Source organism: Nyctereutes procyonoides, unplaced genomic scaffold (assembly GCF_905146905.1).
Source record: "Nyctereutes procyonoides isolate TBG_1078 unplaced genomic scaffold, NYPRO_anot_genome, whole genome shotgun sequence".
Lineage (NCBI taxonomy): Eukaryota > Metazoa > Chordata > Mammalia > Carnivora > Canidae > Nyctereutes > Nyctereutes procyonoides.
This window is the reverse complement of record NW_026575140.1, coordinates 36,198,849-36,343,027: the sequence shown is the minus strand read 5'-3', so window position 1 is coordinate 36,343,027 and position 144,179 is coordinate 36,198,849. Positions and strand designations below refer to the sequence as shown.

The 144,179-nt window shown below is 39.6% G+C and overlaps 2 long non-coding RNA genes across 2 annotated transcripts; one reads left to right on the top strand and one right to left on the bottom strand.

The window, feature by feature from the left end:
* Positions 1–38,682: 38,682 nt before the first annotated feature.
* LOC129497542 (uncharacterized) lies at positions 38,683–102,954 on the top strand. Its single transcript, XR_008661958.1, has 3 exons — positions 38,683–38,731; positions 48,464–48,551; positions 102,882–102,954. It is a non-coding gene; the product is annotated as an uncharacterized LOC129497542 (long non-coding RNA).
* LOC129497541 (uncharacterized) lies at positions 57,719–80,655 on the bottom strand. The gene is made up of 3 exons (XR_008661957.1): positions 80,516–80,655; positions 65,636–65,771; positions 57,719–59,220 (listed from the first exon to the last, which is right to left on the bottom strand). It is a non-coding gene; the product is annotated as an uncharacterized LOC129497541 (long non-coding RNA).
* Positions 102,955–144,179: the final 41,225 nt, after the last annotated feature.

The following is a 144,179-nucleotide window of genomic DNA, read 5'->3' as shown; positions in this document are numbered from 1 at the left end:
GGAGCCTATACTTTGGAAAAATTGACACAGCAAATTAGTGTGGCTGGTGCTTAGGGAGAAAGGGCATGGGATGGGGATGAAACACTGGGGAAAGGCCAGACTTTGCCTTGTGGTTTGGGTTACATTAAAGATTTTGGTCTTTAATTCAAGAGTAATAGGAAGAATTTGAAGGGGTTTGAGTAAAAAAGTAGCAGTGTCATGTTTGTGCTTTTGTAAGAGGTCACTGCCAATGTATGAAAAACAAATTGGAAGAGAACGGAGTGAACACAGGGAAATTATTTGTAGCGATAGTAGTGATCCAGGTTCATGGCAGGCTCAGGCTCATGGCAACTCTTCAAGCTTTAATTTCCTCATCTCAAAAATGGAAATAATGTGTATGAAAGTGCTATGCAAAGTCCTAGTTTTCTTACTTGTGACATAAAGTGTTTTACTTATTATTTGTGTGATTTTTTTATTATAGATGGGGTGAACTATGTAGTAATAAGTTAATCACCAAACAGCCTATTTTCCCAGAGTACATGGTAAAATCCTGAGGCAGAGACTGAATGTATATGATTGAGTGTCTCTGGTTCGTGTAATAGTGCAGCCATTGCATGCAAATTAGTTTCAGTTTTGCCTTCTCTGTTGGTCCTTGACCTTCTCGGCCTCAGATTCATTCTCATCCTTTCCTGTTTGTCTTTATGTTGTAGGAGGGCTGGCATCTAAAGCCTGTTTCCTAGGCTTCTATACCAAGCAGCTGGCTTCTGGCTGGGTTTCCCCAGTGCAATGTACTAATGAGAGACTGGAGAGGGGGAAGAAGGGAAAAGCCTGGGTATTTCTTCTCCCTGTGTGTCTTGTATCTCAGGCTGAGGCTTTGTTTCTTCCATAGCCTCTGACTTATGATTCCCACTTCTGCCAGGTGATCTTGGCTCTTGGGCACCTTGCTTTGTCCTTTTAGTCCAAGGACCAACTTCCTGCCACTGTTAACCTTTGGAGCACCTTAGGTGTCACAAGTCGCTTCTCTTTCACCACCTCTGCAACCAGTTTCTTCTACCAGATTCCTTCTGTTTTATTTATTTATTTGTTTACTTATTTATTTAAGATTTTATTTATTTATTCATGAGAAGACACAGAAAGAGAGAAGCAGAGACACAGGCAGAGGGAGAAGCAGGCTCCATGTAGGGAGCCCGATGTGGGACTCGATCCTGGGTCTCCAGGATCACACCCTGGGCTGAAAGCGGCGCTAAACCACTGAGCCACCCGGGCTGCCCGATTCCTTCTGTTTTAGACTCAGTTTTTGTTTAACTGGTTAGATCCTGAGTGATATATACTAGCATATAGGCTGAATTTTGTTAGTAATCAGCACTCTTTTCAAAAATGTAATCTTTTTATGTAAATAAACTTTGAAATCTTAAAACACATAATACAAAAGAAAATATCCTGTCAATAGAAACACATTTCAAAACCATAAACAAACTTAGAATAGTCTGCATTTTAATAGCAACAAAATTAATCATAAGTTTTTCAACTTTATTTTTTCAGCTGACTGAGCCTCAGAGCTGAGACAAATGTTGTCACTTAGTGTTCTTTAAATAGTTTTTAGCTAGTTTTAATTTGAAGAAAGAACATTCTTCAGTAGAGACAGGGATAGGGATTACCAAAAAATAAAATAAACAAATAACATACTTTGGAAAAACTCACCATTATGTCATAGTATTACATGCTATCTTGGCAAATTTATGGATAGTTTTAATTTTTTTTCAGTTTCACTTGGTAATGGTTTGACACAAAACAGTGATATCATTGGCAATGATTCTTTTATGTTGCTTGAAAGTTTATTTGGAATCTTCTCTGTGCTCCTTCCAATAATCTGTTTTTCTAAGATAATGTTGTTAATTGATTTATTGATGCATTTACTAGTTTATTAAAAAATTTATGGGATGACTACTATATTTTCTTAAAAAGCCAACATATCTTGATACATAGCCATTCTTTAACAGACCATCTTTTCACATTATTGAAGTTGTCAACCTATTTAAAAATAATTTATTCAGGTGAAATTCACACAAAAAAGGAACCATATCATTTTATTATTTATTTATATTTAGAGAGAGAGAGAGTGTGTGTGAGAGTGAACACTGAGACATGAGACAGAGGGAGAGAGAGAATCTCAAGCAGGCTCCCCACTCAGCATGGAGCCTGACAAAAGGCTAGAGCTCTCGCAACCCTGAGATCATGACCTGAGCCGAAATCAAGAGTCAGACACTTAACTGACTGAACCATCCAGGTGCCCCCCAAAAAGGAACAATTCTAAAATGGACAGTTCAGTGGCATTCAGTTGAGCAACGTTGAGCAACCACCACCTCTATCTACTTCCCAAACATTTCTATCACTCTAGAGGACACTAGCAACCACCACAATTCATTCTCTACCCATGGATTTATTTATTCTGGATATTTTACATGAATAGAATCATATAATGTGTGACCTTTTGTGTCTGGCTCTTTCTTTCTTACAGAGCATATGTTTTCAAGGTTTGTTCATGTTGCAGCATGTATTAGGACTTCCTTTTGATAGCTGAGTAATATTCCACTTACATATATATGCCACTATTTGTTTATCCTTTCACCCTTTGGTGAACATTTGAGCTGTTTGCACCTTGTGGTTATGGTCAGTAATGCTGCCATGAACATCTACACATCTTTACTTACTTATGTACCTTTCCTAGTTCTTTTGGGTATAGACCTATGAATGGAATTGTGGACCTATTTTCAATTCTTTTTGGTCTAGAGCATAAGAGGGGTCATTTGGTAATTTTATGTTTAACTTTTTGAGCAGATGGTAAACTTGTTCACAGCAGTGGAACCATTTAATATTTCCAACAGGAATGTACAAGGGGTCCAGTTTCTCCACATCCTGCCAACACTTGTTACTTTCTATTTTTTAAAATTGCTATTCTAGCCGCTATGAAGTGATACCTCTTTGTGGTATTTTGTTTTTGTTTATTTCTGTTTTTGTTTTAAAATATGCTCCATGCCCAACGTGGCACTTGAATTCATGACCCTGAGGTCAACATTTGCACACTTCACCAACCAAATGAGGCAGCCAGGCACCACCACCCCCCCCGCCTTATTGTGATTTTAATTTGCATTTCCCTATTGACTCATGATGTTGACCATCGTCTCACATGCTTATTGGCTAATGTATATTTGTATATTTTCTCTGGTGAAGTGTCTATTCAAATCTTTTGCCCCTTTTAAGTTGTGTGTGTGTGTGTCTTTTTGTTAAGTTACGGAAGTTCTTTAAATATTCTGGATACTAGGCTTTTATTAGATATACGATTTGCACATATTTTCTGCCCTGTAGATAGTTTATCTACTTTCTTGATAAAGAACGCCCTTGTGTACACAAATGCTTTTCATTTTGAAAGGCCCAATTTATTGTTTCTTTGGTTGCTCACACTTTTTGTGTCAGATCTGACAATCCATTGCCAAATTCAATGTCATGAAGATTATTATTATTTTTAAATATTTTATTTATTAATTCATGAGATACACAGAGGTGGGGGGGCAGAGACACAGGCAGAGAAGCAGGCTTCATGCAGGGAGCCCGACGTGGGATTCGATCCTGGGTCTCCAGGATCATGCTCTGGGCTGAAGGCAGCGCCAAACCGCTGAGCCACCCAGGCTGCCCTAATGTCATGAAGATTATTTTTAATGTTTGTGAATATTTTAGTCTATCTTTTATATCATGTACAATTTAATATATCTAAAACCATATACATATATGCGCACACACATATACCCATATATGGATGTAACACATATTCATTTTCAGAGCATTTTAAAATTCATTGATTCATTTTATTCTTTTTAACAATGTTGTGAAGTACACAGGGCAATTGTAATTATGCTAGTTTTAAAGATAAGAAACCCCCATGAACTTGAAAACTGTCAGAGTCTCATGGATAGTAGACAGCGAATGTAAAATACAAATTCCAGCTGCCTGACCCCATTCATTTGTCCATTCTACTCTCTTGCTCCATAGGGTGTCCTATGTTTGCTGGAAACAATGTTGAGACAGGGGAGAGAAGGAATGAAAACTAATACTTGTTTTGTTCCTACTATGCACAAGGCTTATTTAAGCCTTCTGCCCATCTCATCATACAATTCTCACACCATCTTAGAGGTCCATGTTGAATTTCTGATTTTTTTTAAAGATTTTATTTATTTATTTATGACAGACACAGAGAGAGGCAGAGACATAGGCAGAGGGAGAAGCAGGCTCCATGCAGGAAGCCCGATGTGGGACTCGACCCTGAGCCAAAGGCAACTGCTCAACCACTTAGCCACCCAGGGGTCCCATGAATTTCTGATTTTAAGGTAAGGAAAGAGTGGCTGAGAGAATTTGTAATGTACTATGTAGTACACTGATAACCCGTGGCAGAGCCTTTGTTCAATACTGAGGTGGTTTGACCCCTTAATATCATCTAGCATTTAGAGGAAAGCCCCACAGAAGAGGATTGTTTCAGACATATGACAGGAGAAGAAAACCAAAAGTAGGAAGTAATATTAGTATTTTTCTTCTGTGTTCTCAATTGCCTATATTTAATGAAAATGACCCTCTGCTTCTCACCCTTATTGGTTATCTGCTTAAATGCTAATCCCTGAATCCACCCCCTACAATCCTCCCCACACACTTTTTTTAAAATTTTTATTTATTTATGATAGTCACACAGAGAGAGAGAGAGGCAGAGACACAGGCAGAGGGAGAAGCAGGCTCCATGCACCGGGAGCCTGACGTGGGATTCGATCCCGGGTCTCCAGGATCGCGCCCTGTACCAAAGGCAGGCGCTAAACTGCTGCGCCACCCAGGGATTTCCTCCCCACACACTTTTAATCACTCTTGTAATCACTGTCCTTAACAATATTAAACATTCTATCATAGGGATACAGAACTATTTCTCCACATCTAAAGCCTCCAGGCCCACCTGGCCAGGTCCTATGGTGCAGCTCTCCCAGCGACCATGGATCCTCATCTGGTGTTTAACAAGTCATGCCCCCCACCCATCCCCCATCTACTTTTTTTGCACACAGACAGGAAATTAGGGACTAAGGGAAATTCACCTCTGACCCTTAATTCACTTTTTAATAAAAGCATTTACAGTCATTTGCTTGCTTCATGCCAGACGCAAGAGAGAGCTGACTTCATGGCTCTTTGAAGGAAGACTCATCCATCCCTCCTGCACTGGCATTTTTTTCAGTGTGTCAGCTCTCAGAGGCAGCTGCTAGCTCAGACCATGTCCATGTTATGACCTTGCCCAGTGCCTAACACATAGTAGAGTGTTGTAAGTATTGACTGTGTTCAATGAGTGTCAGTTATTGAAAAGTGAATGATGGTGCTTTTGCCTTACACAGTGAATTTAATTAATGGATAGAATTTTCCCAATTTTATACTTTCCTCCTATCAATTTTTCTTAAACTGCTGAAGACTTTGAGGTGATAATCTGTATTAGACATGAGTCTTTTGGTTGTTTGAGAAAGAAACTCATTGAAGCAGACTTAAGAAACAAAGGAAATTTATTGTCTCACCCATCATGGTAGGACCCAGATTATCTTTAATAGTCTTCCTCACTCCTTGCCTTGCCCTGCTTTCCTTTGACCAGCTTCATTCTCAAGCAAATTCTTGTAGCAGTAGGATGGCCACTGACATCTTCAAATCTTCAGGAATAGACTTTACTATTTTGGCAATCGAAGCTGGGAGACAGAATTGCTGTTCCAATAGTTTAACTAAAATCTTGGGACTGCCTGTCATGTGCACCTCTCTGGTCCAATCATGGTGGTTTTTTTGAACTCTCATTGGTCAGTGGGTCATATGCCCACCACTGGAGCAGGGAGTGGGATCAGCCTTCCCTGAACGGCATGGACCAACTGGCGTGAGGGGGTCCTCAAAAGAAAATTGGGCTGACACATACAGATGATGAGGGAAAAGAGAATGAATAGGCAAAACAATAAATGCCCACTGCTTATCTGACATTTAGTACATGACAACTTAGGAATCTTAAACTCATTACACAAAACTGTAAGTTTGATTTCTTGGTGTCTGGCAAAGACAACATCATTTTAAAGTTTTCTGCATTTGGAGCAGAAGATGAATTTCAAATCAGAATACACCTTTAAAGAGCTTCTTTTGAAGCCTCCTATATATATGTATGAGGAAAAAATTTCAGTTGCCTATACTGGTATTTTTGCTCAGGCCCATGCATTGTTTATTCAGCCTTCTCTGTTACTCGAGGACTGTTGACCAAGTAGCAGACATTGTATCTTACACTGAGACTAGAGTGTTAAATAAGGAAAACATGCCGGTCCTCCTGGAGATTATGGCCTGGGGGAGCTTATAATCAGATTCTAATTAACTCATAATGTATGACTTGCCAGAGCTATTGAACTCATGCAGTGGAATCAGGACATTTAAAAAAAAAAAGGAGTATGTAAGGGCAACCATGTTATACAAGAAGCAGGTTAACTAAATAAGTTGAGTGATAATTTCTTGCTTAAATCTGTGTAAGACACTTTGTGCTGTTGAACACCTTCATTCTTAAAAATTATCTGTAGTTTCCCTTTGTAGATGAAGTGAGGGGAAGGAGAAGTTAGGTGCTCACCCAAGTCTGAGTTTTCTAGGACACTATGCCTGTATTGGCAATCATAAAAGATCTATGATTTCTTTTATGTCATGGGTGTTATTTACACCCAGAAATACATACACATATACAGAACTTCTGGGAAAGCTGTGATGACCAAATCATGAGTCCTATGCCCTTAACAGATGCTCTATCCTTTCTTGGGGCTCCCTATCCTTGTTTCTTCACTCCTAGGGCATTGTAAATATAGCAAAAGGAAGTCTGTGTGTGTGTGTGTGTGTGTGTGTATGCATGTGATAGTAGGAGGCTGGTTGAAGGCTGCAGGCCTCAGAGCCTTTGAGCAAGTGATAGGTAAAGGCTTTGTGGCCTACAAGGAAAGTCCATGGGAAGAGGAAGCAGTGAGGCCCAGTGGAAAAAGCACTGGAAAGAAGTCCTATGACTTGGCTTTGAATCCTGGCCCCACCACTTAGAAGTCAAAGCTACTTAACATCAAAGATTGTATTTCCATTACTGGCAGTGAAAATATACTTCATACTTCATATCTCCCAGGTGTTTTGTGAGAATCAAGTGCAATAATACCTATGAAAATTGCTGTGGGCAGTGCAAAGCTGTAATTTGTAAAGCTTTATTTTGTATATCATTACTCTCTTCTGATCTGCCCCTGCTTGCTCTCTCCCATGTACAAACCTCATGATTTCCAGTATTCTGAAGGTGGCATAGTGCATACATAGTACAAACAAGTATTTTTTCCCTTCATTTTCCATTCCTTAATTCTTACCCATCAGTTGTTTTCTCCAGGATCTCCCACATTCTAGGTACTATAGTAGCTAGAGATAAGAGAAAAAGCATGAGTTGAGGAAAAGAATAAGTTTGGACTCAGGGCATAAATCCTGACTTCTCCTTCTCTGGTTGTATAGTTTTGAGATAGTCAACTAACTTCTCTAAGCATTCAGTTTTTTCAACTGTAAAACAGAAGTAATTTCCATGATTTATAGGAACTTTACTGAGTGCTAAAGGGAACACGTGGCTCAGTAAATCAGCCATCATTTTCTTTAAGACATTTCCCCTCCTACCTAGGAGCTCCTGGTCTAAAAGTGTAGATAAGACATTTTTCAAGATTATTCTAAATCAGAAAAGAGAGCATGTGGCTTGGGGGGGGGGGGGCGGATGGTGGATGGCCAGTCTCTGAGTGGTTGAGCTGTTTGGTTGTTGAGTAAGGTATGACTTTACCCAAGGAACCCAGCTGGTACTTGGTAAAATCTAGTCTTGAATCCAAACTTCCTAGGAAATTTTCAAAAAGGTAGACCTCTTTAGGTTTACTAAGGTATTATTTGGACCTTGATTTTTAAGAGCATTTCCTGAAGTTAGTGGTTTGTTAAGACAAAAGATGAGCCGAGAGGTCCCATGCCACTTCAAGGAATACATGTGTAGTACCAGCAGGAATGAAAAATGTGGCTTATCTTTTCCTGAAAGAAAAATAGTTAAGTGTATTACAGGGAATAGGATAGCTCAGAGGAGAGTTTGACACCAAGAGCTTGTTTGATTTCACAACAAATGGTTAGCATCATAAAATTACTCATTTATTGGCTTATTTGGGGCTTTTTAATGGCCTTGTCCTGGTTTGTGGGATGCAACACTTAAGCCCATCAGTGTGATATTGTGTGTTGCTTCTCCATTATACAATGATCCCACTACAGTGAGGCTCTCTTGACCTTTTTTCCTTTTTCCGTCTGTGCCATCTATCAAATACCCGAAGCATGTTTAAATTTGCCTGTGCTTGGCCTTTGTTGTTCTTGATGACGTCGTTGTGAGATCACCTGAGTGTCATCACGAAGCAGCTGAAATGGGGTTTTCAGTGCCCCTCTGTAGTAGACTGAACATTGACCCTCAAATATATCAGATCTTAATCTCTAGAACCTGTGAGTGTGATCTTATTTGGAAAAGGGCTGTTACAAATGTGATTAAGTTAAGAATGTACAGATGGGAAAGGATGTTCCAGTTTATCTGGATGAACCCTAAATACAATCACAGATGTCCTTATAAGAAAGGACAGAGGTAGATTTCACACAGAGCAAGAGGGGAAGGCAACATGACCACAGAGACTGGAAACAGATTGGAGCGATGTAGTCATAAGCCAAGAATGCCAGCAGCCACCAGATTTCAAAGTCTGGTCTCCAGAGCAGAGAGAATAAATTTTTGTTGTTTCAAACCACCAAGTTTGTGATAATTTATTATGGCAGCCATTGGAAATTAATATACCCTCCATCTCCTTTCCCTGGCAATCTACCATTTTGAATATTATGATGTACACTTAAATTTCATTTTAAATAAATGATCTTATAAAAATAGCCCATCCACATTCCAGGAAGTCATGAGAAATAACAGGTTATAGTAGGTCGTAACTGGAAGGGTCCTCAGAGGCCACCCAGACTTCGTACCATAAAGATGAGAAGGCCGGGATGCAGAGAGAGTGCATACTTGCCCAAGGTCACTCAGTAAGTGAGTGGTATAGGCAGGACCTAACCCAATAGCCAAGCTTTGTCACCACAGACAAAGGGACATAACTATGAGGGTATTTGACCTGGCAAGTAGAGAGGAAAGAACCTGCTAAAGCTTACTTAAAGAATGTGACTTTTATCTTTTTTTTAATGAGTTGTGGATTGGCCCTTTCACTCTAGGTAACTAAATGCAAGAAACATTTTGGGGAAAGACAATAGCCTTTTCTGCAAGAAACAGATACAGTTGAATATGTCTGACTTGGGAAGATATCCATGACATAAGGATGCAGGTAGGTGTGTGGCCTTTAGAATCAGGCCTTTAGGACCTGACCAGAATTTTGTCTCTGCTACTCACCGGCTCTGTGAATCAGGGTCAGTTACTCTCTGGGAGCCTCAGTGTCTTCGTCTGAGAGCCAGAGGTACTAATAGTGCTTGTCTGAAACTGTGGTGAGGCCTACATGAGATACTGTGTATAAAAATGCCTCACCCTCTGTCTGCCAATTAATTGAGGGTTAGGGTTAGCTCCATAAATGTTAGTGTCTGGTATTATGTTATCAAATAGAAGTGAAGTTGTAGCAGAGTATATAGAATTTTATCTTCTTCAAATTTCTTTGGATATTTTACAAGGACCCTGGGATTTCTTTAGTAATCAGTAATAACAGTAAAGACGAAAAACAGGTCTGACTCACAGGGAGCAGAGCCTTTCATGAGGCACTGGGGTCTCAGTGTGGCAGGGCTGAGACTGTTATCAGAGTCCCAGAGCTGACAGGAATCCTCAGACCTCGCTGCTGGGAAATGCACAGCTATAAATGTGCATTGACATAAACATGAATACATAAACAGGATCAAAGACTGCCCGATCCCTGGGGAGTGAGGTGAGTGCACTCCTGTGACCAAAGCTCTAGGTTACACAAGGGCCCCATGCTGCGTGGCCGGCTCAGAGATGGTCCTCTGCACACCTGGTCTCCAGGCCCCGCCCAGCCCTTCTAAGCTGTGTGACTTGGGCAGGTCACCTGTCAGGCCTGTTTCCTTATCCATCCAACACATAGGCTTCTTATGAGGCTCAAATGAGGTAAAGTACATAAAAGCACTTAGTAAACAGGAAGCCAGTCCAAAGGGGATACTATTATGTACCCTATCAGTTTTCAAGCTCAACAGGGCGTATGTTTGTAACACGTTTCAATTTTGTTCATTCTGTTTGGATGTTCACTATTGTCATTTCTGCTCTCATTCATTCTATATTGTTTGTTAGCATTTTAGGTGGCCTCATTGATCCTTGTGTGGCTTTTCTCTATCTATCAGGATAATTTTTTAAAAACATACCTTCTGGGGATCCCTGGGTGGTTCAACTGGTTTAGCGCCTGCCTCTGGCCCAGGGCGCGATCCTGGAGTCCCGGGATTGAGTCCCGCGTCGGGCTCCCAGCACGGAGCCTGCTTCTCCCTCCTCCTGTGTCTCTGCCTCTCTCTCTCTCTATGTCTATCATGAATAAATAAATCTTAAAAAAAAATAAAACATACATTCTGCCATGATAGTCTATCAGTGCATTGATATATAGTTCCTCTTCTCCTAGTACATGCGATGGTTGGGCATCCAACAAAAGGAAAGCATCTGTCAAGGTACAGAGCCATCTGTTTTAACTAAACAGTCCTCAAGAGAGCTGTGAACTTGGTTTTCCCGGCCCTGTATTTGGGATGCTGGTCCTCTGGCCCCTAGAAGGGAGCTTTGAGTGACTCACCCTACTGGAAACAAACCCCCTCCCCTTGCCTCTGGTCTTATATTCCTGGTTCCTAGCCTCAGTTTAGACCTGCCAATAAGTAGCTTACACCAGACTATCAGCTGCTGAACTTTTGGACATGTTTTTATACTTGTTCTCTGGCTACCTCTGGTCAGTCATCTTTTTTTTTTTTTAAGATTTTTTTAAAAAATTTATTCATGAAAGACACACAGAGAAAGAGGCAGAGACACAGGCAGAGAGAGAAGCAGGCTTCACGCAGGGAGCCTGATGTGGGACTCGATCCCAGGACTCCAGGACCATGCCCTGGGCTGAAGAAAGGCACTAAACCGCTGAGCACCCAGGGATCCCCTGGTCAGTCTTCTTCTGATTGTTGGGTTGATGCTCTTTGGCCCTGTCTAGACTTCTGCATGAGACAGAATGGTTTGCTCTCTCATACTATACTTGTGTTGAGTGCCTAAAAGATACTCAGAATTATGCTAGCCGAATATAGCCTTTGCTTCTTGGAACTTACAGCTTAGCAAAGAAAGTAACAATTGAAAGTTTATTGTAATTGTGGTATTACAAAACAGGAAGAACAAGACGCTTTGGGCACATACGTAACAGTGGAACCCCTAACTGACATAAGGGTGTCAGAGAAGGCCACCTTGAGAAAGTCCCTTGAATGGAAATTTAAGATGAATTGGAGTCAAAGACCAGTTGGGATCAGCATGTGGGAAGACAGAGTCTAGCAAAGTCTAAAAGGGACATTGTTTCTTCCAGGCACCTAGGGCAGGGAGTCTAGGTCATCACCCATAATGTCTGTTGGTACCAAGGTGCAGGTAGAAATCCAGGCTGGCTGGAGCTCAAACAGTCATATGGTTCTATCTCTGCCATTGTGGGCTGTAGGATATTTGGCATGTTGCCAACCCTATCTGACCTCTAGTTGCCACATCTGGGAAACACAAATGATAACCCTTCAAGGTCATTGTGAATGACTGATAAAATAATGAACATGAAAGTACTTTGGAAATCATGTGAGGAAGGAAGGGAGGAAGTTGGTCATAGGGCATCTGACCCAGCACTGAGATGGAACAAGGAATAGAAAATGCTGACCCTACCAGGACCTAATTCTTTCAAGTCTTACACTGTTTCAGAACTTTAGGAGTTCCATATATATATGGATATGGATATATATGTTCTGTATATGTTACTGAAAGGGGTAAGAGCAGGGTTTTTTTTTTTTTAAATATTATATGCATGGCTAAGTTGTCCCAAAAGGTTACAGCCCTCTCCCTACATGGTATCACTAGAATTCCAGGTACCTGGCTTAATGTAACATAGTACCTCCACAACCTCTGGGGCTGGGATAACTATATCCTACCCAGTAGTGTATGATAACAACATGGGTAGATTGTTAGTTCTGCCCCTTTGCCAGCAAAAACCCACAACTTTCCAACTTTCTCTTAACCTAATGGCCAATACTCTGGCAGAGAATAGCTGGCTTGGTCTCTACATAAACTTTTTTGCATTTTTGAAGAGCAAAACCATGTTTATTGATTCCAATCTGGAGCCAGGAGCTTCAGGCATCACATGGAATCTGGAATTACTTGGGAGATGCCCAGAACTAGCACCACAACATCAGGCATTTTTGTAGCATGATGAAATGACAAAAACATCCATGGTCCCTGATCCCTGGAGGCCCACCTGTTACTTTTTTGGATCAATTATGAATGGAACATAGTAAGACTGATACTCATGGTGCCTTTGGCTGGCTAATCATTGATCATCCCAGCTTGAGGTACAATTGTTCTGCTAATTGTCAGTGAGTAAAACTGAGTGGGAGGTCCAGAAGTTGGCTGGATCCTTGGCAGTTGAGAATGGCAGGATGACTCCTCCCCCTGCAATTTGATTGTGTAACAGCTGCGGGTGTTTAAGTATACTGTAAGGGTTAAACACATCCTGCATGTAATGTACAAGCATCGTGCCTAATAGAGGGTAATATTCTGCATTTACATTACCTATTAGTTACTTGTTAATAATGACTATCACCAATGGGCATAAGAAATAGGGTCTAAATTCACCAAAGAACAAAAGTTTTTAGAAAAACAGCACATCCCTTTTCTTTATTTCCCATGGTGCTTCCTCATAATGTCCTTGGACTAAGCACCAGGGGTGCCTTCCTCAGTGGAGGGAAACAGGCCATCCTTGGAATCTGAAGTGACAAATGTCTAAATGCCTAGCTTATGGTGTGTGTTTTATAGGGGGTGTGGTGCGTGGGGGTGTGTGTGTATGGCATGTACGTGTGGTATGATGTATGCAAGTGTTGTGTCTTGTGTTGTCTGCTGTGTGTGTGTGTGGTGTAGTGTGCTTTGTTTGTGTACTGTGCCCGTGTGTGTACTAAGCATTTGAAATGGGAATTTTCAGATGACCATCTCTATAGGCCATTCTGGCTGAGAATTCTATGTTCACATGGTACTACTGCTACAAAAATTCAGAGAAGAGAGTGAGTGACAAGGGGAAGGTGAATCTATGGTCCTCCAAATGGTTGAGGACCAATTCTTTTGTAGTGTCTGCTATATGACATCGTTTAACCTCGACAACTAGCCTGTGAGACACAGTGGGAGCACAGGCTAGGCAGTAAGATAGTTGTCTAAGGTCATATAACCAATAAGTAATAGGGCCCTGATAGGTATTAAACTGGTGATACAGTAAGTAATAGACATTGACCTGGTGATACGAAGTCAACCAAAGTGAGGGAGCACAGAGCTCAGGGAACAGTGCAGTCAGAGCTTCAAGGGCTGTCACCAGAGGATGTAGAGAAAAGATGACAGTGAGAATTCATAGGTTAGCGTTAGACTCTGGAGATCCCAGCCCGTGTCTCAAGGGAATAACATTCTTCAAAGGGCTCTTATTTTGGCCTTCTGGGAAGAATAGGGGGGAAACATAGGGAAATCAGCTCCCAGAAACAAATCATTCCAAATACTCTGTATTCAAGAGCAGTGGGTTGGACCAAGCCAAGAGGATTTCTGATTAAATTCCCTGGGGTGTCGCTTTCCAAGGACAAGTTTTGGATGCTATATCGGACAAGAGTTTGGACTTTTTTTTTTTTTTTTAATTGTTGCGCCCGGACCTTGATTGCTATCTGCAAGGGAAACAGACAGTGGAAACTATTTCATCCGGACTGATGGGAAAAACACATTTTCACTGTGCCCTGAATAGCAGTGCTTGGTGTTTGAAGTCATTATCGTAAATAATGGGTAAGCTGGAGGGAGGAAAAGACACTACAAGTGACTTTAAAGAGAGAGGGAGGGAAAGAGGAGAGAGAGATAATCATGACTGGGTGTTGACTGTTGGTGAGAAATTTCCACTGAACATTAAGCACTTCCTGAAGCTTTCTTCCCAAGACTGGCCTGGGGTGGGGGGAAAGGGAATATGTGCGAGGAGACATGGGCTGGAAAGCATGTTCAGGGCTTGCCAGGACTGGCTGGTATACTGAACACCTCATCAGTTCCTTTATTTGTCTACTCTTCATTCACTCATTCATTTAGTCATTGCTGCATTCGTTATATAGTCTCTCAACACTAACTGTTGGGCTATGAGCTTCGTGCCAAGATGGTGAAGATGAATAAGGAAGACAAAGCTTACAATCTAGTGCGGAAGCATAAAGAGAGATAATTACAGCCTGTGTGATAATGTTAGAAGGAAGGTACCAAGAAATTGCAGGAGGATGTTGAGAACAGAATCTCTTTCACTTTGTTGTACTTGCTTTGTGCTAAGAATCTAGAACAGTCAGAATGTACTCCTTCCACTCTCCAGACCTCACAGGCTAATGCAAGAATACCTATCCTAGGAGGGAAGTGAATCAACAATCTGAAGTCCACAGAAGATAATGTCTTAACTAATAGCAGCCTTAGTGAGTGAGAGATTCAAGAAGATAGATCTAGATTCCGTTTAGCTCAAAATATTCTAGCCCTCCAGGTTCACCAAGTTTAACAAAAAGCTGAGAGACTTAGAGTGGCTGAACCTGCTGTCTCTTGAACTAATGTTTCTCAATCCACTGTGTTCATGGCATGGCTCTTTATTGACATAGAGAACATTGGATGGGGAACAGTTGTGGGAGAAGAATGTTAAGTTTTATTTTGGACATAATTAGTTTGAGATGCCTGTAAGACCTCTAAGTGAAGATATTAAGGAGGAAGTTGTATATATGAGAAGAAATCAGAAGAAAATATAGTCTCGGGGTGTACTTTGGGAGTTGTTATCCTGGAGGAGATCATTAAAACCAAGGACTTTGATGAAATCATCTCAGCAGTGTTCATATATGTAGTCAGTGAGTTTTGTAGGGAACTCCTCAGGACTCAAGGAGAATGGAATCCTAAGAACTCTGGTTGAGATGGACTTAAGAAACCCTGCAGTTCATTTTATGCAATTACAAGCATTCATGTCAAGAGGAGCCATGTAGTGATGAGCTCAACCTCTGCTCAATGAAACAGTCTACCCCATAGCATCTCAATGAGCACTAATCATAGGAGGTCTTATAACCCTTGCTGGACCAAATGGTTGAGTGAAAAGAGAAAGATTTCTGGTTTCACACTGCCCTATACATAAGGCCTGGATTTGCCGTTTAAACCATACTATCTTCCCATCCTTATTGCTGTCTTTTATCTCACAGACCAGCCCAGAAGACCTTGTTCAGTATAGAGCCATCCAAAAATCAGGCCAGGTTTAGTAATCTCGTGATTTTACCAACTAAAGAACACGGCTAATCTAGAATTATTTGATTTTCCTGCACACAAACTTCTGGTGACCACATTTTCTTCTTCTTCTTTTTTATTTTTTTGATCATTACAAAACATATTTTAGGTTTACTTCATCATACTGTCCAATTTTGTGTGAGTTCTTTGTGACGACTACTGGGCTTTTCCATATTAAAGAACCATTGCTAGTTTTTTGTATGGATTTGAGTTGTCACTCAGTTGAAACCCTCATTTCCCAGGAGAGCAGGCCCAGACCCCAGACATTAGGAACAGCTCGGAGTACATGGAGTGTTTGCAACAGAGCTGGGACTGCCATTTCATGCCTTCTGTCCCTTCTTTAGTGTGCTTTGTGCATCTGCTGGCCAAACCCATTCCCCAGTTTCTAAGGATAGAAGCTGGGGAGATATGTGAATTGGAACTTTTTGCAAGTCAATCTGGTATTACAACACCACCCTCTGATGAGTTAAGTGCAAATGAATCAGAACCAGATGGGCAAATTTTCCTGAAAACGTGTTTAAAAAGTGGAGAAGGAGAGAAGTTTTTGGCAAAACTCTCAAAGATGTTTAGCTACATCAGATGCACATAGCACTTTGCCTTGCTTTTGGCTACTCCCATCATTACAACCTGGAGAAAATGACCCGCTGGAGCTCCAGGGGGAAGCAGGGCAGTAATGGGGTAGGGACTGTACTTGCAGTCCTGTCACTGGCGTGCCTCTCTTCAGCCCTCTTTTTCTCCGAGGTCATTCTTGGCAGGCAAATGAAGTTTGGATGAATAAAGCAATCATAAGGAATCAATTCTGGAGAAAAATCTAGGCTTAGACTTTTAACATGCATTTCTCTTGGACTCTTATGAACTTCACATTTTCAGATTCAACTAAAACCTCTTGAATACTTATTAAGGATATGTTTTTGTGCTAGACACTGGAATGGTTCTTTTCTCATGTTGTCAATCCAGCCGAGTTGTAAGGTGACAGAGTCATGAACAGTTGAGAGAGCTCAGGATGAGAAACATGACTTGTTTAAGGTAACACAGCGAGGCGGCAAGTGCTATCCAACCGAGTGGCCACTAGCCACAAATGCCATTTACATGAAAATCAGTAAATTCTGAATAAAATTTAAAAGTGAGTTGTTCAGTTTCTCTAGCCATATTTCCAGTGCTTTATTGCCACATGTGTCTAGTGACTACCATATTGGATAGCACAGCCACAGAACATTTCCGTCATTCTAGAAATTACTGTCTTACAGCTATAGAGCCTGGGCTTCAACTCATATCTTTGTGGCAAAGTTCTGGGCTCCTTCCTTATGCCAATCTGAGTTGTCTCACATAATGGAAACTTCTAAAATGGAAGATAATTTCTCTTAAGCATAACTAGAAACTTTCTCCTCCACACCCCGGATAGAGTATACACGGAGATGCTGGCTGATTCTTTATTAAGCCTGCTCTGTCCTGTATGTGGGCACTGTGAAGCAGCAACGGACCAGGGGTCAGAAGGGAAAGGAGGATAGTGTGAGTTGGGTGTACTTGGCCCCCACTGGGCTTACCTACAGCACAGGGCACTAGCAGAGTGTGTGCCCAGGGAGTGCTAACAGCAAAACTAGGAAGGGGTGCAGAGGAAGTCTGCATGTGGAAAGACAGTGCCAATTTGGTCAGAGAAATTGGGGGCTGAATCCACAGTCATGTGGGCTTGGCTAAGTTGTTAAGAGGAAATAGTGCCATCTTCCTTATAGGCCTGTGAGGATTTAAATGTGTGGGTAGCTGTGAGACACTATCTGATGCCTAGTGGGTATTTTCACGAAACCATTTGCCTTTGGCTAATCATGCCCTACTCTTTGTTCTTCTCCTCCCATCCCTTTCCGGGTGGGAGTATCACCAGTTTCCATAGTATTCAAAAGACAGCACTCTTTGATGTCAACATTTTCCCCCATTTTCAAAACTAGTTATCAGGAAAATTCCTAATATTATTTTTTACAATGATGTGAATTACAGCAACCTTCCAGAGCAGTGTCTTTCTTCTTCTCCTCCTCCTTCTTCTTCTTCTCCTCCATCTCCTTCACCTTCTTCTCCTTCTTTTATTTTTGTTTTTTTTTTCCATTATCTAATCTTATAAAAGCAAGCATCTCTGTTTTAATACTCATATTAGGATAGGTTTGAGGTTGAGTAATCAAAGAATGATATCAGATTTACTTAAGTGTAATCAGTGAACTTTCATCCTGGAACATTTTCCTCTGCTATTATTTGTTGATACATCATTATCACATTTCATCCTACGAAGCATTTGTAGCAGCTTACTCAATATGACTATTTTAAAATAGTAAAGTAGAAATTAAAAATATTTAATATCTCAGGGTGCCTGGGTGGCTCAGCTGGTTGGGCGTCTAACTGTTGGTTTCGGCTTAGGTCATGATCTCAGGGTTGTGAGGTCAAGCTCTGCGTTGGGCTCTGTGCTCAGCGAGGAGTCTGGTGGAGATTCTCTCTTCTTCTCTCTCTCCCTCTCTTTCTGCCCCTGCTCCCTCTGCTTGAGTTCTCTCTCAAATAAATCTTAAAAAAAATTAATATCTCAAAACTGGTTAAATTTAAGTTAGAATAGAAGGTTAAGATATCAGGGAACTGTTCAGCCTAGAAATGCAGATCATAATGGGAGATACTACACTGAAGTGATGACCTTATATGATTCACATAATTAACTAGTAGTAATTAGTCAGTAATATAATGTTTAGCCCTTATATTTAACGATCACTTTATGGAATGATCCACATTACCTTCCACATGATAGAAGTTTCATGAATATTTCTTCAATGATGTGAGGAAGATGCAAGTTCAAGAGGTGACATCATTTGTGAAGGTCATGCCTACTAAATGGCAGAGCCAGGATTCAGACCCTAGGTCTCCTGTCTCCTATTCATTGCACTCTAGAATGATGCCCGCTCACATTTGCTCAACACTATAAGTATAAAAGGCTCTTTTATTTTTGAAATGCTTCTGTTAACCTCCCAAGGATCTTGGGTGGTAGTGTTATTACCCCATATTACAGGTGAGCAATGATGCACCCATGACCTAACTTACAAGGAATACAATTAGTATTTGCATTTGGGCCATTTCACTTCTGGTCCAGTATATTTTCTGCATCTTTTTCTTTTAGGCTGTTCCCAGGGGAGCACAAGCAGGAATAAAAACAAATATAACATTTCCAAATTGGGGCATTATGCATTTGTGGGTGACCTGGGAGGCAACATTTCTCATGACAGAAGAGGAAACCTTAAGGGGAGTCCCCCTTGGTTGGCAACTCTTGCAGACCCTTGGAACAAATGATATCAGTGTTTATTAAAGAGCATTTAGTTGCAAACGTCCATAGAGGGTGATTCTGGGCAGAGCCTGTAGAAAGGATTCAGGAAATGCTCATGGCCACATCACCAGGGCTGCTCAGTGACTCCATCCATGCATTTCTTCCCGGTTGGTCACCTCCTTCCTCAGAGATATAGTCAGGAAGGGGTGACATGTCCTGCATGTGTTGTGTGAGTGTCTCTGTGTGCACCAGGGTGATTTTCCCTGTTGGGTTGTGTGTTTTATGACTTTCACAGATGGTAGACTTCCTGCTGTGAGAAGGGTGGGGGCCGGGGCTGTGTTTTAGGAGAGGAGGAGAAAGAGGGGAGGCTGAGGGGATCCAGGAAACAGACTTGTGTAGATTTAACGGGTCTCATTTTATAGCCATTAGCCCTGTTTTCATGGGGTGGCAATGAAGAGCCTCACCAAGGTAAACTGTTTTTCACTATTATGGGGCCAGGGGATGAAAGTTTCATTGTCAGTCCTCTTGGAGCTCTTGTGGCTGCTCCAGATATTGATCTCTTTTTGCCTCAGGGACTCTGAATTTCAGTGGAACCACCCAAACATTGACTGGATAATGATCACATGTGTTCATAAACAGATTCAGTTTACAGAGCATCGGTTCATGTTATCCCATCCGGTATTTGATCTTCACAATAATCCCGTAAACACCCAGTGCAGATAGTTAGCCCCATTTTCTTAAGGAGAGAACTGAGGCAGGGAGAAGTGAAGTGACCTGCTGAGTCAGCAGGCCCAGAAAGGAAGAGAAGGGCACCAATATGTGTGATGATTATCAGCGCCATGCACCCCCTGTGCCAAAAGAGGACCACTGAATCTCAGAAAGGGGTCATAATTGCCCTAAAGTTACTCAGTTTGGTCTCTGCCAACAACTGGTGTGTCAGAATTAGAAACTGAGCCTGCCTGTCTCTAAAACCAGTGCTCATTTTTGCTACACCACCAGCTTTCTGTGAATCCTAGCCAGAGGGCAAGTTTTAAAGGAAAAAAGACCTTGGCACTGATTACCCCAAACCACTGACAAACCAAACATTATGCAAATCAGGACCCACCATGTGAATAATAGTTCACATGTGTGAGGCACTTTCAAAAGCACTTTGCGTCGGTTCTTCTTTAACTCTCACAGCAAACTTGTGAGCGAGACGATTTTATTATTCCCATCTTACAAATGGGGAAGTTGAGGCTTGGAGACATAACTTATATAAGGTGCTAAAGCTAGTGGGTAGCAGAGCTGGAATTCTAACATAGATCTGACTTGAAAAGCTCGTTTTCCTTTTTAGTCCGCATTACCCACAGGCTGATTCCTATTTCAGTTTGGGTCATTTCTGTAGCCAAACTAAACCTGGCCCACTCCATCCTCATTGCCTACAACACGAAGTTCAAGTAGCTCAGCCTGAAATTCAAGATCCTCAGGTTTTTCCCATGCATCTCCATCTGCCTCTCAACACACCCCATGACCCAGTCATGTTCCAGTGCGTGTGTTTATCCCCATACCTTTCGCTCTCCAGACCTTCAGTATGTCCAGAGCAGCATTTTCTTCTTCCCTCTCCTTTGAGAATGCTGTTCTCTTTCAAGGATCACCTCCGATGCCATCAAATCCAAATACCCTTCCATGGCCTTCCAATCGAGTCTCATGGGCCCCCACAGTGCTCTTGCCTTCCCCAAATCATAGTACTTATAGCCTTCCTCACTCTCAGATTCCACTTTGAGTGCCCAGTGGGGTCTGGTTCATTGCTTCATCTTCAGCACCGACCACAGAAAGCGATGTATGCCAGACCCAGTAGACAAGGAATGAGTATTTTCCTTAGATATGCAAAAATCAGCTCACACATCATAATGCATAGGTAGCTTCTCATTGGTGCATAGAACAATGCAGGGCTTTGGAACCAGTTCCATCTGGATCCAAATCCTCATTTGTTTCTTTCTCAACGGTAACCTTGGGCATTACTTATTTAGGCCTCCTAACCCTGAGTTCTGTTAAAATGATGATGCCATTCAGGATGGTGCAAGGCATGCACAGAGAGCTGACTAAATGTTGGTTGTTAGGCAGAGTTATTATTATTCCAATAGTTTATTATGTCTCTCAGCGATGTCATTAGATTCTCTTTGGATGTAGGTACGCGGTTTTGTTGCTTTAGAGTTGAGCTCCTCACCTTGACCAACACTTGGCTTTTCCCACGTTTGTATGTTTTGCCGTTACTGGCACTATTTTTTTAGAGTTGTAGCTTTGTGAGCCATGGCTTAAGGTGTTCCTGTACTTTAAGAGGCAGCATTTTGGGTAGAGAATGTGAGACAGAAGGGTGGAAGGGAGGAAGGGAATGGGGTGGAATTGATTCCTTAGGAGAGCCACTCAACCTGAGACTTCTTTTCCACATCAGCTAATTAAGTATTTGGAGTAAAATCCCTTGCCTTAGAGTTTAAATGCACTACATGTGTAAAAACCTTTTACTTTCACATTTCAGATACCAAATGCTCTTAAAAGTAGAGATGAGATGTTTGCTACTGCATATACCCCTGCCTTCCTTCTAAAACACACACACCCCAACACACAGAGGAAATCCAGTTTTACTGTTTGAACTTGTTTTCTCTAACCAAGTGATTGTTTGCAAATGTTTTCTGATTGTAAAGGCAATGAGGCCACCTCTTCTGGAGGAGATTGAGTTCTTTCTTTCTGAAAGATGCTGTTTACTGAAATCAACTCCACCTCCTTCTTTGTTTGGCTTTTCCTTTGTAAGCAATAAAAGCCAACTGACGGAGCCTGCCAGCTTGCACAGTCCAAGCTTGTTCAGCCCAATATGGCATCTTTGTTTCCCTGCTGTTTTTTCTTTTCCTAACCTAAGATACAGGCTCCATCATGAGCCCCAAAGTCCTTTGCAGGAGCCATGGCTGGGTCATGGGGTGACCAGGAATCCACCATGCACCAGGCATTGTGGGGAAAAGGGGGGACAGGTGACCTTGATGCTGAGTCCAGAATCATGGAGAGGCAGGGCAAAGCAGGGCAGGGTAGGGAGGAGCCTCAGAGACCTTTTAGTCTGATGTCCCCCAAGTGTTATCAGGCAGCACTTGTCCCATGAGTGGTTCCCATGAAAAAAGGCCTGATGTGGATGAAATTGAAAAAAATAAAATGGGTACCATAGCTGTGACTGTGGACTCACAATGTAGCTGAGCATATGAAAGATTCTGAGACTTCCAGTTCAAAAAAAAATTGTGTTTCATTCTATGTCATTCTGTTTCCCAAGCTTATAAGACCAGGTGACAAGTGTGCGTATGTTTATTCATTTATTCACGTATGTGTAGGTAACACTAATTAACAACAGAATTGGATTTGCACCGAGGTATTTTGACCTCAGAGTCCCACTCTCCTTCTGTTTCTTTAGTTGTACCCACAGTGAAGTCAGCCATTCAAAATGGAGGCTATTGGCTGTATCTGGTTTACTGACATGGTTGGTTTGGCCTTTGTGGTATTGTCCTTAGAGAATTTTATATTTTTAAGTTATTTTCCAACACTTAGAAGTTGCAAGTTTTCTTATAAAAAGCCACGATTATTGTTTTTCTTGAAAAATTGTAAGATCTGGCAGCGTCAGGCCACAGTGCATCATGGTGGTACCAGGAGTGCAACTGTTCCCTTGGTCAGGGTATGGATCTTGGTTTTCCACATTCTTACCCAGATTGACTTCACTCTGGTGCTATTGGCACAGTCTCCTTTGGCATTTGAGCTTGCAATGTCTGGTTCAGAGCAAGCTCTAGTGAGGCTACAACTTTGCTCTTCATACTTGTCTGCTTTTCACTTCCAAGAGTTGATTGATATCTTTGATTAGACCATCTTGTGACAGGTGAAGCCTTAGGGCACCTGGCTTAGGTGAACCAGTGCCTATTGACAACAAAAAAGACAACATTTAGTGAGTGTTTATTTTGTGTCCACCCCTGTTTTTTGCCTTTTAGCAATAGTTCCCTTCCTTAAGCTTCACAGCCATCATATACAGTGGGAATTATTGTGCCACTCACTGTTGAGAAGAGGAAATTGGAGCACAGAATGATTAGTATAACTTTCCCCCAAAGTTACACTAATACAGTTAGTATATAGTTAAGTAGGAGTTTTGGAGGGAGTTTGAATACAGAGAACATGTTCTTAACTACTATAGTACATTTCTACTTTTTAATTTTTTTAAAGTTTGTTTATTTAATAATCTCTACACCCAATGTGGCACTCAAACTCACAGCTCCAGATTCAGAGTCACATGCTCTTCCAACTAAGCCAGCCAGGTGCCCCATAACTACTATAGTACATTTCTTAAAACATATAAATGACAGAATAATTTAGGTCTTTAAAACTTTTTATTTTGAGCTCAGATTTATAGAGAAGTTGAAAGAAGAATATGAAGAATCCCCCCATATATCCCTCACCCTGCTCTTGTGAACATGAACATCTTCAATGTAGTTATCAAGTACAGTAAATTAATCTTACTAACTATAGACCTCTTTCTAATTTGACCAGTTTTAATGTGAATGTTCTTCTCAGTTTGTTCCAAGATCCTTATCCACAATCTAACATTGCATCTCACTGTTGTTTCTCCTTTGTCCCTTCTAGTCTGTAACAGGCCTGTGGTCTCTCCTCAGCCTCATGACCCTGACACATTTGAGGAATATTGGTTAGCTGTTTTGTTGAATATCCCTCAATTTGGGTAGGTCTGTTGTTTTCTCTTGATTGGAATGAGAGATCCATTATTTTGGCAAGAATACCAGGAAAATGATGTTGTCCTTCTCAGTGTTTCATATCAAGGAGTTTATGATGTCAATTGTCATATTGCTGGCAATACAGCTCATCACTGAGTTAAGTTAGTGTCTGCTGAATTTCTGTACTATAAAGTTTCTGTATTTTCCTTTGTAGTCAGTCAAGTTGTTTGGGGAAGACAATTTGAAATTATGAAAACCTTGTTTCTCCTCAAACTTTTGTCTATTAGTTTTAGCATCTTTCAGGTAATCTTATTTACCACAATTTGCTTCATTTGCTTTTAGTAAAAGACTTACAAAATAAAGAATTATTATAAGAATCAAGATTTTAATGAAAGTGTTCAAAAGCTACTTCTTTACTTAATCATTGCCTTTTGATTTCATAATGGAGTCGATATCACAACTTCACATCAGTGAATTTTGTGATTTTGAGGAAGCATGAACAATTCAGAATCTGTTTCCTTATCGTTAATAGGGACCACAAGTGCAATTTCAAATTGTTGCTGCACAGAAAAGAAGTCATTAAGAGTAGATGCTCCAGTCAGGCTGCCTAGACTGGGAGCCTAAAGCTCTTCCTCACGAACTGTGTGACTTTTGGTAGATTGTGTTACCTTGCTATATACTTCAGTTCCTCAGAGAGCCAATATGAGGAGTAAATACGCAACAGATGGCAAATGCTTACTTAGCAGAGTGCTTGACACATAGTAAGTAATCAATATTTATTTGTTGACTCCAAACTTCATATATTCAACCACCAACCTTAGAAATACTACTAGTTGGGATCCCTGGGTGGCGCAGTGGTTTGGCGCCTGCCTTTGGCCCAGGGCGCGATCCTGGAGACCTGGGATCGAATCCCACGTCGGGCTTCCGGTGCATGGAGCCTGCTTCTCCCTCTGCCTGTGTCTCTGCCTCTCTCTCTCTCTGTGACTATCATAACTAAATAAAAAAATTAAAAAAAAATTAAGAAATACTACTAATTAAGAATTGTGCAGGGTTTGAGATTTTACTCTAACATGAAGCTAATGCAGGTTACCCTGCCACAGTTCTGTGGATGCTTACAGAAGTCACAAGACCACTGGATCAGAGACAACAGAGTTTATTACTCACAATACAGCAAGCCTGAGCTTCTTATTCTCATTGGCTCCCCTGACTTCCAAACTCTATGGGGCAATGTGGCAGGACCCAGGTAGATGCTTCACAGCTGGGGAATCTTGAACTTAGGAAACCTCTATCTTTTCTGTTGGACTGCAAACAGACCCGCTTTCTGTTCTCAATGGAGACTCTGTTTGTTTTCTACAGTAGTTTACTATTTAACTATCCTTGATACATTAGTGTAGAACAAAATATTCAGTGTCTCTCCTCAGAAGATGTGCAGAAATGACTTGCCTCCAAACAAAACTGGATAATACTTGACGTTTCCCTTGGAAAAGAGCAAAGTGACCCACAGAGATTTTTTGCCAGGGTCCAGAAATTGATGGAAATTAGTCTACTTAGTTAATTCAATAACTACCCTGGTTTCTTAAGACTCTGTATTTCTTTCTCTACTGTATTTCAGTTTCCGTAGAACTTTACAGTATATAAATCCTGCATCCCTGCTTTTAACCCCCTTTTGAGTAGGCATCATGAGATTTCATCCACTGATACTGATCTGATTCTTAATTGTGTCTCAGAGCAAGCAGCTCCTGAATCAGCATTCTTTTTTGTCTATATGGAGAAAAGTATCGTCTCTGTATATTTGGGATGGAGTGTGGTGATGCACTTTCTTTAGTAAGGGTGAAAGGGTGCTTGTGGAAGTGTAATATAACTTCGACTGTCCCCCTGGCTCCCTCTTTGTCCTTTTTCCATTTTTTTTTTATGGTGGAAGCTTTTAAAATGTCACATCTGTTTCTAATCATTTCCTTTAGTCTTTCACTATATGATCAACTCAGCAACCTGACTTGTAAAGGGATCCAGATTATTTTGTAAGACAACCAACATATGTTAAAGAAAATTGTCCATTTAATGTCCCAATTGCAAAACAAACAAACACACAAGAAAACTTTTCTTCACTATTTACACTCAAGAAAGAGAATGAACTGCCCTTTTATGTACAAAGGATTTACTGCCCAGTTTTATCACAGAGTGTTTATAGCAATTATGTTATGCTTTTTAAAAAGAAAATATTTTTTAAATGATGAAAGATTTCATGCATAGAAAAATCATGCATTGAAGACACCTATAATCTATGTCAAAGATGAAACAGATATTAACATTTTGCCATATATGTTTCAGCCCTCTCTAAAAAAAAAAAAAAAAAGGAAGATGGGAAAGAAACAATAATCAAACCTCTCTCCCTTCCGTCTTTCAAAAGTGTGACTTCTACTTTGTGTGTTTTTATTTTTATGTATTTTTATTGAACTATAATTGACATCCCATATTATATTAGTTTCATAGCAATTTGACATTTGTACACATTGGGAACTGATCACCACACTAAGTCCAGTTACCATCTGTCACCAACAAAGTTGATACAGTATTACTGACTGCATTCCCCATACTGTACATAAGATCCCCCATGGCTTATTTATTTTATAACTGCAGGATTGTACCTCTTAATTTTCTTCACTTATTTTGCCCTCCTCTAGACCCCTCCCTTCTGGCAACCACCACTATCTTCTCTGGATTTATGAGTTTTGGTATGGTTTTGTTTGTTTGTTTGTTTAGAGTCCACTTAAACATGAAATCATGCTGTGTTTGTCTTTATCTGTCTGACTTATTTCACTTAGCATTATGCCCTCAGGTCCATTCATGCTGTTGCAAATAGTGAGATTTCATTCTTTTTTATGGTTAAGTAGTATTCTGTTGTGTGTATATATATCACATTTTTTTGCCTTAGAGAGGGAGTGGAGAGGGACCCAGGGAGAGAGAGAGAGAGAGAATCTTAAGCAGGCTCCATGCTTAGCATGGAGCCCAAAGTAGGGCTCGATCTCACAAACCCTAAGATTATGAACTGAGCCGAAACCGAGAGTTGGATGCTTAACTTACTGAGCACTTAGGTGGCTCAGTAAGTTAAGCATCCATCTTATTTATCCATTCATCTATCAAAGTTATGTAGGTTGTTTTCATACCTTGGCTATTTTAGATAATAGTGTAATGAACATAGGGATGCATATTAGCATATTATCTCTTTGAATTATTGTTTTTATTTTCTTGGATAGATACCCAGTAGTAAAATTGCTATGTTATATAATAGTTCTATTTTTAATTTTGTTTGTTATGTTTTTCTAAGAAGTTGTCCAATCTATTTAAGTTTTAAAATTTCTCAACCTAGATTATTGACAGTCTTCTGTTATGATTTACAGAATTTCTACCTATAGACACTTAAAATTTTTTTTTAAAAAAGATTTTTATTTATCCATGAGAGACACAGAGAGAGACGCAAAGACACAGGCAGAGGGAGAAGCAGGCTCCATGCAGGAAGCCCCAATGTGGGACTTGATCCCGAGTCTCTAGGATCATGTCCTGGGCTGAAGGCGGTGCTAAACTCCTGAGCCACCCGGGCTGCCCGCTATAGACACTTTTATTCCTAATATTGCTTATTTATGTCTTTACTTTCTCTTTTAAAATAAAGCTTGCTAGAAGTTTGTTTATTTTGTAAGCCCTTTAAAAAAGAAGCTTTGGTTGTGTTTTTAAAATACCTTTCATATTGGATATAAAGTTACATTATGGTCTCATGATTTAAAGCGTATATAAATAATAAATTCTTGGCAAATAGTTAATCTTTCAATAGACTAAAGATTTGTTCAATGAATTTTAAGGGCTACCTACTTCTGATATGTTTTTATTCACAACATTTCTGATACCACATACGTGAGATTCTTTTTTTCTCATACCAGCCAATTCTCTAACTCTTTGGATTCCAACTGGATATCCTACAATTCAGTTCAGTTCTGGCACTAACTATCCAGAGTTAGCATCAGAATTCATAGAATTAGAGGCCTAGTTTTACAAGACTGCCCTCAGTCTTGTATAATTTGTATCATTTCATATACCAATTATAAGTATTGGGTCCCCAGGTAACTCATACTTCTCTCAGAGTTGGCTGCAAAGTTGGAAGGGTTCTCATAAACCCCTGTTTCTCAGGCTTGAGAATTTGCTAGAATGATGCACAGAACTCAGGCAGGTACTTTATTAATATTGCTGATTTTCATGAAGGACATGACTCAGGGACAACCAAACAGAAGAGATGCATAGAGAGTAAGGTATTGGGGCAAGGGAGTATGGAGACTCTTTGCTTTCTCTAGGTATGCCACTCTTCCAGCACTTTGGTCTGTTCACTGACCCAGCTTCCAAATCTCTGCATTTAGGAATTTTTATGGAAATTTTGTTACATAGGTATGATTGATCAAGTCATTGGCCTGTTGTGACTGATTCAACCCTCTTTAGCCCCTCTTCCCTCTCTGGAGTTTAGGTGGGAACTAAACTCTTGATTCCCTCTTCCCCAAGAGCTCTCCATCTCTATAAATGGCATTGCCATTTGCTCCATTGCCCAGGCAAACATATTAGAAGTCATCTATAATTCTCCTCCTTGACTTTCTTTCACACCAAATCATCAATAAATCTTGCTAGGTTCTATCTACAAAATATATTCTGAATGTGACCACTTCTCACTACTCCATTACTACCACTCCCAAACTGCCATCATCTCTCCCCTGAACTATCATCAAAAACATCTCTTAATTGGTCTTCATGATTCCATACTTGCCACCTGGAAGTCTATTCTCAGTAGACAAGCAGAGAGATTCTTTTAAAAGGGGAGTCTGATGAGTAGTGATTCCCTGATTAGACCCCTCCAGTGCCTTCCCTAAATGTGTAAAAGAAACTCAAAATCCTTTTCATGTTCTATGAGGCCCATCTCAGTTTTTCCCTTGGCCCCTTCTCTGCTTTTCCATTCTCTCACTCTGCCTTTTGATCACTCCATTCCAGCCACAGGCATCTACTTGTTGTTTCTTTTATATACCAAAGGTGTTCCCTTGTGGACTTGGCACTTAGGGCTCTCTCTTTTTTTTTTTTTTGGAATGATGACTCCCCCTATACCTAATCCTACTCCTTGAGTTTATTCAGATCTTTTCCAAGTGTTATCTAATCAAGAGGTCTTGTTCCTACCAGGGGCATCCTGCCCTTATTATGCATTACCATGACATAATTTTCTTCATAGAGTTTATCTGACATTAGGCTAATTATTTGTTTGTTTATTTTTTCTATCATGGGAATGTAAATGCCTAAGAGTAGGTCTTTGTCTGTTTTGTTGATGTGGCATTTGCATGCTCCATAATTTCCCGGTTCAATCACTATGTTCCTTTCCTAGGTAAGAATTTCATCTTTTCTCTGCCTCTCAAGCCTCCAACGTACCTCTCCCCTCTATCCCTACTGTTTTCTTCATGACCTTGCTTCCAGTTTCATTGAGAAAGTAGAATTTGTACATACTCTCACCATGACATCTACCAACCAACATACTCTGCCTTTCTTCCTTTAAATAGATGAACATTCACAATTTTATCAAAGACCAGACCTTCTCCTTGTACACTGGATTCCATCTTCTTTTACCTACTCAGTGATTTGCTTCTAGTAATTGCATTGTTTCCTGAATCTTCAATATATTTTTCCTTTCTCTCTACTGGACCTTTCCCAACAGGGTATAAACACAGTGTAAGATGTTTCATCTTTAAAAATAATACTCCCTTTACCTCACATCCCCCTTCCAGCTACCTCCTCATTTCTCTGATCCCTAAATAGCAAAACTATATACTTGCTCCTAACTTTTTCTTTTTTTGGAAAAGCAACTTGAAGATGAAACCAAGATATTCAGTTTTACTTTATCTGGGGTAAAGTCAGGAAATTGCATTATATGTTTTTAAGACTCCCCTGGTGAGTGTGTTCAGGATTGAGAACTATTAATATAAGTTTTTGTTAGGAACTCTTACTAACTGAAGATAACTGTAAATGAAAATGAAATTGTCCAGTTTTACTGGAAGTCAGTAGAACAAAGCATTTTACTTAATAAGATGTATTTAATTTAACAGGAACATGGTCATGATGGAAAAACTGGTATATCCTTCTGTTATTTCCCTGTTTGTTTGACTGTCATGGAAATCTGGGATGAATAACAGGAAGTCTCAACATCAACACTGACTCTATAGGCTAATGCTTGCATATACCAGCCTTATTGATGGGAACCCAGCAGCTTATGAGGTGGGAAGAAGAGGTGGAATGGGTGTGGGAAATTATGATTTTTCTACTCACTAATATCATTTTCCAGACATAAATAAAGTCCACACATATTCTTGTAAAATTTTTATAATATTTAACATCTTGCCTTTCATGTGGTAGTAGTTCAACGTGCATGTATTAAGTAAAATAAGAAGCTGATCGTGTCCACAGGCATCTCCATGCTTGCAATTCCAGAAGCTCTCAGGAAGTTCATTATGTGTAGCCAAAGATGGCTAAAAAGCAGGATAAATCTTACTCTTTAGTTCCTTAGTATGATTATTCATCCATTCAGTCAGTCAAAAAATAGTTATTGGTGACTTTCACACACTGGGCATTGAACTTGTTGTTCTGGATGCAAATCTGGTGTCCATCTATAAAGATTTTAATCTGGAATAACTGTAATCCAGGCAAATAATTTGACCCCACTGGTCTCTGGCCCCAGGGTTTTGTGAAGGTCATGTCTCTGGTCTGTGTCTCAGTATGAGAAAAGAGTGATCGCTAAGAGGATTAAATGAGGGATCGGAAGAAAATACTGCTTACAAACTATGAAGGATAACATAAGACTTACTCAGCACTGTAATGGTTTACATCCTACACTTTTAAAAGTAAATGAGTGTACAAAATAGTGATTCAACACTTCCATACAACACTTGGTGCTCATCACAAGTGCCTTATATCATACACCTGAAACTAATACCATCCTGTATGTTAACTGTAATTTAAATAAAAACTTTAAACAAAAGTAAATGGTAAAGATGATATTGAATTGTTTTTCTGTCAAATGGGGTTTGAAAACTGCTAGTTGGAACTCTTTCCCTGTTAGACTGTGTCAGAGGTATCTTTTCAAGTTTGCTTTGATTGAAAATGATTGTTAAGAATGAAAGATCTACTGCCTACTTCAGCCATCAAGTTCAAGGGCCATTATATGGTGCAGATCCAGTCAGTCATGCTGGGCCACCAGTGCTGCTGGGGTATGTTATCTGTGGGGCTCTGAAAACTTCAGGTACTCCATGGATGCAAAAGGTCCCCAAACAAAATAAATTGACAATCAAACATTGCTTTTTAAAAAATTTTTTTTAAAAATATTTTATTTATGAGAGAGACATAGGCAGAGGGAGAAGCAGGCTCCATGCAGGAAGCCTGATGTGGGACTCAATCCTGGGACCCCAAGATCATCCCTGAGCCAAAGGCAGATAGATGCTCAACTGCTGAGCCACTGAGGCATCCCAAACATTGCTTTTCATTACCAGATTTCTTTTGGTCAGGCCTATCCTCTGGTGTCTAGCTTGCAGCAGCAAGCCTCTTCATGAAATTCCTGCAGAAAATCAGAAATATTATAAACTGTTAACCACCATCAAGGACCATGCTTTTTACAAACACTGTCATGTTGCCTTTAGAGAAACTGGTAATTTTGGAAATTAAGAGGGTCTTCAAGATCACCTGAGACTATGACTTCTAAAGGTTAGTCCTCAGCTCAGGCTTGGTTTATATTGGTCTCATCAGCTGAATTTATTCAAAGGATTGCTTTTCATTGTATTCTTTCATGAAATGACAGATTGGTAGTGATAATAGTACGGTAGTTTTCACACATGTACACACACACATATAGTCTCTGAAATTGTACATTAATTTGAGAACCAGTTTTATAGATGAGGAAAATGAGATGTAATATGATTGCCCTAAAATGATAGTCCAATTTCTTAAAGAACAAGAATAAACCTCTACTGACTAATAGTTTAGTGCTGGGAAAGGAAACAATTACATATAATGAGAAAAGCAATTTTCACACGTTAGAGAATTCTCACTACCAGAGATAGTTCATTAACGCAGAGCCAGTATGCCTTGTTATTGCCTTATAGTTTGGCTGAAGGAAAGTCTCTATCATCAATCCTCATGCATTTTTCAGTCCTTTACCGTTTCCTCTTTGTAAGCCAATAGTTAGGAAGGAATTTCTAGCAGATTAGGAAGGCAGTTATAGAAAAGGTTGGTACTTGCCATGTGTTAGGACTTAGTTTTTATTCTGTCTTCGTTATTGGTGATGACTTAATGTCTTGAATCAATCTCATTGCTTATAAAGCCCTTCTCTACCTCCGAAGCTTCATACAAGGACAAAAAGAGAATCTACAGATGAAAATGCTTTGTAAGTTACAAATTACAGACAGAAAAAGTTATTATGATGGCAAAAACTGTAAGTTGCTACCTTTCATCTGATAGTAGGCCTAGTGCTTGCTTCAGCAGCACATATACTAAAATTGATAGTAGGCCTAGCCCTTAAAGGTGGTAGAGAAGAGAGCTTCTCAAGTTGTGTGTAGATATATGTTTGCAGGAGAAACAAGGGGCAGTACATGCATCAACCTCAGAGCAGTATCTCTACAAATTTTGTACCCTACACACATTGCTTGCTTCACACTAGCTCCAGCTCTGAGTGTTGGGGTGTTGGATGAGGTGGCTCTCTTCTGCTAAGGGCATGTCCCAGAAAGTGACTTAGCTTACTGCTGTCAGCTGCCGGTTTTTTTTTTTAATTTCTCCAAATTTTTATTTAAATTCCAGTTAGTTAATATATATTCCAGTTAGTTAACAGTTAGTATTTTAGTTTCAGGTGTAGAATTTGGTGATTCATGACTTATATATAAAACCCAGTGCTCATTACAAGTGCTCACCTTAATACCCATCACACATTTAGATCCATCTCCCTGCTCACCTCCCTTCTGCCAACTCTCCATTTGTTCTCCATAGTTATGAGTCTGTTTCTTGGTTTGCCTTTCTTTTTTCCCTCCACCATGTTCATTTGCTTTGTTTCTTAAATTCCACATATGATGAAATCATATGGTATTTATCTTTCTCTGACTGATATTTTGCTTAGTGTAATACTCTCTAGCTACATCCACATTGTTACAAATGGCAAAAATTCATTCTTTTTTATGGCTGCGTAATATTCCATTATGCACACACAGAAACACACACACACGCACATCTTTATCCATTCATCTGTCAATGGATATTTGGGTTCTTTCCATAATTTGGCTATTGTTGATAATGCTCCTATAAACATTGTGGTGCATGTATCCCTTCTAATCAATATTTTTGTATCAGGATAAAAAGCTTCTGCACAGTAAAGAATCAACAAAACTAAAAGGCAACCTGTGGAATGGGAGAAGATATTTACAACTGACATATCTGATAAAGGGTTAGTATCCAAAATATATAAAGAACTTATAAAACTTAACAGTCAAAAAAAATCCAGCTTAAAAATGGACAGAAGACATAAATAGATGTTTAGACATGAATAGAAGAAGACATACAGATGGCCAACAGACACATGAAAAGATGCTCAACATCACGCATCATCAGGGAAATACAAATCAAAACTACAATGAGAAATCACCTTTCACCAGTCAGAATGGCTAAAATTAACAACACGGGAAACAACAGGTGGGGATGCAGAGAGAGGGGGAACCCTCTTACACTGTTGGTGGGAGCTGCCAACATTTCTAGCAGATGAGGGAATGCATGCTTTACTCCTGGAAGGGGAATCTGGGCAGCACAGCGGCCGCTAAACCACTATGGAAGAGTTTTGGCAGTCTCTTATAAAGTTAAAATACACCTACCCTGCGACCCTGTAAGTCTATTCTTAGGCATATTTCTAAGAGAAATGAAAGCAAATGTCCACAAAAATGCTTGCACAAGAATATTTATAGCAGCTTCAAACTGGAAACAACCCTTTTGTCTAGTAACAGGTAAATGGAGAAGCAAATGCTACTCAGCAATGAACAAATTTCATGGATAAGTTTCTTAAACAGTATGGTAAGCCAAAAAAGGTGGATAAAACATAGTACATTCATGTAATTTAATTGATATGAGGTTTTATAAGAGGCAAAACCCAATTTATTATAGAATACAAATTTTAGAAGGACTCTCTTTGACATAGGAGATTGCCTGGTAATGCAATGGAAATATTCTGTATTTTGATAGAAATGTAAGTTTTACAGGGGGCACACATTTGTCAAAACTTGTTACATTATACAACTAGTATTGTAATTTTACTAAATATTTATATCTAATATAATCTTAAAAAAATCCCTCACTGATTTTTGTCTAATGGGGAAAAGGCAAATTTTTGAGGCTTAGGATCTTGTCAAGCAGTTACTATTTGTATGAAAAGGATTTTAAAGCATTTCTCACACTTATTAGAGCATAGGCAACACAAGGCTATTGGCTTCAAATAAAAATAAATATTGACTACAGAGAGGATAGGCCATCAGAGAATAGAAAGAGATGATTTTGCAGGACCAGAGAAATGTATGACACTTAAACTTCTAAGGTGTAATTAATATAGATTTGGTTCTTGGACTTTGGGCAAATATAGATGACTGTGGAAATTAGAGGTCTGTTTAAATAGTAATAAAAGCCTTGATACCAAAAGTGACACCTTTATGTGATAAAGTGTCATTGAACTTGGACTGTGCATATAAATGAATTCACAACAGGCTGGACAGTAGCCTCAGGCTCTCAGTTGTGTTTTAAACGAATCCAGTTATTGCTATTATTTGGTACATCATATATCATTGTTCTTAAATTAACCACCCTGAAGACATTATATCATCTATTCAATAGCATAGTTTGGTCACTCTCAAAGGATCCACTCTAAGAAGTAATCCCAGGAATGTCACTGATAAATAAGCCCGTATCTGATGATTCTGATACAAATAGAGGACAGAATCTCATAAACAGCTTCTCTTACATAATGTCACTTAACAAGTCTTATTTCTGCCTGGATTTATTGATTGGTATTGTCTTGTATTTTAAAGAATTTTAATTGTAAAGTGTAAACCAACCAAAGTGAGACTATATATAAAATTTCTAAAATCTCATCAAGTTCTCATGTCATCAATTGCTCTGGTTTATTTTCTGCTCTTAGTGCATCTGAGAGCTTGTCTCAACATAACCATGAGTATTTCTAAGGCTAAATTGGGTTAGGAGGTTGGGGAGGGACAGGGTAATGATTTGTCTGAAAGCTTTAGGCAAAAATGTGCCCTAACACTAATAACCGTCAGAGTTCTGATTGGTCAGTGGCCAGCTTCTTTTGAAAAGTCATCCCTTCATAATTTTTTTCTTGCTAATTATGTCAGAAAGGTTGATTTTCTTTCCATCCATTAATTCAGTCAAACTTTTATGTTTAAAACACTTATGGAGCACCCAATATGGGCCACACATCAGCAATTGGTGCTAGTAGGATATAAAGAAAAATAAGGCATCATTGACTGAATTCAAGGTGCTTACATTCTATTAAGGGAGATAAATCTGAACACAAGGAAATTAACACAATGTTAATTTATTTAAAGATATTCCTGTTAAGATTACTTTGAAAAATGGTGTTGGAACAGAAAGCACAGAAAGTAGATTTTGGTGTGCTTTGGGAAATGGCCTGATGTAAAGCTTTATACCTACATGATTCACTCTTTCATTTAAATCCCCAGTTAATTAGTAGCATGAGTTATTTATGATGTAGCATTTTACCGCTCCTCCTTTACCCATAATCTTTTCTTGCAGCTCTTCTAAGTATTTCTGAAAAATAGAAAACACACTCAAATCAGAGAGTTTTACTCCTATGGTTAATTAACTGGAAACATTATTTTCTTCATGTTTGGCTCATTAACTTGGCACAGTTTTCTTTCTGCATGTCATGAAATCTGAGAATTAGCTGTAGCTCTCCATCTGAGTTATGGATACTGACATTGAGGGCCGTCTGACATTGAGGGCCGTCTTGCTATCAGTGGTCATATGCTACAGTTAACTTTCTTGACACTGGGTCCCATTGTTCCTGGTACTCTGTCTTTTGTCTCTAAGGAATCCAGTTGCTTTATCAGTAGCTGCTGGTCTGCTTTTCAGTGCTTGGCCAAGCCTGTATGACTTATTCTGAAAGTCTCAGACTGCATACTGTGAGGCTTTCTCTTACTTAACTGGAGGGAAAGTTTATTTCTTTAAGCTCTCAGTTTTCATTGTTCTTTCTTTCTCTTGGATGTCTCCCAGTTTATGCCTTTACTTCTGGGCACAAGGTTATTGCTAGCCTCCGATGGAGGCATTTTTCACTCCAGTCTGCAGATTTATTGTCTCCTCAATTATATTCATAGTACATTTGATAAAAATAATAATTGCAATTAATCAGGCTCAGGCTATGTGCCAGAAATTCACTAGTTGTTTTGTATACAATATATGTAGCCCTACCAATAATCCTGCAAAGTAGGCATGTTATTATCCTGGTCTAACAGTAAGGAATAAGATTCAGGTTGAGTGATTTGTCACACAATGAAAAAATAGAGAACCAAGATTGAAACCAAGACCTCTTGACTCCAAGTATTAGACTTTTCCTAGTGTACAATTTTGCTTTCTCTTGAGGCACATTGCCAGGAATTTCTTAGATATTTAATAACTCTGTTAAATTAATGCATAAACGAATGTGTGGAATCTCCTATATACCTTTTGCTATACTGAAATGCTAAAAATATCTATTGGTAATTGATTATAGACTCATTCACTGGCTATAAGCAACTAGAAAAATTGAATAATATACGTTATATCTCTTTTAAAAGACATTGCAGAGTATGGAGTCATGCTTCATGAGAGAAGGTAAACAAATGAAGTGAGTCTCATAATCAGCTTCTAGCCTTGAGGCATTCTCTGGAATGTGGGACAGGGAGTGGGGACCCAAGTAAAGCTTTTTAGTTTCCCTGAGTTGAGGAAATAAATGTTTGAGGAGGCCTATGTCACTTGAATTGCAGGGCAGAGTACCACAGAAGAGGGAGGTAAGCCCATAAGGAGATCCAGAAATATGCATAGGGGTCCCTTGAGTCAGGTGGGACTCTCTGAAGTCAAGCATACAACAAATATCCAGCAAAAACTATCTGCGAAGAGGTATAAGCCAAACAATTCCTAAAGCCCACAAAGGACTTGGAGTTCTGAATAGCCAGAGTATAGAGACCTTGTTGGACATCCAGGACATCCTGTCCCATGAAGGCTCATGGGACAGTAGCAGAGCAAGGGAACAAGCAGAGCAAGTCTTACTCTAGATTTACCCTAATAAAGTGTAAATACAAGCTTTGAGAGCATGAAGGTGATTCACAAACAAATTAAGTGCCCAACAAAATAAAACTTTCAGACTCTTTAAAAAAAGACAGTAAAATCCAGATCTTCAAAAATGTAAAACTTACAATGCCCAGCATTCAATAAAAATTTACTATACAGGCAAAGAAACAAAAATGTTACCCATAACTGGAAGAAAAGTCAATCAGTAGAAATAGGTCCAGAAGTCACAAGGGATGATAGAATTAACAGACTAGGATTCCTGAACTGCTGTTATAAATGTTTGTAAGGATTTAAAGAATACTAGAAACATAGGAGTCAAGAGGTGAAAAATAAAAAGAGAAGCAAATGGAAACTATAGAGGTGAAATTTTCAGTAAATGAAATGAAATCTCACTGGATGAGCTTAATGACAAAAAAAAAAAAAAAGACTAGCAAGCTTGAAACTATCTGAGTGAGAGCACATAGAGGAAAAAAGTATAAAACAACAACAACAACAACAACAACAAAATCAACCCACTGAAAACCTTAATCATCTACAGAAATATTCATGCAAATAGAAAAGACAGGGTGATAGGTGATGGTAAAAAAAAATCACATAAAGAAATAATTGTCAAAATATTTCCAAGAATCTCAACAGGATAAACACACAAAAAACTAAAAACCAACCAGACACATCATAGTCAAATTGCTGAAAACCAGCAATAAGGAGAAAATTGTAAAAGCAGCCAGAGAAAAAGACACATCAAATATAAAGGAGAAAAATATTGGAATGACTACTGAATTCTCATCAGAAACATACAAGACAGAAGAGCATGGAACAACATCTTTAATGTGCTGAAAGAGATTGTCAAACTAAATGTCTATGTCCAGAAAAAATATCCCCTTGTAAATGGAAGGCAATGAGACTCCCAGTTTCAGATCTGACATGTAAAGACCTTGGAAATTGTTACTCCCGTTTCACAGGAAGAAAAAAGCCAAACCAAGTGAAAATCAGCAACTCTTCTAAGATTTATGAGAGAGCTGGGGTCCCTGAAAATTGGAGGGACAGGTGAATACAAGGAATCACAGCTTCCTGGGAGAAAGCCCAGGAGCAGAAGCCTGCTGCTGGAGTCTGTACCACACACCACCATATCAGCTTGGCTACTGGGTAATAACAGAGAGTTACAGCTGAAAGAATTGCAAGCCTCAGGTCCTATTTAATAAGGAGTCTCTAAGGAAATCCAAAAACAACAGGGGAGACAAAAACAAAGGCATCAGAGGGAAATTTATCCTCTGACATCTACAGCTACAACAAATAGTAAACACAGCTTAACTCCTAGCCAGATGTACACTGAACCTCACACTAATGGCCTATTTACTTCATTTCTCTACTTGATACATCATGTCTGACTATCAACAAAAAATTAGAAGGCACATGAAAGGCAAAAAAAACACAATCTGAAAAGAGAAAGCAAACATCAGAACCAGACTCAGCTAGGGCAGAGATTTTGGAATGATCAGACCGAGAATTTAAAAGTAACTCTGATGAAAATGCCAAGGGCTCTAATGGAGAAAGTGCACACCATGCAAAACTGAAAGGCAGGACAGACATTTTCAAACAAGTACAAGATGACAGAATGTGTCACCTGACACCCACATAATGAGAAATGTTCGAGGAAGTTCTTCGGTCTGAAGGCAAATGGCACCAGATGGAAACTGGGATCTACATGATGAAAGCACAGCACTGGAATTGGTAAATATATGGGTAAGTATAAAATATTTTTCTCTTTAAAAAAGATTATCTGTTGGGCAGCCCAGGTGGCTCAGCAGTTTAGCACTGCCCTCAGCCCAGGGCCTGATCCTGGAGACCCGGGATCAAGTTCCACATCAGGATCCCTGCATGGAGCCTGCTTATCCCTCTGCCTGTGTCTCTGCCTCTCTCTCTCTGTGTCTCTCATGAATAAATAAATAAAATCTTTAAAAAAATTTTAAAAAGATTATCTTTAAGAGGGCACTGATTCTTTAAAATAAAAAATAATGATAGTATATTGTGAAATTTATAACATATACAGAGGTAAAATATATGACAAATAAGTAAGGGAAAGGGAAGATGAAAATACACTGTCATACACTAATTCAAAGGGATACATGCACCCCTATATTTATAGCAGCATTATTTATAATGCCAAACTATGGAAGCAGTCCAAGTGTCCGTTGATAGAAGAATAGATAAAGAAGAGTTGATCTATAGGGGTGCCTGGGTGACTCAGTTAAATGTCTGCCTTCTGCCGGGGTCATGATATTAGGGTCCTGGGATCGAGTGCTGTAACAGGCTCCCTGCACGGTGAGGGGTAGGCTTCTCCCTCACCCTCTGCCCCTCCCACCACTCATGCTCTCTCTCTCTCTTAAATAGATAAATAAAATCTTAAAAAAAGAAGAGGTAATATATATGCATATACACACACACACACACATACATACATACCCAATGGAAAATTATTCAGCCATAAAAAAGAATGAAATCTTACCATTTGCAACAACATGGCAACATGGATGGAGCTAGAGAGTATTATGATAAGAGAAATAAGTCAGTCAGAGAAAGACAAATATATGATTTCACTCATATGTGGAATTTAAGAAACCAAACAGAGGAAAAAAAGAGACAGATTCTTATCTACAGAGAACAAACTGATGCTTGTGGAGGGTGTAGGGATGGGGGAAATAGGGAATGGGGATTAAGGATGTACTTGTGATGATGGGCACCAGGTGTTGGATGGAAGTGCTGAATCACTAAATTGCACACATGAAATTAATATGTAATAATATATATGTAATACGTATTTAACTACACTGGAATTAAAATAAAAAATAAAATAAGAAAATTTAAAAAGGAAATATACTGTTATGAGCTTCTTATGTTTCATGTGAAGTAATTTACTATTATTTGAAAGTGGACTGTGTTAAATTAAAGATGTTCATTGTAAATCCGAAAGCAACTACTAAATAAATAAAACAAAATGTTATTGTTAACAAACCAATAAAAGGATAAAATAGATGACACTAGAAATTATGCAGTTAATCTACAAGAAATCAAAAAAGGAGAATAAAAGAAACCAAAAAACAGATGGATCAAATAGAAAACAAGATGGTGGTCTTAAACACATCCATTGATAAGGATGTTACATGTAAATGGTAAAAATATTTTCATAATCAGAAAGAAAATCATCAACTGAAGTTACTAGCATTTTTCATAAGGTCATATATTCACTGATTGTCACAGTCACACTGACCTAAACTTAAGATAGTGTACAACCAATTACGCTAACTTTTCAGAGCTAAGTCTGGAAGGTGCTGCACCAGGATTTAGGAAGGCTCAGAGTGATGGGAAATAATACAGGTGAACTCTGAGTCTCTCCATCAGGGTGTTGGCCAAGAGCAAGGAGATGGAGATAAATACCACATTTGGAATAAATGACCCATTACAGAAACAAAAACTGAAGCAGCTGTATCTGCATTCTTTCTTATATTTTCTGTATCCTTTGTATTGGCCAATTCTTTCTTTTGGTCTCTTTCCCTTACACTTGATATTTTATATGAAGAGTATTATTGGTAACTTTCTTCCTATTTCAGTTTTAGGTTACAGAATTTCCTTTTTAAAAAGATTTTATTTATTTATTCTTGAGAGACACACAGAGAGAGGCAGAGACATAGGCAGAGGGATCTTTGTGTTAGGAGGAAGTGCATCGGATTATGTAGAATCACAATTCTATTATTGATGGAAGTCAAAGGTAGCTAAAAAGATGAGACCTAAACAGAGAGCTGCAGGTGTGGGCCACACAGATCATTTGGTGTCGCTGCCAGCAGCTTTCCAAGGTTTCTGCGCTCAGGCCAGTAGGGCATGGGCAGACTTCTGCAGGTGGCACTCCTCAAACACCCCTGATGGCTGGCATTCCTCTGTTTCACCAGTGGGAAGAAGGAGCCCTAGACTGCAAAGCAGAGGTAGAATTGGGGAAAGGGGATTGGAAGGGGGAAGGTCATTGCTCTTTTATTTCTGCTTTTGGTGTTGTCAGATAGAAAGGGGTGGCTGTGTGTGACAGCTGCCTTCAGTAGATCTAGTAGCAGTAGATCTGATGGGCAATTGATTGTCTGTGACTGAGGTTAGAGCAGTGTCAGTAGGTGGTAGGTGGAGCGGTCCTGGCTACAGCAGCAGGTGCCATAGCTGCCATCTCCTTAGGCAGCTGCAGGGTGGGCAGTGAGGGTGCTCATGGGCACAGCCTATGCTGCCTCCTTTCTTTAGTGCTTCCAGCTCTTTGGGTTGTAGCTTTCTGCAGTTACTAATCCTGGGATTACCCACCCACCCCCTTTTGGCTTCCTTTGCCTTCTAGTGCTTTTAGAACCAGAAGCCTGGGGCAGCCCCGGTGGCCTAGCGGTTTAACGCCGCCTTCAGCCTGGGGTGAGATCCTGGAGACCCGGGATCGAGTCCCATGTCGGGCTCCCTGCCTGGAGCCTGCTTCTCCCTCTGCTTCTCTGTCTCTCTCTGTCTCTCTGTGTCTGTCATGAATAAATAAATAGAATCTTAAAAAAAAAAAAAAAAAAAACTAGGAGCCTGTATTATCCCTCCCCCTCCCATTTGAAATCACTAGTGTGGTTTTGATTTTCCTGGTGAGACCCTGACTGATACAGGGACATCAAAGATTGCAGCAGATTTAAGTTCCTTCTGAAGATTTTCCTAATATCTCCACAGCAGGGTAGACCAATTTGTGAGGTGCTTAGCACACCCTTATCTGTTTGTCCAGGCTTCCTCTGCTCCAGCGTCCCCAACTGCCACCTCTTTAAGTATGTTCCTATAGATAGCACGTGCGTAGCATTCAAAATGTTAAAGCTAGGAAGAATTAATTGGGTACTGAGATGGTTTATATGACCTTAAATGCCCCCTTCTAGTCCTAATATTTTAGAACACTGGGTTCTACCCTGTAGATCACTGTGAGATGCTACAGATTTTTTTGGAAAGGGATCCATAAATCCGTATAGGCACAAGAGTTTGCATGCTGTAAAAATATGCCTAGCAGCTCAAAGTATTATCATTTTTTTTGACATAGTGTATTAGATATTCAGGATTGGTAAAATAGAAATTATATTATGCATTCATGAACACACAGCCACTTTTATGACTGCAGCTTTAAAACTCAACATAAACTAATAATACTGTTTTTCTTATTATGACAGGGGGCAATCCACAAGTTCTTTTATGTTTAAAAAGGAGCACATTTACCTGGGCTCAGAAACCAGAACACTGGAACTCTGGTTTTCAAGCATGACGTAGTTTCAAATCCAAGTGCCTCAGTTTTGAAGTTCTAAAGCCTGTAGGTTTAAAGGATAATTTTCTGGGACCCGTCTTTGATTAACAAGTTTTTACTTATTTAAGTTATAGTATTACTAAGTATCATAGACTTAATATGCTTAGGTCATTGGGGAATTCCACAACAAATGGGGTTTTGTTGCCAAGATGATTAATTTTATGAACAAATGTAGTTTTGTTTCCTTATTTTAATTCTATGCTAAGAACCCAGGGAGAAAACTTTGAGGATAGCAGTGAGATATGACTCTAAGATGAGTTTAAGATATACTCTCTATTTTTTTTTTTTTTGCCACTGTCAATAGAAGTGCTGCTATTTTATGATGTTAGATTAACATGGTTATTTCTGTCATAAAAATGACTGGTGACAATGCATTGTGGTTGAAAAAAGGGGAACTAATATTTATTGGTGGCCTATAAAGAGTAAGATGCTAAACCAGGTTTCTCTCTCTCTCTCTCTCTCTCTCTCTCTCTCTCTCTCACACACACACACACACACACACACACACACACACACAATTTTGTTTAACAGAGGTCCCAAACATGCAATAATTTGTCCAAGGCTAGACAGTTGATAGCTAGTAGAGGCAAGATTTAAGATTGAAATAGATGTGTGTTTGTTTAAAGGGCTAGATTTGACACCGAGTGCCAGGCTTTGAACCCCAACTCCACCAACAATGATCTGTGTGACCTTGATGTAATGACCAAATCTAGCCTCAATTTCCTCCTCTGTAAAGTGGTAACCATGATACCGCCTCTGTCATAGCGGGTTTGAGAATTTAAATGTGATAATGTATATAATGGGCAGAGCATCATGACTAACCCAGGGGACCCATAGTAACCACTCTAGTGTTAGCTCCTACTGTTTTTATAATACCCCATTTTCCTTAAAATGAGAATTAGCAAAACTGATGCTTAGAACTAATTCTATCACTAACAACTAAAGGTGTATGTCTTTCAAGAGGTCCCTAAATCTCTGACTTTCAGTGTTTCATTTATAAAATGGGGATAATAGTTCTTTCCTAGCCTAATTGCAAGAATTCAGTGAGATTTAGAAGCCAAAAATGTTCTGTGCACAAATGTGAGTTGTTTTATTTATATGTATTCATTTATTTTATATATAAAATTTACTTTCCTTACAGTCCATTTGTTTTAAGATTAAGGTGTTACCTATTTAAAGTTTTGATTTATTTACGTGTCTTCTTATATAATTTTAAGTGTCTTCAGGAAAGGGTGTGGAAGCTCTGTTTGAAACTCCCTGCCGGTTTCAATATTTCTTCCTTTTCCCGGAGAAATGCTCAACTTAGCAGTACAGCAAACCGGACACTTTCTCACCATTTGTTTCTCCAGACAAAGGAAGGGACAGTAACTTGTGGTCCCAGGCTGACGTAGAGGATATTTCTTGACATCTTCAACTTGAACTCGTCTCATTTGACACGACAGCCTGATTTATGTGGCCGGATTAGTTCTCTTAGGAAGAAGCCACTTGCCAAATGTTGCATTTCATTTAGTGAGTTTCACCTCAGATCCCTTGTAAGAGGTGAATCGTGGCTATAAATATAGGGACAAAAATAGCCATGTTCCTTTTCAATTGAGTAAATGTTATTCATAGTCAAAATGAACGGAGTTTCTAGAAGTTATATTACCCCTGTACTGTCTTCCAAATGATCGCTATAAAGCCAGAGATTATGTTCCCCTTGCAAAGACATGTTTGCATAATCTGTTAACCTTAGAATTCAGAAATTTCTCTTTTTTTCCCTCTGCCCTTTAGAGTTCAGGGCCCTCATTCTTTTCTACCTGAGCCATCACCACAGTCTCTTAAAAGCCTCTTCTCAAACTGTTGAAACCCCTTCACAATCCAATGTCTACCTTGTTGTCAGAGGGACATTTTTCAGGTACAGATCTGAGCATCTTACTCTCAATTTCTCCACCTTACCTGCAGGACAAAAGCCCACCCATTTTGCATGACCGTGCTCACGGGAAAGACTAGCTTCCTTCATTCCTTCCTCACTTAGCATGGCCCTTCAGGTCTTCCGTCCAGGTCTGTCGGCTCTTACCTTTCTCCTCTTCCTCCACCCTCTGCTGCCTTTGGGAATTCCCAGCCATTGGAGACATCCTGATGTTCCCCCAAAGAAAGTCTAAACTTCCACACTTGGATGTCTTTTTCCATTCCTAACCCCCACCCCCACCCTACCTCTTCCTAGCCTAGCAAATGTATATCCATCTTTCCAGAGTCTGCTTCCTCGCCCTGGGATTTTGTGCAGACTCACTTGCCTGTCCAATGCCCCAGCCTCTGTGCCTCCAGATAGATTCTGCTCTCCACCCTCTGTGCTTTCATAGCACCTGGTACTTGAACATCTCTAAGACAGCACTTGAGTGTTAGCCTGGAGTGTTTGTGCATACATCTGCTCCTCCCTTTGGGACCATGAGTTCCTTGACAGGAGAGACCGCCTATCTTATTTTATTGTTTGAGCTTAGTGCCAAGCATATTTCCTGGCACAGAGTGTTCGGAGACTGTAATGGCCCAACACTTAAACCACGGAGTCAGACAGATGTGGGTGGAAAGTCCAACGATGTACTTACTAGTCATGTAATCATGGGAAAGTTTTCTAAGTCCTCCTGATTTTAACTTTTTCATCCATAAAATGCAGTCAGTAACAAAATACTTATCTCACAAGGATGCTGTGAAAATCAAATGAGTTAAAATACGCAAAGGCTTGAAAACAGGGTCTGGCACGGTGACTCTGTACCCTTTTTTTTTTTTTTTTAAGATTCTATTTATTTATTTACAGAGACAGAGAGAACACACACATGTGCACACAAACAAGGGAAGTACCAGGCAGAGGGGGCGGGAGGAGCAGATTCCCCACAGAGGAGGAAGCCTGATGCAGGATTCAATCCCAGGACCCCAGGATCGTGACTTGAGCCAAAGGCAGACGCTTCACTGACTGAGCCACTCAGGCAGCCGACCCTGTACTTTCTATCAGCTGCTTCTATTTATTGTTTTTATTATTACCACCACCTCTGATGATTGTTGGATAGATCACAAAAGATTGCTTATACTTAGGAATCTAAGTATACATAGTATCTGGCATAAGAATACATCTCCAATGCAGATTAGATGTTTTGTCATTACTATTTTTATTATTAAAGAGTGTTGAAGAAATCAATTTTCTTCCCTGTTGCCCAATGGACATCATCCCTTGGAGTGCAATAGCCTCAAAATGCAGAATGTTCAAAATTTTATCCCAGTATCCCCCTAGAACCAGCTTATGTGGAAAATACTTGCTAAAGCAGCCACTTAAATATTTTCTCCTCTCTCTCCCTCCCTTCTTGCCTCCTCCCCCTTCCTTCCTCCTTTGCTCCTTCCTTTGCTTCTTTCTTCCCTAATTATCCCATTTCAATTGCCTTTCTTTTGGTGAAATTATTTTTTTTTAAGATTTTATTTATTTATTCATGAGAGACACACACACACAGAAAGAGAGAGAGAGAGAGAGAGAGAGAGAGAGAGAGAGAGAGAGAGACAGGCAGAAGGAGAAGCAGGTTTCTTGTGGGGAGCCCGATGCGGGACTCGATCCCAAGACTCTGGGATCACGGCCTGAGCAGAAGACAGATGTTGAACGGCTGAGCCATCCAGGAATCCCCTCCCTGAAATTACTTAAACCCTGCCTCTGCTTTTCTAGAAAAGATCTTTCACTGATCCCCATGATTTTACTTTTTGAAAGATGTCTGGAGCATAGGGGCACCTGGGTGGCTCAGTTGGTTAAGCATCTGACTCTTGGTTTTGGCTCAGGTCATGGTCTCAGTGTTATGAAATTGAGCAGCATCTGGCTCTGCACTCAGCAGGAAGTCAGCTCTCTCCCTCTACCCCTTCTCCATCACTAAAATAAATTTTAAAAATCTTAAAAAAAATGTCTGGAGCAAATATTTCTGTTTCCTTTCCCATTGCCATTTCTTTGTTCAGGTTAAGGTCACCTGCCACCTGGATCACTCCCTGTTATTTCACAGTGCCTCCAGGGCAGGGGCCCAGCATCTCCAGAGAGCAAGGCACAAAGCCAGGAAGGGGTTAAACCTTAACTGCCAAAGGGGCACACAGGAATATAAATGAGCAAAGCCAACCAGGGAGCAATGGTGGCCATGACATAATGGGGAGGTCATGTCTCATCTACAGGGAAGAGTGGCTACATAGAAAAGTGCCTGCTCATTGCTTCCATATGGGAATGCTGGTATTGCTGGACCTTTACATATTTTAGGAGAAACTGCAAATCTCTACATGACATCTACTGATAGATAAATGATGGCAACTAGTTCAAATTTCAAAATCCCCATTGTCTGGGTTAAACAAGGCTACTGGTCAGATTTGGCACACAGGAAGAGAGGTTCTGATGTCCAGGGAGAGGCTCAAGTAATGTTTGCAAAAACAAATGGATTCAGGAGACATTTCTTCTCTTGGTCTTGCTCAGTCTCTTCCTGCCTCCTGGACTGTCCCCTACATTTAATCCCACCTTCAAAGTGCAGTGTATGTTTTCTCATACCTTTCATGCCAGTTGCTCATACCGGTTGAAAAGCTACTCTGTTCTAAGTGCTGAAGGCGAATTGATAATAAGGAAACATTATCCCTGAATTGATGAGATAACAAAATCAGGTAGTTCCTGGCAATGGCAAATAGAAACAATAGTGCTCCAGCTATTCTTAAAAATCTAGTTTCTTCTCTTGGTACCATTATACTTGGAGGGTAATTTTAAGTTAAATTGTATGTCAAGAATTGAACTGCAAGTATTTCACATTTTACTAGGGTGTAACTAGATTGTGGGTTCCTCAATGGCAAGGTCACATTAAACATGATTTATATTCAAAGTTCCTACAGATCAGCAGATAGTCATGTATGTAAGTGACAATAAATAATTACTTACAAGCCAGTTAAAACTAGTAGTTGGTTAATTATTTGATTTAGTTGGAATGAAAGTCCTATTAATGCAAAATTCATATAACAATCTTGCAAAGAAAGACTAAGGCTTTTGCTTTGTCCATGTAGCCATCGATGGATGTCAACTATGCCCAGTTCACTCTCTTGAATTATTAGGTTCATAAGCTCTGAAATTTTCAGTTTCTTTAAAGTCATGCAAGATATAAAAGAAATTTGGAGGAAATTTTCATGTATGGGCCTCCTAGAGTTTTGTGATTTCTTTTCCTAGTCTTTTACAATAGTCTGTTCGCTATTAATTTGACAATAGTGTCTTTTACCAAGTTGTCTTTAAATAGTTTTTGCATAGCAGTCATGTATATTTTCATATAACAACTCCTTTTATATAATTCATATTTTATTAGTTTATATAATATTTAATCAAATTTAAAAAATATTTTCAGAAATACAACAGAATACAGAATAGGGAACCAAATATCGGTGACTTGTGATCATCATATCAACTGAACTAGTGGGAGATAAAGTTTCTAGCATGTTGGAGACCAGGACACTAGCACTGGACATTCTCTGTGCCAGGGGCATGACTCTGTCTTTTGCAAAATGAATGGAAGCTATTGATTCTACTTGGTCAGTTAGGTGAAGGTTAGTGAAGTCTACTCTACTATTGATTGGGATTCAAGTAGCATTTATTGTATTCTTTGCAATAATAATAATTTCTCACCCACTTAAATGTTCAGTAACATTTCCAAGGTGCATTTACTTATATTATCATACTCTCATAGCATCCCTATGAGTAAGACATTTTTCCCTTTTGACAGATGAGGCAATTTTCAGACAGGTTGAAGTGACTTCCCTAAGATCACATAGCTTGCAAATAATGAGTGAAAGACTTGAACCTATTCCAGTCCGACCTGAGTTCAGGACTCTTCTTACTCCCTAGTGCTACCTGTCCAAACCGGGGTAAATGAACTCCAAAGACCTTTTTAGCCTTATCATGATGATTCTGTGATATGTTAGCAATATCCTATGTACATCATCTGTTCTACAGTTATGAGCTTCTATCCCTCTATGGCTCTGTGGGTCACCGGCTTGACATGGAGGGGAGAAAGAGATTAAGTAGAGGGGCCAATTAGTTTCAGAATTGTTGGGTAAATGTTTCACATCTTTGAGTTTGTCCCCTTCTCCTTTGATGAATGGCTCTTGCCTCTTTTTGACAGATTGATCTTGAGTGCTGGGTATTTTTCTCTCACCACATTAGCTGCCAGTTTTCCAGGCTATCCCCTCGGGACTGAGATGAGGTGAGAGGTAAGTTGTTTGTAAGTATGACTTGACTGAGCAATGCAACCAGGCTGAACGTTCAGAGAGCCCTTCTGTGCTTGGAGCCTGCTTTCATGTCTTGGAAATCCTGATTTATTTCAGGACAGGGAAAATCTAAGCCGGCTTGCAGACTGGAAATTAAAATCTTAAAACTATGTATGAAAATCGAATATTCCAAATGGCCTGGTTTAAACATCACCCTGCATCGTTGATCAAATGTAAAAGTTCTTGAAAAGAAGCAGGGGGATTTATGACGAGATGTAGGACTGGGGAAAGGCTTGGCCAATATTTATGGTAACTTCAAGGAATTCCACTGACCATACTATAGTATGCTTTGGTACCTTCAAGTTTCTGCTTTGGAGATTTCAAGCCTGCAAATGCTTATGGATTGAAAAATATTTTGGTTTGGCTGTATTCTGTTAACTTCTGAATTTTGGGGGGCAGGAGAGAGACTGTATATACTTATTGGGACACATTTATCATCCTGAATGTAAGTATGGATGTATGTGTTTTTATTCCTTTAGATTTATGTCTTTGACTTTCTTGAGGACAGGACCTTTGCTTTAACTATCTCTGTGCCCCCAGACCTAATACAGTTTTTGGAAAATGGGAAGTACCCCGTAAATGTTCTCCTGATTCATATTATTTCATTGGCTTCTGTTGAGCATCTCCTTGAGCTAGATCCTGCGCTAATGACTGAAGGAAGTAGAGAGACAGATGGAGAGACCAAGAATTTTCAAAATGAATTTTACTTTAAAACTTAAAGGAATATAACTAAAAAGGCAATGCATAAAAACAACTAGCCTTACACCTTAATTCCATTTTTGCAACCTTCAGTAACTAGTAGAGCAGAGCCACACATGTTGACTATTTCATATACTTATTCAGGTGTGTTAGGAAGAGGCAAGGAAGCCAATTTGAGTTTTAGTCTCCTTTCGGCTGACAAAGAATAAGATGAACATGTACAACACAGGCTGGTAGATGGGTTGGTGACAGGTGTGTATAAGCACCATCAATAAATTCCAAGACACAGTTTTAGATATTTTCACATAAATCATCCTATTTAATCCTCTCAAATGTTTTGTAGGATTGGCATTACTATTTGTAGATATGAAAATGCTGTTCTTCTTCCTGGAAGATCTTTCAACCTACTAAATACTCATCTCCAGGAGCTGGCTTTAATGACTGTTCCTCTGTGATTCCTTTTCTTCTAATTCTGGCCAGAATCAGTGACTCCTTTCTTTCTGCTGCCATAAGACTTTGTATATTCCTCAAGCTTGGCAATAAGCAATTGCATTGCACCGGAAGTCCTCCCTGTGTGTCAGGCTGCAGGCTCCCCAAAGCCGCTTTGACCGCTTCATTCACCCACCACACAGATAATACCTCTGTTCCTCTGCTGGAATAGTCTGGGACTCCTGCAGCTTTCCCTGTCATCTTCATTACCCTTTCCATTCCCCATCAGTAAGCCACCAAGTCCCTGGGATCCCCCCCAAAAAAACAACCCCCACAACTCGAGCCTTCCAAACTGCTCTAGCTTGCACCAAGATCCCTGTAGCTCTCATCGATCTCGTGTCTTTTCAGATTCTGGTGACAGCCTCCCTCCTCCCTTGTTTGTTGCTCCCGCTCTTGTGGTTCATGTCATTCATTCCCCTGTGGTTCAGTAACTGTCCAGCAAATTACCACTGCTGCTAAAATAAGCCCCATAGATCTGAATGCCACTTACAGGACTGCGCTGGCTCTTCCTCAGATTGTAGCTTCATCCTTATACCCTTACCATCTGTCATCAAAGAGTTTGGCCTTCTCTTTGCCAAGTGCTTTTCCACCTGCTGTTCCCTCTGCCTAGAATGCTCTTTCTGCTCAAGCTAGCTCCTGCTCACCCTTCAGGTCTTAGCTCAAATGTGGTGTTTGTAGTCTGGAATTTGCAAACTTTACTGAGCCCCTGGGATCATCTTCAGAGGATAATATTCCATTCCAGGAATAGCATCTATGGGAACTTATATGTATGTATATATGTATTTGTTTAATGTCTGCATCCTTCACTGAAAGGCAAGACTTGTTGGGGAATGGATGCATCCCTTTGATTTTTTTCACTATTATAATCCAGTACTAAGTTAGTGCCTGAGAGTATGGAGGACACTTACTAAATATTTATTAAAAATTAAATAAATGAGGGGTGTCAGGTGGCTCATTGGGTTAAGTATTTGTTGATTTCAGCTTGGGTCATGATCTCAGGGTTCTGAGATCAAACCCCATGTTGGGCTCTGTGCTCAGCAGGAGTCTGCTGGAGATTATCTCCCTTCCTCTGCCCCTCCCCACCCTCTCTCTCTCTCTCTCTCTGTCTCAAATAAATAAATAAATAAAATCCTTAAAAAATACTTCAAAAAATTAAACAAATGAATAAATGGATGAAAACGAAATTCTTCAACTATGACTGTCACACTGGTACTATTAAAAGGGCCCCTTAATTTTGTTTGGCGTCTCTCCCTAGAAGAGGTAACCAATATATGTTTTTAAAAATTTCCATTGGTTGTAAATTTCCTTTGATTCCCACCTTCCCCTGACCAAACTGCATTTGGAAGTTGCCAACTGCCCCAATTATGAGAAGCATCCCTCTGAAAATGTCCCACCTCCTGTCCAGACACCTATAAGTGATCTGTCCATGCACTCACGTGCCCCCTACAGCCTAAACAAAGAATGAGCTCTTCATTTTGGTGAAGGCTATTGAGCAAGCCATTTTAACTGCATTTTATAATGAGGAAACTGAGGCAAGCAAGAAGTAAAGTCACTTGGCTGAGCAAGAGCAGGGTCCCCAAGCCACCTGTCAAAGAAGATGGATGAAATGGCCAGGGAACGTGGGGAGGAATTCAAGTCACATGCCAAGTCCAGGCTGGCAGCAAGGCTTATGGCAGGTAACCACACTCAACATCCTGCACTTGGTTTGAAGTGCCCTGGTGTTCTGCGAAGGGAGCCCAAACACAGCCAACTTGGTGCCAAAAAAGAAATTCTCACTCAGAATATTTTCCCAACAACATTTTTATTTGAAAGAAACCTAGCCAAATGAAAACACATGCACAGAGGTTTTTTCTCATGCCTTTTTCTGCCTGTGTATATATTTTCTTTTGTATTCTTGACCACCCTGATATTATAGTTTTTATTTTGAGGAGAGTTTAAAATAATTTCCCTGTAACTCATTCATCTTCCTGTCCTGAGGTAGGGTGAATTTTCATCTTTTCCAGCCAGTCTTAATGTAGCAGAAACAATCAGAGGTGCTGCTGTGCCTTTAGGTGCTGGGCAGAGAGCAGGGTTGGAGCAGGTGGGCTGAGCCAATAAAAGGCAGCTGGGAAACAGGAAACTGCAGAGAAATTTCCCCAAGTTGCCCTCTGCTGGAGCCTAGCCATGCTCTCCTGTGAAACCTAGCCAGGCTCTGGTTTTCTATTCCATTCCTTCCTGGGCTTGAGACATTGCTCTCATCTTGGACCTTCTTTGTTCTGTATTATTATTGCTCCTCTGCCCACACCCAATACTACCTCCTATGTATAGGTCAGGATCATCACTGCTTGCCCCAGGTGTGGCTGTGCTGTTAGAGTTACAACAAAAAGAGCATCAAATTGACAATGGTGTGTCCTCTCACCATTACTGCTCACATTTGCAAATTAATGTTGGAGAGAGATCCCTCTGAAGACAAGTAAGACATCCTTTGTGGTCCCAAGGAATCCAGGATAACTTTTTCCAACTTGTTCTCTCTTTATTTCATTGTTCCAAACATGAGTCCTTGCAATCTACCGGTGTCTTGAGGCCCAGGTTGTCTTCCTGAAAGTTATCTCTGAGAGTATCGTTCAAACTACTTCTGTGGTTTCCCTCTGGGTCTTTGCCAAAAGCTATTTTCTATGCCCTAAATGGCTCTCTTTAGAGTTTTCCAATCATTATCCCTTCCTCTTTGCTCAGTTCTAATTGTACCTCCTCTACCATGAAGCCTTCTCTGAGGACATTAGGAGAAAGAGTCCATGCTCTAGCACTGAGATTTCCAGGTTTGATTTTTTTTTTTCCAGGTTTGAATTCTAAGTTATTCTCCTGCTGGTTGTACAACACAGAACTTTTTGAGTCTTCCAACATAGAACTAATTGAATGCCTCCATTGCCATATCTGTTAAAATGGGAATAATATTAGTATCTATTTTGTAAGACTTGAGATTTACTGAGTTGAAACATGTGAAGTAGTTAGAATAGTTAAGTGCTCAGTTTCATTCTCTCTACATGATCAAGCTGGTTTGGATTACCATAATAATCCATAGAGCTTTTGTGTACTCCTTAAGTAAATATTTTCAGGGTCAGTAGGTGCTAGGCGCTCAACCAGGCACTGCTCACAGGCTGTGTTCACAGTATTGTATGTCTGTCTACTTTCTGTCCTTGTCAGCTGTAGAGACGATGAAGATAGAAACTTTCTTTCTGAATATGCCATGTAGTAACTTCCCAGTGAATGTACGCTGGATTGAGTTAATTTTTTCCATAGTTTAAAGAAGTGTCATAGAGATGGGTCCTGAGGGATCAATGTCTTACCATTTGATCATACCTGATATCAGAGAAGATATATTTAATGCCATTACTTACTTGTGAATAGAGCTGTATGCACTTTAAAGGTAGCATTTGATAACATAGGAAACCCACATTTCATGTAAAAGGATAAGGTGTCAATGACACAACAACCGTCATCACCACTGTCATGTGTGCAGCATCATCACTATGACCATCCCGTCCCCACCTCCACCTCCATCACCACCACCTCCATCAATACAACTGTCACTATTATATGCACCATCAACACCATCACCACCAGCATTATCACCACCACCATGGCCACACTATCACTACTAATTCCACTATCATTATTACTATAATCACTATATGATTATAATAATAATGACAAAACAACAGCATTGACGATTTTCAGGGTTACCCAGTAACCTTATAAGGTAGGGATTATTTATTTATTTAATTAATTTATTTTAGAGTGAGTCCCTGAGTGTGCGAGTTGTGGGGAGGGGCAGAGGCAGAGGAGAGAGAGGATCTCAAGCAGACTCCCCACTGAGCACAGAGCCCGATGCAAGGCTCCATCTCTCAACCCTGAGCTGAAATCAAGAGTTGGACACTTAAATTAAGAGTTGTAAGTGTTGTAAATTAAGGTTGTAATTACTTTTATTTGTTTTTGATGGATTAGAAAAGTGAGTTTCAAATGCAATCGACTTAATTTATACATTTTAGAAATAAAATGATATAGTGATTTTGTCCCTCCAGATGTACTTTTCACCTTTGTCCTTACCTCCTCTGTACCCTGAGATGCTTACCTCAGCAGACCTCATTATGTAGGTTCCCTTGTCCTCTAGCATTCGCTCAACTCAGCCAGTGGCAGATACCAGCAGGAGACAGGAAGAGGGGAAGAGAGAGTGACCAGACTATTTCTTCTCATCCTGTACCGGGATTTTGTAGTGGCTGTTCTTCCTCCTGAACACTTTCTCCTAGCTACAGTTCTCTCTTACTTTTAGAAACTGTTCCTTCCTCTTCTTCTGACCTAAAAATAGTAACAGCTCCCAGCTGTTGCTAGACGTTGTATTTTATCATCTCCTGATGCTTCCTTTAACTCTGCTCACAGCTCTGAAAGTATTCTTATAATTAAATTTTCAATGATCTCTGAGTCTGCCACCTGTTCCCTGCCTGGACCCTGAATGATGCCATATAATATTAAAGTATACACCACAAAATACAACATATAATTCCCGAAAACAGGAAGGTGGGAAAAATAAAGGGAAAAAATAAAGGAAAGAAGTAAGAAGAAAAGGAAAGAAGGAAGAAAGGAAGGGAAATAAACTCAGATTTCTACTATCAAAATAAATACACTATTATAATTTTAACATGTTTACCTTTGTTTTCTGTGACGTCTTATGTAACTATTACTGCAGTATATGTATTTATGCTTCCTACTTTATTCACTTCATTATGTTGTTTCATCATTTTTTTAACATTAGATGTCATGACCATTATTTTTAATGACTGAATAATATTTTGTTGAGTGTTCTTTTAATATTTTTTGGTTACAAATGATACATTTTCCACATTTCAGTTATACTTTTGAAAATTCCCTGTAGTATGATTTTTAGGTCAAAGGAAATGAATATTTTTTGACTCTTAATCTAATTCCCAAATTTTAAATCAAGGGATTTTATTTTAAAAGTTACTATCAGTTTCAGTTTTTAAAGGGGGAAGATTTAAAACACTTAAAGTTCTTTTTATAATTGTCTTGTGTCATATGTTTTTGGCTTTCATGTATCTTTTTTCTTGCCCTTTCTCCATCTTGTATTTTTTGGATTCAGCACTGAGGTAGCTTTTTATGATTTGTAAGATAAATGTTTTTGTTTCTTAACTCCAGGAGTGGCTTTCCTAAAATTTTGCACAGTCTAAATGAACATTCATCTAATAATCAAAAGTAAAAACATACCAAAGTTTTGATATTTTGTTCACTGTGGGTTTTTGTTTCATTAAGTTTTCTTTTTTAAAATATTGCTTTACAATTTTTTTTTAATCTTGATAACTGAAATTTTGGGAGCATCCCCTTAAAGTCTGTTCCTAAAGCACATGTCTCACTCTCCTTACCCTCATCCTGGCCCTGAGGCTCATACTCATTTTGGCACCTCCAGTCCTTAGCATGGGTTCAGCACCTGGAAGGCTTATGGTGCCTCCTGTTTGCTTGTTGATGTGATTTATTATGCTATGTGTTGTATATGGAGCATTTTGAAAAAGGAACCCTCTAGCTGATTGGCATGGATCACTTCCCTGTCCATAGAAACAGACTTTCCCATGCCCTTGGCTGCCCACTGTCTGAGTAAATGAAGCATTTCTAAGATGAAGGCTCTTGTAAATGTGCCTTAGAGCACTCTATTTGATTATCCATTTCATTATGATTGCTTTTCCTTACACAAATACTATCTAAATATTATGATGAGAATAAAAACAAAACAAAAATACTGAAAGATGAAAAAGGAAAATCAACAATCCATTCTTCTTTCTCCAGGATTAAGCACTGAGCAAAAGTATAAAACAATTACAGTTTCATCTAATTGACTGCAGCTGTGCAAATACCCTAGCACACTAGGAGACTGGTGTCCTGCTCCCCACGCCCCCATCCCACCTCATGAACATCTTGATATCTGGGTTTGTTTCATTTTTGCCCAAGGCAAGGTATATGTAGGAAGAATGAAACTGTGCTCACTGGTTGAAGGAAAGGAATATATCCTTTCATAACTGCCAAACTGGAGCTTAAGCCCATGGGATTTGATTATTTTGAGGTTCTAATTTTCAGGATTCCCCTGTCAAGAGGCAAAGAGCCATCGGGTGTTAGAATAGACTGGCAAAGGGCAGAGCAATGGTCTGCTTCCTAGGCTTCATCTTCTGTGTGGGAGACAGAAATTTTATTTTTGTTGGTCAGTGTGTCACACACTTTATATTTGTTACAATTTCGTTCTATCCTTGGAAATATGTTTTGATCTGCATTCTACAGATGATGAGATAGGGATTTAGATTGGTTAATGGCTGAAGGCTAAACACCTTCTCCAACAATTGCTATAGAATTTGGGATTTGGACATTTATTGCTTGACTCTGAAGTTCCTATATATATATATATATATATATATATATATATATATTTTTATTTTTTTTTTTTAAAGACATTATGCTCCATAACCACTATTATCTGCAGGGTTCCTTGGAATCCAGCCTCTACCTTTCCTCCTTACTTGCATCTCTCTCTCTCTCTCTCTTTTTAAAGAGTTTATTTACTTATTCATGAGAGACACAGAGAGAGACAGAGACATAGGAAGAGAAAAAAGCTGGCTCCCTATGGGGAGCCTGATGTGGGACTCGATCCCAGGACCCCAGGATCACAACCTGAGGCAAAGGCAGACGCTCAACCACTGAGCCACCCAGGTGCCCCATAAAATACATTTTTACTATAATGCTTGTTAGTGTTTTCTTAGATTCTGATGGGATCTTAGTTAATAGAATCTTGGGTCTTCAACTATCACAATGTTCATAAAAAATACAATAAAAAATTAAAACCACCATGAGATCCAGCAATTACACTTCTGGGTATTTATCTGAAGGAAACGTAAACACTAACTCAAAAAGATACCTGCAATTCCATGTTTATTGCAGCATTATTCACAATAGCCAAGACTTGGAAACAACCTAAGTGTCCATCAGCAGGTGAATGGAAAAAGAAAATGTCATATACGTACATACAATGGAGTATTGTTCACTCATAAAAAAGAAGAAAATCCTGTCATTTGTACGGACATGGGTTGACCTTGAGGGCATTATGCTATGTGAAATAAATCAGACAGAGGGAGACAAATAATATATCAGCTACTTATATGTAGAATAGAAACAACTCTGTCCCCCAAATAAACAAACAAACAAAACCCCTGAGGTCATAGATACAAAGAGCAGATGGGTGGTTACCAGAGGTGGGAGGTGGAGGGTGGGCAAAATGGGTAATGGGGGTCAAAAGCCAGAAATTCCCAGTTATAAAATGAATAAGTTCTGGGGTTGTAATGTTCCCCATAGTGACTATAGTTAATAATACTGTATTGAATATTTGAAAGTTGCTGAGATCTTAAAAGTTCTTACCATAAGAAAAAAATATTTATAATTATGTATGGTGATAGAGGTGAATTCAACTTACTGTGATGATCACTTCACTGTGTATATATATATATATATATATATATATATAATACATACTATATATATATATATATTAATCATTATGTTGTACACCTGAAACTTTTTAAATGTTCTATGTTAATTACATCTCAGTTAAAAAAAAAAGAAGACCCTCCCTGATGGGATTATGGGTAAAGACAGAAGCCCCAGGGGTGATGGTGATAAAGGTGCTGTTACGCTGGCAAGGTAGTGCTCACTCTGTAAGAGCACTGGAACCTCCCTACTTGGCACCTACTGAAAGCAAATCTGGGAGATCATAGTAAGCATATGAGTTTGTGGGGAAAATGCTAGAGAAGCAAACTTCTGCTTAATGTGAGAAAGAACTTTCTAGTAACTAGAGCTTGCCCAAGGATGGAATAGGCCAATATAGAGGGCAATGAGCTCTGGTCTTCAAAATTATTTAAGGAAAGCCTATATAGACATTTATTAGGATATCTAAGAGTCCCTAGCTGGTGGGTTCAAAGAATTCCCTCCAATTCCCAAACACACACACAAGAAAGTAGATAGATAAATAAATAAAAGTTTTATTTTATTTTTGTTTTTTAAGATTTATTTATTTATTCATGAGAGACAGAGAGAGAGAGAGAGAGAGAGAGAGGCAGAGACATAGACAGAGGGAGAAGTAGGCTCCTTGAAGGGGGCCCGATGAGGACCTCAATCTTGGATCCTGGGATCACACCCTGAGCCAAAGCCAGATGCTCAACCACTGAGCCACCCAGGTGTCCCTAAAGAAAAGTTTTAAAAAGGATTGGTCCAGAATAAGCCAGGAAGGCTAAACATGAAAATGAATTTTGCTGGAGGGTAGAGGGGTAGGAAGGATGAGGTAACAGGTTGATGGGCATTAAGGAAGGCCCATGATGTAATGGGCACTGGATGTTAACATAAGACTGATGAATCATTGCACTCTGAATCTCTGAAACTAATAATAATCTATATGTTAATTAATTGAATTTAAATTTTAAAAAATGAAAAAAAATACAGTCCATTATTATGGTGACCATGCTATATATTACATCCCCATGACTTACTTTTATTACTGTACATTTATATCAGTTATCACTTTACCCATTTCACTCACACACACCACCCCCTGCCTCCCATGCCCAGCCTGTGGCAATCACTAATCTGTTCTTTGTATCTACGATCTTAAACAAAACCAAACTTTTGTGATGGTAAAAACAAAACAAAACCCCGAAACCAAAATCAAACCCAAAACAAAACAAAAGCCGAGAGAGAGGAAAAAAAAAGAAAAGAAAATGAATCTTGTCTGTATTAGGCACTTAGCATCTTATGAGGTCAGGGCATGAAGCACTGACTCCAAAGCTCTGAACTTGGAATCACAAGTCCTGGCTTCTTCATGAAACACTGATCAGCAGTTTGACCTTGAGCAAGTCCCTGCCCTCCCTGAGTCTGTTTTCTTTTATTTTAAAATGAGATAATTGAGACACACCTAATGCATATCTCAGGTTTCTTTGAACTGTAATATTGTTGATCTGTAGTAGTGTGTGCTTATAATTAGGAAGAATTGATATTCTCAGAGAGGGTATATATCAGCTTTGGAAGGTAATCATGTAAAAGAGCCTCCTACGAATGGATTCCCTTCACACACATCTCAGAGCCGGGCCAGTGGTGGTGGTGGCTATTCTCATCTCCTCATGCCCAAGAGATCCTTTGAACAGTGCCTTAAGTCTTCAGTCCTAGGAACACGTTTGTGTGGAAGCATGGACTTGCAGTCTTTGAACCAAACCCAAAGGAATGTTTCAGGTTTGCTCTTGGCAAAGTTCTTCTTTCCTTGCTCCCTAATGAAGGATTGGAAGGCTAAGACAGGCCTCACGTGGCTCTTCTTGGCTGTTGCCTCCCTCTTTAAACAATGGCTGGATGCGTTCTGTAGGAAGAAAAGGAAACATATGGATTGAATTTCCCCCAAGTGCACTATGGCCTAGGAGTAGAGTGGAGGCTGAGTGTGGGGGTGGGTAGAGAGGAAGGCTTTGGCACAGCACACTGGGGAGCTTGGTAAAACCTTGGTCCCATGTGGAGGGGTGGGGACAGGAGGTCAATAACTAGCTTTGGCCAGGTGTGCTCTGAACTGTCTGCAGTGGGACAGGCATGTACAGGGGACCTTTGGAAATGGAGGAGTAAGTGGAGTGATGTTGTAATGGGAAATGGGGAAGATGTGGCTATCAAGTCAGGCAGAGGCATCCAAAGTTTCTGGAGAGTCAAGGGTCTGAATGTCAAGGGATCCTTCCTGAAGAAGGCAGGTCTGGCTATATCCAGAGCCTTGTACAATGGGATTAAAGTTTGGAATTTAGTTAAGTTGAATCAGGAAAGCATTAAACGATGTGTATGAATCCTACATCCCTTGCCAAATTACTTAGGACTTAACAAATGGAGAGGCATGATGGGGCCTCTCTTGTTTGTGTTATAGATACATTTGCAGATGACAAGTTGGAAGGCAAGAAGGGGAGTGTCTGGGTTGTTGAAGAGTTAGAAGTGCATCTGTGTGCTTTTGCACATGTTGTGCTTCCATTTATAAAGACCTCTCCTCCTTCTCTATCTTTGCAACCAATCCTGCCTGCCCCTTCAATGCCTGAGCTTTCTGCCATGGTACCCACTCTAGCAAGATTATGATCCCCAGGACTGACAAGCCATGTAAAGCTCTCTTGCCATGTAAACATGAGGTCTGGGAATAATCTGTACCTTTACATGTGCATCCCTTATTCCAGACACCCATGAGCATGGTGGTGCTGTCTTTTGATTCTGAGCCTGGGTACTTATTTCTGTCCTACTGGTCCAGAACAAAATCCCAAAAACTGAGTAGTCATCTACTGGCCTGACACTCTCCTGGTATTCATCACCCCTCTCCCCTGGGGAGCCTTGTGCCTGACTTCCATCATCTCCTGTAGAGTGAACCTTTTTAGTTTACCTGTGGCATGAAGAACACTAACCATCCTGAAGCCTGAATGACATAGCTCTCCTCCCCTATTTGTATCAAATTCTCCCTGGTCTTAGATTGGATTAGACTGAATCTTGCTCATCTTCCTTGGTTTTTAATTGCCAGCTCTAGTTGGGGAGGGACTATCTCTCTTGGCCAATCTTCCTCATCTCCTACATTTGTTTTGGTTTGGCTTTACCCCTTCTCATAGATGAGAATGCCCAACATACCACATCATCAATGAACTCATCATTATTCATTGTTCATCATTCAGTTTACTAATGTTACTTGTCCTGTGAAGCCTGCCTTTCTTCATTCAGAAAAAAATTGGTAGCTTCATTTCATGTGCTTCATACTCCTATTTTGCATTTATTATACTGTAATATAATTACCTGTGAACTACTTCACAGAGTGTGACTAGGCATTCTTTAAAATTGAATGATGATAATGATACAGTTCTATTTTTATTCTTTGTTATTAGAGGGTATGGCAAGACAAAGGAAGTCAATATCAGTTTCTAGAGTGGGTGAAATATTTAGTTCAGTGCCTTACACTTCCAGATGAGAAAACTGACCCTCACAGGACTTCAATGACTTAAACACACCCTTGGCGAAATCTTTGAGGGCAAAGACCATGTCCGATTTATCTTTGCACTTCTGATGCCCAGCCCAGCATCTGGCACCATTAGACAGTCAATATATGTTTTGTATTGAGTTGAAAAAAAATTCCAGAAACCACAAATCTAGTTAGTGGCAAGGCGAGGACTATAAACAGGTATCCTGATTTTTAAACCCTTGGCCTATAGTCAGGTTAAATAAAAACAAAGATGCTCAGCGTATTTTATATATAAAATACATATATATATATACATACACACATACATATATATATGTGTGTGTGTATATATATATATATACACACACACACACACATAAAGGTGATATGACAACATCTCTTAAATTTTAGTCTTGGCAGATAACTCATATCTATTTTTCCTTTTTGCCGGATATCCTTCTTTATTGTCCTGTCCAAATCATGCAACACTTAAAATATGTGGTTGGCTTAACACTGAGCAAACCATTTCCTTTCTTTCTGATAAATATTCCAGATTTTGAAAAATACCTCTAAGTATCAAGTCTACAATGGGATTTATTCAAAAGAGAACACATATAAAAAGTAAAGGTTTCTCGTGTCCCTCGGACAACTATTTCTGAAAATACTAGGTGCACACAGATGCTGAGAAATATCTCAGGTGAACAGAGTTGAACACATGGTTAGAGGCACTAGAATAGCAACGGAGCACCAAAAAGCAATGATGGATTATTTTGCTATATTTCCTCCCATACATCAGAGGGCTCTGTGCAAATTGTGGCTGCCTGTTTTCTCCTTGCAGATCAAAGATCTAGTTAAGAGACCGGCAATCTTTTCTTATAAAGGGCCATTAAATATCTTAGACTTTGCCAGCCACATGATCTAGGTTGCACTACTCAACTCTGCTTTGTGAAAACAGCCATAGACTATGTGTAAATGAATAAGCATGGCTGTGTTCTAATAAAACTTTATTTGTGAACACTGATATTTGATTTTACATGATTTTTTATCTATCATGAAACAGTATTTATAAAAATTATTTTAGGGGGCACCTGGGTGGCTCAGTCAGTTAAGCATCCAACTCTTGGTTTCAGCTCAGGTCACAATCTCATGGGTTGTGAGGTCAAGCCCTACATTGGGCTCCTAGCTCAGTGGGGAGTCTTCTCTAGGATTCTCTCCCTCTGCCCCTCCACCTGGTGTGCACATGCTCTCTTTCACTCTCAAATAAATAAATCTTAAAAAAAAATAAATAATATAACTAAAAACGTTTTAAAAACCATTTAAAAATGTAAAAATCATTCTTATCTCATAGGCCATATAAAAAAAGACATGAAAGATTTTGTTTGGAGGCTGTAGTTTGATGGCCCCAGGCCAGGTAATAACTATGAGTATAATAAAATAACTACTTTCATTGACTGGTCCCTATTATGTGGCAAGCACTATATACATTTTACCACCATTTTAAAAACTAAACTTTATCTCTGGGACACCTGGGTGGCTCAGATGGTTAAGATTTTGACTCTTGATTTTGGCCTAGGTCGTGAATGCATGAGTCATGAGATTGAGTCCTGCACTGGGCTCTACACTCAATGGACAGTCTGCTTGAGGCTCTCTCCCTCTCACCCTGCCCATTCTCTCTCTCTCAAATAAATAAACAGATCAAAAAAAAAAAAAAAAAAACCCTTTATCTCTTAGAATCACCTTTTCAAATGAGGAGACAAATATCCAGAGGTTAATTTGGTCAGTGTGACAAAGTTAGTAAGTAGAATAGGTAAGATTGAAGTTCATTTATGTTAGTCTTAGATGCTGTGCTCCTCACTATCATCTTGCCTCTTAACTTAAAAAAATGCAATTTTAGACAGCTCTTTTGCTGATGAAATTGTAGTTCAGATTTTCAGGACCTAGAGAAGAGAGTGCTCTATGGGGAATTAAGATACCTGAGACTTAGTACCAGCTGTGCCAATAACTCCCCATGTAACCTCAACAAAACTTCAATTTTCTGAGGCTTTGTTTCTTCATTTGTAAGACAAAGGAGTCAGTGAATGGCAGTGGTGATTTTGTTCCCCAGGGGCATGTGGCAATATATGGATATATTTTTGCCTCCATTTTGCCCCACAAGACTGTGGGGAGGTGTTATTGGCATCTAGTGGGTAGAGGCCAGGATCCTGCTAAACATTTTCCGGGGCACAGGATAGTGCCCACAATAATTAACCAGTCCAAAATGTCAATAGTGCTGAGGTTGAGAAACCCTGAACTGGGGGACCATGCCAGCTCCTTCTATTTCTGAGAATCTATTTTTTTATTCATTTCACTGAAATATATTTAATTAAATGCCAAGTTACTTCTCTGAGCATCACAGATTCTTCTTCTGTAAAAATAAGAAAATTAAACAATATAATCTCCAAGATTCTTTTTAGTTTTAAAATGCCCAAGCATGTGATTAACAAGGGAATCTTAAAAATAAATGTTATGCTATTAAATCCATGATAATACATCATCTTATACTTTTGTCTCAATAACCAGTGCTGCCTCACTCTCTCATCCCCACAGGGCAAAGGTTGTAAGCTTGGAGTCTATGGGCAAACCCAGCCTGCAGATGTATTTTCTTTGGCCTAAAGATTATATTAGAACTTTTTAAATTAGTGGCCAACATTTAAGACTGGATATTTCCAGTAAATATCCATATTTCTGGCTTCTCTTACAAAATCAGAAGACAGAGCAATGCTGGGCTTGATTTTTGCATAGTAATGCAAAAATGAGCTGAAGCTGAGTAGATGTTGTCTCCTTAGATAGGGCTGTGTTTTCCAGCTTACCAGAGTTCTTATATCACAGGTTTGACTTGTACCTGGCTGCCTTAATTTACTGACATTACGTCCCTCCCTCCCTGGCTGGTCCCTCTATAGGGAGGTGAGTTTGCTACTCCTGTCCTAGAATTCTCATTGCCTAGAAATGTACAGAGTTGGACACTTATAATTGCCAATTCTTAGACTAAGTAAAATAAATGTTAAGTCCTGAAATTGGGTCTAAGTAAACAAGTGGTTGAGAACAGAATGGGAAGAAAAGTCTTTGCAGCAGCTTATGAAAAAATGTCTTAAGAGTTTTAATGGACAGTATGAGGCAATGGTATTTTGTGCCTGCCAAGTAGCTAATGTGATCCCTGGCTGCATTGTTAGGAGTTCAGCGTTCTGATGGGGAACGAGGTAGTCCTGGTCTTCTCTCTGCTGCTCAGATGCATCTGAGTCATCATGTTCATTTCTTGGCACTACACAATTTTGTGTGATTTTAACAAGGAGTTGAACTATGAATTGGTGGGATGACTTGGAATGTCTTTCTGTGAGCAAGATTTCCAAGAGCTTAGGCTATTGGCTCTGGAAAAGATAAGACTCAGAAGGCATAGAATGGATCTTTCCAAATACGGCATAGTGGTCCTGAGGATGAGGCTCAGATTAGCACCATGACCTTCAAAACATGCCTCAGACCCCTCTCTGAGCTTCAGTTTTCTCACTTTTATGATAAATGGATTTTGTTTGGAACCTTCCTTCCCATTTTCAAGAAATTCTTTCTATAAAGGAAAGTTAATCTTAAAACAAAATATGCAACTATGTAAAATAAATAAATTCAAATTTGATTTGATTATTCAATTCAAACTAAATCAAATGAGTACCCTGGTTGGGTGAGTGCAGAGTGTCCAGAGCCACACTCTTTAGCTCTTCCCTTTAGTCCTTGAAGGCCATATCTGACAGCACTCTACCGAGCATTTGGGACTCCATAACATACAGTATGACGAAACCCGATCTAGGTTTCTAAGATCCCTACTAATTCTAAAATCTTCATTTTCTATAGCCTATGTTTTCTGACTGTGAACCATCAGGGAAAGCCTTTGAGATTAGCTTGAGAATAAGGCCATCAAAGGCAGGGATGGTGGAGAGATGGCTTCCTGAGGGGTGGAGGGTGGGGGGGAAGAACAGCAAGATCCCTGAAGAAGTGCATTTGAAGTGAGTCAGGACCTCATGATAACTCTAAGAAATGCAGATGGCAGCTTGGTTTTTGTGTCTTTAAGAGCTTTGGAAGGCTGTCTTCTGTAGACATGGTGGTTTTCTCTTTGATGTCAAGTTTGCCTCTGTATTCCACCTCCATTTTATAGTGTTGTAGTTTAAAGGATATCCCAGTGCAGGAGGTGGGCCCTGGTTGGTGTAAATTGTGGCGGTAATCCCTCTTTCTTGACAATGATTGGTCCAGAATCCAAGCTTCCACCAATCAGTGTGCCTGAGGCCCCTCTAAATGGGGATTATTGAGAAATGGACCACACCCAACTTGGGCAATGAGAACTGCAAGGGAGAGCTCCCTGCGGGGCGCTTTAGGAAAATGTCTTCACTTATAAGAGAATCAAATGGAGAAAGTTCATTTCTTCCTCTGCATATCGGGATATAGTCATATGTGGTGAGAGACCTAGGGTTACTAAGGTCATGTCACTACCAGTATGAATATAAAATTGGCTCATGGAAGGAGGCTTAGCCATGAGAACTTCAAGGCCATACCACTGGAATCACACGACTGAGTCAGAAATCTGAAACTTGCTGATCTTCTGGACTTTTAGATATACGAGCCAATAACTTCCCTTCTTTTCTTAGCATTTTAGCTTGTTTGATCTGGGTTGTCTACCTTCTAAATCTTAATGAATCCCAACTGATACCTTAGTTCATGCAAGGCAGAAAGGTTTCCTTCCAGTGATGGGGGAGCATGTTGAAGAGTATATCAGACACATCTTAGGTCATACCTCAGATTCTCTTGCCTTCACCTGTCTCCTGAACTTCTGGACTCAGATGAAGACTGAGCTGCAGGTGTGAGATCTGACTTCCTGAGCAGCTGCTGCAGGGGTTGAGGCAGGCTGGGAGTGTGGAGGAGTTAAACCCCTAGAAGGCAAACAGAGCAGTGGAACTCAGGAGATGTGAAGGATCTGGCAAATAAATTTCCTCTCCCTTTTTCCCTCCAATGGACTGAACTAAGGAGCATCCCCACTCTGAGTAGCCTAAGACATCCCATTTAGCTGCCTCATATAGGTACCTTTCTGTAATGTATCACCTTGCATTATTTTCCCATTCTCTGCCTCACTTCTCTTTTGGTTCACTTTTACAGCAATAGTACTGTACCTCCTAAGTAACGCATTCCTGCTAATCCTTGCCTCAGGCTCTATTTCTAGGAAAAGCAGCTAAGATAGAATGGAAAAACTCAAAGAAGAAGTCATTGGTGGAGAGATTAGACTATTGCCTGGTATGGTTTTAATATTTAGAAAAATCTGATCTTTTATGAAGATCAACAATCCAAGTGGAATGCACATCAAATAGTATCATAGTTAAGAGTTTAGGCATATAATATGTATTAAAGCTCTGACTGCCCTCTGCTAATCATGTAATCTTGTTAAGATAATTTAACTCGAATTGGCTTTACTTTTCTCTTTTGTAAATAATGAGGATCTTACCTACTAATAGCACTATTATAAAGATTAAAGAAGATATTGCATATAAAATACTTATCACAGAGTTTTCAATCTCAGCACTATCGACATTTTGGGCTATATAATTCATTGTTGTGGGGAGTTCTGTGCACTGTAACATGTGTAGCAACATCCTGGGCCTCTAACCATGACAACCCCCACCCAATTGTGACAATTGAAAATGTGGAAATCAAAAATAAAAGAGTGAGTTCTCCAAAACCCTTCAGAAGAATGACCTAGCCAAAACAAAATTGTGAGATATCCTAAAGCACTGTCGTTTTAAGCCACCGAATCTTGGATGATTTGTTATACAGCAATAGAAAACTGAGGCAAATTGCTAACTAGAAGTGTGATGCTGCCATAAGAAAAACCTCAACTATGTGGCATTGGCTTTGGACGTAGGTGGTGAGTAGAGGCTGGAAAGAGAAGAGAGAAAAGAGGATAGAGGAGCAGAAAGGAAATGGTTATTGAAGACAAAGTAAGAAAAGACAATTTTTGGTATAACCTGGCAGACTGTAGGAATGTGCACAATAGAAATTTGCCTCATAAACTTGTTGGATCTGGCTAAGGAGATATTGAAGCAGAAAGATAAAAATACCAGATTGTGTCTTCAACTGCATATGATAAAGTAGGGAAGAGAGGTGAGCTAATAACTGTAGCATTTGCAAGCAGAATTTGAAGAAAATATAAAAGAACAAGGACTTGCTAGGTTGGAAAGTAATAGTTCTTTATATTTCCTGTCTCTACATCTGGCAGAAGATTATCAAAATAAAAAATGGCTTCAGGACGAAGATCAAGTGTGTGGCTGCAATGCCTTTTGTTAAGATCTCATAAAATTTAAGGTGTCCAGAAAGCTAGAAAAAGCTTCTAATGATCTCAGTGGCATTGTCCCAAAGAAGTGGACTTCTCTGCAATATAAAGAGGTCTTAAAAAGAATGATAGATTTGGCTTTGGGGGACATGGAGTGAATGTGGATGAGATCGTGGGAAACCCACAAAAATTTTAAGAGAATTATAATGTCAGTAGCATTGGTAGCTTGCACTTTGCTAATTTGAACTGAGAGAGGTAGAGATAGTTCAAATGAAAAGAGGCTTGTGGGAAGCAGGAAGCATAAGCTCCTGAGAAAGCTGCTCAGATACGAGCACAAACCATTTCCTATATAAAAAGAATAGCCTTTTAGAAAGCTAGAACTAGAGCTCAGGAGGGAGAGTGAAAAGCTGAGGGGAACAGCGAGACAACTCTCAGGCAGAAGAAGGTGTTGCTAATCCAGGAACACTTCTCACCCCCAGGGTGAGGAGCTGACAACATGTGACAGCTGGATATCAGAAGTGCTATAAATGACTTCTGTGTGGGTATTGCTATCCCATTCTGAATGGTATTGTCTATTGTCCATCATTTCCCCCATCTCAGTGTTGTATGTTGAGTGTGTCTGGGGAAGACATATTGTCTTTTTAGTTCACAGGTCTCTGGAGTTGCTGATGTTTAAGAGTTGCTGCCCTGAAAACCACACTTATGGAGACTCATTTACATCCAGACTGAAGCAGATTGTAAAATTCTGGACTGTTATCTTAATACCATAATTGATGTGGCAGCCAGCCTCCAAAATGGTATTCCTGTATAGACTCCTCCCATACTGAATGGGGTTAGCCTGGGTAATGGGCAAGATATAGAAATAACTATATATATCTTCCAAGGCAAGTTCATAAAAGGTACTTTAGTTTTTTCCCCTTACTCTCTCTTACATCACTTACCCTGGGGATGGCTAACTTCCATATTATGAGAACACTTAGCCAACCTTAGGAGGACATCTGTGTAAAGAGGAACTGAAGCTTCTTGTTCACAGACATATGAATGGGCCATCTTGAAAGTGGATTTTCTGGTCCCATTCAAACCTTCAGGTGACTACTACTCTGGTTGACATTTTGGTTAAAACCACATAAGAGACCCTGAGACAAAGGTGTCCAACTAACCTCCTGAATTCTTGACTGACAGAAATGTGGGAGATAATGAACCCTTAGTTTTGTTTTAGGCAGCTAAGTTTTGGGATAATTGGTGAAGCAATAGATAATTAAGGCAATTAGGATGAGACTTTTGGAGTTCTTAGTTTGGAGATAATAGCATTTTACATGTGGGAGGAATATGAATAATTTATGGGAAGAGGGAAGATTCTAGTAGATTGTTTAATGGCCATAAATTCCTCGCATCCCAGTATATTGTTGTTCCTTTCATCATATATATAGGTAGATAGGTAGATAGATACATAATATTATATAATTTATATCTGATGCTCTTGAAGCTGGATATCCTAGTGACTTGCTTTTACCAGTAGAATATGGCAGAAGTTAAATTATGTGACTTCTGAAGCTGAACCTTATAAGACCTTTTAGAATGCTACCCTGAGATGTCATCTAAGGAAAGTCAGTCTAGTCTTCTAGAGATGAGAGGTCACATGGAGGAGAACTGAAGCCCAGCCCTTAACCGACATTGACTGTGAGCCTTGTAAGTGAGGCCATCTTAGACCTTCCAGTCCAGCCAGAACTCTAGTTAAATACAGCTGCATGAGCAATCCTAGCCACACCATCTGAGGAAATTTCAAGCCACCCTACAAAATTAGTTGCCATTGTTTTGGGGTTGTAAGTTAAGTAACAAAAGATAACTGAAACAAATTTTATTACATGGGATTTATCATAGGAGATAGCTGAACTCATTGTTTCTCAACAATATCAAAGACTTAATTTTGAGAAATAATTGTCAGTGACTTCCTGGAATAATTTCCTGTCTTGAGTAAGATTCTAAAACCATGTAGTTGCTCATCTGAAAGATAGCTGTTCAAAGAAACAACAATCCAATCCTGAAATGGGCAAAAGACATGAACAGAAATTTCACAGAGAAAGACGTAGACATGGCCAACAAGTGCATGAGAAAATGCTCCGCATCACTAGCCATCAGGGAAATACAAATCAAAACCACAATGAGATGCCACCTCACACCAATGAGAATAGGGAAAATTAACAAGGCAGGAAACAACAAATGTTGGAGAGGATGTGGAGAAAGGGGAACCCTCTTGCACAGTTGGTGGGAATGTGAACTGGTGCAGCCACTCTGGAAAACTGTGTGGAGGTTCCTCAAAGAGTTAAAAATATATCTGCCCTACGACCCAGCAATTGTACTGCTGGGGATTTACCCTAAAGATACAGATGCAGTGAAACACCGGGACACCTGCATCCCGATGTTTCTAGCAGCAATGTCCACAATAGCCAAACTGTGGAAGGAGCCTCGGTGTCCATCAAAAGTGAATGGATAAAGAAGATGTGGTTTATGTATACAATGAAATATTACTCAGCCACTAAAAATGACAAATACCCACCATTTGCTCCGATGTGGATGGAACTGGAGGGTATTATGCTGAGTGAGTAAGTCAGTCAGAGAAGGACAAACAATATATGGTCTCATTCATTTGGGGAATATAAAAAATAGTGAAAAGGAATAAAGGGGAAAGGAGAGAAAATGAGTGAAAATATCAGAGAGGGAGACAAAACATGAGAGACTCCGAACTCTGGGAAATGAACAAGGGGTAGTGGAAGGGGAGGTGGGCGGGGGGTTGGGGTGACTGGGTGACCGGCACTGAGGGGGTCACTTGACAGGATGGACACTGGGTGTTATGGTATATGTTGGCAAATCGAACTCCAATAAAAAAATATACAAAAAAAAGGAAAGATAGCCATTATTAATTAGTGTCTTCCATAAGCAAGGGAAGGGCCGAACAATGGTATCTATGCTCTGCATAAGAACAACTTAAAAATGGGAGTAATGGACCATTTCTCTGTGGAATCTGCCCTATGCTTTGTTTTGATCTGGACACATACAAAAATTTCCCAGTCTCTTAGCTATGCATTTTATAGGACAATTAAATAGAGTTGAATTTGTAAAAGCCTGAACTAGGCCAACAAATGTTTGCATTTGCTTTTCTTCTCTTACATATACAACGTTTTAAAGTTGATCATCACAGAAGCATGTATAATATTTGATTTGATTCTAATAACAACCCTATGATGGAAGAAAGAGGAGTATTTTTTTGATCTTCCCTTTATAGATGAAGGCGATTATACAATGTTCTTCAAGTAAGGATGTACATTTAATGTAGAGATTTACTTCCATGCATCCGGTCTTTGAATCGGGTTCCCTTTCTGCTATAACATACAAGGTGTTTAGATGATTGCTAAGGTCTTTTCAGATCTAACCTTCAGTGACTTGGATGGACCCAATGTACACCATGTTATAATTCATCTGGTGGGAAACTGAATGCCAGTGTTAGCTTTAGTAAGTGGTTACTGAGTTGCTTGGTTGTCTGGGCAGTTTGGTGGTGGGAGATCCTATTTCAACATCTGTCTAGGGAAGCAAACAAACAGAGCTCTAAGCCCTGTTGACACATGTTCTGGGTGACTCAAGATTCTTACAAAAAGATACTCACTGGAGTCCAGTTACATTATGACTGGAGCAATGTTCCACTTCATGTGGAATTCCTTAGAGAGGAGAATGTGGTTGATTCAATTATGGACACCATCTTTATGAAGGAGGGCTGTAGGTTCAAGGAGAATGTGGTTGGTTCAATTATGGGCAACATCTTTATGCAGGAACACTCTGGGGGATGGGTGGTTTCAAAAGACTCTGAGTCAGGTCTCAGGGGGATAGAAGATACGGACGAGAGCAAATTATATCACATATTCCATAAAGTGAAAAGCAAAAGGATATGTAGACCACCTTTACTCTCTTCCCTCTACCACATCCCCACATACATACTTATGTAACCTATTTTCCACATTACAGGGCTCTTGCCATTCTCTGAACACAAATTGTCCCATAAAGTATTTCACAGTCTCGATAGAAGGGCAGATAGGAAATATAATAATGGCTCTGCCATTTAATAGCTGTGCCCAAGGTAAATCACTTACTTTCTGAGTATTAATTACCTCATCAACATGATAGTGGTGATAATATTGTTTACAAGGTTTTGGTGAACAATAGAATATTTAACATACTGTATAGCATATAATGACACACTCTAAATATTGACGGTTTAAAATGAAATTACTTGCAAAGTTGAACATCTGTGAAAGATAGAACCTGCACTATACTCCAATGGATGAACTATACATATTGAGTCCCAATTATGTGTGAAGTGCTTTGCTAAGTTCTTTCACACACATTTATCACATGTAGCTCTCATAAAACCTCCAGGACACAAATATTTTTCAAACCAAGATTCAGAGAAGGTAAATAACATGAGTAAAGCCACGATGGTGTGCCAGTTTGGAAGAATATCTTAATGACCACAAGAAAATAATTTTTTATGCAAGACACATCACACACACACAACTGATAAGTTCTACTTAATTAAAATTAGATACTTCTGTTTATCGAAAGATGCCATAAACAGAGCTAAAAGTAATGCTGATGACTGGAGAAGATATTTGGAACACATATACATGACAAAGGATTAGTATCCAGGATATATATTTTTAAAAACTCCTATAAATGAATAAGAAAAAGATGAACAATTTAAGGGGTAATTGGGCAAAAATTCAAATAGGAATTTTATAGAAAACACAAATGTTCCATAAAGTTGTAAAGAGATGCTCAAGCTCATTGGCATTTGAGGAAGACACAGTCAAACCAAAATGAAGATGTTTTCAGGCTTGCCATGTTCACAGTGGTAAACAGTTTGACGATGTAAGTGTTTCCCAGGATGTGGAGAAAGAAAACCATCATAGTGTGGGAGAGACTGTGAGTTCTAACCCCGTCAAGTAGTTTGGCATTTCTTAAAGCAGGAGTGCGTCTGTGCCCCATGACTCAGCAGTTCCAATCCTAGACCTATTTCATTGTCAAACTCCTGCCCCATTGCACACAGAAACATGGTTAAAATGTTCATAACAATATTATTCAGAATGGCCTTGCTACCACCACCACCAATCCAAATGACTACTTATGGTAGACAGATGAAAAACATCAGCATGTATTCTGTATTCTACAATATATTCTGCGACAATGAAAATGAATAAACTATAGCTACATCATCAACATGGATAAATTAAAAAAAAAGTTGTGCTGAAAAAGCAAGCCACAGAGGAACACATTCTGCATGATTCATTTACATAAAGAGCAGAACCAGACAAATGAACGGAATATTATGCAGAGATGGAACAACACTACAGAGAAAGTGATTAACATAATGTTCACTTCAGGGGTTCCTATAGTGGGAGAGGGACATAATATCAGGGAAGTTCACATGGACAGTTTTCAAAGACCATGCACTCTTTTGTTTGTGTGATATGCTTCAAGAGAAGAAAGGAAAAAAACAAACATTGTACCCATCCACCGCCACCCCCAATCCTATTGCTAAGTGACAAAAGGAAGAAACAGAATGAGGTTTATGACACCATATGATTTATATAAATTAAAGACGTATATGCTTCCCAACCAACACTACATGTGATACAAGTATACACGGATATTTAAAGATATAATTCAACCTCATTTTCATGGGGACCTGTGGCAAGAAGGGCAATAGGAATTAGACTGGGGATAAGGATAGAATGAGGCAAGAAAAGGATTATGCATAAATTAATTTTGTAAAGTATGTAGGGTTATTCATTCACTTCCAACCTTGTTCCCAAAAGGATTTGAGGAGGCGGAAAGACTATTATACTTCTCAGATCCATATTCCACTTTTTGAGCCGCTTGATTTTCTAGATTCCAAGGAGGTCAACAGGAACTTTTCATTTTCTAAAGGAATCTAAGTGATTTTGACAAGGAACAATTCATTTTCCAAAGGCTAAGCTGAGTCTTAGGAAATAGCAGACCTTGGAATTAGTGGGAGAAGCTGAGGACAGTATGTGTGTTGGGCTTGACTCAAGCATTTCTGCACCTCATTCCAGTCCTGAAAGGTCACCCTGTAGGGGTCTAAAGGGAAGAACAAAGCAGATGCCCCCTCTCCCAGGCTAACATTTCACAAATGATCATGCAGAATGGAGTTTCTTGCCAAGCCAGATAGGATACCAGCCTTTGGGCTGCCAGAACTGATGGTGCATTCCAGATCCTGCATTTCATCCCAAGGGCTCCTTAGGAGACCTCCTCTGACACATTGCACAAACCCTATGTGGAGTGGGATGGTTCAGATTTCAGGACTCCTACCCAGCCCTCATCCCTGCTATGCAGACAATTTGAGGGAAGAAATGACTGGAAGGAGGATAGCAGAAGAGAGGCAGAGTCAATTGTGTCAAAAGCGCGAGCAAACGAGTTGGCCAAAATCAGGAAAGGGAGAAATCCCATTCTTGTTATTTCCAAGACAGAAAGAAGAGATGTAAGGCCTGGCATATATACAGGAAGATAACTATATGGATAGAGAAGGGAGGGAACTCCTGAATGAAGCCTTCAATATTTTTTGCAAAGTAGACAAATTGTAATTAGGTACAAAGCTTTGTGTTAAGTACTAAAGGAGACGAAAAGACTAAGCTGCAGACTCTGACCCCCAAAAGTTTGCAATCTACTTTCAAGTATTCAACCTACATGTACATATGGGGCAGCTTACATGTATCTGATGATTACTTAACAGATATTGAAAAGAAGGGAAGAGCAAGTCAGTGTTGCCGGCCATAATAAAGCCATGTGGCTAGATGCTGCATTGGTGCTCTGCAATTGGCTTGCCTCTCACTGCCACCCACACTTGTGGTGGACAGCTCAGTCTCCACTCCCCTTGGCAGAGTTCCTGTCTTCCAGTTCCTTACTTCAGAGCCTTCTAGATTTGAGGAGCTTGTTCAGCAAGCTGGCAATGCCACACCTACATCCTCTACCTGGATGGACCTGAATTACAATGCCAGTAGCTATAATTCTTTGACTCTGGGCTTTCTCCCACAGCCAGACCCCACTCTGTCTCTGTGCTGGGAATGCTTGAAGGGCTTTAAATTATCTGCAGCCTAGGGCACAGGCTTCTAACCTCAAAAAATGAGGAAAAGGACAGAGAGAAAGAACCTCCAGCACCCTCTCCTCTCTGCAGGGATAATTCTGAGGCTCCTAGAATTGCCCAGCCATGGTTAGTTGCATGCTAACACACCCTTCTTGGCCTCCATAGGCCCTCTCAGTATCAATTTCCTCCTCTCCTATGGGTGCTTCCTTGCATCACTTCTCAAATGACTTGGACTTGAATCCTTGTCTCAGCATCTGCTTCCAGGAGAACTTAAATACACAGACAGTGCTCTCAGCAACCCTCATCTGGGTATGGGGGGGTGGAGGGGATGTAGCAGAGAAGCCCAGGAGAAGTGCCTCAGTCTCATCCAGCCGATGGAGAATTCTGGGAGGCATACTGTACACTTCTTAGGAGGCGTGCATCGCCCTGGCAATGGCGACATTGACAGTGCACCTTATGCTGGTTTCCCCTCTTCATTTCACTCATCACACTCCTCATTTTTGCTTTCTGGGATAGATCTCAAATGAACTACCAGCATCCAAGTCTCTGACTGGGGCTCTTGTTTTCTGAGGAAACCAACCTAAGGCAGAAAGCTTTATGGGAGAGAAGGTGTGAAATGAACTGGAACATTCACTATGGGTTAAGGGAATGTGCAGAGAGGACGCCAGACAGGAAAAGGAAATGACCAAAGGCAGGGAGGTGGAACTGCCTAGAACATTTTCTGCTGGCTCTCATGGAAGGTTCTTGGTGGTAGGAGAACACCATAAAGGGAGCCTTGTTTCCTTTCTTGGCCTCTTGAGAAGAAGCTGTCTCACTCCAATAAGTTGGCACTGAGGACACACATGAACACACTGCACGTGTTTATACCTTGTGGCTGAAAGTCCTTCAGAGCTCCCTGTTGTCTGTCCTCAAAGTTGTCTGGTCCCTTTTTTTTGTAGCATCCTACTTTTTCCTCTCTTCTTCACCAGGTCTACTCACTTAGTCACCCAGTGTAGACTCCTTCTCTCTTCTGGGAGAAGAACAAGGCTCTTGGGATCTTTACTTGTTGGAGAAGGGCACCCACTATTGGCACAGGCTGTCTGCCTGCTGCTGGCTTCTCCCTATGAGGAGTGGGACTAACTAGGAGGGAAGGATGTCAGCCCCTTGTCTGCTGAGGGTCACAGAGCTCATGGGTTGGCTAGGGGGAAATGGGGGCTAGCCAATGGAGCCTCCCAGGGTGCTGGACAGGTGGCCATGGGAGGTCAGTAGGAGCCTGTGCAAGATGTTGGAATTGGTGTGATCATTGTTTAACACAGACCAGAATCTTGAACAAGCCATGTTCTCTAGTAAAGGAATGTCTCTGCACAGTGTTCCCTTTCCTCCCCCACCCACTGCTGGCATGCAGAGGAAGGTAAGTAATATCCCTTAAACTGATTGCACTTGGCTTTCTGCTTCAAAGCCTGTCTGGGGCATTGCAGGCTCCACCATCCTGCTTTTCCTCATCACCTGGTCCCATTCAGAGAAGCACGAGTGCCGGGAAGATTTGCTCTGTCTCGGCTCGCTTGGGAAATCACTGGGGGTTTTCCCTGAACATTTGTTCATTGTTAGGGGCTTCCTCCTGCCAGCCTTCCTAGATGGCTGGATCTTGTCCATGTACTGGGAGATATTCCAGGATGACTTGAGGGGAAAGAGAAATGGCTGCAGCCCATATGAGGTGGGAGGGAGGGGGAAGTCTGGGTTATTAGCGCCCATGAAGGGCTGTCAGGAAGGGGGAAAGGCATCAGACCCCAAAAGTCAGGAGGTCTAGGCTTGACGCCCTCTGTGTCCCTAGTTATCCCCTCTCTGGGCTTCAACTTTCCATCTACAAAATGCAGTGGATCTCAAAGGGCTCTTTGAGGAAAGCAGTCATGTTTTACTGAGAGATCCATCCCAGCACGCTGCCCCCATTCACATTGATCTTGAAAATTTGATCTCGTGAAAATACATTCTTCCTCCAGTCTTCAGGATCCCTGGCCTGGAAGAAGGCCACAGCTTTGTGATTGGTCTCCCTGCCTTCTGCTGGGATGACATTTGTAAATTAGAAATCTGACGGTGGACGACACATACAAGGCCCTTCAAGACCAGAGCTTGTTATTGTCTCTCATCCTCAGCTCCTTTCCTCCATGGCTGTGTGTTTCAGCTCATCCAAACACCTTACTTTTCCCTGGGATGTAAAATTTTATGTTCTGCCTCTCTGCTCCTCATCTGAAATAGAAGTATCAGAATAATGCAGTTTGGAAAGCCAGGAAAACCTGGGCCCAGACCTAGCTCTGCCATTTACTGCCTTTATGAATTTGGGCATGCTGGATTCCTTCTTTGAACTCACTTCATTGTTTCTAAAGTGTGTTGGAAGTGAGAATTAGTGATAAGGATAGTTTCCCAGTCTAGTTTTTGACTCATAATAGGTAGTCAATAAATCACTGACATCATTATTATCATTATTACCCTCTTTTTGGTAAATTCCTACTTATCTTTTAAAACCTAGCTCCAATGTTAACTCCTCTGTGATGCTTCTCCAAGTCCTAGAGAGAAAGACTTGCTTTTTTTTTTTTTTTTTTTTTTTTTTTTAGAGCTTTGTTCCAAGATCTCATAGGACTCTCACCACCTTGTGATTCCACCACCTTATTGTCTATTTATATGTTTGTTTTGTCCACCAGTTGGCAGGTTCCTTGCAGGAAAGGCCTGTCCTGGCATAGGTGCTCAGTGAATGTTAAGTGAAGGAACAAATGACTGGTTTTGTTCTTGGGTAGAAAGAACTTTCATTAAAAACCCAAAGGAAGGAAAAGGTCAGAATGTGTAGGCTTGTTTAGTCTGCTCTGCCCGATTAACTAGGCACGCCCACCCTCTCTTGATCCCCCTGCTAGCCTGTTTTTTGGCAAGTGTTGGGAGGTCATGTGGCATCCTGTCTCCTTATCGAGGCGGGTGTGATGTGGCTAGGGAAGCCTCCACACCCTCTATCCAAATACCCTGGCTAGCTCTAGCCATTGGGAGTGCTTGAAAAACAAATTCAGCATTTGTCCCTGGGAGAGCTGCAGAGACAATGATGTAACTATTAGATATAACAAATATAACAACAATATACACCAATGTAAATGTGACAATCAAAGCTTCTCAAAAGTGCCTGGTAAATCTTGTCTGCATGTAACACACTGCCAGGATGGCAGGCCACAAAGGGGTGTACGGCAAGTCCTAAAGTCTCTGGAAATGAGGGCTTCTTCAAGCTATAACTGATGTGTTTACAAATAAAGGAAAGTGGCCTGGAGTGGTAAAAAGAGTATGGATTTTAAAGCTGGAGAGATCAAAATTTGAACACTGATCGGTTGAAACTTAACCTTTCTAATCTTAATTACCTATTTCTTCATTGAGGAATTCTTACAGGTTGATGGAATGTGAAATGAGCAAGATTTAGAAAAGTCTTTTGTCATCTTCTAAATGTGCAAGGTTTTATGTTTTCTAAGTACTTTATAAATGACACTGTTCATTCAAAAACACTCAGAGAGGGTAAGCAGAGTGATTTTTTTTTCAGAGTGATTATTATTAATGTTGGCTATTTCCCCTTGTTCCTCTGGGGTTTACTCCTGTCCTTTACTGCCTCCTGTCCTTTACTGCCCTGCTCTGTGCCTCAGGAGACTGATCTCTAAAGACACAAGGGGGTCCCATGACTTCTGGATTTCCATAAATGATAGAGTCCAAATCCTAGCTCCGGCCTGAGCTAGTCATTGGACCATAGGCTCATGACTACTTCCACAAACCTCTACTTTATTCTAAAAATAAATAAATAGATGATAGATAGATAAGTAGAGGAAATACCACTTATTCTGCTCATCTCTGTTCATTAAAACAAAATCATTGCTGGGGCACCTGGGTGGCTCAGTCGGTTGGGTGTCTGCCCTTGGCTCAGGTCATGATCCCAGGGACCTGGGATCAAGTCCTGTATCGGGCTCCCTGCTCAATGGGGGGGTCTGCTGCTCCCTCTACCCCTCTCCCTGCTCTCTCTCTCTCTCTTTTAAGCTCTCTCTCAAATAAATAAAATCTTTAAAAAACCAAGATCATTGCTAATTGCCAGGAAACACTTGCTTGAATCTAAATTTTCTTATTGCTTACTTTCCATTGCCAAAAGGTACTATTCTTAAGAATGATTCAGTCAGAGCACCTGGGTGGCTTAATCAGTTAAGCATCTGCCTTCCACTCAGGTCATGATCTTGGGGGTCCTGGGATCGAGTACTGATCGGGCTCCCTGCTCTGAGGGGAGCCTGCTTCTCCCTCTGTCTCTCTCTCTCTGTCTATAATGAATAAATAAATAAAATCTTAAAAAAATAGAGAATGATCCAATTATTCAGAGATTCATTCAACCAATCTTGCATGTACTCTTTCATTTGACTGACATTAATTATGCAGCTACTATGTCAGAGACTGACAAACTTTTTCTATAATGGGCCAGATAGTAAGTATTTTAGGATTATGGCCCATACAGTTTTGGTTGAAACTACTTGACTATTCAACTCTGACATTGTAGTATGAAAGCAGCCATAGATAACAGGTAAGTGACTAGAAGTAGCATTGTTCCAATAAAACTTTATATACAAGAACAATTGGAAGGCCAGATTTTGGCCACAGGCGATAGTTTGCCAACCTATGTACTACAGGCCAAAGATGGTGTTAGGTCTTAGAGACAAAGAAGATCTCAAGATGCTCACACACAGTTTTGTGGGAAAGAAATTAACGAATAAGATAAAGGTGGATTGGCACTCTGTGAGAAGTCTCCATAGAGTTTAGTGGGGGTGTAGAAGGAAGAAGAGGCATTTCTTCACGTGTGAAGGGGGGAGGAGGGAAAGGTTAAAATTTCATGTAGAGACAATAAGAAACTAGGGTATGAGTGGGTTTCTGGGGGCATGGCATGCTAAGGAGTTTGGATTTATTCTCTGAGCCAAGGAGAAGCATATTAGTGGATGGACGTAAAGCATGTGGGCTTTGGTTTAATTGCTGATTTGCCTATGTAGTAATTACATGGTATTTTTTCCTCTGAAATTATAATTATCAGCATTTCCTTCATAGGATTGCTGTGAGGCTAAGATGTAACAATTAATGTAAAGACTTTAGCAGGATACTGAACATATAATAAATGGTAGGAATACATGGATAGGTTTTTGTTTTAGAAAGATTACTCTGACATGATAAATGTATTAGAAGGCTCTAATACTGGAGGCAGGAAAACCAATCAGGAAATGATGATAGCAATCCACAGGAGAGACAGGGAAAGCCTGAACTCAGCAGAGGCAGAGGAGATGGAAAGAAGACATAAACAGCTCTTGATGGCTAATTTGATATTACAGTGAGGGATAGAAAGGTCAACATTATATCCAGAATTTTAGGTAACTAGTCATAGCATTTACCAAGTGAAGGAGCATAGGACGAAAGCCAGATTTGGGGGGAATGTATTAAATTCCTTTTTGAGTGCATCAGTTGAATGGAAGTGTCCAGTAGCCAGTTGGCTGTACACTTCAGGTTGGAATTTCATAATTAGAAATCAGCCTCAATAAAAGAATTATCAACATGAAACCCTGGAGCAGATGAAATTATTCAGAAAGTATTAATAGCTAAAAAAGAAAAAGTCAAATTGGGAAACTTGGCATTTTAGGAGAGGCAGATATAAAGAATCTCTATATAAATATATCTCCAAGAAGGTAATATACACATAGCCATGAAGGAAATATATAAGCGTACATATGTACCAGCATGGAGGAAATGTCAGAGTGGGTCAGGAAGCTCAGTAAGGACTCACATCTCAGAAGCCAATGAAAGAGAGTTAGAAGAAGAGGAAGCCAGAGTATTATCAAATGCCCCAAGACAGTAAACCAAGTCCATGACTGAGAATCACTGTCAATCAGGCAATTTGCAGTTAGGCAGTGATTGTTAACTTCAACTAAGGCAGATTCAGTAGAGCAGTGAAGAGCTGCAGATTGTCATACATGGAGGACTGGATGGGAATTAGGGAGGTAAGGACAATGATGGTCGACCACGTTTGGGAGATTTGGTGAAGAGAAAGGGACATGGGCACAGAAGCTAGAAGAAGACATGGAGCAACTTTATTCTGACCTTTTAGAGATTGAATATACAGGAGAGAAAACATTTTTGGAGGAGTTAGGTGAAGATCAGCTGGGGAAAGAGATGGAAGACTTTACCTGGAAAGGAGAAAGATGTCTATCGGTCCGGCACAGGATCCCAGGAGGTACGCTGGATTTAGATGTAGATGTTGTAATTTGTGGTTCTGAAGGAGAGTTTTCAAGTACTTATCTGATAGCCTCAGTTTTCTCTCTGAAAAGTCAACCCGTTTATCTGCTATGAGAAGGGGAGCAGCAATTAGGAAGGTGACTTGACCAGAGTACGATGTGGAATGTTTGCTCTGGCAAAGAGGCCCAATGAGCTTGGAGACCATAAATTTGGGGTGGCAGCAATCCATCTACTTGTGTCATTTCTTCCAACAGTGTTCAGCAACTAGGGAAGGAGAAGGGGAGAAGGCAGATGCCTACAGTGATACGAGGCTGCGGATCTGAGTACAATGTGGTGGAAGAGAGATTGAGAGCATGAAGGCGTTGACTACAAAAAGATTATGGTGATGGGCCACGTAGTTCTAGGGAGTAGGGAAGGAAGTAAAAGCAGGAGGAGGCTCACAGTGCAAATAACGGGAGGGTTGTAATGAAGTAAAAAAAAAATGTGTGGTAGGGTTAAGGAAGGGAAAACTGGACTGATAGGAAGTGAGAGCTAGAGATTTGGATATTACAGTTGAAGATGTCAGGGGTGGAACGTTTCCTTTTAATGATAAGCTTCAGGATGTAGCCATAAAATACACCAGTAAATTTGTGCTCTAGAAGCTAGTCAGAAGTGATACTAGTAACATATAGTCACATCTGTGATATTTAGCAGATTGCAAAAGCACTTTCAAAACTATTATCTCACTTGACCTCATCCTATGAGATGAATGGGGCAGGAATTATCTCAATTATCATCTTAATTTTACACATGAAACCGTTGAGGCTTGAAGATATTAAGTATCTTACCAGGCTGGTTAAGTGATGGAAATTCCAACTAGAATGAAATCACTTGCATCTGGACTGAAGGTGAGAAAAAAACCCAGTTGTTTTCCCCAATTCAGACACTTCGGTGCTAAATATACACTGAAGGAATATTCTAGATGGGATTGGTTTCACAAAAAACAACCGGGCCACAACCAAGGGAGAGGTTGGTGAACCCAGAGTCGTGGAGGGGTTTGGTTTTGTTTTATTATCCCCGAAAAAAAACATTCTTTACCTGTTCCATCACATCCAGTAATTTCATGAGGATTGGGTGATCATGTTCCCTGACTCTACTTATCAGCAGAGGTCTTCCCGGAAGTCCTGCTTCTCATTTGTGCTGGAGACTGCAGTCTCCCTGGAGCCCCCTTTGGGCTCTTCGCCTGGGTGAAGATGGATGGAGATCAGATCCAGCAGCTGTGGGTGGAGGAGGGTCCAGGAAGCAGGCGCCCAGCGAGCTAATTCATCCAAATTGCAAAACAGAGGCAGGATCTGGGGGAGCTGGATGTGGCCCAAACAGGGTAAGGGGGAGAGATGCCCTTCCATTTCCAGCTCAGATTTCTCCTTTGCCTCTTTTGCTTCATGCTGGCCTGTTCCAGTCCCAAACTGGGTGTCAGGTTCCTTCTCAATCCCTGATGGTATCCTGGTTCCTCAACCAGACCCCACATCTTGGCCTATAAAAGTTATTAACTCCCACCCAATCCCTACCCCTGCCTTTTCACGTTCTATTCATCAGGAAATACTACATAAGCCAAACCACTGTGGTGTTTGGAAGGACCAAACTGGAGTCTACTTTATTTCTGCCCTTTTCTACTCTCTGACCTTATGTGTGTCTTTCCCTCGGCTTCATCTTCCCATCTGTGGAATTAGTTGGATGAATTAACCCTAGTGGCAAATAGGTCTGTTTATAAACACTGACTCTGGGCCACTGGGCATGGCTTCTTGGATCTCTATGTCAAGAAGGATCCTGAGGTGTGCCGGGGTTCTGGAGAACTAGCACTGCCCTGTGCCCTTATGTTAGTGGTTCTGAAACTAGTGTGCATCTTAGCTCCCTGGAGTGGTTGTTAAAAAGTGCTGGGTCCCAGACATAGAGTTTCTGAATCAGTGGGCCTGAGGTATGGCCCAAGAATTTGCATTTCTAGCAAGTTCCCAGGTGAAGTTAGTGGTCTTGGTCTAGGGGCCACATTTTAGAACCACTACTATAGAATTTAATTTCTTATGGGCTACTTTGGTTTTCTTGAAATGCAAGCTTCATCATTAGCTAGTTGCCACAAAGGCACAGACATAAGGCCCCAAGCTTCTTTAAGGCAGGTTAAGGGAGGTAAGAGAGCTATTAAATAGTACAAGTTGTACATCTGGTCTTTAGAAAAAAAGAAAAAAGAGTAGTCAAGTTATAAGCATGAAATTCTGTGTTTTTCTAGTTCATATTTAACTACTATGGGGAGACAGAAAGAATATGGGCTTCGGAATCAGATACACCAGAGTTGAGATTGTGGTTTGACCTTGGACCAGTTACCAAACTTTTCAGCTTGACTTTATGTAGTGAATTCACTACCTCTTCTGTTTTGTTCACTCTTCCATTCCCAACACCTTATAGTCAATAGTCAGAACTATTTTTCTTTTCTTTTTTTTTTTTTAAAGATTTTATTTATTTATTCATGAGAGACACAGAGAGAGAGGCAGAGACACAGGCAGAGGGAGAAGGAGGCTCCATGCAGGGAGCCTGTCGTGGACTCGATCCCAGGACTCCAGGATCACGCCCTGGGCCAAAGGAAGGCGCTAAACTGCTGAGCCACACAGGCATCCCAGAACTATTTTTCGAATGAATATGCAATGATTTGCAAGAGATAAATCTACAGATCTTCTACAGAAACTATTTTCTCTTTTTGCCCCCTCAATGTGTAGAAATTAACCAGTTAATTTTAAAATGAGCTTTAAAAAATTTCATCTTTAAGTGTGGAGGACTGGATGTTATATGCCTCTATGTTACTCAGCTTATCACAGACTCAGATTTGATTTAAAAAAAAATGAAGCTTATTTCCTACAGTGACTCTAATCTTGCTCATGAACCTCACCCTTGTGCTTGACAATGAGGTGTAGGAGAGAGGGACTAACAGGGAACATGATCTGTTTTACCTCTTCTGAGTGACTTAGTCTCTTTCTCATACATGTTTGGTCTTCCAGAACTCTCTCTGCCTTCTTCCTCTCTTGGATGGCTCTCTGGGTAAAGAGGTGGCTGTGTGATTCCATTGTGGCCAGGAGAGGACCCCTCACTGGTCCTGTGGCTCAGTGGTTGGTCTGAGCTTGCCTCCAGAACAATGCTCACTGTGGTCTCTTTGGAGCATCACTCAGGCACTCCACAGAGTCCACTCAGAGGCCTGGCCATTTCCCTCTGGTTGCTCACATCAAGTCCTCTGTGGCCTTTTGGTCCTTTTCTTGAGACCCTGGAACTCTCTTAGGATCCCGGTGTCTCCTCACCTGAGTAAGGGCAATTTCCGCATTCCTGTCTGCAGTGTAGCTAGGATACTTATTCATCTCTTAGGTACAGCTACACTCAAAAAAGTCAATATGGTTTCATCGAAAGAACTCAGAAAGTAAGTTCTAGAAGACCTGTGTTTGAGTCTTTTCATTACCTCTCTTCTGGCTATGGGACTTTGAAGTTTTTATTTAGTCCCTTGCACTTCCATTTCATCTCTACCAAGAGGATCATATAATGGTATTAAAGAAAGAACTGATATGTTGATTAAAAAATGTTACCTGTAACAAATGTTAGTAAGAGCAGAACTTTGTCCCATTCTTTGGCAGATATTTTTTGAGAAGTTATTATGTATATTAACTCTAGGGAAATAAAGGATACTAGGATACTAACTTGGTTGTAGCCCTGGGGAGGGGGAGTGAGGTCCTCATCCACAAACTGTACAGAGAAGCACAGGGCATTGCAGGATATGGAGCACAGACCTGAGATCCTGTTTTGCCCAGTGTGCCACTTCAGCTCTCAAAGGCTCTGGGGCCTAATATATAATGGGAATAATATCAGCATTGGGAGTATTGTGAGTGTGTGTGTACAGGTGTACATGAAGATACATGAAATTTAAGGGTAGGCATGTTGTCGGTAGTAAGGAGGGAATCACATAGGCGTTGTAATTAGAATGCTAATTATGATGAATATATTTATCCTTCTTCTCATGAAACTACAGTCATCCTAGAGTTGGAAAAAGGGAAATGATCTTCAGCCAAAACTCAAAGAAAACAAACTTACTCAACTTTTATTTTTTATTTATTTTATTATTATTTTTAAATATTTTATTTATTTTTTCATGAGAGACCCAGAGGAAGAGGCAGAGACACAGGCAGAGGGAGAAGCAGACTTAATGATGGAAGCCTGATGTGGGACTCGATCCTGAGACCCCAGGATCATGCCCTGAGACAAAGACAGACACTCAGCCGCTGAGCCACCCAGGTGTCCCAATTTACTCAACTTTTAAAAGATGAACACGTAAAACCAAATATGTTTGGCTCTAATCTTGAAAAACAAAAGCTCCTTGAATTTAAGGACTCTGCAGGGAGATCTGGAGTTGTGAGGAGGGCTCTTGAGGTTCCTAAACTAGAGAACTTATTTTTATTTTTATTTATTTATTTTTTTAATAAATTTATTTTTTGTTGGTGTTCAATTTGCCAACATACTTAATATAAGAAACAGGGAGTATAGAATTGTCAGCTTGTCAATAGAACAAATGCCTTATTTCGTGCAGAACTGCCCACCCTCAAATCTTGACCATACTTTGCAAATGCTGTATTTTATTTGCCAAACTACTCCATCCAGTTTTATGTGAGCCATGGAATATGTAGCAGCAGCGTATTTGGTGGAGCACGTATGGTATTTAACCTTGGATACACATAGAATAGTATCACTGTGGAACCAGGAATGAATGTGAAGCATCTGCTGAGCACATCTGAATCTTCAGGACTGAGAGGGTTTCCAAGTTGGAGGAAGTGGCTACTTAGGACCTCAGGAGATCCAGCCCTATGTTGCTATGTGTCCCGTCATGATCATAGGATCAGAGACAGTCCCAGCCAGAGGGCAGGGTCAGGGTGGTGAGGGCACAGGACAAGTATAATCCTTTTTTATGCAGGTGAAATGATGGGAGAAGCCCTATGAGGAGGGCCTACCCTGGGAAGCCCCTGTGGTGTGCTGTTTCATTTAACTCTGGATGCAGCTCTGCAGGAGAGCTGTTACTGCTTCTGTTTTCCAGGTGGGAACTGACATGAAAGAGAGAGGAGGCTCAGGGCCACACTACTGACTCTGCAGAGGGTCAAGGTTCAAAGGCAACCAGAGAATGCTGAGGGTATGGTGAATCATTACCATGTCACAGAAGCACGTTAGCAGTTACTAAGAGTAGCAACCGTAACCTACTTGACACCTGAAACAGACCATTTAATACCCCCGTTGCCCCCAAAGTGTCAAAGTTATTTTAATGCAGTAGGAGATATGAAACAAAACACATAATAATGGTGATGAGAACAGACATGCAGACAATGAAAATTTTAAGTTATATTTGATATACAGTATCCTGGTAATAAAAAAAACTAAAAAATGAATATCCTAGTGTAAACAAAAATATCACACCTCTGTTTGTACCATTTCAGTGTTTTAAATTTTAGATGCAAATAAGAACTCTAAGTGGTCACATAGACTGACGAAATTGAATTAACTCAAGTTTTGTGTTTTTGTCTTCATAGTTACTGTGCTGTTATTGCTTATTTTGAATCTAAAGTTTAAAGACACAGGCTGGACTCAGTGAGACTGAATTGATACCATTAGGATATTACACTTGAAGCAAACACGCGTAACTGAGTTCGAGTGTGTTGAAGTCAGCTGCTTTACGTACATTAGCTCAATTTAATCCTAAACCCAATGAGATAAGCAATGGTATTATTATTATTACTCCTGTATTATTGATGAGGAAGCCAAGGTTCAGAGGATTCATATGACCTTCCAAGGTCTCAGGGCTAGTGCTTAGATGGGACTGAGCTACTGGGGTGGGCACCAGGGTCAACATTCTGAACCACTCTGTATTAGTCCTCCTGTCTCAGTTACAGGTGTCAACACGCACCCTGCTGCCTGTCACCCCATACAGAAGCCATGGGGGTGAATACGTTGTTAATGATAAAAACTCTCTAGGTAAACTTTAGGATTTATTATTTATTGGTTTGGTTTACTTTCCTATTTTATTTTTACTTAGAGCCCATGAATGTGCAGGCTAAGGAAGATTGGAAACAGCGATTGGGGCAGATAAAAACTTTCTCTTTCAGAAGAATCTGTCCCTTAATTAATCATGTAATTGATTAGATAGCACTAATTCAAGATCTACTATCCGAAGCACTGTGCTAAAACCTTTAGAAGATAGAGGTATCAGAAATTATAGGACAGGATAACCATTTTATTATTTTTTTAATTTTTAATTTTTTAAATTATTTTAATTCCATTATAGTTAGCAAATAGTATTATGCTAGTTTCAGGTATACAATATAGTGATTGAACAATTCTGTATTTTACTCAGTGCTTATTATAAGTGTGCTCTTAATCCCCACCACACCTTTGTCTCATCCATTCCCCCACCCCCACCCACTTCATCTCTAGTAACCATCAGTTTGTTCTCTATAGTTAAGAAAGTTAAGAATATGTTTTTTCCCTGTGTCCATTTGTTTTGCTTCTTAAATTCCACAGATGAAGTGAGATCATACAGTATTTGTTTTTCTCTGATTTATTTTGCTTAGTATTGTACTCTCTAGATTTATCCATGTTGCTGCAAATGGCAAGATTTCAATTTTTTTGTGACAATAATATTCAGTTTTAAATATATACCACATCTTTATCCATTCATCATTCGATGGACGCTTGAGCTGCTTCTGTACTTTGGCTATTCGAAATAATGCTGCAATAAACACAGGGTGCATATATCCTTTTGAATTAGTGTTTTCATATTTTTTGGGTAAATATCCAGTATTAGAATTACTGGATCATATGGAAATTCTATTTTCAATTTTTTGAGGAACCGCCAGACTGTTTTTCCACAGTGGCTGCACTAGTTTGTATTCCCCACTAACACTGCACAGTGCACGAGGGTTCCTGTTCTCTACATCCTTGCCAACATTTGTCGTTTCTTGTGTTGTTCTGACAGGTGTGAGGTGATATCTCAATGTAGCTTTGATCTGCATTTCCTTGGTGATGAATGATGTTGAGCATCTTTTCATGTGTCTGTTGGCCATCTGTATACCTTCTTTGGAGAAATGTCTGTCCAGGTCTTCTACCCATTTTTAATTAGATTATTTTTGGCTTTTGTGTGTGTGTGTGTTGAGTTTTCTAAGTTCTTTATATATTTTGGATACTAACCCCTTAATGGATTACCATTTTAAAACACTATCTGGTTAGCCATGGACAGGACTTTCCTTAATTGAAAGTAAGTGGGTGACACAGAGCTAGGTGAAAACTCCCAATACCGAAATTTAGATTGACAGTTAATTTTTGACCAGAAATTTGGAAACAAGTAAATGCTCAACCCTAGGACTAGATCTCTTCTGTTTCTGAGACCACAGCTGTGGTTGGGGAAGGAGCAGCAGGAGGATTGCTGATGGTAGCATGCAATGGTATATCCTCCCAGAAGAGTAGGAGACAATGAGGGCCAGTAGGAGGCCTCTTAGGGGCTGTAAAGTCCCATGTTCTCTGTGTGTTCTATTAGGATCAGAGCATAGGAATAGGAGAAGGTTCCAGTTCAGCTTGCTTTATACTACACCTGGCCTGGGAGCCATGAATGACCAATTTGCTCTTTAGATAACAGTGGTTGGTAATTACACCAGTACTTAAGAGGTCAGAGAAGGCATCAAGGTCAATATACTTTCTTATTGACCAATATCAACAGAAATTCTGTTTGGGTTTTAAAGCACAGATATGTGTCGATGTTCTGATTCTGCCACTTACCTTTCTGAGTCTTTTCTAAGTTTTTGTAACATGGTAATAATAATAATAATAATAATAATAATAATATCTTTCTGGTAATCCTCACTTATAGTACAGGAATAATAAAAGCATTACCCTCCTTGAGGTGTTAGGAATATTAAGTGTAAGGGTTATAAAAATGCATGCGTGCAGTCTTTTACCTGGAAACTTGAGGCCTAAGTGTCTTAAAATTCAAACATTTTTGGAATTTTCAATATTATAAAATACACTCAGCTGGGTCTAGGAAACACCCCATAATGAGATACATGTTGTTGTTTTTTTTTTCCCTGAAGCAAAATGTTTGAATTCTTGTTCTATGTGGCATATATAAAGAGAACAAATTGCCTCACATAAATTTAGGGTGAGTTTGCTGCCAAATGAGGTACTGCTTACAAACAAAATAATGCCTTCAATTTTTCAAAGTTTTTTGAATTTCATGATTGTAGATAAGACCCTGTGGATTTAAGGTAACAATGTCAAAGGGTGGGCATTTCCTGAGTACTCCTGTGCTAGTGTTGGTAGCACCTGATGTGGCTCACTGCAGCTTCACTGTGCATTTGTTCCTGGTCTCCTCATTCCCCATCCCAGGGACTGGGTACAGCCCAGTCCAGCTCCACTACTCTGTGGGAACAGTTTATTCCTTCAACATGGCAATGAGGTCAGGCCAAGAGGTTCAGACACTGAAGCTCCTGGAATTCCCCATACCTTGGCTTAAGTGATTCATTACCTCTGCACGAGGCCCAACTCACACTCTGCCAAATAGATTTCTCACAAAGTCGCTCATCCCTCTTTTCAGCAGTTAGCACCCACACCCAAAGTATAAGCTTTCCCCAACTGGCCTGTGGCCTTCAATTATACTAGCATCACCTTACATCTGCCTTCCCCACTAATCTCCAAGTTCCATGAGAACAAATCAAGCTCCTTCTCAGACTGGTTCTTTTCCCATTATAGCATTCCCAGCCATTAGCAGGTAGCCCACGTATATTGAATGCATGAGTAAATATAAGTCATAATGCATACAAAGTGGTTAGCACAATCCCCAGGAAACAGTGTGCACTTCAAAACAGTAGCTATTATTAACATATTCTTATGTTTATTGTTACAAATCTCTAGTACTAGAAATGTGTTTTTCACATTATATCCTTCATCTTCACTCTACAATTCCATAGATGTTTCTTATAATCAATGAGTACAAAGCAACTCTACCTTTGCCAAAGCTACAAACAAAACAACAGGGCCCTTATGGAGTCACTTGTACTGAGCCCCATGTTGGCAAACTGAGGCTTAAGTAGAGTTTCCCCTTTCCTAGAAATGAAACCTTAAACCAGTCAATCAGGAATCACCTGATCATAATAGTTAGATAATCTGCCTGATAGGCCCCTGCCAGCCTCTAAAGGAAAGTAACTTTGCCATAACCAATCTGCTTTTTTGGCCTAGTTTAACTTCCTTGTTCCTGTTCCCTTCTGCCTATAAAAGTCCTTCACTTTGGACAGCTCCTCAGCTCTTTTCTTTGTCTTAGATTGGGTACTATCTGATTTATGAATCATTGAATAAAGATGAGATCTTTAAAATTTACTCAGTTAAATTAACTGTAAGAGCAGATCAGCTATTGCATGTTAGCTGACTTGAGGTATGCAAGTTAACTATAAGAAGAAAATTATTTCCTTCCTCCATAGGGGAGAGTAAGGAGGATACCAAATAAATGGTTTAATGCTGGCCCATATACACATATATATCTTTCTGTTCTGACGAACATATTACATTTTTCCCATAATTTAAAAACTTACACTAAATGACTTAAGTTTTTAAGAAATATATATTATTGGAAAATGCTGAGAAACCAGCTAGTCATAGATCTCATCATCCACCAAGCCCTTTTCCAAATAATCACACGTCTAGGTTCTCTCCATGAAATGTCTCAGTGTTAATTATGCTTAAAGATCTCTATAACAACATAAATTTAACTAGGTTTTAAAAAGAGACAAAATCTTAAAGAAATATACTAAAATACATATTTTGTCTTTAGATAAATGGATTTCATGTCATTTATGGTTTTGTTAATGCTCTTCAAAAATTCTAAATTCCATAAAATTAGCCTATAATAGCACTGTAATCAGAAAATGGTAAAATTTCCATATTATATTTTGAATGTAATATTTGATCACAATTTTCTAAAAAAAAATGCAATAGAAACAATCTGGAAGGAAACACAGCAAACTCTTAACAGAGGTTATCCCTGGATATTAAGACTACATGACAGGGAATCCCTGGGTAGCCTGCCTTTGATGCGGGGTGTGATCCTGGAGTCCTGGGATCGAGTTCTGTGTGGGGCTTCCTGCGTGGAGCCTGCTTCTCCCTCTGCCTGTGTCTCTGCCTCTTTCTCTGTGTCTCTCATGAATAAATAAATAAAATCTTTTTTTTTTAAAAAAAAGGACTACGTGACATTTTCTCTATTTTTCTGAATTTAATCACTTCATAGGATAAATGATTTTTACTTTAAAGTGAAATATACATCGGACATAGGTTTTGGTCACAAAGATTCCTAGCACAAAGTTGATGATTGAAAGTAGATTGTGGTCGTATAAAAGCCCAGGCTGGGAAGACATTTCACTAGAAGTCAAAATACTTTGGAAAAAATCAGTTTTCCACTTTAAAAAATTATAGCAAGATCAATTGTCATTCGTCTCACAAAGATAATTTTAGAGTGGAAAGTGATTCTGAAGCCAGAAACTTGTGCACTAGGTTATACCAACTGTCTAATTTATTCTCCACTTTGCAAAGTCTACTTTATATATACAAACCTTAAGAAACTGAACAAAAGATGTTTGCTAAAGTCACTTGAGGTAAAATTAATCATTATGCTTTAAAATACAGAAATATCAACTTTAGTTTTTGAGAATTCTTACATAGTTGGTCCTCAGTAAAATATGAAATCCACAGTGTTGTCCTCGAAGCTTTATACTGTTGAGGATACAAATGTGGCATCTGATGGGTAAGGATAGAATCGACAGTTGTATAATTATTATTATATAAATGTTTTCCCTCCTTTCTTTGCCCATCAGAATCCTCTCCTGACTTCAAGACTTGATTCATGTCTTTACCTCTTCAAGAAGCCTCCATGACTATTTTGCTCAAAAGCCTTCACTCTTTCCTGGCACATCATTTAGCATTACTTTTCCCTAGCTCTCATTTGAAAATTATCTTTTTTCTCTCTCTCTTTTAAGTTTCTTTTTTTTAAATTATAAATTTATTTTTTATTGGTGTTCAATTTGCCAACATACAGAGTAACACCCAGTGCTCATCCCGTCAAGTGCCCCCCTCAGTGCCCATCACCCATTCACCCCCACCCCCCGCCCTCCTCCCCTTCCACCACCCCTAGTTCATTTCCCAGAGTTAGGAGTCTTTATGTTCTGTCTCCCTTTCTGATATTTCCCACACATTTCTTCTCCCTTCCCTTATATTCCCTTTCACTATTATTCATATCCCCCAAATGAATGAGAACATACACTGTTTGTCCTTCTCCGATTGACTTACTTCATTCAGCATAATACCTTCCAGTTCCATCCACGTTGAAGCAAATGGTGGGTATTTGTCGTTTCTAATGGCTGAAAATTATCTTTTTAAAAATTATCCTATATATTTTCTTAAACAATCTTTTCAAATAGTTGCACTCATTGTGATAGAAGATTCTGATCCCCTTGTACAATGACCTTAGTCTTGGATTACCTTCTTTTTTACTTTTGTCCTTTCTCAGTCTGCCCATTCCTGACTTCAACTGTTCATATTGCTATTAAATTCCCTCTTTATTTTCCCAGCTCTCTTACTTCTGTTGCTCAGCCCCATTTTCCTGGCCACAATGTTGGCTGTCCTCCATTACAATACTAGTTGGCTTCCCTGGCTACTAGTCTGAGAATTCTTGGGCTTCTGACCCCTGTTGAGTTCCATTTCCCCTGAGTCCACTTTGGTGCTTGGGTGGGACCAAGAGTAATAGGTCTTGCCTGTGCCAGGATATTGCAAGCCTTGTGGGATATGAGCCTGTGTTTTATATATAAAATACCCTACACACACAGGGTATTGAAAAGATATCTATCTGTACCTCTCATGTGTATTGGAGCATTATTCATAACAGCTAAGACATGGAAACAATTAGGTGTTCACTGCTGGATGAATGGATAAAGTAAGTGTGGTATACATATACAATGGAATATTATTCAGCCATAAAAAGAGGGAAATCCTGACATTTGTGGCAACAAGGATGAACCTTGAGGGCATTATGTTAAGTTAAATAAGTCAGAGAAAATAAACTATTGTGTGATCTCACATATATAGGAAATAAAAAAAATGAACTCACAGAAAGAGGACAGATTAATGGTTGCCAAAGACAGGGTTTGGGGAAATGGGTGAAGGTTGTCAAAAGGTGCAAATTTCCAGATATAACATAAGTAAGCCCTATGGATATCATGTACAGCCTGATGATGGCAGTTAACAATATACTGTTGTATATTTGAAAATTGCTAAGTAGATCTTAAAAGTTCTTATCACAAGAAAAAAATTATGACTATGGGAGGTGATGGATTTTAACTGGATTTACTGTGGTGATTATTTCACAATATGAACATATATCAAACAATTATGTAATACACCTGAAACTGATATAATGTTAAATGTCAATTAAATCTCAGTAAAACTGGGGGGGGGGGGCAAAGTCTTTCTTGTGTCTTAGTTTCCTCATCTGCATGTGAAAATAAAATTCTCCACATATGGGTGTTAGAAGGATTAAATAAAATTATGTGCATCTAATACAGTGCCTACTATATAGTAGGTACCTACTAGATGCCATTCCTTTTCTTGTTCCTTTGGGATTATGTATAGTTCTGCTTACCAAAATTTGGAATGCTGATTCTATAATTCGTTAATAAGTATGTTTGAAATAAAGATTCTGTGGCAAGTAATTTTGGGGAAGACAGAGGTTATGTTAAATTTGAAAGATTTCACATCAAAAATCTCTCCAGTGAAATATACCAGCCAAATTTCCCCAAATATATTTGACAGCAGATGTCTGCTTTTCATGAAATGTTTATAAAATCTTGGATTAGGGGATTATGTTGCCAATTTAACTCCTCTTTATGCAGACCTCAAAATAAAGCTTCTATTTTATTGATTGATATCCTAAGATAAATTATTTCTTAAAAAACTCTATTTTTGCAGCCATATACCCATATAAATCAGGATTTCTCAATAATGTGTGGCCAAAACAAAATAGGAAATTAAACTGGATGCTGAGGATGAAATAAAATGACAGCTTGGGAATTGTAAAATGTAATCTCAGACTTTGTGTGTTTAGAAAAACATCTTTATTGTTCTCAGTGACTTCATAAAAGTTTAAAGTTATACATTTGAACATAAACTAGATGGAAATTGTTAAATTTTAAAAACTGAATTAAAATTTCACCCTCAGAATGGAGTAGTGACTTGCTGCATATAACAGAACTCTAAAAAAAATTATAAAACAGGAACCAAAAGCTATGGAGACTGAACAAAGGCAGCAGATTTGAGAGAGGAATTGAAATGAGATGAGGGAACCAAATAGGATGCATTCCTTGTTTTTTTGTGGCTTTACTTTGAAAATACGATCATGATAGAGGTGGCACCAAGTGACAAAAATTCTGATAGAAATCCCTGCCATTGTTTTGACCAGATGAACCAGGTGAAAGAGCCCTGGGGTAACCAGAGCCACCAGAGCATTAGGGCACAACCCTAACAAGGAGAGAGTCAATGAATAAAGAACAGTGCCGGGATCCCTGGGTGGCGCAGCGGTTTAGCGCCTGCCTTTGGCCCAGGGCGCGATCCTGGAGACCCGGGATCGAATCCCACGTCAGGCTCCCGGTGCATGGAGCCTGCTTCTCCCTCTGCCTGTGTCTCTGCCTCTCTCTCTCTCTCTGTGGACTATCATAAATAAATAAAAAATTAAAAAAAAAAAAAGAACAGTGCCTCCTGACCAATTGGGATTTATTTCAGGAACGTAAGGTTGGTGTAACATTTGAAAATTAATCATACAACTCATCATAGTAACAAATGAAAGATTTAAAATTATGATAATTCCAATAGATATAAAAAAGGATTTGATAAAATTCAATATTCATAAAACTAGGAATTGGAAGAATCATCATTGACTTGATAGAGGGCATCTTCAAAAACCTGCACATAGCATCATAACTAAGATTGAATGCTTTGCCTCTAAAATCAAGAACAAAACAACAATGTTTACTCTTGCTACATTTATTCAACATTGTGTTTGAGGTTCTGGCCAGGACAAAAAGGCAAGAAAATGAAGGATGGTACTAGTATAGGATAAATATATATGGATCAATGGAATGGAACAAAGGTGCATAAATAAACTCTTGAATTTATGGCCAGTTGAGTTTTAACAAGAGTGCCAAGACTATTCAATGGGAAAAGGAGAGTTAACTCAACAAGTGGGACAACTGGATATCTATATGCTCATACTATACACAAAAATTAACTCAAAATTGATCATAGACCTAAATGCAAGCACTAAAACTATAAAACTCTTAAATGAAAAATATAGGAATAGAATCTTCATGAGATTGATTAGGCAAATCTTAGAATTTCAATGTTTTCCCTGCTCAGTTTACTCAGGAATTATTTACATATGTTAAACTGCATCTATTTAAATTTCATAATCTAATGAATGCTGAAAACTGTATATGCCTGTGAACTACCTCAGCCATGGTGCTAACAAAACATTTACATCATCCCCCATAGATGCCTCATTCTTCTTTGCAGTTCATCCCTTCTTGTACCCCTCCACCCTAGGCAGCCATTGATATTATTTTTGTCCCTATGGATTGATTTGAACTTTATGTAAACGGAATCCTATAGTATGCATTCTCTTGTGTCTATAGTTTCATTCACTTGACATACTGATTTTGAGATTCACCCATGTTGTTGTGTGTATCAAGAATGCATTCGTTTTAAATTACTTGAGTAAATACTTAGAAGTGAAATGGCTGGAGATTATGGATGGTGTTAAGCATTTTAAAAAACTGCTAAGTACTTTTCCAAGGTAGAATTACTATTTTACATTTCCCCCAGCAGTGTTAGAGAATTCCACTTTCTCTATCTCCTCATCAACACTTGGCATTCTTAGTCTATAATTGTAGCTGTTCTAATTAGTGAGCAGTGGTATCTCATTGTGTTTTTAATTTACATCTCCCTGGTGACTGATAATAATGTGGATTATCTGCATATAGAGCTGAGTGCCATGACAGAAACACTGACAAAGATTTTGATACTGTTATACTGCCAGACAAAACACACACACAGACAAATAGGCAAAAGACTCCCCAAAACAACAACAAAATTGCCTGTGTTAAAAGGGATTCTGACTATCTGAACTTTAAAGTAATTCCCAAGGATGCCTGGGTGGCTCAGTTGGTTAGACATCTGCCTTCAGCTGTAGGTCATGATGCTGGGGTCCTGGAATCGAGCTCCGCATCAGGGTCCCTGCTGGGCAGAGGGTCTGATTCTCCTTCTCTCTTTGCCGCTCCCTTACTTGTGCTCTCCCTCTGCGTCAAATAAATATATGAAATCTTAAAAAAAAAAATCCCTGAGACCACTAAATTCTATGGGCAGACAGTAGACTAATAAAATAGTCTAGCCCCTCCTGCCCCCTTATCAACCTCAGAACATACTGCCCAATACCTACCTTCAGATGTGACCTAAAAGAATAATGAAAAGGTAATAATCTCCAGGGATCATAGCCAGGGACAATGGGGAACAAAGTACAAGGGATCTTACTCCTCAGGTGTGGAGTCAGGCATGATTTAGGCACATTCCCCACTCCTAAGTAGGGACCTTCAAGATTTCTGCCCAGTAGGATTTCAGATTTACTATGGGACAGTGTCTGCTATGTGTCTCCTTTAGTTTCCTTTTCTAAATGGAATTATTTACTGTGGTTTTTCTATTCTGTTGTATATTGGGTGTGTGGAGGACAGATAATTTGTCTTTATAGTGCAGAGCTCTCTGGATCAAGAGAAGCCACATCTGGACCTAATAAAGACACCATCTTACATAATGCTCTGATGAAGAGATTGCTGCATATCACCCAGTGTTATAGGTTGAACTGTGTCCCTTTAAAATTCATATGCTGAAATTCTAACCCCCAGTACCTCAGAATGTGACTGTATTTGGAGATAAGGTCTTTAAAGAGGTAATTAAGGTAGAATGCGTTCATATAGGTGGGCCCTAATCCAAGATAACTGGTATCCTTATAAGAAGAGATTAGAACACAGACTGGCAAGAAGCAAGACCATGTTGAAGGCCTAGGGAAAAGATAGCCATCTACAAGCCAAGAAGAGAGGCCTTGGAAGAAACTAAGCCTGGCAACACCTTGATCTGGACTTCTAGCTTCCAGAACTGTGCAAAAATAAATTTCTATTGTTTAAACCACCTAGTCTCTGGTATTTGTTATGGTAGCCCTAGATAACTATCACATCTAGATGCGCTGAACTCTGTGCTTGCTTCAGTGCACTGTTAGACTTTTGGGGTGACTCTATGAAGAAGTGTGTGTGTGTGTGTGTGTGTGTGTGTGCAGAAAGCAAAGTAAAAATTTTGGCTGACCTTATTAGTCATTAGGACTATTTATTGACATTTCTGGTGCTTTTCTGTATTAATCATCTTTTTCTAGGTTGTATTGCTGTAACACATGACTCCACACTATCAGTGATTTACAACAACAAGAATTTATTTCTCACACATGTTACCTGTTGGCTATAGATAGAACATGGCTCCACTCCATGAATCTTCCTCATTCTAGAATTTGTGCTGCATAAACAGCTCCTACTGAGGACATATCACTCTTGTGACAAATGGACAACAACAAAAACATTCAGATGCCTCTAAATTTTCTGCTCAAAAGTGACATGTATCACTTTTGCTTCCATTTCATTGGCTGAGCCTGGTATCAATGAAGTGGGGAAGAACACTTGACCTATAATCAGATGACAGTGGGTGGGGACATGTAATCCTTTTACAGAAGGGCAGCAAGTAATTGGTACCAGCAGTACAATCCAAGCACACAGCTTAATCGCACATCAGACCCTTTGAAGCTTACTGCTTACGCAAATTAAATGTGAGTGAATGTTATGTGTGTCGCTTGTGGGAAGAAACCTTTAAAGACCATTGCATAATTTCCCACTTTCCTTTCTCCATGCTATGGGGGAACGTTAGGGGTTGCTCAGTATACCTGTATTCCTGATAGAAAGAGTAGAGCAGAGCTCTGGACCAACTCATGATTGAATAAGAAGCTATTCTTACTCACACTGCATGCATGCATGCATGTTTCCTCAAGTTACTGAGATTTTAGAGTTGTTTGTTATCATAGCATAAGTCATTCATTATGACAAAGGGCCTAAAAGAAGTTGATAACTTGCCTTAAAAAAAAAGAAACCACCTGTGTTGTGTGCACAACAGTGATTAGCAATATATGACAATGTGTCTCTCGAGTTCTTTTTATAGCTACAACTGTTCTCCTTTCTGAAAGTGATCCAGACCATTGTGATAATCACTTCCTTCTCTTTGCTACCCTTTATGGTAGAAGATATCTGAGAAGATTCTTCGCCTATATGGCTTTTGGGAGAACTTACCCTTTTCTTTCTATTTGAGTGGTTGTGGTAGCAGTTCCAGGTAATACAGTGTTATTGAAATGAGAAAGGCACACAGAGTTAGGCCAGTGAATTTCTTCTGGGGAATTCCTTCTGGAATCAAGAAAGTATAGGGCTCTTTGTGTGGATGCATGGACTACACCTGTCAAACTTGGACCTTGATGTGGGCCAGTGTTCACTTTTGTATTATAAGCAGTAGTTGTCTGGAAAGCAGGACACTGTAGGTGTAGGGAGAACAAAGTAGATGCACAGCCGGAATAGAACAAGAAATCAGAAGTATTTGAGTTCCTGAATTCAAATTTACCTCATATCTGAAGTGACCAAAGGTGTGTATCAGGCGTCCACAAAGTAGGGACCCCAGGCCAGATTTGGCCTGCTGCTTGTTTTTGTAAATAAAAGTTTTATTGGAACACAGCCAAATCCATTTGTTTACCTATGGTTGAGTTGAGTAGTTGGCAGAGTTGAGTTGCAACAGACACCTTAGAGCTTGTAAAGCCTAAAATCTTTACTATCTGGCCCTTTGCAGAAAATGTTTGCTGACCTCTGATATCTATTACCTCATCCTTTAAAAAATAAGTATTTTATAAAATTTATATGTGAGACATATAAATTCATAAACATGTCAAACATAAATGTAAACAATATATATTCATAAATAAATGCCATTTTCATGTGTAGCAGTGCAGAATCAAAAAGATTGTCATGTTAATTATATTTAAATTAAAAAAAAAAAGATTGGAGAGCACTGCTACAGGTGATAGTGAGTCCCCAGAAATATTTGATCAAGGCAAGGGCATAGCCAGATTAGCAGGACAACTCTAGAGTCAACTTGAATGTCTATGCAGAAGCAGGGGGTACGTTAATGAACCTGATGTGAGGGTTTTCCAATTCAGACTGAAAAATTGGGTGGAGAAATAGCAGTGAGGATAGAGGGGAGGGGATTCATGCAAGTGACTCCAGTGTGGCCTTTCACCTGCAGATGACAGACTCCAGGTTTGGGGGAACAGATTGTTTGGCTACAAGAAACCATCAATAATGATTTTCGTGATCATCTCCTCTTGGCCCAGACTCCATTCCAACCAAGTTATTAATACACACATTATTCTTCTTAAAGAAATAGAGAAATGCATTCCAGATTGCCAAAGGAAGGAATTCCCTGTGATTTATAATGAAATGTTCCTAGAACTTTTTTTTTTCCAATCATCCATCTTCAAGAAATACTAAAGACAAATATTTCATGAATCCAGAGGTGCTTCTGGCCAGCATCTGGAGATGATCTTGAGAATACAAATCTGTTATCATTTTTCACCATGGGCTTCAACTGTCAGAACATGTAATAAACACAACCAGCCAGAGGGCTGGAGGGAAGCAAAAAGCGTCCAGTTAACCACTGTAGCAGGAGGCAGCAGAAATGAGGGTGTATTTGCCCATACTTTCCCCATACCCACCTTTTGTAGCTCTGCTGCATCCCTTTTCCTAACAAATTTTAAATGCCAATTAGCGACCGCTCAGTTGCTGATACTTTCCAAGGGTGTAACATCCTATCACATTGTCACATAGATGGATGATGTCATGCATAGAAGAGATGTAGGCTATGAAATCAATCAGACTTGAGTTTGAGTCTTGGTTTTGCCACTTAATATCAGTGACCTTAAAATTTCTTAGCCTTGTTGAACACTATTTCCACATCAGTGAAATGAACTTGCCAATAAAGTGATAATGTAGGTGAAATTGTTAGCACAGCTTTTGGCATAGCCTAAACAAAGAGTTTGTAATTATCAATTCAAAACCATTCTCACATTACCACTACCCATTTACGAGATGGTTAAATGAACGAAGACAGAAAATACCAATTATTGGTAGGAATATGGAGCAACTGGGATTCTCATATGCTGCTAGTTAGAGTGTCAAATGAGCATAAGCTACTTTGCCAGTACCCACCAAGCTGAACGCCATCCACTAGTCAGCAATTCCACTCCTAGGTATGTCCCCAAAGTGAATGCTTTCAGATGTTCACTAAAAACATCAACCAGAATGTTCAAAGCGGCCCTATTCATTATAGTATCCAAATAGAAACTACTTAAATGCTCATCACTACTGTAGCTCAGAGCTCAGAAAAACTTTTCTGTGAAAGGCCAGGTAATCAATATTCAAACTGCAAGGACCAAGAGGCAAAAATTACCTTATAATTACTTTACTTCTCTTTGCAGTGCCCCAGCAACAGTGCAAAGCAATAGAGTGCTGATAAGCTAAGCTTTCTGTTGCAACTGCCTCCCTCCCATTGTAGTGTGAAAGCAGCCATAGGTAATAGAAAAAAGAGTGAGGTGGTGTTGCCCAATAAAATGTTATCTATGTACAAAAATGTAGAAGTGCAGAATCAATAAGATTGTCACGCTAATTATATCTCAATTAAAAAAAAAAGATTGGAGAGCACTGCTACAGGTGATAGTGAGTTCCCAGAAATATTTGATCAAGGCAAGGGCATAGCCAGATTAGCTAAAAATGTAAATTTCATGTAATTTTTATGTGCTGTACAGTATTATTCTTTTCTTTTTTGAATTTTTGTCATACTTATTTTTAAAGTTTTTATAGGAGTATGATTAATATACAATGTTATATTAATTTTAAGTATACAACATATTCATTCAACAATTCTATATCCAGGGGGAGTCCGGGTGGCTCAGTGGTTTAGTGCCGCCTTCAGCCCAGAGCGTGATCCTGGAGACCCGGGATCGAGTCCCACATCAGGCTCCCTGCATGGAGCCTGCTTCTCCCTCTGCCTGTGTCTCTGCCTCTCTATCTCTGTCTCTCATGAATAAATAAATAAAATCTTAAAAAAAAAAAACCAAAAACAATTCTATATCTAGTGCTTCATCATGATAAGCATGATCACCATAGAATGTTATTACAATATTATTGACTATATTTCCTATACTGTACTTTTCATCTCTGTGACTTTTTTATTTTTAAACTGGAAGTTTAATGGAAATCTATATGTCTTAATACCCTTTATTTCAACACCCCCCCCCCCCAACACCTAGCAACCATCAGCTTATTCTCTGTATTTGAGAGTCTGGCTTTTTGTTATTCATTTGTTTTGCTTTTCAGATTCCACATATAAGTGAAATCATATGGTATTTGTCTTTCTCTGACTTATTTCACTTAGCATAACACCCTCTAGGTCCATCCATGTTGTCAATGGCAAGATCTCATTCTTTTTTATGGCTGAGTAACATTCCATTGCATGCACATGTATGTATCACACATCTTCTTCATCCATTCATTATTATGGACACTTGCTTCCATATCTTGGCTATTATAAATAATGCTTTTGGCTTTTTAAAAATGTTCAAGAATAGGGGATCCCTGGGTGTCTCAACAATTTAGCACCTACCTTTGGCCCAGGGCATGATCCTGGAGTCCCGGGATCGAATCCCACGTCGGGCTCCTTGCATGGAGCCTGCTTCTTCCTCTGCCTGTGTCTCTGCCTCTCTCTCTCTCAGTGTCTCCCATGAATAAATAAATAAAATCTTTAAAAAATGTTTAAAAATACACAGACCATTCTTACCTTGCAGGCTGTATAGACATATAGGACATGGGCCAAATTTGAATATAGGTTGCCAACCTCTGGTACAGTTTAAAAATTATGTATTCACACAGTGGAATACTACACAACAACAGGTAGATACAACAATATAGATGAATCTCATGAACATAATATCAAGTGAAAGAAGCCAGTTGCAGAAAGTATAGGATTACATTTATATAAATTACAAAAGCAGGTGAAACAAATCTATGATTATGTAAATCTGCATGGTGGTTACTGTATGCGAATTAGGGACAGGAGACAGAGCAAAGGAGATTTGGGAATGAATAGTTATGGGTGTTTTTTCATTTAGTTTGTTTAAGTTTACAAAATCTAACCAGCCACACACTTCTGTGCACTTTTTTGTATGTATATCATACTTTAAGAAACACTGGGGGAAGAAAAGAAACAAAGTCTCTTCTTTAGCGCAAGCCTCCTTTATTTCACAACCAACCAATTTACAAGTTTCTAGGTGTTCTTCCCCACTTTAGTTACCTTATTTATTACTCCAGAGAATTTGAAGTATCTATCCTTTTCTTTAGCAGAAAGAACAGCTAGGGTATAGACAAGAGCTCTGTACTTAGAAATGAAGATCAGAGTTTAACTCCACTGTGTACTGATTGTGTAACTATGGGTAAAGCACCTAGTTTTTTTAATTTTTATTTTGTTGTCTGAAAAATGGGAAAATAATTCTGTATATGTGCATTTGGTGTAAAATGCACCTTGATAATGAAGAATTGCTCTGTTTACCCGTATACCTCTGTACAAATTATCACTACCTATGACATACTTTCTTAACAACTCACAATTTCAAGTTTAAACACATCCACCCCCTTCCTTCTTTGCCTCCTGGTCCTCCACTTAGGGAGACAGTACTTAAAATGGTGAGGAACATAGACTGTCAGCTCAAATCGTGACTCTGTCACATGTCTTATAGTTTCTCTGTGCCTCAGTTTCCTCATTGGTAAAATATCTACTTTATATTATTGTTCTAGAGGTTGTGGCAGTCAGCCTCCAAGATATTCTGGACGACCCCTGTCTCCTGGCCTGGTGTCCATGCCCTGGTGTAATGCTTCCTGCATTATATGAGGTTTGGGCTGTGTGGTGATAAGATATGGCATAAAGGAAGGCAATTCGCCTCTGAGATTAGGGTTTGAAAGGCAGTGGCTTCCACATTTGGCAACCTCTCTGTCTTGGATCTGCTGCCAGGTCAGACAACCTTATGGAAAGGCCTTCATGGTGAGGAACTGAGGCCTGACAAGAACCACAGGAATGATCTTGGATGTGGATCCTCCAGCCCCAGGTGAGTTTCAAATTGACTACAACCCTGGCTATCAGCTTCTCTGCAATCTCACAAAAGACTCGGAGTCAAAATGATTCAGCAAGCTGCTTCCAGATTCTTGAACCTCAGAAACTGATAATCAGTGACCTTACAACAGTGAATGGTGCCTGATGCATAGTAAGCATGCAATAAATTGTCTTCGGATGTCTGGGTGGCTCAGAGGTTGAGTCTGCCTTTGGCTCTGGGTGTGATCTCTGGCCCCGGGATTGAGTCTCACATTGGGCTCCTTGAGGCAAGCCTGCTTCTCCCTCTGCCTGTGTCTTTGCCTCTCTCTCTCTCTCTCTCTCTCTCTCTGTGTGTGTGTGTGTGTGTGTCTCATGAATAAATAAATAAGGTCCTTTAAAAAATATATATTAACTGTATTTATCATCTGCTCCCTAAAAGCTGGCACTTCCACATCTATCAAGCTCTTTGCTGATGTCAGTGCTTCCTGTTCTGGAAAGTCATTGTCAATGGATCGAGCATGGGCAGTTTCCTTTCCTTTCTGTAGTCCCTTTAAAGACCAAGCATTATTAGGAGGCATCTGTCTGCAGAGCAGTGACAGTGTGGCTGTGGGTTCCTATGGAAACACTTCCTCACCCAGCACTCTTTCTCAAGGGATCTCTCCAGGCTCTGCCTCTCAAAGCCTTGGTGCTGCCTTCTGGTCTTTGTGGCACATCCTATTCTTCAGGTGTCTTTCCTGCTTTCTCAATCTCCTCAGATGTGTTGGTGATTCAGATTCTCCTTCTTTTGGATGTGAATTCTTGTTCCCTTTTGCCATAGGCACCATAGTTGCAGGGTCAGCGATTGAGTCAATTAGTGTTTCTAGAAGTATAGGTGGAGACAGGTTAGGAGTGTAAGAGATTTATTGGGGGTTGGTGTCTGTGAGAGGTAATAGGAAGAGAAGCAGGGGCAGGTAGGGAAAGTCTCAGCCTGTGATGTAGACCTGACACCTGGGAAAGGAAAGGAGGTAAGAAGAAAGACTAGGGCAGGAGAACTGCAGATCAGGTCTGAAAAGTCAGGTGTCCAACAGCTGTAGGGCAAAAAGCCTGAAAGAGGAGTCCCAATCCAGGCTGAAATGGAGAGGCTTAGATACATTTTCCATGCTCAGTCAGCAGTGAGGGCTCCCTGGGAATGCTAGGGCTTTGACTTAAAAGCTAAGATGGATCCTAAAGTTGCTAATGGCTAGAGGCTGTCAACTTATTGTTCCTGACAGCTAAATGGCAGATTCTTTCTTGACAGGAGGTCCAAGTGGTGCACTTACATGGCTGCTGCAACCATCTTCATCGCTGTGGCCAGGCCTGGCCTCCTGTGTCCCCTACCTGTGTCAAACACCTGCTTGGAAATGGTATCAACAGGACCTAAATGGAGTGTCAGTGTGAAAAACCAAGGGACTCATAGAGGTGAAATGAGAATTAGTTATCTCTCAGGCAACCTGAGGGGACCCAATGGGGTTTGATAGTAATCAATCATGGTTTTTCACTCAGCATATACTGAAAGCTCTGTACTGTGCAGGCATTTCCTGGAGGAATCCCAAACTATAGGATTGTAAAATGGGAAGATACATGAGTGCCCAATTAAGTCTCCCTTTCATGAGCAGAAATGCCTTGTAGAGTACTCCATATAGGTTCACTCTCCTCTTGCGTATCTCCAGTGATGGTGAGCTGAAGTCATCTCTTTGGTTGTGAACAGCTCTACTTGACAGAAGCTTCCCCTTCAGTGGAATTCAGAATGCTCTCACCACCTTTAATTTTTGAAGTCACTTTAATAAAACTTCCTGTTCTCTTGTTTATTAATCCTATAGATATTTGGAGATGATTGTCATTGTTCCTGAAATACTATAAGAGAAGAGAGGCTACTGGAGCCTCTGATTCCTCAACTTTACAACAATGGTGTCTGACTGTTCTTGATCACTGTGGTCTCTTTATGACCTAAAAGTCTATGAAGCCATGAAAACTTCATGGAACAATTCTCAAATAAAAGAGAAATCCATATAAATTAAAAGACGATGTGCTTTTTTTGAAGTGTTTGTTGTACATTTCCTCTGGAGCACATTGGGACTCAGGAATAGTGGGACCATCCGCCGAGCCATTGCTCATTTATGTTGAAATAAAACAGGCTCTGGCTAATTAGAAGCATGCTCCTCGAGATGAAACAATACAAGCTTTCCATTTCCCCACCATTAGCAATTCCTGATGTTGACTGGCCATGTTAATATAACCCCCACTCTACAACAGGAAAAAAAAAATAAAGCAGGAATGATGATTCACAGCACAAGAAAGAGTTCTTTATACTTACACTCAACCAGCACACACTAATGCTCTAGGTACTCACTATGCACTGGCCTCTATGATAGGTATTTTCACATATATTATTAACTTTATTTTATCCTCACAAGAATATTATGAGGTAGATTTTATTAGCTGCACATTTCAAATGAAGAAATATGAGCCTCAGAGCAATCAGGTGATTTGTTCAAGGTTACCTAGCTGATAAGTGGATAAACTAGAACTGTCTGCTACGAAGTCCAGTGCTCTGTTCACTCCACTGGCTACAAGGAAACTTATTAATAAAAAACCATGCCTATGTATGTAGTATGCAACTATTTTAATTCCGGTTGCCCCAGAGGTATACTCTGAAGTTAAGGTTAAGGTGAAAGTAGTTTATTATCAGAGGATAAAGAAGTATCAAAAGAGGATGGTAAAGTGAGTCAAAGAAAAGGTAGCCAATAAATTATGCATCATCAAACCAGGTATCATTGTGGGCAATTGGAACTAAATTCTGCTGGGGAAATTCTGAGAGTCAGTGCAGAATACAGTAAATCTACCCAAAAGGGATGGGGCTAGGGCTTTTATAAACCAACTCTGTCAGTCATTGGTTGAGATCTTCTTCTAGCAGATATTAATTACCTGGCACTAACTACCTGCCAAGTAGGTAGACAAAACATGTTTTAGAAGCCTGAGAGAGACCTTACACAGAGAAATTTGGCATCTGGCAATTAGAGTTTTAGTTGGTATGCACTGAAGTAAAGGCAAGAGGATATGGCACCTGGTACAATAAGTAATGCCAGATTCTACACAATCTGTCAACAAACATATCTTGACCACCTACTGTGTGGAATAGCACAGGGTGAACCACACGGATATGGACATGCTTTCATGTGGCTTAGTATCAGAAGGAAGGCAGAAATATGTTATTTTAAATAAATATAAAATAATTAAAATGTACTTTCATGGGTAGGAGAAGCTATAAACCCCACTTAGCTAAGTCTTACTACAAAAAAAAAAAAAAAAAAAAACTAGAAAGAACCCACAATAAAAACCCTCTCATTCATTGTTACTCTTTGTCTCCTTTTACCTCTGACTCCTATCTTTTCTCCTTTTTGGAGCCAAATTTCCTAAAACAGTGAGTTTAGAATCTGCCTTCTCCAATGAACTATGAGACCCTCTGGGGATGGGCCTTTTTTTGTTTGTTTGTTATCTTTAATTGTATTGTGTAGTATTTGACACATAAAAAAAGAACATATGGATTTGAACACCAGCCAAGATGGAGTAAGATCACTCCAGTCTATCTTTCTCACTGATTATTTTGTCATAAAAACTTATGACAAAATACAAAAGAATACAATTAAAAAAAATTTTTTTGGAAAGATTTATTTATTCATGACAGACACAGAGAGAGAGGCAGAGGGAGAAGCAGGCTCCATGCAGGGAGCCTGATGTGGACTCAATCCCGGGTCTCCAGGATCACGGCCTGGGCTGCAGGCGGCACTAAACCACTGGGCCACTGGAGCTGCCCAATAATACAATTTAAGGACTCCAAACACTAACAACAACAGGCAGATTGAGAGGGAAGTCTTTTGTTGAATAATGATGCATAATTGAGATGAGTTTCAGAGTCTTTTTTCCCTGGTTTCTCCCAGATTTGACCTAAAGGTAGACAGAGTCCTATACTGCAGAGAGGGGACATATAACAAAATTTGGAAAAAATTCCTCTGTGTTATAGCCTGAGGACTGAGAACAGGAGCCTCTTATTACCTGGAGAGTATAGGAGGATATTCTTGCTTTTTTGAGGTGGGGCTTCTCCTTGTCCTTCCCTGGTGCCAGCCCCATGACAGGGTGGTCATGGTGAGGACTTCTAAGTCCACTAGGGATAAACTGTCTTTCTGGCCAAAGAAACTTGAAAAAGAATTCTCTCTCAAAGAACAGAGAAAATCCGTTTTTTACCCTCTTCTTTCCTTAAGGCACTTTGTCTTGAGGGTAGGCACATGTCCATGGACTTTCTCAATAGCACAAGAAGAACTCTGATTTTTTAGCCAGAGGACTCAGAAAGGGAACCCTCTGGTTTCCATAGAAAACAAAGAGTGTGTGGGAAATCATGGTGGAAGAGTTCTGGAAAAGAGGATCCCTGAGTCTGTGTATAAAGTGACACACATCCTTAACTCACCAAACTGAAATGTATGGAATAGACCAATGAAGCATAGTGAAGGCTTTGAAAAACAGAACTGACATTGGAACCACCACTCACAGAAGGTGAGCTAGAACTCTTTGTCTGACCTAACTGATCACCTGTTAATACAACAAATCAACATTTTATAGTATTTTATTTTAGTAAGACCTAGAGCTTCACAACAAAACATTCAAAATGTTCTGGATTTAATCCAAAGTTACATGTAAAGGACCAGGAAATTCTGGCCCACTTTTAAGGGAAAAGACAATAAATATCAACCTGGAGATAACCCAGATATTGGAATTATCAGACATAGACTTTAAATCAGCTCTTAGAATTATTCTCCATGAAGAAAAGTGTATACATTTGAACTAAGTGGTAAGGTAGAAGCTTTTAGAAAACAAATAGAAATATAATCAAGAAGCAAATCAAACTGGAAGAAATAGAAAATCTGAACAGACCCATAACCAGCAAAGAAATGGAATCAATAGTCAAAAATCTCCCAACAAAATAGAGTCCAGGGCCGGATGGTCTCCCAGCATAATTCTATCAAACATTTAAAGAATTAATACCTATTATTCTGAAATAATGGAATATTTCAGAAAATGGAAATGAAACGAAAACTGCCAAACTTTTTCTATGAGGCCAGCATTATCTTGATCCTAAAACCAAACAAAGATCCCATCAAAAAGGAGAATTATAGACCAAATATCCCTGATGAACATGGATAGAAAATTTCTCACCAAGATACTAGGTAATAGGATCCAACAGTACATTAAAAGGATTATTCACCATGACCAAATGACATTTATTCCTGGGCTGCAAGGGTGGTTCAACATCCACAAATCAATTAATGTGATACACCACATTAATAAAGAAAGGACAAGAACCATATGATCCTCTTATTAGATGCAGAAAAAGCATTTGACAAAATACAGCATATTTTCTTAATAAAAACTCTTTGCTGTGTAGGGATAGAGGGAACATACCTCAATATCATAAAAGCTATATATGAAAAACCCATAGCAAATATCATCCTCGATGGAGAAAACAGCTTTTCCCCTAAGGTCAGAAACACAACAGGGATGGCCACTCTCACACTGTTGTTCAACATAGTCTGGAAGTCCTAGCCTCAGCAATCAGACAACAAAAAGAAATAAAAGGCATCCAAATTGTCAAAGAAGAGGTCAAACTTTCACTCTTTGCAAGTGACATGATACTCTATGTAGAAAACCCAAAAGATTCCAAGGAAAAAAATTGCTAGAATTGATACAAGACTTCAGCAAAGTGGCAGGATATAAAAACAATGCACAGAAGTCAGTTACATTTCTATACACTAACAAGAAGGAAGAAGAAATAGAAATCAAGGAATCAGTCCCATTTACAATTGCACCGAAAACTGTAAGATACCTAGGAATAAACCTAACTGAAGAGGTAAAGGGTCTGCACTCTGAAAACTATAGAACACTTATGAATGAAATCAAGGAATACACAAAGACATGGAAAAACATTCCATGCTCAAGGAGTGGAAGAACAAATATTGTTAAAATGTCTATGCTACCCACAGCAATCTACATATTTAATGTAATTTCTATCAAAATACCATCAACTTTTTTCACAGAGCTGGAACAAACAATCCTTAAATTTGTGTGGAACCACAAAAGACCCCAAATAGCCAAAGGAATGTTGGAAAAGAAAACCGAAACTGGTGGCATCACAGTTCCGGACTTCAATCTCTATTACAAAGCTGTGATCATCAAGACAGTATGGCACTGGCACAAAAACAGACACATAGATCAATGGCATAGAATAGAGAACCCAGAATGGACCCTCAACTTTATGGTCAACTATTCTTCAACAAAGCAGGAAAGAATATCCAATGGAAAAAAAAAAACCTCTTCAACAAATGGGGGACAATTGGACAGCCACATATGGAAGAATGAAACTGACCACTTTCTTACATCATACACAAAAATAAACTCAGAATGGATTAAAGACCTAAATGTGGGACAGGAATCCATTAAAATCCTAGAGGAGAACACAGGTGTCAACCTCTTTGACCTCAGCCACAGCAACTTCTTGCTGGAAACGTTTCCAAAAGCAGGAGAAGCAAAAACAAAAATGAACTATTAGGACTTCATCAAGGAAAAATTTTTTCTTGCACAGGAGCGGGAACAGTCAACAAAACTAAAAGGCAGCCTATGATATGGGAAAAAATATTTGCAAATGTCTTATCAGATAAAGGGCTGGTATCCAAAATCTATAAAGAACTTATCAAACTCAACACCCCAAAATCAAAAGATCTGATCAGGAAGTGAGCAGAAGACATGAGCAGACATTTCTCCAAAGAAGACATACAAATGGCCAACAGACACATGAAAAAATCCTCAAAATAATTCGGCATCAGGGAAATAAGTCAAAACCATCATGAGATACCACCTCATAATGATCAGAATGGCTAAAATTAACAAGTCAGGAAACAACAGGTGTCAGCAAGGATGTGGAGAAAGGGGAACCCCCTCTTACACTGTTAGTGGGTATGCCAACTGGTGCAGCCACTCTGGAAAACAGTATGGAGGTTCCTCAAAAGTTAAAAATAGAGCTACCTTACAACCCAGCAATTGCACTACTAGGTATTTATCCAAAGGATATAAACATAGTGATTCAAAGGGACACATGCATCCCAGGGTTTATAGCAGCAGTGTCCACAGTTGCCAAACTGTGGAAAGAGCCCAGAAGTCCATGAACAGATGAACTGATAAAGAAGATGTGATATATATATATATATATATATATATATATATATATATATGGCATAGAATAGAGAACCCAGAAATATAAATATAAATATAAATATAAATATAAATATATATATATATGGAATACTACTCAGGTATCAAAAAAATGCAATCTTGCCATTTGCAACAATGTGGTTGGAACTAGAGGGTATTATGCTTAGCAAAGTAAATCAGTCAGAGAAAGACAAATCCCATATAATTTCACTCATATATGAATTTAAGAAACAATATAGATTAACATAGGGAAAAGGAAGGAAAAACAAAATAAGAGGAAAACAGAGAGGGAGGCAAACCATGAGAGACTCTTAACCATAGGAAACAAACTGAGAGTTGCTGGAGCGGAGGTGGGTGGGGGATGGAGTAACTGGGTGATGGGCATTAAGGAGAGCACTTGAAGTAACGAGCACTGGGTGTTGTATGCAACTGATGAATCACTGAATTCTACCTCTGAAACTAATAATGCAGTATATGTTAAATTGAGTTTAAATAAACAATTTTTAAAAATTAATAAAAAAACTAAAATGCTCAGTAACCTGAAATAAATGATTCACTCTATTGTCTTAATAGAATCAGAATGGAAGGAACAAGAAAGAGAAAAAAGATTGGAAGGAAAGTAGAGTCTCATGAACCTATTGAACACAAAAAATATGTATAATATAGTTATGAAGCAAAATAATAAAATTAGAAATTTTAGGAACCCATAACTGAATTTAAGAACTAGTACAATATCAGTACACTAACTACCCCTTTCCTATGGTCATGTCTGCTTCTCAGAGATAACCTCACTCCTCATTTTTGTATTTAGCATTCCTTTTTTCCCATAGTTTCATCACATCTGTATTTATTCTCCAAATAATTTATTTCACAATGATTTTTATTATAATACTGAATTTAATGATTTGAAACTTGTTTTACAACATGATGTCTAAGATTCATCTGTGTCATAATCCATACCTAATTAATTTCCATTGTTCTGTAATATTTAGGTGTGTAACTATGCCACAATTTACATGTAATTTTCCAGTAGATTAGTATTATGTTACTCATTTACTCATTTATTTATTTTGCTATTACAAGCTATGCTGCTATTATCATTCTTTTGCTTGTCTTCTGGTACCCATTCACATGATCTCTCTAGGGAGAAATCTCTAGGAATGGAACTTCTTCTGGACCATTGGATATGCAAATATTTGATTTTATAAAATAATGCCAACTAATTCTCATGACGATTTACATTCCCTTTCATATCCTCACCAACAAATATCAAACTTAATGATTTTTTTTGTTAGTGTGGTAAGTAAAAATTATACAATTTGTATTTCCCAGACTTCTAAAAAAGTTGGATATCTTTTCAAATGTTCTTTTGCCATATAAGTGTGACTTTTTTTTGTGAGATGCCAATATATAACCTTTGCCCACTTTTCTTTTGGGTTATTTTACTTTTCTAATTAATTTATAGAAGTTATTTTTATATTCTGTACACTGAACTTTAGTCACTTAAAAGTATTACAAATATGACCTCCCAGTTTGTGGCTTATTTTTTCACTTTCTTTATGATATCTTGATATGAAGAAGTCTTTGATTTCAGTAGAGTTGGATATATTAGTTTTTTCTTTCTTATTAGCATTTTTTGATGTCTGCTTTTATCTCATTGTTGTAAAGATAGCCTTTTATACAATCCACTATAAATTTTAAAGTTTTCCCAGTCGTATATCTGTAATCCACTTGGGACTGATTTTTGTGTATGGTATGTAGGAAGGATCCCAATTGCATCTTTGTCCATTTGGATATTGAATTGTCCTGGCAATTTATTTAACAATAAATTTAATTAATTTATTTAATTTATTAACAAATAAATCCTCTTTTCTCGAATAGGCTGTGATGCCCCTCTGTCAGATATCAGTTTTTCATACATGTGAGGGCTATTCTAATCTTGTGATTGATTTGTTTCTTCCTGCGCCAATACCATATTGTCTTAATTAACAAGTTTTACAATAAGTCTTTCTATCTGATAGAGGAATCCTCCAACTTTGGAAGTGTTTGGCTATTATTTGGCCTTTGCTGTCGCATATACATTTTAGAAGCAGGGAGTAAGCTTCCTCAGAACATCTTAATGGGTTTTAATTTAAATCTACAGATCCATTTGGAGATAATTAATATATTTAAAATAGTCTCTTTTTATGACTACACTGTATCTGTCCATTAATTGAAATCTTCATTTAAATTACATTTTCAAGGGACACCTGGGTGGCTCAGTGGTTGAGCATCTGCCTTTGGCTCAGGGTGTGATCCCAAGGTCTTGAGATCAAGTCCTGCATTGGGCTCCCCACGGGGAGCCTGCTTCTTCCTCTGTCTATGTCTCTGCCTCTCTCTCTCTGTCTCTCTCTCTCTTTGTCTTTCATGAATAAATAAATAAAAATCTTTTAAAAAAAACAAATAAATTACATTTTCAAGATATTCAGCATTTTTCTTATTGCTTTATGTGAGTCCTTTATACATTCCTGAGGTTTATAGGAATAAAATTAAGTTGTATATATTGATCTTATAAGCAGCCACATTTTAAAATTATCTTCCTACTTCTAATAGTTGGCCCATAGATCTTTTAAAGCTTTCCAAAGATACTTATATAATTTTCAAGTATGACAGTCATTTCTCTTTTTTATTCCCCTAGACCTAATTATTTTTTTTTCTTACCCTTGTCATGTCTCCAAGGAGCCAGGTTTTGTTCCTTAGAGAACTGTGGGACTCTCTGGTACCTAAGACTAAGCAAATGAATACGAGAAAAATTGTAGGATCTGCACGTTTTTTGTTTTTTTTTTTCATCCAGGGGAATGATAAGATTCCTTCCACTTAGAATATTTAAAAGGGATGATGGAAAACAAAGTTGTGTTTTAATTATTCTCCAAATCATTCTCATTCAACATATTAATTACTCTCATATTATCTCTAATCAAGGGTTATTAGATATCATTATTTCCATTTTCCAGAGAAATAATTGAAACTAAAGAATGAAACATGTGCTGGTCAAAGTCACAGTTCTCTGAAATATTAGAGCTACAATTTGAACTCAGTCTTTTTGGATAGTTCCAGTCAGCCAGACTCAGTCAAAACTTGAGGTGAGTAGAGGGATAAGCAAAGAATACCCTTGAATTTCTAATTAGAATCATTGAGAGTACCAGGGCATTGTTACCAGGGTCTGGAAGATCATGGAGGGTTTGTGAAGGGCTGGAGCAAATGAGCTTGATCCTTGAGATGTTTTCCTTGCAAGTGGAGACATTTCTCCCTCATGGCCTAGTCTACAGATGATCCAATGTTTTTGTTAATATATGGAGAAATATAATTTTACTGACAATGTACTTAGCAGTTTGAGAGAAGAGCACACTTTCTGCTACACTACAGCTTGACTCTGTGGCTGACTGTTCATAAAATGCCTTTTATGCCTTTTTGAATTAGCCAAGAATAGCCACCATCAGTCCTCAGCTACATAACAGCCATCCTAGTCCAAGGTCCACAGTTACAGAATTCACTATCAGAGCACATTTAAATGAATTCGGACCTCCATTTAGGATGCCCTGGCATATTTCTTGCTTTTGAGGAGAGGTGGTGGAGGGAAGCCCATTAACAGCTCTATCAAAAAAAAAAAAAAAAAAAAGCCTTTTTTTTAAGTCTCCCCTAGAGCTATTTCATCCAGAAATCTGGGACCTCCACAGGAGTATAAATCTGTAACAGTCTTTTTAAGACTCTTATTTAATCAGAACCATCCTCCAATGCAACGGGTACCAGCCCTATCAGTCAACATCCCAGCTAGAAACAGATGACACTCTCCAACTGAGTGATTTAAGGATAGTTTTCAAAAAGAACTATTCACAGTGGTATAGTCATGGATTAGGGAAATAAGGGATGTTGGAATACCCAGGGGCTAGTAACAGGAACTGATTACAGGCTTATGCTAGGAAGTTTGAGGAGGGGAGGTAGTTGTCAGAACCCAGAGAGGATAATTTGAGTAGAGGATACTTGACAAGACATGTGGCCTTCAAATCAGAGACATAGCCAATCTGAGGTGATCTGCCATGAAAATAGCCTAGAGAATAAATACCTAACTCACCTTCCTTCTGTCCTTTGCTCTCCTGTCTTCCTTTAGCTGAACCCAAGGAAACCATTGACCATGGGAGCTTATTGATGAGTTCAGAAGGCCAGTGTTTAGGGGCACAGAGCATGTTGGAGAATGATGGAGAGTAAATATGATGGTCCAATTGGAAGAAATTTGGCAATGTCCACCACCACTTTTGCCCTTCAACACTCCCTCTTGTCTTTGTCCAGGCAAAAGCTTGATGTCCTCAAAATAGATGAATTGAAAAATCCCATCAAATACCATAACATGATGGGGTGCCTGTGTGGCTCAGTCAGTTAAGCATCTGCCTTCAGCTCAGGCCATGATCCCAAGGTCTTAGGATGGAGCCCCATATCAGGCTCCCTGCTCAATGGGGAGCCTGCTTCTCCCTCCGCCCCTTCCCCTGCTTGTGCTTTCTCTCTTTCAAATAAATAAATAAAAACTTTAAAACAACAACACCATCACAAAGGGGTCTCAATTTGATGAAATTCCCATCTGAAGTTTGAAAGAACTCTAGCCATCATCAGGTTCTTAAGGAAACGTTGCGGGTGGAAATGAGGGGTGGATAAGAAAAATGTTAATGAAAGAAAATATGGAGATATAACGTCAGCTTTCACTTAACTGTCATGAGTTTTGTGTTGATAATTATAGCTGCCTTCTACTACCATTTGCATTTCCATTAATCACTGCCAATCCCTCAGCTGGATGGTATTCTTTATCTATTGAAGCAACCCAAATCTTTATTCTTATGAGATCTAAGTCCTAGAAAAGCATGTTTTGGATTTCCCTCATTTTCCATTGAACAGAACTATTGGAGAACAAGAAGAGCCCTAATGAATCCCCTTGGTCATAGACACAGTCCTATTTACCATCACTGTGCAATAGCATCTCAATTTCCCTCTGGTAATTGGACTCAGATATCCTTGCTAGGGGAGTGAGAAGCCCAAAAAATATGAGGAAGTGGGAGTCTCAGTACTGTCTCATTCAACAACAGAACTTTACTTTGGTGAAAGTATTTCTCCCTTAGTGGCAGTAGTAACCCCAAACTTATTGAGCCCAAGGTAATGATTTAGAAAGAAATTTCTCCATAGGATATTGTCTCCCACCTAGTGTCAAAGTGAGCCTCTATTGGGGAGCCTGGGTTATGCAGTCGGTTAGGTGTCCAACTCTTGGTTTCAGCTCAGGTCGTGATCTCAAGGTCAGGAGATGGAGCCCAGGGTGGAGCCCAGGATTGAGCCTGGCATTGAGCTGCCTCAAATGCCATGTAGGGCTCTGGGCCACTTGTATGGAGTCTGCTTGTCTTTCTCCCTTCCTTTCCAGCCTTCCCCCCATTCATCCTCCTGCATATGTGTGCACACAAACTCTCTCTTTCTGTCTCCCTCTCTCTCAAATAAATAAATACATTTTTTTTAAAAAAGTGAGCCCTTATTAGGCCATTCCATCATTCTCTCAAGCCAATTGTATATGAAAAATATACATGTATATGAGTAATAGGACACATGGTAAGACCAGTGAAGTCTATGAATGGAAATCCACTGTCACACTTCCTTTGTTATAAAATGTTTTCACTAATTGGAAGCAATGATATGTAGGACATTATAGCAATGGACAAGGTATTCTGTAAGGTCACAAAGGGTAGAGCTATCTTAAGGGTGCAGGTGGAGAAGGAAAATCTTTATCTAGAAATTTTGTTTATTCTTGTTAGAATAAATACTGCTGCTTCCATGATGACATGAGGTCAGGGTAATTATCCTGCTACTAGATAACCAGCTGATCCTCCAGAAATAGTACAGTATCCAGAGCTCAGCTGCTGTTACCAGATTGGGTACTCACCAGTGAGAGATTAGAGTTAGTCAAAACATTTTGTATCTAGAGATAATATGCACTCTAAAAATATTGCTCTCCAGGTGAAAAAAAAACTATGGAATTAAAATAATAGCAAATTTAAATGAATCCAGGTAAAGTACAGCTTGGTTTATAGGGTTTATTATTTCTCACATATTTTTTTAGCATCAACTATGTGCTAGGTGCTGTCTGTAGAGCAAGGGATACAGAAGTGAAAACTGACAGTTCTAGGACCTAAAATATCAAAGCAGGTTCTAAAACCTGATAGTTGCCATAAATGAAACATGTACAAGATGTTATATGAAAGAAATTGATTATTCCCCATGGGGTAGGGCAAGACTTAAGCCAAGGATCTGAATGTTGAACAATGGCAAGGTGGTCTACAAGAAAATAAAGATAAGTATGGTATTTCAGGAAGAGGAAAGAGCTTTTGCAATGTCACTGAAGCATAAGCATGGGATGCCTCCCATTCTGATAATTTAAAAACTTTCAGTCCAGTTGTGCCATCAGGTCATGTGACTATGTAGAAAGCATTTGGGGAAGTATAGCTAGGCTTAGGGAGGTCTTGATGATGGAAGATCCAGATTGTTTAAAAACACCTTTTAAGCTGGGAAGTACTTCTGCCTCTACCCAGAAGCAGGAAAACACGGAAGGGTTTAAAGCCAAGCAGTAATGTTATCAATAGTGTATGTTAGAAAACATACCTGTAGAGGGATAATGACATAGGGCTCAGGGGAGCTTAATCCTAGGGAGGGAAGCAATGATGCTGGCCTGATTAGAGTATTTACAAAGTTTTGTAAAGGGGTGTAACAGAAATGAGGTATTTAGGAGATGCTATCCTTATGACTTGGAAACATTGGATGAAAGGTAACTGAGAAAGGGCTTACTTATTTATTTATATTGAGGTGTAGTTGACACACAATGTTACATTAGTTTCAGGTGTACCACATAGTGATCCCACAGCTCCATACATTATGCTATGCTCACCACAAGCATAGCTACCATGTGTCACCATGTAACACTATTGTAATGCCACTGACTATATTCCCTGTCCTGGACCTTTCATCCTTGAGACTTATTCCATAACTGGAAGTCTGTACCTCCTTCACCCACTTTGCAAAGAGGACAGATTCTTAAATGTCTCCTATAATTAGGGCTTACACAGCTGGTTAGGTGATGATGCTATTTACATAAAAGACAGGAAATAAAAGAGAAGAAATAGGCTTTATAGGGGAAATAAATTTCATTTAATTCAAATAAGCAGAATTGATTGAATTCCTATATGAGATAGAAATAATGTCTTGGGGATGCCTGGGTGGCTCAGTGGTTGAGCATCTGCCTTTGGCTCAGGATGTGATCCTACAGCCTGAGATGGAGTCCCACATCAGGCTTCCCAGAGGGAGCCTGCTTCTCCCTTCGCCTGTGTCTCTGCCTCTCTCTGTGTGTCTCTCATGAATAAATAAATAAAATCTTTGAAAAAAAAAGAGAAAGAAGGTCTTGTATAGTTTAGGTTAGTATTTTTTTTAATTTTTTATTTTTTTAAAAAATTATTTATTTATTTATTTATGATAGTCACACATAGAGAGAGAGAGAGAGGCAGAGACACAGGCAGAGGGAGAAGCAGGCTCCATGCACCAGGAGCCTGATGTGGGATTCGATCCCGGGTCTCCAGGATCGCGCCCTGGGCCAAAGGCAGGCGCCAAACCGCTGCGCCACCCAGGGATCCCAGGTTAGTATTTTTTTAAAGGACTTTGAGGTAGTATGCATCTGGAACATAGAATCAAGTTCATAATAGAAACAATAAATTAAAGTTAAGAGCATTTTGGTGGTAGGTGAAATGATGAATGAGGATGAAATCTTTTAGTAATGGTATGCAGAGTAGAAAATCATTGTGCCTCCCTCTATCCTCTAAGCTCCATAGGACAGCAAGTTTCTCTGCAAACTCCTGGTTACCTAGAACAATGCTTGGTACAAAGAAAATACTCAAAAATATTTCTTAAATGAAAAGTGAGAAGTAATAAACTGACCAAAAGTGAAGTGAAGGAAATATAGGAAACATCAATATTTAAGCAGAGAGCAAGGGAAACCGTGAGAAGCGCTCTGGGAAAGACTGACCGAAGAGATAGAAAAACAGAAGTGGGGATAATGCTGTAAAAGTCAAAGTCCAAATAGGACTCCAAGAAAGGAATGGACAAGAAGGTCAAATGCTGCCAGTTGTCCGATAAGATGAAGACAGGAATATATGCACACTGGAATTGGTAATCAGGAGAGAGAAAGAAGAGCCAGCTTGCAGTGGATTTAAAAGTGAATGGGAAATGAGAAAACTGAGCAAGAGAAAGAAACAAAAGTTCTTAAGAAATTAGATGAGAAAGGGAGAAAAAATACTAGATAAAAGACAAAAGATTCAGGAGAAGGATTTAATTTTTCATTATTCTTTTGTTGGTCCTTGTCTTTTAAAAACATATGATTTCCTTTGGATGAATTAAACTGATCAGGGTTCTGTGCCACAGGAGGAAGAGAAAGTTGTATCTCAAAGAGGAGGTGATTGATGGAGCGAGGTTTCAGGAGAGACTTAACAGACACTGGAGGAAATGGTTATAATTTTACCATTTTAGCAGCAGCTGGAAGGACCCTCACAGTCACCTTCAGTTTGAATTTTGGAAAGACCTGGCACAAGATTCCTCTTGTCTCTTCAGACTTTTCCGTGGGTTTCTTTTTTTTTTCTTTTTTTTTTTTCCGTGGGTTTCTGTGCCCGGTTTCCATCAGCAGCCGCAGCTCAGGATATATCCTGGCTGGAGTGGGGAAGAAAGGAAATTGAGGAAGACTTTGGTGAGAAGAATCCAGCATCTGCTTGCATCCGGGAGCTGACTCACACACTCAGCATCTCCCCACACTAAGCTTGTTGTGCTCGGGCTTTGTGCTTTTCTGTAGAGTCCTCTTTACTTTTCCCTCTGAATCAGAGTGAATTGGGAAACATAAACTCAGAAATCATGACAAACTTGTCCATGTGGGAAAGAAAAGATGTCGCTGCAGTTTTAATGGGGCATCTGGGTAGCAGTTTCAGCAAAAAGAGCGAGAGGGCTTCATTAGGATGACAACTCTTACTGTTCTTTTCTTTAAACAAATGTTCCTTGGTCTAAGGTGGAAATTCAGAGATGAAAAAGTCAGGTTCTCTGTCCTCAAGAAATTATGCCAATAATCAGATTGAGATGTAAAAATATGATCCACCAAGAATCAAGACACCTTGGAGAGGAATCCAATTAGCAGGTGGGTTGGAGAACTGAGGACCCCAGGACAAATTATAAGTCTATTTAGGGGAAGGAAATTTGAGTATGCATAGAGTGAGGTGAATGATTCTTCTCCAGCAGCTGAAATAGAATACAAGAAAGAAAAAAAAAAAGCAGAAATGAGAAAGACTTACCTCTTTTTACCTCTTCATTAAATATGTATGGACCTCCTAGTATGGGTGGGGTATAGGTGAAAAGCCCTGTAGTGATGTGTGTCTTGGGGGGCCGTGATATTTCTCTTGTGCAAACTCAGAAAATCTCACAGTATTTGGCCCACTGATCCTCAGTTTGGGATCCCTAGACCCTAGACCTCTATAAGTCCAAGAAGCGAGTTATGATGCACCTGTGAACCCACAGATTTTAAAAGTCTAAACCTGAACTGAAGGTATTTCAGTATCACTAAGTATGGAGGGGAGGGTGAGTGTTGTCAGACTTGAAAAGTGGCCATTCCCTCTCTGATAAAAACAAACTGTTTTCAGTTCTCCCTGAAGTCACACTCTGAGAGTGTGTGACACACATTATATTTCTTGTGCCTTCTCTCCTTCCTCTACTAAGTAACTCCAAGTCCTGTAAGACTTGAAGTAGGTGCCACGTCATCGGGTCCAGGCAGGGTTATGTTTCTCTTCCATATCCTATACCATCTTGTGTTCTCCCTATCAAAGCCTTGATCACTCCCACTGTATTAGAACTGTTTCCATTAGTGTTCCCCACAAGAGCCCCTCCAGCACTGGAATTATCTGTGACTCATGCCCCAAACTCCAGCACCCAGTGTGATGTCCCACCTAACATAATGCCTGGCTCACAGGAGATGCTTTATAAACATGTGTTAAATGAAGTTATAGCTAAAGAAAGAGCAAGAGTGCCTCATTCTGCCTAAAAATTCTACTGCTTTTTTCCTTTCTTCTAGTTTCCTTTCCTCTGGTTTCCTGCTGTAGAAGAATCAGCCACTTCATACTTTGTGTGCTCCAGCTTCCTTTCCCTGAACAAATTTCTCCTTGAATTTTCTCTTAGAACCCTTAGTTTTCAGAGCTGGGGGACCATATAACTTGTCCTACGAACATCTTCCTTTACAGGGGTACTTGGCTTGATGTTGTGTGAGGCAATGGAAAGAGTCCCATCCGGGGTTCCCAAGAGGTACTTTCTGGATTTTACTCATTTGTGGCCTCTACCACTTACTTGCCCTGTTGGAGCCTTACCTCCTTTGTAAAAGGGAGTTGGGGACCAGATGGGAAGTAGCATAGTGTGGGGAAACAGCAATCACACATATCTGGGGTTAGATCCCAGCTAAGCCACATGTCCTCTTGGTCAGATAACTTTCCTGAATCAACACCTCCTTGTGTGAAAAGAGAATGAGAATACTTCAGTGAAGGTATGAATGGCCCTTCAAGCCATTGTGAGAATATATGGGCAAGTGTAAAAAGTGCCTGTCATATGTATGGTAGCTAATTGATAATCATATTTAGCTTCTCCACTTCTAGGGGTCTTCTAATTTTCATATTCTAGATTCATATCTCTACATAACCAATCTCAACACTCTCTTTGACTTCTCTTGTACAGTTGTGTAAATACTGTATCCCTTTATCCTTTTCTCATTCATTCATTCATTCATTCATTTAAAAATACCCTGTTTAAGAAACAAAACAGATGAACGTGGAAGGGAAAAAAAGAGAGACAAAACAGCAAACAGACTCTTAACTATAGAGAATAAATTGAAGGTTTCTGGAGGGAATGAGTGAAATAGGTTATGGGGATTAAGGAGGGCACTTGTGATGAGCACCAGATGTTGTATGTAAGTGATGAGTCACTGAATTCTACACCTGAAGCTAATATTACATTGTGTGTTAACTACCTGGAATTTAAATAAAAACTTGGAGAAAAACTTAAAAAGATAAAAATACTTATTCTATTTGTTCATTCAATATTTTAATAACTCACTTGGTAAAATCCTACCTCTGCTCTCTGAGTGTTGGCTAAATGAATCTAGAATAGTGGTCCTCAAAATTTTTGGTCTCAAGAACCTGTTACACTCTTGAAAGTCATCAAGAAACCCAAAGCACTTTTGTTTATATGAGGTGTATCTATCAAGATTAGAAATTAGAACTGAGAAATTATGACAGTATTTCTTAATTTATTTAAAAATGATGATAATGGGGCACCTGGGTGGCTCAGCGATGGAGTGTCTGCCTTTGGCTCAGGTCATGATCCCGGGGTACTGAGATTGAGTCCTTCATTGGGTTCTCCTCAGGGAGCCTGACTCTCCCTCTGCCTGTGTCTCTACCTCTCTGTGTGTGTCTCTCATGAGTAAATAAATAAAATATTTTTAAAAAATGACAGTAAATCTATTCCCTGTTTATAGAATGATATTTTTATGAAGAATAATTATATTTTCTAAAATAAAAATTATTAGTCTAAAGAGTGGCACTGTTTTATGTTTTGTCAAATTTGATTAATATCTCATTTAGTAGAAGACAGCTGAATTCTCACATCTGTTCTGCAGTCAGAATCTGTGTAGCATATTGTTTTGTTGAAGTCTGTGCAGAAAATCCAGTCTCACACAGATATGTAGTTAAGTACAAGAATTTAATAACCTTTTCAGATAATCGTGGATGTTCTTTGATACTACACCAAAACTTGACAAGTGGTAATTTCTTAAAGCTTGGTTACAGTGTGCAATCTGAAACCATATTAATGAGATTTTCACATTCTACTGCACTGAAATCTACTTTCCTTCAAATGGATTTTTTTTTGCCCATACATGATTTCATAACATCTTGTACTGGTCATATGGAAAATATCAGTTCACTGAATTATGCAGATCTTCAGAATGTTGACTCGTTTCATTATACAATATACAAAAATCACATTCCTTGTTATCACCACCAATCTAATAAGAAAAGTGTGTATTAGAATGTCAAGCTCATGATGGCAGATGCAAATTTTCCAAAATTTAAATTCTCGCTTGAAAGCCTGAATTTAATCATTGACAACAAAAGCCATAAGTTATTTTTCATGAAGTGACAGGCTCTTTTCATTCAATTTTAAGAAAATGTATGATATATATCCAAGTCTAAATAACCATAGTTTGTTAATCTCTCTTTCAAGATAAAAATTTTTTTTACTGCTCTTTCTTACAATATTTTTTAGTGCAATTGGCTTTTATTTCTATTTTTCTGTTGAACGGTGAGTGCACGGTGTTAAAGAATGCAACTACTAATAAAGTTTGGTGCTGTTGCCTTGGCCTGTGCTAAAGCATCAGCTGTTTACTCACTATGACTTCTGCACATCAGTCAACACAGTGTCAGCATAAATGTCAACATAGTGAAAAAAGCAATACTTCTTTCTATTATTATGAAAATAGTTTTTACATCACAGACCTCCTGAAAGAATCTTGGGTATTCCCAGGTCCGTGGACTACAGTTGGGAAATATTGCTAATATTTTTTGTTTTAAAAGGTGAGCTAGTCTCAAATGTGGACTAGAAATGAAGAGTAATTTGAAAGTATTTCTCACTTTTCTTTGACAATGACCATGGTTTCTTTTCCAGATGACATCTTCCTCGTATGTAATTGGTGACTACATCCAAGTAAACATTTTCCAAGTGTGGAAAATGAGAGCAAGTGGGTGTGTGGGCTCAAAGGGAATTGCTTATTTGGGGGATGATGGGAGAGCACAGTTCTGGAAGGAGTTCAGTTCTATGAGTGTATATTTCTGGTCTTCAAAAGATTACCACATACATGCTGTCATACAATTTACAATGTGCCTGAGGGAGGTAGCTTAATGTAGAGAAGGAACATGGGCTTTGCATATAACCAGGCTTCGGTTCCAATACCAGCTCTGTTGCTACTGTCTATGTGATCTCTACCAGTTGACTTTACCTTGCTAAGCTCTGATTGTCTTATCTGGAAAATGAAGCTACAGTGCTTAGAATAATATGATGGTAGGCATTTAAAGGATGGGACATTGGGTGGATGGTCTGATGTGCCACATTGACGCCCTGCCCCCCTTCAGCAATGTACTCCTTACTGCAGGGAGTGCTGTGCCCTCAGTGTCAGTCTTCCTTGGTGAAGAAAGAAAACTGCTTTGCCTAGTGTCACACCCCCTCTCAAGGGGCAGCCTGCTTCCAGTGACTGATTGGGGGACCCTGGCCATCTCGTATCAACTTGGTACAGCTGTGAAAGGCCATCTCAGCTCCAGAGCTCCTCGTGGGGTCAGCTGAGTTCTTCGTTGGACTAGATCAGAGCTTAACATCTTACTCTGCCCAACCTTGTGTTCCTCCCCTTGCCTTCCACAGGTGTCATCCTGAGTCTCCTGGATAAAAGCCTGTATGATAATCTTTAATTCAGTGTCTGGTTTCTGGTGAACCCAAACTGACTCAGTTATTCTATTAATATTATAATTATTATTAATAATCCTTCACTCCCTATGATGTTGTGTGGGCCCTGGTAGCTGGAGGTCTTTTGTGTGGCTGATCCCTGGTGGTTGTAAGAGGAGGGTTTTGAGCCTGGAGATGAGAGAGGGCCGAATGAATCTCCATTAATTAGGAGGGAGCCAATAAAGTTTGTGGGGAGGAAGAAATGGAATTGTGATGGGAGAAGAGATGTGGAAACTGGGAGAGAAAAAGACAAGAAGAACCCTCTCTGGAGGAAGAGTAAGAGGTGCCAGGGTTTGGACATGTCTGATGAGGATTTTTATATAATAAAGATTCTGTAACCACCATGTTAAGGTACAAGACCCTGCTCTGGCATTTACTTTCTCTTTGAGCAAGTTATTTTAAACATTTATGCCTCATTTTTCTCATGAGTAAAGTAAGAATAGTAGCTACTTCAAATAGTTGTTTTGAAGATTCAATGAACTCATCAGAAATAAAAAGATGAGAAACAATTTTTCCATATGTTTATCACTATGCAATGGGAAATCATAGAAGCATATAAAATTACAGTAATAATGATGTAGATGTACATAACTTCTGTAGTTTTGCTGAAGATAGAGTTCCTAAGATTGTGTGGGAGGAAGAATGAAGTCTTTGCAGAAGAAGTAACATTCAAGAGATTATGGAGTAAGTAGGAACTTGCCAGGGAAAACAAATATGGAAAGATAGAATAATATCTTTGAAGGCTCAGAGGTGTGAGAGTTCTGAAGATCATGGGGATTTGAAATGTTATTGATTTGCTTTGATGGAAAGCTACAACCTACAAGTGGAAGTGAGTGGTTGGAGATGACGTGCAGCACCCAGGGAGCTTTGCTGGATCCCGTATGTCAGCTGGGATTTCATCCTGTGGGTGCTAAGTAGCAGCTATATTAACACAATTACAAACATATTTGAGTAAGGATGTTTACTAAATCGTTGTTTATAACAGCCAAAGTCTAAGCATAAACTTAGTATGTGTAAGTATGGGACTGATTACATTTAATTATGGTAATTTAATGGAATACTGTTCAATCATGAGAAAGAGTGAAGGAGACGTGGGACAGTCTCCCCTTTCTACTTACAGGAGATAAAAGGAAGTTGTAGAGTACAGCACACAGTGTCCCTTCATTTGTGTAAACACATGCTATGCATGTAGTGTCTTTGGCAGAATACTCAGAAACTGGTAACAGTAATTGCTTTTGGAGGGGTGAACATGCTGATGATGGTCTGAAGTGGAAGGACATTAGGGAACGACTGCTTGTATCCACCCAAAGTGCTTATGTTAAAGTCCTAACCATCAATGTGGCTATATTTAGAAAAGGAATCTCTAGATTAAGGTTAAGTAAGGTCATAAAGGTAAGGTCCTTAACTAACAGGATTAGTGTCCTTATAAGTAGGGACATCAGAGAGCTCTCTTTCTTTCTCCACACAGGTACCAAGAAAAGGCTATGTGAGTATGTAATGAGAAGGGTGCCATCTACAAGCCAGAGGGAGAGCTCTCACCAGAAATTGAATGGGCAGGAAACTTGATATTGGACTTCTATCTTCCAAGACTGTGAAATAATAAATTTCTTTGTTTAAGCCACCCAATCTGTGGTATCTTGTTATAGCAGCCCTACCAACTAACAGGAAGAGAGACTTATTTTTGAAAGATTTTATTTATTTATTTATTTATTTATTTATTTATTTATTTATTTAAAAGAAAGAAAGAAAGAAAGAAAGAAAGAAAGAAAGAAAGAAAGAAAGAAAGAAAAGAAAAGAAAGAAAGAAGAAAGAAACTGGAGACAGTGAGAGAAAGAGACAGATCATGAGCAGGGGAAGGGGCAGAAGGAGAGGGAGAGAATTCCAAGCAGACCTCCCATACTGAGTGCAGAGTCTGACTTGACTCAATCCCATGACCCTGAGATCATCACCCAAGCAGAAACCAAGAGTCAGATGCTTAACTGAGTGAGCCACCTAGGTGCCCTGAAAGATTTACCTTTAATTGTAATTTTTTCCTTTACATTATAGATGGCTTGTTAAAGTTATTTGTGTCTCCAAGCTTCACCAGCTCATGAAAGAGCCACTAAATTGAGGGATTTGGAAACACCTACCCTTTCCTTCATAAACATTTCAAAGCTCCCACCTCTCTCTGTTCAAGGTTCTTTCTTTTCCCTGATAGTGGCCTGGAGGTCATGTCTTCTCTGGAATACTGCTATTGCAGACATCTATCTCTCTGCTGCCTAGAAGACTCCAGAAGTCGATGCTGCTGTTCCTTTAGAATTTGAGGTTGGACATCATTGTTACCCCGTTTGCCTTAGCTTTGCCTCAGGTTGTCCTGGCTGGTACAAGAACAGCAGTGAAGCACAGTCAAGAGTGTATTGATTGCAGAGTTGGCCAAGCCCATAATTGAGACCTTGGCTCTGAACCTTATTAGTGGACATGATACAGTCATCTATGAAACTTCTCTGAGCCTCTGTTTCTTCTTTTGAAAAGAGAGAGACCCATTATGAAGATTAGCAACGAAACACAGAGAATGCCTGGCACTTGATAGATATCCAATGTGGCAGCTATTATTACAAATGACAGTATTATTTTTCTTGCCTCTTTTACAGGTCTTGAAAGTGACTTTGCCAACCACAACAAACACCCTTGTCCATTCTCTCTCTGACTAGTAGGACTGCTTCCTCTGCTATACTTCTTACTCTTCCTGTTTTGTTATGGCCTCTAATTTAGAGGAACTTGGCATACATTTTCTCTGGGCTGGTTGGAGGACATTTGAATGGCAGTGCCAGTAGCCACAGATAACCACAGATAATACTCCTTTTTGCTGACCTTGACTGCCAGACACTGTGATTTTCTTTAAACTTACAGTTATTTCCTAGTCAGCCTACAGCTTGATGGCAACCTTTGAATGAACTACCTTTGAGAATTTAATACTAACTGGAGGAAGCATATTCCACAATTTTTTACCTGTCTCTCAGGCAGATAGTTTAATGAAATGAGAAGAATGTTGGCTTTGAGGTCAAATGTTCCTGTATTGATCTTGATTTTGTCCCTGTTAGTTGGATGAACTTGGGCAACTCACTCAGCTGGTTTTATCATCTGTCCAATGTAGGTAGTTCTTGTCTCACAGAGTGGTTGAGAAAACTCAGTGAATCATTAATGCCAAGTTACTGATATAGTGCATAGTATGTATTGTAGAACTAGTAAATATTAGTTTCATTTTTTATCTGCCTGCAAATAAGAAAACTGTTGACTTTTAGAGGTGTGCAGGAGCACTTAAGTCAGCATGGGGATTGAAGTTGTTCTCCTCCATTTCCAAATAAAAACTAAATTGGGGATAGTTTCTTAAATGCAGATTAGAGAACCACAGCATACTTGAAGTGATAAACAGTAGGCATTTGGAATCCGGTTTTTAAATTGGTTTTAACAATTTTACAAGAGTATTTGTTATGAAATTTTAAACACTAATTGTATGCACATCTTTAATATTATCCATTCAGCCTCCTTCTTCAATGATTTAGGGATATTTTATTTTGTATTGACATATTTTTGTAAACTATTCCAAATTTGTTGTGGAAAGACTAGGAGTATAGAACACATAAACAAAACAATGAAATTAAGTACAATAAATGAAACAGACAAAGAAAGGATTTATCCAGGGAAACCTTTTGTCTCAATGTGTGTTTTGCATCTTTATTAGCCTGAAAGCTTTGAGAGAAACATGCCATTTTAATGACCAAACACTACTTGACCTTTCTTTCTTTTTTTCTTTCCTACCCCCCCCCCACACACACACAAAAAAAAATCTAAAGAACAAAACTTTCTGATATGGAACAAATTCTTATTTTTCTCTGGCACATCATTTATGGGCTTGTCAAAGACAGAGGAAGAAAGGCTTGCTGAGGGTCACGGGAGCGTGTGGTGCTTGAGAGGCACCTGGCATTCCTGGCTCTGTCTCCTACTGGGGCACAGAGCAATGTGGAGGGCTGGATGTTTTCAATCACACACTTGCTTTGTCTGTAGCATTAACCCTATGAGCCTTCACCACTCTTTTCATAATATTTGGTGTGTATCTCCTTCCCCAACCTTGGGCTGATAGAACAAACTAGTAGAATCAGTTGACACAATCTCTATCAGAAGCAACTGGGCTCCTCTCATCCAGAGCCAATAACACAACACACAAGATGGCTGAACTCCAAGGTCGCAGCACATTAGCAGACGAGAGGGGAATTATCAGAGGAGAAATACAATCAAGCCATGTGGATGGGTGACAAGAAGTCCTTTGGCCAGAGGAACAGATTACATACCAGCTCTGCCCTGGCTCACCGCCCTGAAGAAATACATAGCAATCCACACTTGGGGAAAATTCCATGAAATAGCAGAGCAGAAACCTCCTGAAGCCAATGGCAACACACTCCAAGAAAAACATCCAATGAACCAAACCCCAAACAACGCAGACCTCAGAAACGTAAATAAAAATTAACTGAAAAAGGAAACCTTCAGAGTCTTGGGAAGGAACACAACAGATTAAGTGACCACAAAACACTAAAACACCAACTAGTTATTTACCCACTGCTTTGTGGTAAATACAAGGCCCGTAGTCTCCAGGAGGTTATTTCTGGGCGCCAATGACTTAGCACATAGGCCAGCAAAGAGCATGGACTTTATTTTCCTCCCCAGGGCAAGTGGCATTTATAATGGGCCTGAGAACCAGAAGGAAGTTCCTTTGAACCTCTTAGTCTTATAGCTATTTATAAGGATGAGAGAGGAGCAGACGGTGGGAAAACCACTGGGGTTAAAGTCAGAAGTCTTGGGTTGTGTGCCCTGCCCCTTACAGACCCTGCTACCCTCGGCCAACTACTAAACCATGCTGAGTTTCAGTCTCATCATTTGGAGAAATGAATGGGTAATAATAATAATTTCTCCCTCACAGGTTTGATATGAATATTCAATAAAAAAATGGATGTAAAGAGCACTTCATAAGAGGCCATACAATAGGACAACTGGTTGTTCCTATTACTGTTCTACTTCATTTCTGTAGGATCATAGGATAATTAACATTTACCTACTTTGGGTGGATTTCTTGAGAACTGAGATGTGCCCCTCTGAGCACCTATTTCAACCAATTTTGTTAAAATCTATAACCATTCACTTCCTTTAAAATGTTATAGAATATAGATTATGCTTTTCTTGATGACTTAGAAGCAAAGTTATGAACACCTTAGTGTAGAGCAGTTATGTGTGTTTGTTTTTGATTTTCTCTCCTGGGAGGTAATGCACAGCCTCAACCACTGACTGGTCTTAATAGCTTCTCTTACCTCTATTCTGCTTTTTATTTCTAATTTAGTCAAAACCAGACAACCGGGCTTGTTAAAAATGAGTGCTAACTATGAATCAGTGAGTCTCTATTTAGAAACATAGTAATAAAATATGCGGTGTTCATGCAGGACCTTTGAAAGCATCATGATGGAGCTCAAAGATCTTTTTCTGGCTTGAGATTAGAGAATGGTAGATATCAGACTAGTTGACCTCAGGGTGAACATGTGGGGCCTGAGTTAGAAATACTTTGCATGGATTTGGTCTGCTCCCGTCTCTCTCACATTTTGATGTAACTACAAGTGTGACCGTGGTCATTTTATAGTCAATGAAGAGTGAAGGCTGAATCAGAGGATTAATGTGAGGGACAAGGAAGAGCCTTGTTGACCTGTACAAAATATCTTAAACTATTTTGACTAAATTAACTCCCTATTTAGACTCTGAATCATTCAATTCAGCAAAAGTAGTTATTGGATTGATTTCTTCTCTGGATTGACTCACTATTTTATTAATTATCCCCAAATAAACTGTTGTGTTCACATGACAACCTCTTGCCATGGTGGAATCATGATAGAATCATAGAAATTTCATACTAGAAGAAATATTACAGGTCACACAGCCTGCTGGATTCCAAGTGTTATTCTGAAGACTCATGTTGGTCTGACAAATTTTCATCAGTCTGTGGAAAAGATGAGGGAAAAAAAATGAGGACAATAGTACAATACAACAGTTTTTTTCATAAAGTAATTTATCGCATTTAAAGTGATGTCTTCTATTTTGAAATTTTGCTCTTCCTTCTTTTATGGTGTCCTTTGTCCTTTCACCTGAAATGATTATAATGGTAAGTGGCAGTTATCTGAAAATCAAAAAGTTGACTCTGCTGTGTTATACTTCTGGCCTGTGGGTGTTTTGTTTGGTTGTTTGATCTATATATTTCAAAAGTGTGAGAACTTCGTATCTAGACCAGGTCCTTCATTTTCAGATAAGGGACCAGAGACTCCAAAAATTCACATAGCTGAAATTCACACAACTGGGAATTTGGAAAGCTAAGACCAGAGCCTAGGCTTGCTGCTCTATCTGCCCCACAGCTCTATCCTTCCTGAAGAGGAAGGGAGAAGAGAAAAAGGGGCCTCTACTTCTCGAGCACATCAATGTGCCTGATGCAGTGCTGATGCTTCATGTGTATTCTCTACTTCATTCTTTCAATCCTAAAAGGAAGTTAAAATTGAATGTACATTATAGCTGAGGAAAACAAAGTTTGGAGATGTAAGCCAACTTGATTCAGAAACCATCAAGCCATATTACCACCTACTTCTGTGTCATCCAACAAACATTTGAGTGTCTTCCCTGTACAAGATAAGTCTAATGTTAATGCAGTTGAAAGATCTTAGCAAATTATAAGGTGATAAACAAATATCCAGTAATTTTTTACTCTTCCTCTCAAACAATCCTGTGAGGCTGGTTATCATCATCATCTCCATTTTACAGATGAAAAACAAGTGAAAAGCATACAAATGTTGCTGAGCTAAGGCTGGCTTTATGACTCCTCATCCTGGCCTCTGTGCCCTACACTCACTGTGTTAGGGATGTCTTTTTCTGGAGAAGAAACATGGTGCACAAGAAAAATTTTAGTCGGCAAAGGATCATGAGCCAATCAGCCACAACTGTTGCTATGAAAAGGCAGGAGCAAAAGAAGAGTTGATGGAGATTCCAGGCATGAAAGGGTCGTAAGTTCTGGGCTTTCCAATACTAAGCCATTCTCCTCCAGATGATTTTAATAATCTCCAGCACATGTGTTCTAACCCCTTGATGCTGTACAATATGTGTAACCAAATAAAAGATCTCTCCAGATTCGGAGATTTACTGTTTGTGATGGGAAAAGGCCAACCAGATGACATCATTTATATTCCAAATATGAGCTGCTGCCAAGGCTGGTGATGTTAAGCTGGAGAAATTGATCCTCAACATTATTCTGTGAAGGAAAAAAGAAAAAAGATCTTGGCTTAGATAGTATCTTTTTGTTACTTATGTGCATATGAAGACTAGTTTAATCAACTTCTATTTTATCCAGGACTGCTATGTCCAAGGTGTGAGCTGTTTAGGCACACAATCACTTCCATATAATTAAACTTACCATGTTGAAGGACAAGAGTTACCATTTCATTTGTTGTTACTAGATGGATAATTGATGGGGGATTGGCCTGAGTCTTGCCTGCTCCAGCAGGCAGGGTTGTGGTCACTTGTTCAATAGCAAGGGTGCCCTGTTTGTAACTGTGGAGGGTAGTAGACTCTGCCACCATTCCTCAATTTCTTTCTTCCTAACACATGATTATTTTCTAGTGTCCATATTCTTTGCTACTGTGAGACCCAGGGAAAGTTGACATCATTTCCAGTTTCAAAGATAGATCTTGACTAACCTAAGCCAATGAATACATGAAATTCCCCAATGACCAGTGATCTAGGAGTGCCTTGTGAGTATAATCATCTAAATGAAGGGACTTAGGTTCCATGCTTGAGGAAGGAGGTTTTGCCTCTCTTTCCTAATGGATGATAATAGAGGCACGGAGCCCCCATTACTAATGACAGCTATTTGTAATTGCAAGGTGGACCAAGTTTAGAATGAAGCCAATATTGAGGATAGGTGAATGGAGGGATGGAAAAAACCAAAGTGCTTGGTTGTATCTGTTGTCCTCTATGCTGTGCTTTCCCTGTTCCTCGGCTTCCTTCCGTGTAATATAGCATTTCCTCATCATGTAAGCCAGTTTGAGTTTCTGTTGCTTGTCCCTGAAGGCATCGTGATTGAGAGAGATGACAAATTTGCTTCCTGAGTTTCCATCAACTTTTGAACCACATTTTCACAGTGTTCTAAAGATAGAATCTTGAATTTATGTTGAAGGGCTTTATGTGTCCAGCTGCTACCACACTCAAAGTTGTTTTCTAAAACAAAAATTACTCACAACACTCCCTGGCTTCTTGATCTTGCCTCTTCCAGCCTTATGTCTAATGCTTCCAGCTTCATCTCTAGGCATACTTGTCAGCCCCTCTCCCATTTTTCAGTTATTCTGGTGTGCTTCTCTGCTTCTCTGTCTCTCACCTCTAGCCCTGCTCATACTTTTTCCACTGACTAACTCCTTGACTACCTCTTTCCCAAACCAAACCCCACCTCCATCAAGTCTTGACTTAGGCATCATTTCCCCTGGGCAGCTTCTCTTCGCTGGTCCTGTTAATACTTCTCTAGCACCCTACTGATCCCCTATCTGAGCACTTTCAACTCTATATGAAAATGACCCTATTAGACTGTGGGTCCAGTGAGGACAGGAAACATCTGTTCTGTTTACAGTTTTGTCCCCAGGGCTTAACGCATAGTTGGTACTACATAACATATTTGTTGAAAGAATGATGAATTAATTACTTAAAGCTATTCAAACAGTCTATATTGCCTAGTGCCCAAGTGCCTTAATATGGCTTTCAATGAGCTGGCCCTGACTTCCTGTCCAGACTCCTCTCCTGTTATTCACCACTGATTTTTTTTTTTTTTGTTTAAAGTGCACTGAATCACATATCCTCTGCTGTTTCATGTTGTAATGTCCCTGATGGGCATTTGCTACTTCCTGAAACTATCCATTGTTCTGTAGCTCTGCTTCTTTCTGTTGGTAGATCATTGTGAAATAGTGAAAGGAATTAAAAACAACATCAACCCAACAAACCTGGGTTCAAATTCTGCTTAGTATCTTCTTATCTGTATGATATTAGACAATGAACTTAATCTCTCATCTATAATGTGGGGGTACAATTGTACCCCACCAGGTTGTTGTAAGGATAAATGAAAGAATGGATAAGAAGTTACGAGCACTAACTGGCACTAATATCGATTCCTTGCATTAAGTTCTTGGAATAACCCAGCTTGCTGAATCATTGTTGAAGTCTGACTTCTGGTTTCAGAATCAACCACCTATTTGATTCTAGGTTGCTTTGACAAAGCAAAACCAAAGAATAAAAATTGACAATGAATTTGGACTTCAGGAGAAGAAAACGTTTGAGAAGGAATATAGTGGCCTTGCCGTATCTTTATTCTCTGCTTTGAAGTTTGGAGAGGTTGGGGTTAGCAGGAGTACAGTTTGAGGAGTTTTTTGGTTTGGCTAAAATGGTCACTTTGTTATGGGATAACCTGCAATTTCCAGGAAGTTATACAGTTCCCATAGTCTCAATAACAATTGCAGTACCCACAGGGCAATCCTTCATGGCCAAATGAGAGCACTATGGCAGGTGTTCAGTGGTGTTTTTAAGATGCTACTAGGCAAGAGCTGAAGCACTAGGTGGAAACCCATTAAAAGCTTTTCCAAATGGGATAGAACCAATGTCTTTAGGTTCACAGAGTGTACTGGACTGACTGTCCTTGTAATTTCTTCCCATATGTCTGTGTTCTATTCTTTGACCACACTCCTGGTTTTTAATCCCTGGCTTTGGTTCTGTCCCTCCTATAGTTTGGGGCAACTCACCTATTCAATAACTACCTCTCCCCAGAGATATCTTGGAGGAGTAGAGGAAGGAAGGAGATAGCTTCCAGAAAGGTGTACAGAAATTAGATGCTGCATCGAAACAGGACTTTTCTGTCATTTAAATGTTTTCATCATTGAGTGGAAGGAAAAAAATGTGTGTTTTAAAACCAGCTAGTTTTGAATATTGGCTCATTCACTTATTAGCTGTATGATGTAGGGTATGCTACTTGGCATCTTTGAGCCTCAGCTTTCTCATCTATAAAATGGGAATAATACCTGTCTTGCAGAGTCTTGGTGGTAATGAAATGGACCATGGACACAAAACATCTAGCAGAATGTAGAGTCCTTAGTGGGTGTTCAACAAAGTTGACCTCATTGTTAATTTTAAAAATCATTATTTCTTATAAGCGGACTTCAATCACTTTGGAGTAAGGTGGGAGGAACAGCTCCCTTTGGACGTGGCTTACAAGACACAAAGGAAAAGCAATATAATCCAAAAAGTATCAGAAACATATTCACTTTACATCTAACCTCTCTGGAAACCATTGTGAAGGTGGACCAACACAATGTTATAGAATGCCAAGATGTAGATCCATATTCCTCGTTGTGGATGGTATGGAGTGAAGGGTAAGGTAAGCCTCCATGGAGTGAGGATTAAGAGGGAGCTCTCATGGAGATAAGGATTAAATGGGCAGAGAATGAAAAACAAAGGTGGAAATGAGAGTAAGGACACCCTGAGACTCAGTTTCCTCATTGGTAAAATAAAGATATGGGTAAGATTAGTATTTCTTAACTGTGGGCTATGTCCAGTGTCAGACAAATGAGAAGATACTAAGCAGAATTTGAATCTGGTTTGTTGGGTTGTTTTGTTGCCTCTTTGCATTTTCTACCTGGGATCTAAGGAAAGAGGAGATAAAAGGAAGGACAGAAAAGGGAGAAATTAAATGTACTCACTGTGCTAAGTTGCAGGAATGGGCAGGGTAGAAACAGTGATATTATGTGTCTTTGGTCCAGGAACTCTGGCTAATGCTTAAGGTCCCTTGCAGCACTTCCCCCCCGCCTTTTTCTTTTTCTTTTCTTTCTCTTTTTTAATATTTTTATCTATTTATTTTATTTATTATTTATCTTATTTTTTAGAGAGAGAGCATGTGTGGACATGTGAGGGGGCAGGGAGGACATGCAGAAGGAGAAGAAGAGAGAGAATCTTAAGCTCACTCCACACTGCTTGATCTCATGACATTGAGATCAAGACCTGAGCCAAAATCAAGAGTCTGATGCTTAACCAACTGAGCCACCCAGGCGCCCCTCTTCTTTTTTTTTTTTTTTTAATTGAGGACCAACAAATAATGAAGCTTCCCAGAAGAATGTACTCACTAAGCAAACATTTACTGAGCAGCAACAAGTAGCTATTGTACTAAATGCAAGGGGTACGAAGATGTGGTCCATCACTCCAGTGACTCCTACAGTCTAGAAGAAGAGACAGAGACTATGCCTGTAACCTCAACATAATGTGATGAATCTGTGATGTGGGAAGCCCATGGACCATGGAAGCTCTGAGGAAGTAACTTGGTGGCAGATGTGAAGGAGGATGTCCCCAGGGAGGTGATGCCTGAGTCATGAAGAATGAAAAGAAGTCAGTCCTGTAAGGAGAGGTGAAAGACCGTGTATCCACTCAGAGCAATGACCTTTATAATCCTGGTTTATTCCTCTGCATCGTTCCTGGGGCAGCAACGTGGAAATCATTCCAAATCATTGGCTTAGGGTGGTTTATTTTGGACGTGCTCATCACTGAGTACATATTTTTCCAGGATTTCTGAGGAGATGGATTTCCATGTGTGCTGTGCTTCAGCATGTCTCCTCAGGGTGTTTATTTACTGTGCTTTATTCCATAACCTAGCAGGGTGTCACAGCTGGAGGCAGCTGGTGGTAAATAAATAGCTTCCATTACCCAACCCCATCACCATCCTCCATCCTGCTTTGAAAACATGGTCTCAGCCCTTGGGTTCCTCCACCCTCAGATCCATTGCAAAGTGTCAAAGCCCTGTGGAGTTGCAGAAGTGTTTCCTTTTAAAAATGAAATTGAGAAGTAAAGCAAAGGACAATTTAAACCACCAGGGAATTCAGACTCTAAAAAGAGACTTTCCTAAGAAACAAATCAATCATATAAATAAAAGACTCCCTGATAAGAAAACAAAGACACAAACAAACATAAACAAGGCTGTGGTCTGCTGTGAAGGTGATTAGGGAGTGGTTCAATAAAACACGGTTCAATTGAGACTCCTATGGACTCTTTGCTTTCACATATTTTTATCTCATTTGGTGATTCACTGTTAAGTGTGTTAAACCAGTGATGAATGAAAGCAGAGCGAATGGGGGAGATGAAGGCAGGGAATCAGCAGCATCTACTTTCTGTCTGTCACGGTGCTGGTGTGGTGGAAATTCTGATATGAATTCACAATCTTATACCACTTCCTTATCTCAAAAACTGTAAGAAGTCAATAGTGCAGCCACTCTCACCCAGTTCCTTGACTTATCAGACCCTCAGGCTTTCAGCTACTACATACAAGTACCCTGGAGCATCTTCTTGTGCTCTGTGCAGGACTGGGGGACAGTGGCATGAAGGAAGGGGAGAGGAGAACTCAGACACTTCCTAGAGGAGAAGAAGGAAGGTCTTCTATTCCTGAGTTACTAAACTCCAAGAAATCACTAAAAAAGGGGGGGCTAAAACCATACATTTGAAAGTAGTCACAGTACTTACCCATTGAGACACGTAAGACTTTAAAAAGGTCAAGGCATCTGTCTAAGGAGAGGGAGGAAAAAATTGAATATCTATGATTTTCTCTTTTTTTCCCCATTTAACATGAGAATTAGTGAGGGAATGATAAACTGAAATAAGGAATTCTTACAGTTTTGCCTTGATAATATCCTCCCCAAAATATTTTTTTTTTTTTTTTTTGCTAGGCAGGCATTTTTCTTGAAGTTAAGCTTGATAAGTCAGGGTGAAGAGTTCTTGGCAAGTAACAGATCAGGATAAGACCCAAATATTGTCATAAAAACAATTTCTGTTAGACTCTGAGACATGCAAGTAAGTCGGCTACCAGTTCTACTGGCTCTTGAGCATCAGAATGAATTCAGGAGAAAAACACAGGATGACTTGTAGAAATAAATGCTAACAAATTTGAATACAACCTCCCTTTTGAGATTTTCCTGTTATCATCATAAACTTAACATCAAATGAGTTACCAAAAGGTAGGGAGAATAGTAGAGAGAACAAGTGAAGGAAAATCCTAGTAAAGGAAAAACCCTATGTTCTGCCTTTTGGGAGAGATTCAGTCTTCCCTCCATAATTCTATTTGTTTGTTTGTTTCTTTTAACTGCAGGCAGTTCTTGTCCTCTATGACGTCTCAGTACTACTAAGTACCAACTTACCTCATGCTTCTCTAAAAATTGAGGCCAGGAAAGATTTGCCACAGAAATTTGAATGCATATCTGAAGGCTTTTAGAAAGGAAACGGCTAGTATGTAGTGAACATAAAAGCAAATTGCACACCTCCCCTTCTCCAAAAATATTCACTTACTTACTGGCTTTCTTTAGGCAATTTTGAAATAAATTTATGAGAAAGACCACAAGGCTTGAGATCCAGCCATATGTACAGAAATATGCTTTTCATAATACTGAGACTCTTGGGTTTTTTTGATATGTCTATATGCCATCATTAATTACATTAATTACGGGCCATAATGATGACAAAGACTAAATAATCAAGTAGTCAAATTAAGAACATGTGAGTTTTTATTATTTTGTTTTTGTTTTATCTTTTTGTTGACAATATATTTTCATTTAATTTATGGAAAATGGTTATTCAGGGTCACAAGAACAGGTAAGTGTGATAAAGCCAGAATACAACTTTTTATGACTTTAACTTTCTTTTTTTTAATTTTTTATTTATTTATGATAGTCACACAGAGAGAGAGAGAGAGAGAGAGAGGCAGAGACAGGCAGAGGGAGAAGCAGGCTCCATGCACTGGGAGCCCGACGTGGGATTCGATCCCGGGTCTCCAGGATCGCGCCCTGGGCCAAAGGCAGGCGCCAAACCGCTGCGCCACCCAGGGATCCCTGACTTTAACTTTCTTCCTGAATTTACTGGGTTGTAGTAGTGCCATGCTGTAGATGTGCTTATATAATCTTTATCATTAGGTATTTTAAAATCTACTGACTTAGACATAGGTGGCACAAAAGAACATACATTAAATGTCAGTTCCCTCCACTGCCCCAGCTCTTTTCCTCCTTTTCTAGCTGTGGAGATAAAGTCGATGAGGAATCCATAGATAGTTAAAGGGTGACATTAACATACAATTCTAGGTATATTTTCTTCATTTAGGCCAAAGGGATAAGATTTTATCTACTTTGCAACTGTGAAGGTTTGAGATCATAGAATATCACATGACTCATAGTCAAAAATCTCACCTAGGATTTTTCTTTCCTTTCCATCTCTAATAGTATGACAAGAATCCTCATCAATTCATCTAACAGAAGAATAGTACATAGCAATCTGTTAACTCCTTTGCTCACATACCCTCTTTTTGTGATAGCCAAGTGGCTTCACTACCATCTTACATATGCAATCTTGCCTTTTACATGGGGTGAAAGCCAACCACTCCGACCCTTCTACAGAGTTGCCACCACTGTTTGAGCAATGTTCTCACTGAAGCATGCCATTTTTTATACTCAGTACCTCTCTGCTGTTGGATTGTCAGATGGTAGAACTGTGGGGTGTGCTCCAATCCTCTCTTAGAAGCTCTTGTGGACACTCAGTACCCAAGTGCTTCATGGGTCAGGGTCAGGGTCACTAGATGTCCAAAGCACTGAGAATATTGTGGCATCCCTTTCTTGTATGTAATTCAAATTAAATCAGAGTAAGCCACAAACATAAAACTGATAAGCTAGTTGAAATTAAAATCAGTCCCTCCTTTTAGGACACTTGGAGAAGTGTACCAGAGAAGAACTTTTTTTACATTGGTTAATTTAAAATTACTCATTCATTCATTTATTCGTATATTTAGTTACTGGTTAGGTATTCCTCCTTGAGGCATGGTTTCATTTGGCTGTTATTAGAAAATCCAGCACTGATTAAACCTCTCTCAGTCTTGCTCATTCCATTCCTCCCCTCTTGCCCATGCTGTTATGCACCTGCCTGCTACAGATTTCCTCTTGTCCTCCAGAAAAATAAATGCTCTTCTCTGCTACTTAGAAAGACTTTCTCTCTTGCCTCCCATCTTGAGAGGGAGGTGGTAATTACCCTGGTTAGTACTGAATGGCTAATTAATTTCTGCCTTCTTGAATCTGGTGATAATCAGTTTTCTTTTGCCTCTCATCTATAACCAGATTCACATGATGCCTATATTTTGCAAAATCTCTGGTGCTTGTCAGGGAAAGGAGGGCCATGAAGAGGAGGTCTTCTTGAGGGTCCTGAGGTAGTCAAGGATAAATATGAGACCAGCTGGGGTAGAGGGTCATGAAGGAGATGGTGCTTGGATGGGACCCCTCCTGTTACAGGAAGTAGGAGGAAACACAACTTTTCACCCATGTGTAGGACTCCACAGTTTATAAGGCTTTCACATAAATTTCTAAATCCATTGTCACCACAGCCAATTTTACACTATCCTAATACTATACCCATTTTACAGATGAAGAATTAAAGCCCAGAGAGTTTGAGTAACTCCCAAAGTTACCCAGATGCTAGACAAAACTTGACTGATTTGATGGTTTTGTCAAAGGCTGGTCTGTACTTGAGATTCAGTTTGCTCCATCTCACTTTATAAAATTTTTTAAAAGGACTGTTTTCTCCTTGAATTTATTTAGATTACTTATACATATTGATATTTATGTTCCATATTATTCCAGACAAGATTTAAGCAAGCACACACATATCCCAAATGAATATGTGGGAACTGCATTTTTGAAAGATTTTGAGCCCGAAACCTCAAACGATTTGTTTAGTTTTTGGTCAACAAACAAGAGCACTTATATTTCCATCAGTAAGTTTTGGGGCTGGTTTGCTTTTGCAGGGGTCTGAGTAATGCCTAGCAAGACCTCTTCTGCTGAAACCCAAATACACTCACATTTTAGACCCAGTCAGAGGAAGCCAAGATCCAGGAAGCCTGCCAGATGTTTACACTGCCTTTTCATGGAAAGCTAAGCTTTTAATTTTTGTTTGCTTATTTGTTGAACTATAGAAGGGAAGTTTGAACAAGGCCCAGCCCAGGGCGATGAAGGGCAGAATGTTGAGATGTACTGATGAAATACATGATCTCTATGTGGGTGATGGTCTTGCTATTTGATAACCAGAAAAACCTGAGGCCCTGGAGGAGAGAAGGGACGGGACCCTGGTTTTGGCTCTGTCATTTGGATAGCTATTGGGTTGCAGGGCGAGTCACAGTCCTCAGGGAATATGGCTTTGCAGCTACAGACATAGACCCTGGAATTAGTTCTGGGCTCAGATCATGGTTTCATGTTAGGCAGGTTGCATCCTATCTCTGAGTTCCAGGTTCCTCATCTATAAGTGAGGATCATATTTTATTGAGCTCTTGTTCGAAATGAATGATATAACCTAGTTAAAGCATTTAGCACAGTGCTTGCCATTTTCTTGAATCTCAGTTCTTCATCTACAGGTCGGCTACAAGGTACCTCTGGTTTGGATGTTCTTGGGTGCCACAGTGTTATCAGGGTTGCTCCAGTCCACCTGCTGTCACAACCAGCCACCCTTTTCTTGCCACTGGATGCTTCTCAAGGCTTTCTTTGTCTTTTCTTGTTGCTGTGGTAACTCAGGCACCAACTTGAGGGAACTTCTCAACACATTGACAGTATATATGTATCTTGGACTAGGAGTTGTGGCCTGTGTCGTCAAGGAAGCATTTCTGTTGAGTCACAAAATTAGCCACTGGCATTTGGGCACTGGAGGTCAGAAAATGCAAGAGGGCTATTGCTGTCTTCTTTCCATGCTTGCTCGTTCTGATCCCTCATAGAAAATGTCTTCTCTCCTCTTTATTCTCTACCTCAGTCCTACTGAGAGACAGTAGGGAGCAGAAGAGCAAGTGGCACTTCATAGGCACCCCTGGGTGTTCAGTCCTGATTCTGCTACTGTCTCACAGTGCAACCCCAGGCAAGTAGTTAAAAACATTCTGACTTCTCTGACTCCTCAACAGCATGATGGTTAGAGCATGGACTCCAGAGGATCTGGTTTTAAATTCCAGCTTTACTGCCTATTAACTCTGTGACCTTGAACATGTTACTGACCTTGAGTCAGTTTCCTCACTTACGATGGGGATAATAATAGCTCCTCTCCCATTGCTTGTGATAAGGATTAAATAAGTAGACATACACACTAAATAAGTGATAAATATGAATATATACATGTGTACACACACATGTATCATTTATTATATATACATTTGCATAATTTATATTATGTAATTATATTATGTAATGTACATTACATAATATATATTACATAAATGTAATGTATGTATACATATAGCACTTAGAACAGTTAGTGCATAGTTAATGCTACATAAGAGTTGGCTATCACCATAATCATCATCATTAAATTCTTTACTTCTAAAATAAGTGATGATAATCCTGCTTCATAGAGTTGTTTTAAGGAGAAACAGTTCTTCTTTAGTCATGCTCTCAGCCAAGCTCAGCTTGCTTGCTTGCTTTCTCCTTCTTTTTTCTTCCTTTCTTTCTTAACTGTAGGATCTTTCTTTTTTTTTCCCTAATAATGTTACTATCTCAGGACGTAATCTTTTTTTTCCCAGGATGTAAATTTAGATCGGAAAACAGCACAATTAAGACAACAAAATATGGAGGACAACAGTTTAGGGTAATATATAGAAATGTTTTTAGCTGATTGAAAACAGAACTCTAAGAACTGCTCTTACTAAGAAGTTCTTTCAAGAATAAGAGAAAAATGAACTTCGATTGAAAATCATATGTATGAAAATCATACAATCCTTTAGGTAGTTCTAGTAGATGCAGTGGCATGAAAAAACGATATAGGCAGTACTTTGGTACATAACAGTATTTTGTGATGGAAAATTTGTTAGACAAGTTTGGTTTCATTTGTTGTTAACCATGCTTTCATAAAAAATTGCATTTCATCATGCTCTCTAAGCTAACCTGTTATTTCTGATCCTTCCAGCCCATATGGCTTATCTCTTTTGCCATCTTTGTATCCCCAGTGTGTGATACCTTTTAATGAAAGTTAAAGAAATTTTGCTTAAAAGTATCATTAGAATCAGAGTTTAGTACTTTCCTTTAAAATTCAAGGCTCAGGGGATCCCTGGGTGGCTCAGTGGTTTGGCGCCTGCCTTTGGCCCAGGGCATGATCCTGGAGCACCGGGATTGAGTCCCGCGTCGGGCTCCCGGCATGGAGCCTGCTTCTCCCTCCCTCTGCCTCTCTCTCTCTCTCTCTCTCTCTGTCTGTCTATCATATATAAATAAGTCTTTAAAAAAATTAAAAAAATAAAATTCAAGGCTCAGATAGAATCTACCTTGGCCTCATCAGAAGCCTTCCTAGGTTCTCCTGCCACAACCCTATCTCACCTTTCTCTATGTGCCTGGCAGGGAATAATAGCTAAAAGGGAAGCACGGTTTGCTCTTGATTAATAATCAAGATGGATAACTGTGCACAAAAATCCTTTCTCCTCTCTAGCCTACAGTTAGGTGAGGCTTCCCAATCTGCCTTCCATTAGGTGTGACCATGTGATTAAGTTCTCTCCAAGGGAGCATGAGTATAATGAAGGCTCCACATCTAGCCCTGGCCTACACCAACCTCCCTTATTTGCTTCTCCACCTGCATTCTCTCTCTTGGCCCACTGAGATGTGGATGCCTAGGGCAACCTCAGAAGCCACAAAGTAAATACTGTAAGCCTTCACCAGTGTGGAGGAGGGGGCCCAGCTAACACCCAGGATGGTTAAGAGAACAAGAAATATATTTTTATTGTGTTAGGCCACCACAATTTTCTCTATTTGTTATCTCAGCCTAGCCTACTACAATGTTGGACACAAAAACAAATCACATTTTTTTTTTTTGGTCCGGAAAAATATGACCACAATTTCAGCTGAGCTACCAAAGTGAGAGGTAATGAAAATTAACATTCCTTTTGGGCTCTCTAAGTACCAGAAAGAACACTTGGCAAGTGCAGGTGCATTGCTTAATTCCTTCCATATAATTTGTCTTGGAAGCCCACGGTGCTAGGTATCGTGATCCCTGCTTAACAGGTAAGAGATGTGAAACAGAGAAAGGTAGTGTACTTTGCAGAACAAGTGGGGCAACTGATATTCAAAGGCAAATCTGATAAAGTACAAAGCTCTTTTGTCTAACCCATGTTGCTCATGAGGAGATGTTGTCAATTGCTCTATCCCACAGATGTTTAATAGGAGCAAAAACGCATCATGTGAATTGATTCATGTCAGTCTTATTTTCAGAGTGTTTGAATAACCATTTTTTTTAAACCACATACCCTTAAGACTGTTGCATGGGAAGTCTCCACTCCTGCAGACTAGGGAACCATTATGTCTCACATGGCTTAGCATTAGCATGGTGACTCCCCAAAGGATTGCTGTGTCGTCTGGTGCCAGGTCAGAGCAGCTGACCACAGCTTTGCTGGCTGTGTTTAGGGTTCATGACTTCCTGACCTCTGTCGTACCCCTCAAAGTAGCTGTCTTGTCTACATTCCTTTGTCTTTCCATATAAACAGGACACCCCAGGCCACTTATGCAACTTTCAGGAGAGGTTTCTAAATACTGAGGCATTTGTCAGCCTCCTTTTCTGCCACTTGCTTTACTGGAGTGCTGGGGTTAAGAAACCAGTCTTCCTCCAGCTGGGTCACCTTGGACATATCTCTGGGCTTTTGTGTCCATCTCTGTGAAAGAAGCTGGTCTAGAGTTGGGCTTTTACAATTTTACACCATCAAAGACACCTTTTGACATAATAATTGGTCTCCAGTATCCTTGAGTTTTCCGTAATGAAAGAGCCATGTCTTATCTTTAGTGCCTAATACAATGCCTGGCACAAAACTGGTGTTTACTACATAGCTGCTGATGGGATTAGATTCTGCAAAACTTCATTAAGTTTGGTAATCATCAGTGCTCTTCACCAAACATTTCAGATGTTCACCCCTTCCAGGCACTGTGAGTTAGGATCACAGTGCTAAGACCCCTTGTGGCTGTGCTGGGCCCACTGACTTGTTCTCGCTGGTGAGCTGTGAGCAGAAGGTTAAACATTTCATATCCAGTGCCAGATTCTCAAGAATTCTTATTTCCTTCCACAGGAAGAATGATTCAATGTTCTAGATATGGGCTGCTTGATCAGCCTGAGTCCTGGAATGAGGACAATAATGCAGAGCAAAGCCTTGGGCTGACTCAGTAGATATTCAGTAGAAGCCCAAGTACACATTTGCTGGTTTCAAGCACTGAGATTTGGGGT